Source organism: Nicotiana sylvestris, chromosome 9 (assembly GCF_000393655.2).
Source record: "Nicotiana sylvestris chromosome 9, ASM39365v2, whole genome shotgun sequence".
In the NCBI taxonomy this organism is placed as follows: domain Eukaryota; kingdom Viridiplantae; phylum Streptophyta; class Magnoliopsida; order Solanales; family Solanaceae; genus Nicotiana; species Nicotiana sylvestris.
Window position 1 is genome coordinate 108,862,992 of NC_091065.1, and position 144,179 is coordinate 109,007,170.

General features: G+C 39.8%; 6 protein-coding genes across 16 annotated transcripts; 4 read left to right on the forward strand and 2 right to left on the reverse strand.

Annotated features, from left to right (window-relative positions):
- Window positions 1-35,713: 35,713 nt before the first annotated feature.
- On the forward strand, window positions 35,714-40,499 carry LOC104215588 (protoporphyrinogen oxidase, chloroplastic). Its single transcript, XM_009765436.2, has 8 exons — window positions 35,714-36,493; window positions 36,799-36,883; window positions 37,045-37,192; window positions 37,306-37,386; window positions 38,147-38,318; window positions 38,853-39,012; window positions 39,286-39,389; window positions 39,935-40,499. Exons 1-8 carry the CDS (start codon window positions 35,867-35,869, stop codon window positions 40,232-40,234), a joined length of 1,677 nt encoding a protein of 558 aa, XP_009763738.1. The 5' UTR covers window positions 35,714-35,866; the 3' UTR covers window positions 40,235-40,499.
- Window positions 40,500-42,332: 1,833 nt separating this feature from the next.
- LOC104215604 (protein S-acyltransferase 18) lies at window positions 42,333-45,943 on the forward strand. The gene is made up of 9 exons (XM_009765454.2): window positions 42,333-42,476; window positions 42,565-42,678; window positions 42,784-43,110; window positions 43,566-43,634; window positions 43,727-43,798; window positions 43,893-44,021; window positions 44,096-44,176; window positions 44,956-45,129; window positions 45,236-45,943. Exons 1-9 carry the CDS (start codon window positions 42,426-42,428, stop codon window positions 45,797-45,799), a joined length of 1,581 nt encoding a protein of 526 aa, XP_009763756.1. The 5' UTR covers window positions 42,333-42,425; the 3' UTR covers window positions 45,800-45,943.
- A 760-nt stretch (window positions 45,944-46,703) lies between these two features.
- On the forward strand, window positions 46,704-48,584 carry LOC104215619 (uncharacterized). Of its 3 annotated transcripts, none has more exons than XM_070155824.1 (6): window positions 46,704-46,839; window positions 46,953-47,003; window positions 47,080-47,137; window positions 47,610-47,702; window positions 47,957-48,124; window positions 48,217-48,584. In XM_070155824.1, exons 1-6 carry the CDS (start codon window positions 46,754-46,756, stop codon window positions 48,274-48,276), a joined length of 516 nt encoding a protein of 171 aa, XP_070011925.1. In that variant the 5' UTR covers window positions 46,704-46,753; the 3' UTR covers window positions 48,277-48,584. The 3 variants fall into 3 exon arrangements, with proteins under 3 accessions (XP_070011925.1, XP_009763774.1, XP_009763767.1); XM_009765472.2 differs by having other exon boundaries at window positions 46,705-46,839; window positions 46,956-47,003; window positions 47,610-47,723; XM_009765465.2 differs by having other exon boundaries at window positions 46,706-46,839; window positions 47,610-47,723.
- Window positions 48,296-60,463, reverse strand: LOC104215612 (protein translocase subunit SECA1, chloroplastic). Its single transcript, XM_009765461.2, has 20 exons — window positions 59,911-60,463; window positions 59,464-59,536; window positions 58,757-58,963; window positions 56,749-56,852; window positions 56,445-56,624; window positions 56,008-56,226; window positions 55,097-55,210; window positions 54,861-54,974; window positions 53,863-54,030; window positions 53,338-53,513; window positions 52,966-53,032; window positions 52,730-52,876; window positions 52,294-52,389; window positions 51,676-51,744; window positions 51,485-51,586; window positions 51,168-51,419; window positions 51,006-51,073; window positions 50,672-50,789; window positions 48,906-49,145; window positions 48,296-48,792 (listed from the first exon to the last, which is right to left on the reverse strand). Exons 1-20 carry the CDS (start codon window positions 60,340-60,342, stop codon window positions 48,658-48,660), a joined length of 3,081 nt encoding a protein of 1,026 aa, XP_009763763.1. The 5' UTR covers window positions 60,343-60,463; the 3' UTR covers window positions 48,296-48,657.
- A 2,918-nt stretch (window positions 60,464-63,381) lies between these two features.
- Window positions 63,382-77,801, reverse strand: LOC104229568 (protein transport protein SEC23 A). 9 transcript variants are annotated; one of them, XM_070155779.1, is made up of 7 exons: window positions 77,599-77,801; window positions 77,456-77,487; window positions 76,664-77,248; window positions 74,681-76,501; window positions 73,504-73,620; window positions 73,354-73,425; window positions 63,382-63,956 (listed from the first exon to the last, which is right to left on the reverse strand). In XM_070155779.1, exons 3-7 carry the CDS (start codon window positions 77,132-77,134, stop codon window positions 63,819-63,821), a joined length of 2,619 nt encoding a protein of 872 aa, XP_070011880.1. In that variant the 5' UTR covers window positions 77,135-77,248; window positions 77,456-77,487; window positions 77,599-77,801; the 3' UTR covers window positions 63,382-63,818. The 9 variants fall into 9 exon arrangements, with proteins under 9 accessions (XP_070011880.1, XP_070011879.1, XP_070011878.1 ...); XM_070155778.1 differs by having other exon boundaries at window positions 76,664-77,287; XM_070155777.1 differs by having other exon boundaries at window positions 77,433-77,487.
- A 5,054-nt stretch (window positions 77,802-82,855) lies between these two features.
- On the forward strand, window positions 82,856-85,373 carry LOC138878033 (uncharacterized). The gene is made up of 3 exons (XM_070157689.1): window positions 82,856-82,864; window positions 84,666-85,096; window positions 85,202-85,373. Exons 1-3 carry the CDS (start codon window positions 82,856-82,858, stop codon window positions 85,371-85,373), a joined length of 612 nt encoding a protein of 203 aa, XP_070013790.1.
- Window positions 85,374-144,179: the final 58,806 nt, after the last annotated feature.

The following is a 144,179-nucleotide window of genomic DNA, read 5'->3' on the forward strand; positions in this document are numbered from 1 at the left end:
TTGCCGCCCAGCTCGCAGTCCCCAGTCTAGCATCCAAACGACCCCTTTTGCTTCATATTCGCGTATCAGTCTGGTGCGTCGAAAACGGAAATACAGCAGCAATCAACATTTCGTGCGTTGGCAGTCTTGGCCGAGGTTTCAGTCTCCATTGAGGTCGTCGTTGTTCGTCGAGGTCCGGAACGTCGAGGTCGTTCCGAGTTTTCGTTGTTGTTCCTCGTTCAGTGAAGTCCAGCTTGAGTCCCGTCGGGGTCTGGTTTCGTTCTAGGATTGTCGAGGTTCGAAGGTTGGTGTTCTTCGTCCCTTGTTTCATTTTGTTCGTTTCGCATGTTATGATTCAAGGCAAATGAGGTTATTTGATATTGATGAATGTCGACAATGAAATCTTGTTGTTTTGTTTAAAAAAAATGTTTATTTTTATGGATAGTTACTGCGTGTTTAAAGTGAATGTGAGAATGTATGAACGGTTTGCGAGTCATCTTGGTTGAATCGTTTTTTTTTCATTTTTACCATGGATATTATTATTTATTAGAATCGTTGTTTTCATTTAATCTCAGATGACGTCATGGGTAGAAAATCTTAATTATTTTTAGGCTTGCCTTTAATAAAAATGAGACGAGCCTCGAAAAAACGCACAAGCTGCGGGGCCCTCTAAATGTACATATTAAATATTTAGATTCCGGGACGGGCTATTTAGCAAATTTCCCGGCCCTCCCCAAAAATAATAATGCGCTAGTTGCTTTAGGCGCGCCCTTAATAATATTATCTCCCTAAACTCGGGTGCACATTTATGTGACCCAAATCCAAATCTCAAAGGAGTCGAAATATGTCTCTAATCACGGGCACCTTGATTGTGACGTGACCCAAGACGCATTTCCATGACGTTGCAAATTCCTTTTAAAAAATAAGCATGAGATGAGCCTCGCCGAATAACAACACAAATCGTGGGGCCCTCAGTAAATACTTGTTTAAAATTACTTAGAATTCAGGAGGGTCGTTTAGCGAATTTCACGGCCTCCGCAAAAATAATAATGCGCTAGTTGCTTTAGGCGCACCTTTAATAATTTAATTTTCTTAAACTCGGGTGTGCATTTCATGCGACCCAAATCCAAATCCTAAAACATCAAATAAAATATGTTTCGGATTGTGGGTGCATTTCATGTGACACAGTCCAAAGATATATTTTAAGCGATGTTCACATTCTTGTAAAAACAATAATAATAAAGCGGTTAAAAGTTAAAATTTGCACATGGTTCATAATTGTATTAAAAATCAGATAAATAAGCCAAATATAACAGTTGAGCGACCGTGCTAGAACCACGGAACTCGGGAATGCCTAACACCTTCTCCCGGGTTAACAGAATTCCTTATCTAGATTTCTGGTACGCAGACTGTAATATAGAGTCATTATTTTCCTCGATTCGGGATTAAAATTGGTGACTTGGGACACCCTAAATCTCCCAAGTGGCGACTCTGAAATAATTAAACCAATCCCGTTTCGATTGTCCTTTAATTGGAAAAAACTCCCCTGCGCCCCCTCGGGCGCGGAAAAAGGAGGTGTGACAGCTCTGGCGACTCTGCTGGGGATCGGCCCAGAACCACTGGTTCAGGGTTAGAAATTCGAGCTTAGATAAATTGTTATATTTGGCTTTATCTGATTTTTACATGTTTTGAGCCTAATGTGCTAAATGTTGCTTTTACCGCTTTGATATTATGTGAACTTGTATATAAACTGTGCCGAAACCCATATCCTTTCTGAGTCTTCTAAATCATGAAGAAGGGTGTACTTCGTACGACTTCTTTTCTGTATAGTGTCAAATCCCAATTTAGAACGAGGTTCGGACAAGTTGCTAAGCCGGCGAAGCTTCTGTATTCCCGGTACGCTGCCCCCCCTCGGCTCGAGCTGTCCGCTCGGGTAAGCCAGGTCTAGAACAAACACCCAGGTCTGAACCTAGTATAACAAAGCCACATGCCGGATCCCTAGTAGGAACGTTTATTTGCATCATGTGCATTTGACTTAGGGGACTCAACACAGGGGTTGGGTCCGTCTAGGACAAGCAACCTGAAAATAATAGACCAGCTTTTGGCATCCTATGTGCTACATGTTGTATTTAGTCAAGGGCGAATGGGTCATTTGGTCATTTCCAGCATGGTGTTATTTTAATCAAAGCATGGGGAACATTTGTGGAATCCAAGGAGCCTTGGAATTCCCTATGTCCCCCACGCTTCATTTTTGGGAAAAGCACCTAGGGAACATTTGTGGAATCCAAGAAGTCTTGGAATTCCCTATGTCCCCCACGCTTCATATGTTGGGAAAAGCGCATGGGGAGCACTTGCGGAATCCAAGAAGTCTTGGAAATCATTATGTCTCCCATGCCACATTTTTGAAAGAAATAACAAATATAAAAAATAAAATTACAAATAAAACAAAGCATGAAAATTCAAAAAGATTTTGTATGTTTTCATTATTTTCCACAGATTAAAAAAAATAAATCATGAAAAAAGGGAGAAAAATGACAGTGTAGAGATGTAACTACTTATTTTTAGAGAAAAATCAATGTCCGAGTAGTATCAAAGCTCTGCCGAAATTTTGAGAAAATGAAAATGAATGTCTTATTAGTTTGTTATGTTAAAAGCAAAGGAAAAATAGAGAAAAAAATCATCATTGTTCTATCTTGTTTTTTTTAAAAAAAAAAATATATAGAAAAGAAAATAGTTTGTTTCGCCATAAAAATGAAAAAAAGGGTTTTGTTTTAAAATGGGTGTATTTATTTATCTGTTTATGAAAATGTCAAAATAAAAATAAAAATAATAAAATAAAAAGAGTTGGGCGTTGAAAGTAGTTTTACTATTTGTTGCAAATATATATATATATATATATATATATATATATATATATATATATATATAGATATAAAATCCAAAGAGTCTTTCTTTATTTCCAAAAAAATTATATATATCTTTATCTGTTGCAAGAACAATTGTCTTGCCGAAAGTTTTTAGAATCCCAATTCTCAAAAACAAATAATCCAAAAATATTTTCCATTATTGACTTCTTTAGAAAGTCTTTTCAATTGTTTTAAAAAAAACACATTTTTAGAGCGTTTCTCTTATTAAAGGTAAAATTCCAAAAAATATATTTTTCTTCTTTAGAATAAAAGAAAAAAGCAAATGAAATTCAAAATATATCTTAGAAGTATTTCTTTCAAAAAAAAAAAAAGATTAATCAAAAATCCAAAAAATATACTTCATTTCTTCTTTTTAAGTAGTTCTTTTGCCCGAACTACGCGGGTTTGATTCTCACCGGATGTGAGATACGTAGGTAACCCTCATCGGGTCCAACCCCACCTTTTGCTAAAATAGCCAAAAAGCAAATAAATAAAAAATATATGTCAAATTTTAATTTTGTCATAAAGGAATCAGGTGACGCTGTTCTATCAAGACATAGCCGAATGTTCCCGAAAGGGACGCCGGAAGGCTGACTTTGCATAAACAGCCACCTTTGGGTCATTTTGAGATATGGACCCACACAGCCTAAAAATCTTCGTCCCCGAGACGTTGAAAGGCTGTGTTTGTAATATTGAGTTTTCTAATTTGAAAAACAATAAAAAGAGTCATAAAGAAGTCGGGTGATGCTGTTTTGTCATAAATAGCCGAATGTTCCCGAAAGGGACGCCGGAAGGCTGATTTTGCGTAAACAGCCACCTTTTGGGTCGTGTCTGGGAGTTTGGTCCAGTTGACCCACACAGTCTTAAAAAGCTTCGTCCCCGAGACGTCGAAAGGCCGTGTTTGCAACACAAGGGTTTTATCGTAATTTGGAAAAAAAACAAAGAGTAAACGGTCAGGTGAATGCCGTTGGGATGTTTAGTCAAAAAAAAATGAAAGAATAAAATAAGCCGAGCCAGCTTCGGCCGCGTCTTAAACCGTTCTTGCCGAAATAGCCTTAGAGTATCTTTCAGTTGTCGAATGGTTATTTTCGTAAAAGAATGGACAAGTTTTTAAAGTGTCAAAATAATCTTCCCCGACCTCAAAATTCATGTGAAATTTGGAAGGGGGCACATTTGCAAAAAATAACTGTTTGGTTGCATTTGTCAAACGGAGAAAGGGAGCTATCATCTGTTTTTGGAGTTTGTAAATCATTTAATTAGAATATGTGTGTTGTTTGATTTTTTTTCCAGTTATAGGTCATCTTCAAACCTTTGAAACCCGGTATTTTTTTTTTAACATGAAAATTGAAAAAATGTTTATTATTGTTTATCTCTTATTGACCCGAACTACGCGGGTTTGATTCTCACCGGATGTGAGATACGTAGGCAACCCTCATCGGGTCCAACTTCCCTTTTCATTTTACCAATAATGATATACCATAAAGCATATATGTACACACATGTATATAAATACATATATTGTTTGTTTTGTTTTCCAAGATTTTTGTTTAGAGTCAAAATAAAGGTTTCTGTTTTCGCCTAAAAGGTCACCTTAATAAATGTGCAGGATGAGCACAGAGCAAAATGAACCATTCTCGGCCCTCAGCGAGGTCCCCCTACAACTCCACATGTGGTGGAATGATTTGGAAGCCAATAGCAAAGAGGTAGTAGGAAGAATATTGGGAGGTTTTGTAAATTTGTTGGGCGTTAGGCCAAGGACAGATATTCTTGAAGCTCTAATACCATTTTGGGACCCAACCCGCAATGTATTCCGTTTTGTTGACTTTGAACTTTCACCAACACTTGAGGAAGTCGCCGGATATGCGGGATTGAATGAGAGGTTAAGAGGGCAATATTTGCTTTCGCCAAGGCCAGTGTCTCCGCATGCGTTTCTGGATCTACTAAGCATTAGTCGGAAGGTACAACATGACGATTTATCGAGGAACCGAACCTTGGGTTAACTCACGGAGGGAACAGAAACAAATGGGAAGCAAGACGTACTTTGGCTTTTATCACAGCATTCTTGGGAGTCATGGTCTGTCCAAGGAAGGATAAAAAGATAGAGATAGGTCTGGTAGGGATGGCCGACGTGGCAATCAAAAGAACCAATAGTACTGTGGTTCCTTTGATTTTGTCCGAAATCTACCGGGCTCTGACTATATGCCGAGAAGGAGGCAAGTTCTTCCAAGGTTGCAACCTGTTACTTCAGCTATGGATGCAGGAACATCTCCATCACCGAGTAGGATACATGAACCACGGGTTGACCGAGAGGAATTGTATCAGCGGATTCAAGAAGCGCATGACAGGCGCCAGATTTCCTGAAGGTGTCGAAGCATGGTTTACACGGTTAAGGTCAACAACAGCTGACCAAATTGAATGGGCATTCGTGTCTCCGGGCAAAGAGGGGCAGCTGTAAGCACGTGATTTTTGCCCTATATGAGAATTACTCCCAAAAAATTCAAAAATAAAATGATTTTTCTTTGGTGTACAATTTTGTGATATTTTGAAGAATTATTTGTATTTGTCTGTGCGTGTTTATTCGCTAAATTAATAAAAAATACAAAAATATGTCGCATTTTGCATGTAGGATTTAATTCTACAATTGTTAGTAATTAAAATTGTTTTACAAAAATTAAAAATTACAAAAATAGGCATCGTTTGCATTTTTAGCATTTAATGTCCAAATATACAATTTTATGCTTAATTAATACTTAATTGTGCGTTAATTGTTATTGGGAGTTAATTTGCGCCTTTATAACTTAATTTAGTTCTTAATAATAGTTTAAGTATTTTTATAATTTAGTTTTAGAAAAATAAAAGAAGAAAAGAGAGCGAAAATATAAAGAAAGTCGGAATTGGGCCTCTTCTTCAATTTCAAGCTATAGGCCCAAAAAATGGCCCAATCTTCCCTACGACCCAGTCCATTTCGAACTGGGTCGACCCAGTCCATAACCCAACACCCCTATTATCTTACAAACAACACAAAACAAAAGAAAGAAAGAAGAAAAAACCCTAAAAAACTAAGAAGTCATCCGCCAATATTTTATTTTATTTATTATTTTTATTTTTTTTAAAAATATATATATATATATATAGTAATTTCGGAAATGATTTTAAAAAAATAAAAAATAAAAAAATAAAAAAATGTAAAAGAATGTAGAAAATTTAAAAAAAAAAGTAAAAAGTTTTAAAAAATTTAAAAGTAAAAGAAGGTTGGAATTAAAAAATAAATATAAAGATATCTGAAAATTTAAAAAATTTAAAGTAATTGAAAGTAGCATTTTTAAAAGAAAAAGAAAAGATAGTGGTTTATTTTTTAAAGAAAAGTTAAATAAAGTGAGATTCTCTTTTAAAAAAATAAAAAGTGGGATTTTAAATAAGATAAAGTAATTAAAGTTGGAATTTTAAAAATAAAAGTAAATAAAGGTGGGATTTCTTTTTCTAAAAAAATAAAAGCAATTTGTAAGTGGGATTTCTTTTAATTAAAAAAATAATAAAATAATAAAAAACAAATCTGAAAATTTCGAAAATTTTGCTATAAATAGAAGAGAAAATTTAGGAAGAAGGGTGGAAAAAAAGAGAGGAAAAACTAGATAGAGAGAAGAAAAAAAGAGGGGGCGGAGTGAGAAGTATACACCCGATATACATTCTGGATACACTGAATATACAGGGGCAGAATTCATTTTGGAGAGTTTTGAAGTTGAAAAAGAATAGTTACTGCTTCATTGCCTCGCTTAAGATCTGAAATAGTCAGAACCTTCCTACCTTTTACTTCTTCACTATACTTGGAGTCGTTTATAGTCTCCTGGGTTTTCTGCTATTCCTACTGTACTGGTTTGCGATGTTGCTGAATCTGCTGTTGCTGTGTTATTACTGCTGCTGACTTCTCCTTCTTTTGTTCTTGTACTGCTGTTTCCAGGTACACATTTGTACAATCTCGGCTTGAAGCAAAAAATGAAATATTAATCAGGCTTTGTTCCTGTTGAATTCCTCCTGTTTAGATTTGTGGTTGAATATAATTTTTCTTTCTTCGTATAAAGATGTAGTTGAATGATTAATGAATAATGAGGTTGCATATGTATACTTTCTTCATCTAATAATGTTATTTTAAATTACGGAGAATAATTAATCTGTTTTTGATATTATGGTCAATCTCATGTTCTAGTATTATTGAATAACAGAATATAAAATGAAAGCAGTTTTTCTTTGTACAAACTCGATCGCAATTTTCCATTCGCATTAGCCGTAAACTAATAACTAATAAGTTACGTTTTTCAGCATGTAAATAATTAAGAGATTTTCTTTTAGTTTAGAGACGAACTTAATAGAAAATATAGTCATTGTAGGTTTATCCTGTAAAAATAAAAATGAGACGAGCCTCGCCAAATAAAACGTATAGATTGCGGGGCCCTCACAAAATGTATGGTTTAATTAGAATTCGGAAGGACCGTTTAGCGAATTTCACGGTCTTCCCCAAAATAATAACGCGATAGTCTCTTTAGGCGCGTGTTTAATATTTTACTTTCTTAAGCCTGGGTGTGCATTTCATGCGACCCGAATCCAAATCCCAAAACATCAAATAAAACGTGTTCCGGATTGTGGGTGCATTTCATGTAACGCAGTCCAAAGACGTGTTTTAAGCGATGTTCATATTTCTTTTAAAAACAATAATAATAAAGCGGTTAAAAGATAAAATTTGCACATAAGTTCATATTTGTATAAAATCAGACAATCAAGCCGAATATAACAGTTGAGCGACCGTGCTAGAACCACGGAACTCGGGAATGCCTAACACCTTCTCCCGGGTTAACAGAATTCCTTATCCGGATTTCTGGTACGCAGATTGTAATATGGAGTCATTCTTTTCCTCGATTCGGGATTAAAATTGGTGACTTGGGACACCCTAAATCTCCCAAGTGGCGACTCTGAAATAAATAAACCAATCCCGTCTCGATTGTCCTTTAATTGGAAAAACTCCCTTGCACCCTCGCGGGTGCGGAAAAAGGAGGTGTGACAGCTCTGGCGACTCTGCTGGGGATCATAACCCAGAACCACTGGTTCAGGGTTCAAGAATTCGAGCTTAAAATAATTGTTATAGTTGGTTTTATTTATTATCTGATTTTTTTACATGATATATGCCCAATGTGCTAAATGACACTTTTACCGCTTTAATATTATTTGAATTATGAATATATACAACTGCTACGAAACCCCCTTCTTTCTGAGTCTTCTAAATTTATGGTGCACACGTGCGCGTGGCCCACCTTTCTGTTAAAGTCATACCAAATAAGACGAAGTTGGGACAAGTAACTAGGCCGGGTAGACTTTCGTGCTCCCGGTACGTTGCCCCCGCTTCGGCTCAAACTGTCCGTTTGGGTAAGCCAGGGCTAGATCAATATGCCTCAGGTTTTTTCACTTAGAATAACTCAGCTTCATGCCGGATCCCTAGTAGGAGCGATTGTTTGCATCACGTGCATTTGACTTTGGAGACTCAACACAGGGGTTGGGTCTGTCTAGGACAGGTGTACCAAAAAAAAATGACCATCCTGATGCATCTTACTTGCTGCTACTTGCGCATTTATTTGATCCGGATTTGTGTGTTGACTGACTTTTGAATATCATGAATAATATTTTAAAATTGAAAAAAAGAAATAGCGGTTAGGGAATTGACTGTTTATTTTTGAAAAAAAAAACAATGCCCAAATACTGTCAAAACTCTGCCGAAATTTTGAGAAAATGAAAAAAAATGTCTTATTAGTTTGTTTTATTAAAACCAAAGAAAAAATAGAAAGAAAAAAAATCGTTGTTTTGTCTTATTTTTCAAAAAAATAAAAAATAAAAAAAGAAATATATATATATATATATATATATATATATATATATATAAAATATATATATATATATATGTATATAAAGGAAAATAGTTTGTCTTCCCCTGAAAATGACAATGAAAAAGAGTCTTACTTTTAAAATAGTTTTTTTTTATTCGTTTCTGAAAAATTCAAAATAATAAAATAAAAAGAGTCGCGTTGAAAGTGGTTTTATTATTTGTTGCAAATATATATATATATATATATATATATATATATATATATATATATATATATAAATCCAAAAAGTTTTTCTTTATTTCCAAAAATGTATATATATCTTTATTTGTTGCAAAAATATTTGTCGTGCCGAAAAGTCTAGAAAAGTTTTTTTTAGACTCCCAATTTTCAAAACAAAAAATCCAAAAATATTTTCCATTATTGACTGCTTTAAGAAAGTCTTTTTAATTATTAAATATATATATATATATATATATATATATAATAAAATAAAACAAATTCGAAAATATTTTCCTTCTTCTTTAAAAATTGAAAAGAAAATTCAAAATTCAAAAAAAAATATTTTTTTTTAGAAATCATTTCATTTATTAAAGGTAAAATTCCAAAAAAATATTTTCTTTCTTCTTAGAATAAGAAAGAACAAAAAAAAATCTTCCTTTTACTTTTGAAATTCTCAAAGTTTAAATCAAAAGAAAAGGAATTCTTAGAAGTCTTTCTTTCAAAAAGAAAATCAATCAAAAATTCAAAAAAAAAATATATATATACTTCATTTCTTCTTTCAAAGCAGTTCTTTTACAAATTCAAAATAATAATAATTTAAAATTAGTTTACTTACTTTATTCATGACCTGCCCGAACTACGCGGGTTTGATTCTCACCGGATGTGAGATACGTAGGCAACCCTCATCGGGTCCAACCCCACCTTTTGCTAAAAAGCCAAAAAAAAAAATTAATAAAATAAAAATATATATATGTCAAATTTTAATTTTGTCATAAAGAAGTCGGGTGACGCTGTTTTATCAAGACATAGCCGAATGTTCCCGAAAAGGACGCCGGAAGGCTGACTTTGCATAAACAGCCACTTTTTGGGTCATGTTTTGGATTTGGTCCAATTGGCCCACACAGCCTTAAAAATCTTCGTCCCCGAGACGTTGAAAGACCGTGCTTGCAATATTGAGTTTTCTAATTTGAAAAAAAATGATAAAAAGAGTCATAAATAAGTCAGGTGATGTTGTTTTGCCATAAATAGCCGAATGTTCCCGAAAGGGACGCCGGAAGGCTGACTTTGCATAAATAGCCACCTTCGGGTCATGTTTAGGATTTTTGGTCTAGTTGACCCACACATCCTTATAAATCTTCGTCCCCGAGGCGCTGAAGGGTCGTGTTTGCAATACCTGATTTTATTATAATTTGAAAAGAAAAACAAAAAAACAACAAAAAAAAAACAACTAGTCAACGGTCAGGGGAATACCGTTCAAATTTTGTCATAATAAGCCGAGCCAGCTTCGACCGCGTCTTAAACCGTTCTTGCCGAAATAGCCTTAGAGTATCTTTCAGTTGTCGAAAGGTTATTTTCGTAAAAGAATGGACAAATTTGTAAAGTGTCATAAAATAATCCTCCCCGGCCTCAAAATTTATACAAAATTTGGAAGGGGCCACGTTTGCAAAAATAACCGTTCGGTTGCATCTGTCAAACGGAGAAAGGAAGCTGGCCGTTTGTTTTGAATTTTGTAAATCTTTTAATTAAAATACGTGGGATGTTTGATTTTCGAGTTTGTAGGTCATCTTCAAACCTTTGAAACCCAGTTTATTTTAATATGAAAATCGAAAAAATGATTAGTATTGTTTATCTTTTATTGGTCCGAACTACGCAAGGTCTGATTCATGCGGGGTCATGATACGTAGGCAATCTCCATAAGATTCGACCACACAACAAAAAAATGAAAAACAAATGAAAAAAAAAGAAAAAGAAAAAAATGTTGTTAATAATGGGGACCAACGGAGTCCATTCTAACCTGTTTCGCTTTGAATCACAAAGAAAGTTAAGGTGGTTGGTTTGTGGTAAGCCGGAAATACAAGACCCAGAAGCACACTTTGCAGGGATCAGGCTTGATAACAGAAGCACTCGAATCCTATTGGGACTTGTTGACTAAGGTTGATGATATTAAAGCTGATAATGGTCTTGGCAGTATTGATGCGAACGCTCAAGTGGCTAAGATGCCAATTTTGATAAAGTGGGAGGACGCTCTGTTCCTTGGTTAGCAAAAGAGAAGCGGGTGGTGTCTTATTTTGTTGTCATTTCTGTTGTCCGGATTATTCTTAGGGTTGTAATCCGAATATTGTCTTGTGTCAAACCTTCTTATCTTTCCAGTTTGTCATATCAATTTGTTTAAGTTTTGTCAAGGTTGTGTTAAGATTTTATTCTGGTTGTTTTGTTTGTTTTATTATTCAAACCATTTCACCGGTAGTCTAATACAAAAGCCGGTCTTTTATTGTTTCCAGTCATCTTTTGTTTAGTCCTTTTATCATTTTGTTCAGCGCCGATTCCAGTGACATGACATGCGCACACAGTTTGGGCCTAGTCTTAAAAGTTAATCATAAAACCCTGGGAAGGTGATCAAAGCATTTAAAGGAAATAAGAACGGTTTGAGATTATTTGGAGCCCGAGTCATGTGGAACTGGGGCAAGTTAAACAAAAAGAAAACCGTTAAAGAAAGATTCGCCTAAATTGGCATGAGGGTCGTTCATAATAATGAGAATGAGAGTGTCGCCCAACGGTGCTTTAGAAGTGACAAATGAACAAACAGATGTTGAATATAATTGTCAAGTCCAGCACCATCGGAAGAGACTATAAATCTATTGTTTAATTGTGTTGTTTGCACTTGACATGTTTTGAAGACTGGAATGACGAAGGCATTTTGTTCTGCTACCTAAACATTTTATCCTTCGTTACCCCTTTTGAGCCTTTTTTATTTTTCTTTCATACCCCTCGTTCGGAATCAATAGCAATGACTAGGAAATACGAGCCTGGAAGGTAAAGAAAAAAAATCAAAAAAAAAAATCAACAAAAAACGAAAAAAAGAGAACAATGATAAAAAAAAAAAAGTCAAATGAAAACAGAGGAATTGGGAACTACGTTTGACCTGATTCCTCAAAGAGGATACGTAGGCGCCTTACGGCTCGGTCATAGGGTGCACAGTGTGCATAGTGTGCATGGTGTGCATGGTGTAATAAAAAGAAAAAAAATTAATTAATTATAAATAAATAATCCCCAAGCAAGAAACTGGGGCAAGAGTTGTGCTCGTTGTAAGCAAAATTGGTTCCGAAGGTTGTAATTTTGAACCCCAAATTGATTTGTTTTTGAGCCTTTAATACCCTTTCTTTCTAAGCCTATCCAAAAAACCCACATTACGGTCCAAAGAAAGACCTTCTGATCAGTCTGCAAAAGATGCCAAGTCAGACAAATGAGAATCTTACCGGCGAACATAACATTCTGTTCCACAACAGAAAGGACTCTAATCTCCAGCAGAGAGAGTCATACCGGCAACACTCCAAATCCCCAACTAGAAAGTGATACAAATGAGAGAGTCTTATCGGTGAAAACCTTCACAGGCACCATAAGGCGATGAAAGCTGAGAGACAAACCAAAAATGAGAGAGACTTGATAGTGAAAACCCTTCGGGCACTACAAGTCGAATAGGATTGAAAATCAGATGAGGAATTGCCAATTGAAGATCTTGAAAGATGATTGACAACAGAGGATAGGCCACATGTGCATGTCATGACCATTAGAGTCGGTATTTGCGTTTGATAGGTTTTTATTTATAATTTCTTTTGTTAAAGAGTCATCTTTTTCCTTTGTCTTTTATTCTGTTCCTTTTTATCTTTCTCCTTTCATAGAAAATTCCCCAGTAGAGTCTGTTTGGTCAGAACCAGTGGGAAATGACTTCAAAATAGGCCATCAGCTTTCCAATTATGCAAGATGAGATATGGCTAGTACATCCAAGTGGTATAGTCAGCAAGGAACGAGCACAAGGCCAGTGTCAAGAAAGATATCCCCAGCAAAAGGGAATTGACAAAAGGATTGACGAGTGTCAAGAGGGATATCCTTGCCAAAATCAGAGGTTATTAAAACCTCAAGGCCAAGGCCCGTGGACAAACAAGGAGAGCAATAAGCATGACTTGGAAAATTCATGCGAGACTAAAAGGTCGGAAAAATGCAAGTCTCCGAGCCATGCCACGAAAGAAGAGGGATATCCCTAGCAGAAAAGGATTATCCTCAGCAAATAATATCGTCCCTTGTGGAATGCAGAGCAAGGAAGGAGAAAGGGGAAAGCCATCCCAAGTAGGAGTATCACAACCAACCACCGCGTTTTAAACTAACAAATTTTGTTTAAAACAGGGTAAAGGAAATGGCATTGATGTCGGAAATGCATGCCACAAGAAAGATTGTCAAACTGGGGCAGAAAATTTTCTTTTCAGTTAGAAAATTTTCTGGAAAATCAGGTACCCATTTGGGGAAGAATAAAAATAGCACCAAGGAAGTGGTCTTTGAACCAGGGTTGCCCCCAACATAATAAGTTTCCAATGGAGGAAGTTATCCCCAGCAGACAGAATAAAGGGATGACACTTGTGCTCAGAAAAGCAAAGAGCCATTATCATCCCCAGCAGCTTCCAAAAGAATGAAGCATCGATTTGAAGGGATAAAATTCCCCAGCAGCGTTATCCTCAACAACGTTATCACTTATATCCCCAACAGTGTTAAAAAAAAAAAAAAAAAAAAAAACTGAATTTGAAGGAGGGGAAGAAAGAAGACTCCCGCAGTGGTATTATCTCCTAGAGTCAAAATCTTGGTCTGATGAAATTGTTCTCCCAAGATAAAATCTTAGTCGGATGAATCTTTCTCCTAAGATCACAACAAAATGGACCTAGTCTGACGATTTATCTCCTAGAGTCAAAATCTTGGTCTGATGAAATTGTTCTCCCAAGATAAAATCTTAGTCGGATGAATCTTTCTCCTAAGATCACAACAAAATGGACCTAGTCTGACGATTTATCTCCTAGAGTCAAAATCTTGGTCTGATGAAATTGTTCTCCCAAGATAAAATCTTAGTCGGATGAATCTTTCTCCTAAGATCACAACAAATGGACCTAGTCTGACGATTTATCTCCTAGAGTCAAAATCTTGGTCTGATGAAATTTTTCTCCCAAGATAAAATCTTAGTCGGATGAATCTTTCTCCTAAGATCACAACAAATGGACCTAGTCTGACGATTTATCTCCTAGAGTCAAAATCTTGGTCTGATGAAATTGTTCTCCCAAGATAAAATCTTAGTCGGATGAATCTTTCTCCTAAGATCACAACAAATGGACCTAGTCTGACGATTTATCTCCTAGAGTCAAAATCTTGGTCTGATGAAATTTTTCTCCCAAGATAAAATCTTAGTCAGATGAATCTTTCTCCTAAGATAAGATATCAAATCCTAGTCTGATGAATATTCTCCTAGGATAATAATTAAAAAAAAAATGAAAAAATTGAAAAAGAAGTCAGGCGTCCACCTGGAGAATGAGAATGAAAAATCGAAGAAGAAATCAGGCGCCCACCTGGAGAACAAGGAAGAACAGTTGAAATATCAGAAGTCAGGCGTCCACCTGGAGAACAAGGAAAAGCATCAAAACTGGGGCAGAAGATTTTCTGCCATGGTCGAAAATTTTCTCAGAAGAACAAGGAAATCAATTCAAGTTTTAAGAGATAGCAAGACAACAAGATTTGGAGAAAAACAGTCGGAGGTAAGACAATTCCAAGATGTTGAAAATGGGATCATCCGCCCTCGAATAGGATATTTGGGTTCATCCACCCTCGAATAGGATATTTTGGGTTCATCCGCCCTCGAATAGGATATTTTGGGTTCATCCGCCCTCGAATAGGATATTTTGGGTTCATCCGCCCTCGAATAGGATATTTTGGGTTCATCCGCCCTCGAATAGGATATTTTGGGTTCATCCGCCCTCGAATAGGATATTTGGGTTCATCCGCCCTCGAATAGGATATTTTGGGTTCATCCGCCCTCGAATAGGATATTTTGGGTTCATCCGCCCTCGAATAGGATATTTTGGGTTCATCCGCCCTCGAATAGGATATTTTGGGTTCATCCGCCCTCGAATAGGATATTTGGGTTCATCCGCCCTCGAATAGGATATTTGGGTTCATCCGCCCTCGAATAGGATATTTTGGGTTCATCCGCCCTCGAATAGGATATTTTGGGTTCATCCGCCCTCGAATAGGATATTTTGGGTTCATCCGCCCTCGAATAGGATATTTTGGGTTCATCCGCCCTCGAATAGGATATTTGGGTTCATCCGCCCTCGAATAGGATATTTTGGGTTCATCCGCCCTCGAATAGGATATTTCGGGTTCATCCGCCCTCGAATAGGATTTTATTTTTTAAAGTTGTTGAAATCAGGAGCCCCCTCTGAAGAACAGAATGGCGATGTATTGGTTGAAGAGAGGAATGACATTCATTTTTAAAGTTGTTGTTGAAGTTGGGAGCCCGCCCATAGAACAGAGGCATACATTTCAGTCTTTAATTTTCAAGCATTGAACTTGGGAGCCCGCCCAGATAACAGAGGCATACATTTCAAGTCTTTAATTTTCAAGTATTAAAATTGGGAGCCCGCCCAGATAACAGAGGCATACATTTCAAAATCAAGTCAGAGGACAATAAAACAGAGGGTTACAATAGGAATCCCCAGCAGGAAACAATAAAATTCCCCGGCACCGGGAAACAGAAGGTTGCAACAAGAGGTCACAGTACAAACTCAAGTACATGTGTCAAAAGAAGTAAAGCACCGAAAGAAATGCAAGCAGACAAGGAAGCAAGGCAACAAAAACAAATTGTACTCTAGCCTAGCTTCTTGTTTTTTTTAAGCACGGTGTAACAAGGAGATCGGTAAGCAGTAGTAATAACATGCAACAACAGTAACATTGCAGTCCAACGGTAGTCCCAGCTACCAAAATTTCTCGAACTACATTGACCTGATTCCTGTTTAGCCCAGGATATGTAGGAAACCTTTGAAGCAAAGGTTCGGTCAAATCTTTTTCAAAAAAATGCTTCAACGGAGTACTCGGATGGGCAAAAATCGCTCGCTTTATCTTTGCACGAAAACCCTTCGTGTCTCCGGGCAAAGAGGGGCAACTGTAAGCACGTGATTTTTGCCCTATATGAGAATTACTCCCAAAAAATTCAAAAATAAAATGATTTTTCTTTGGTGTACAATTTTGTGATATTTTGAAGAATTATTTGTATTTGTCTGTGCGTGTTTATTCGCTAAATTAATAAAAAATACAAAAATATGTCGCATTTTGCATGTAGGATTTAATTCTACAATTGTTAGTAATTAAAATTGTTTTACAAAAATTAAAAATTACAAAAATAGGCATCGTTTGCATTTTTAGCATTTAATGTCCAAATATACAATTTTATGCTTAATTAATACTTAATTGTGCGTTAATTGTTATTGGGAGTTAATTTGCGCCTTTATAACTTAATTTAGTTCTTAATAATAGTTTAAGTATTTTTATAATTTAGTTTTAGAAAAATAAAAGAAGAAAAGAGAGCGAAAATATAAAGAAAGTCGGAATTGGGCCTCTTCTTCAATTTCAAGCTATAGGCCCAAAAAATGGCCCAATCTTCCCTACGACCCAGTCCATTTCGAACTGGGTCGACCCAGTCCATAACCCAACACCCCTATTATCTTACAAACAACACAAAACAAAAGAAAGAAAGAAGAAAAAACCCTAAAAAACTAAGAAGTCATCCGCCAATATTTTATTTTATTTATTATTTTTATTTTTTTTAAAAATATATATATATATATATAGTAATTTCGGAAATGATTTTAAAAAAATAAAAAATAAAAAAATAAAAAAATGTAAAAGAATGTAGAAAATTTAAAAAAAAAAGTAAAAAGTTTTAAAAAATTTAAAAGTAAAAGAAGGTTGGAATTAAAAAATAAATATAAAGATATCTGAAAATTTAAAAAATTTAAAGTAATTGAAAGTAGCATTTTTAAAAGAAAAAGAAAAGATAGTGGTTTATTTTTTAAAGAAAAGTTAAATAAAGTGAGATTCTCTTTTAAAAAAATAAAAAGTGGGATTTTAAATAAGATAAAGTAATTAAAGTTGGAATTTTAAAAATAAAAGTAAATAAAGGTGGGATTTCTTTTTCTAAAAAAATAAAAGCAATTTGTAAGTGGGATTTCTTTTAATTAAAAAAATAATAAAATAATAAAAAACAAATCTGAAAATTTCGAAAATTTTGCTATAAATAGAAGAGAAAATTTAGGAAGAAGGGTGGAAAAAAGAGAGGAAAAACTAGATAGAGAGAAGAAAAAAAGAGGGGGCGGAGTGAGAAGTATACACCCGATATACATTCTGGATACACTGAATATACAGGGGCAGAATTCATTTTGGAGAGTTTTGAAGTTGAAAAAGAATAGTTACTGCTTCATTGCCTCGCTTAAGATCTGAAATAGTCAGAACCTTCCTACCTTTTACTTCTTCACTATACTTGGAGTCGTTTATAGTCTCCTGGGTTTTCTGCTATTCCTACTGTACTGGTTTGCGATGTTGCTGAATCTGCTGTTGCTGTGTTATTACTGCTGCTGACTTCTCCTTCTTTTGTTCTTGTACTGCTGTTTCCAGGTACACATTTGTACAATCTCGGCTTGAAGCAAAAAATGAAATATTAATCAGGCTTTGTTCCTGTTGAATTCCTCCTGTTTAGATTTGTGGTTGAATATAATTTTTCTTTCTTCGTATAAAGATGTAGTTGAATGATTAATGAATAATGAGGTTGCATATGTATACTTTCTTCATCTAATAATGTTATTTTAAATTACGGAGAATAATTAATCTGTTTTTGATATTATGGTCAATCTCATGTTCTAGTATTATTGAATAACAGAATATAAAATGAAAGCAGTTTTTCTTTGTACAAACTCGATCGCAATTTTCCATTCGCATTAGCCGTAAACTAATAACTAATAAGTTACGTTTTTCAGCATGTAAATAATTAAGAGATTTTCTTTTAGTTTAGAGACGAACTTAATAGAAAATATAGTCATTGTAGGTTTATCCTGTAAAAATAAAAATGAGACGAGCCTCGCCAAATAAAACGTATAGATTGCGGGGCCCTCACAAAATGTATGGTTTAATTAGAATTCGGAAGGACCGTTTAGCGAATTTCACGGTCTTCCCCAAAATAATAACGCGATAGTCTCTTTAGGCGCGTGTTTAATATTTTACTTTCTTAAGCCTGGGTGTGCATTTCATGCGACCCGAATCCAAATCCCAAAACATCAAATAAAACGTGTTCCGGATTGTGGGTGCATTTCATGTAACGCAGTCCAAAGACGTGTTTTAAGCGATGTTCATATTTCTTTTAAAAACAATAATAATAAAGCGGTTAAAAGATAAAATTTGCACATAAGTTCATATTTGTATAAAATCAGACAATCAAGCCGAATATAACAGTTGAGCGACCGTGCTAGAACCACGGAACTCGGGAATGCCTAACACCTTCTCCCGGGTTAACAGAATTCCTTATCCGGATTTCTGGTACGCAGACTGTAATATGGAGTCATTCTTTTCCTCGATTCGGGATTAAAATTGGTGACTTGGGACACCCTAAATCTCCCAAGTGGCGACTCTGAAATAAATAAACCAATCCCGTCTCGATTGTCCTTTAATTGGAAAAACTCCCTTGCACCCTCGCGGGTGCGGAAAAAGGAGGTGTGACACTGAGATGATCTACATGTCGGCTGAAGAATGTCATGTTCTCTTAATGGGGCTTCGCAGCATCCAGCCATATGCCCCTCATCGGGTATTACGACAACTGGGCAGGTTTCAAGTAGTCCCTACTGATGAAGATCTGAGCAAGCATGCCTTGGAATTAAGCCCGGGAGTCATATTCCCCGAGGGGAAGATTAGAAAACTGTGGCATGAATGTAGATTCTTGGAGCCCAAGACCATGGTGCGAGAACTAGCTAAAGGTGAGGTAGACCCAAAGTACGATGCTTGGTTCGAAAGAAGGTTTCAGATTCGGCAAAGACCTGCTAAAAGGGCACACGTCCAACACTTCACAGATGATTCACAAGAGCAATGGGGATGGTTAAAAAGGGAGGAAGGTTACCGGGTTGAAATCGGGAAGCTAAAGCAACAAGTCGAAAGACTTGCATTTGAGAACAATGTGCAAGCCGCTTCGGAGCAGGCTGAAAGAAACAAGCTAGCCCAAGAAAACCAAATCTTGAAGGCCCGCCTTCACCAAGCCAGTAAGAGTAACGTTGACCGACAGAAGCGTCGCTCTGACGAAAGATTGATAGCAAGTTTGAGAAGTCAGGTCATCCAGAGCCAAGAAGAATTAGAACAATCAGAAGCATGCATAGCAAGGATGAAGGTCAGATGGGCAAGGCACACAATGGCCCGGAAGCAGCGTTTGCAACAGGTCATAAGGGATTATGAGATGAGCATCGGAATATTGAGGGAGACGAACTCCACTCTACATGATCGGATCGTCAAACAAGCACGAGATGCCCAAGCCGACAGAAGGCGATGTTACGATGCAATGACCAGAATGGAAAGACAAATGGAGATATTCCAGGATCAGCTTGCCAACAATGCGCAAACACTGGGGTTGAAGAACCGACAGATAAGGCATTTGTTCGCAGAAAGGGACAACATTCGAGGAAGGATCGACGAGATTGGGCATTACATCTACATGAGATGCCTGGCATGCGAGCAAATGCCTCGGAAGACCCTCCTTGTTTCCATCATGGGTTGCATCCACCGAATCATGAATGAGTTGAAAAGCCTGCAGAGGGACCTCACACCAAGGGCCGCGGAAAGGCCGAATGATGCCTCGCGGGCCCCTAAGTTGGAAAATTAATCTTTGGTTGAGTCTTGTTTATTTGGCTTTGTTGTTTTTCCATATGTTGTTTTCTTTTCTTTTAGTCAAAACGGGTTAAGAACTGTGGAGTCTGTACTATTGCTATTCCTTGCTTGAAGTAATTTGTAATAGCAAAATTTTGAGAATGAATTTAACGATTTCACAAGAATTTTGTGTTTCTTTACTTTAAGGCAGAACTACGCCTGGTCTGATTCACGCGGGGACGTGATACGTAGGCAATCCCCATAAGATTCGACCGCTTTTAATAAAGAAAGAAAATAAAATACAAAATAAAATAAAACACATGGCTTCCCAAAGTACTTTAAAAGGGGACGAATGAGCAAACCGGGATGACGCAGGTTGTTTGAAGCAAAGCATGTAGAAACGATTAACTGCCTATGTGCATTGCATCCTCTATGTGTTATGATCAAATCTGTTAAACTCTAACGCTAACAAAGTTTGTTGTTGTCTGAATCAAACAAAGAAGTTGTTAAGGAACTCTGGCAGCACACTCCTATCAAACCAGATCCAAAGGACCGATAGCAACCAGCATGACTACTTCAGAGAATAGTAATGAGGAAGAGAGGCCGATGAGCCAGTTGCTAAAAGAAGCGATGGAAAAGATTGAAAGGATGGGACTAGAGATGAATGCAATGCAGCTAGCCATAGCCAAAACACAAAAGAGCCCTGAAACACTGGGGCACATGCCGGAATACCCTCACTCTGGCCCTTCCACAAGCCGCCCAAATCCCCTTTATCATCAAGAAAGAAGCCCTCATGATTCCCAAGCTCCACCACCCCATCAACCTCTCCCAACACCCAATATTCCCATTTTTGTGGGACCAACATCAGCCCCTTTGCAAAGAACGACCAGTGAGCCATTGTTTCAGGCTCACGATACACAATACTACCCCCCCGAGCCTACGTTTCACGCCCCCGAACCACAGGCTTACAATCCACATTTGGAAGTGCCGGCAGAGATTGAGAAGCCGGCTAAGGCCCCTGAACAGGATGAAGTATTGAGAAAGTTCAAAAGCCTGGAGCAGTCCTTCAGGAACTTGCACGGGCTGGGCAATCAAGTCAGCGTAGCATACAAAGATCTGTGCCCTTTCCCAGACGTCCAACTCCCGGCTGGGTTCAAGATGCCTAAGTTTGATTTATATGAAGGGCACGGTGATCCCATGGCACATTTGCGGGGATTCTGTAGCAAAATGAGGGGGGCAGGCGGCAAGGATGAGCTGCTGATAGCTTATTTCGGCCAAAGTCTGAGCGGATCTGCACTAGAATGGTATACCAGGCAGGATTCCAGCAGGTGGTACACGTGGGATGATCTGGCGCAGGATTTTGCAGGTCATTTCCAGTACAATCTCGAGATAGTCCCTGACCGTCTCACATTATTGAGAACTGGGAAGAAACCCGGGGAAAGTTTTCGCGAGTTCGGGTTCCGCTGGAGAGAGCAAGCAGCTAGAGTCGATCCTCCCATGAGAGAGGGAGAGATGGTGGACTATTTCTTGCAGACACTGGATCCAACCTATTTTGGTCACTTGGTGACAACAGTTGGAAAATCTTTCAACGAGGTGGTCAAGATAGGGGTCATGATAGAAGAGGGTCTGAGGTCTGACAAAATCTTGAACTATTCGGCACTCAAAGCCACAACCCAGGCTATTCAAAGCGGCACGGGAGGTGCGCTGAGAAGAAAGAAAGAAGAGGTTGCCACGATCGAGGCAGGCAGTTGGTCCAGGGCTGGCAGGCCGCACTACAACCAACCCAGACCTCACAGGTCAAACTACCCATACAACCCACCACAAAATTTCTATCCGCCTCGAGAACCACATTGTTCCGTACACCAGGCCCAAGCATACACTCAGCCTCCGGTTCGCCCACAATGGCGCGCGCCGGCTCCCCAGAACATATATGCACCACCACAAAACACCTATCCTCCACCGAGGGCGTATAGAAACCCTTCAGGGGCAGGCTTCCGGGGAAATCCAGATGCTAGGAATGACAGGTTGCGGAAGCAGAGAACTTTCACGGAGTTGGGAGAAACCTACACCGCTTTGTTCCACAAGCTGAGGCAATTGGGTTTGGTTAGTCCTGTCCAGACTCGAGAACCAAATCCCCCACCTCAGAACTTGGATCGATCAATCAGTTGTGAATACTGTTCAGGGATGCTCGGGCATGATACCGAGAAGTGCTGGAAATTAAGGCATGCCATACAGGATCTTATTGACACCAATAAGATCGAGGTCCAGACACCGGAGGCTCCTAACATCAACCAAAACCCACTGCCAGCGCACCACGAAACTCACATGATTGAGTTGGTGTGTGAGGGAGGAGAATTAAGAAAACCCTCACAAACAGTGATGATGATCCAAGCCGCCCCGAAAGAAGTCTTAACCAGTGGAGGAACGAGTGTACAGTCGCAGGGAGAAGGCGTCAAGCCGGTAGTGATATTGGGGAAGAGCCCGTCCGTCGTAGCAAGCAAACCCGAGCCAAGCAAGTTGGTAATACCAGGGATCCTGCCCACACCGGCAATCGTGTTGAAAGGGGTATGTAGAGAACGGGTGACCATAAAGCCTGTGGTTCAACTGCCGATGATTGACAGCAGGGCTGTGCCCTGGAAATATGAAAAGGCAGTGGTGACGTACCAAGGAAAACAGGTGGAGGAAGTCAGTTGTGAAGCGCAAGGGCTGACTCGATCAGGTCGATGTTTTGCTCCGGTGGAGCTAAGAAAAACCAACCCAGTGGCAACCAAGAAGCCAGTGTCAGAAGAAGAGGCTGAAGAATTCCTGAGGAAGATGAAAGTACAAGACTATTCCGTGGTTGAGCAGCTGAGAAAAACACCTGCCCAGATCTCACTATTGTCATTACTCCTCCATTCCGAGGAACATCGTCGGGCCCTGTTAAAGATATTGAACGAGGCCCATGTACCCAGTGAGATTTCTGTAAACCACCTGGAAACCATTGCCAGCAAGATTTTCGAGGTGAACAGAGTGACATTCTCAGATGATGACCTGCCGGTGGAAGGAACGGAGCACAATAAAGCTCTATACCTAGCTGTCAAATGTGAAGACTCGGTGGTAACCCGAGTATTGGTGGATAACGGCTCAAGCGCCAATATTTGTCCATTATCCACCCTGGACCAGTTAAAGATTGACCGTGGAAGAATCCGGGAGAATAGCATCTGTGTCCGGGGGTTTGACGGAAACGGAACAGCCACTGTGGGGGATGTTGTACTTGAACTGACCATTGGTCCGGTCCTGTTTACCATGGAATTCCAGGTATTGGACGCCACGGTATCTTACAACTTGCTGTTAGGACGACCCTGGATTCATGCAGCTAAAGCGGTGCCTTCCACCCTACATCAGACAGTGAAGTTCGAGTGGGAAAGACAAGAGGTCGTGTTACATGGCGAGGATACAACATGCACCATGGGCGGAACCATTGTGCCTTTCATAGAGACCACTGATGACAAAGGTCCTTGGGTCTACCAGATTCTCGATACAGGGTCGGCCAACAAAATTTCTGAAGGAGAAATCATCCCGCACCCTAGGGTAGCTGCCGCAACAGTCATGATGGTATCAGAAATGCTGGGTAATGGATTTGTGCCGGGAAAAGGCCTGGGAGTTGAACTTCAAGGGATAGTCCAACCTGTCTCCCTTCCTAAGAATCTGGAAACTTTCGGGTTGGGGTTCAAACCAACCGCAGCAGACAGGAAGCAAGCGCGAAAAATGAAGAAGAGGGTCTGGTTTCTGCCTAAACCAGTGCCACGCCTCTCAAGGTCTTTTGTTAAAGCAAGTGCCAAGGGGTCAGCGATCCCAAAGATTCGAGGACCTTTGATCGGTATAAATGAAGACCTGAATCAGAGTTTTGAGAGGCTATTCGCGGATGTCAGTATGGTGGAAGCTGGAGAAGGTTCCAGCAGAGCAGAGATACAGTTTGTGGGGCCTGAGGCCAAGACCAACAATTGGACAGTTACTCCTCTTCCTGTCCGAGGGGAGTCTTGGTAGTAGGCTTTGATTTATGTTTTGTGTGTTTTGTTTTGTCCGGATTATTCAAGGGTGTAATCCAAATTTTACTTTCGTTTTTGTAAAAGTGTGAACCCTTTTATCCCGCAAGTTTAATGAAGTTCTTTTCTTTTGTCCCATTTTAATTTTGTTTTGTTCTTTTTCTTTCTGAACAGTTCTCTTTTTACTGGTTCTAATGACATGGCATGCACAGCGGATCTTCGACCTAGTCTAATAAATCAATCTGAAACCGACTCAATGATGCAAGAGGTCGTTTGTGACGATGAATCTGAATGTGACGAAGGGGAAGCCTTCGAAGAGATAAACCGAGAACTGTGCCAATTTGAAGAGAAACCCAAGCCTAACCTAAATGACACCGAGGCTGTGAATCTAGGAGACGCTGATAACGTCCAAGAGACCAAAATTAGTATCCACATTGAGCCGAATGTCAGAGAAGAATTGATCAAAACCCTCATGGAATTCAAAGATGTTTTTGCATGGTCATATGACGATATGCCTGGATTAAGCACCAATTTAGTGGTTCACAAATTGCCCACTGACCCGGCATACCCTCCGGTCAAGCAAAAACTAAGGAAATTTAAAACAGAAATGAGTGTAAAAATCAAAGAAGAGGTGATTAAGCAGTTGCAGGCAAAGGTCATTCGGGTCACTCGATATCCCGAGTGGTTGGCCAATGTGGTACCAGTACCAAAAAAGGATGGAAAAATCAGGGTGTGCGTCGACTACCGCAACCTCAACAAAGCAAGTCCCAAGGACAATTTTCCGTTACCCAACATTCATATCCTGATCGATAATTGCGCTGGGCGCGAGATCGGATCCTTTGTGGATTGCTATGCGGGTTATCATCAGATCCTAATGGACGAAGAGGATGCTGAGAAGACAGCGTTTATTACGCCATGGGGAACCTACTGCTATCGGGTAATGCCGTTCGGGTTAAAGAACGCCGGGGCAACGTACATGCGAGCAATGACTGCTGTGTTTCATGACATGATACACAAAGAAATAGAGGTGTACGTCGATGATGTGATCATCAAATCTTGGCGTCAGGAGGACCATGTAGCAGACCTAAGGAGATTTTTCCAAAGACTCCGGAGGTATGATATCAAGCTTAACCCGGCCAAATGCGCATTCAGGGTTCCATCAGGAAAGTTGCTAGGATTCATCGTCAGTCGACGGGGGATTGAGTTAGACCCATCCAAAATTGAATCCATCCGAGATTTGCCACCGCCAAGGAACAAAACAGAGGTAATGAGTTTGCTGGGTAGACTCAATTACATCAGCAGGTTCATCGCTCAACTCACAGCAACTTGTGAGCCCATATTTCGGCTGCTGAGAAAGGATGCTGCAGTAGGTTGGACGGCAGAGTGTCAGGAGGCTTTCGACCAAATCAAAGGGTATCTGTCTAATCCACCCGTATTGGTCCCGCCTAAGCCCGGGAAGCCCCTAATTCTTTACCTGACGGTCTTGGAAAATTCATTTGGTTGTGTATTGGGGCAACATGATGACACAGGAAGGAAGGAGCAAGCCATCTACTATCTTAGCAAGAAATTCACAGTACATGAGGTCAAGTACACTCAACTCGAGAAAACATGTTGCGCCTTAACTTGGGTAGCTCAGAAGTTGAAGCACTACCTATCTTCGTATACTACTTATCTCATATCCCGTTTGGACCCATTGAAGTATATCTTTCAGAAACCTATGCCCACGGGAAGGTTGGCAAAATGGCAAATTCTGCTCACAGAGTTTGATATCATCTATGTGACGAGGACGGCCATGAAAGCCCAGGCGCTGGCAGACCATTTGGCAGAGAATCCCGTTGATGAAAAATACGAGCCCTTAAGAACGTATTTTCCTGACGAAGAGGTCATGCATACGAATGAGTTGGAATTAGCTGAGGAACCGGGTTTGAAGTTTTTCTTCGATGGAGATGCAAACGCAAAAGGGGTCGGAATAGGAGCAGTACTCATTTCTGAAACAGGACGGCATTATCCTGTTACGGCTCAACTACGCTTCTATTGCACCAACAATATGGCCGAGTATGAGGCTTGCATTCTGGGTCTGCGCTTGGCTGCTGACATGGATGTCCAAGACGTCTTGGTCTTGGGAGACTCGGACCTCTTGGTACATCAAATTCAGGGTGAATGGGAAACACGAGATCTAAAGCTCATACCATACCGACAATGCTTGCATGATCTGAGCAAGCAATTTCGATCGGTGAAGTTCAAACACATCCCGAGAGTTCACAATGAGGTTGCAGATGCCTTGGCCACCTTGGCATCAATGCTGCACCACCCTGACAAAATGTATGTTGATCCTCTACACATCCAGGTCCGTGATCAGCACGCCTACTGCAATGCCATAGAAGAAGAAGCAGATGGCGAACCCTGGTTTCATGATATCAAGGAATACCTCAGAATGGGGATATATCCAGAACATGCCTCTAGAGACCAAAAAAGAGCCCTTCGGCGTTTGTCGAATGGTTTCTTCCTCAGTGGAGGAGTATTGTACAAAAGAACCCCGGATTTGGGATTGTTGAGATGCATAGATGCCAGTCAAGCAACGACGGTTATGGCAGAGGTACATGCTGGAGTTTGTGGGCCACACATGAGCGGATATGTATTGGCAAGAAAGATCCTTCGAACAGGGTGTTATTGGCTCACCATGGAACACGACTGTATCACTTTTGTGAGGAAATGCCATCAGTGCCAGATACATGGAGATTTGATTCATTCTCCGCCAACAGAGTTACATACGATGTCAGCACCCTGGCCGTTTGTGGCATGGGGCATGGATGTCATTGGGCCCATCGAGCCGGCAGCATCCAACGGTCATAGGTTCATTCTCGTGACCATTGATTACTTCACCAAATGGGTTGAGGCTAAAACCTTCAAATCAGTAACCAAGAAGGCAGTGGTGGACTTTGTTCACTCCCATATCATCTGCAGATTTGGGATCCCAAAAGTGATCATCACGGATAACGGTGCGAATCTTAATAGCAGCTTGATGAGAGAGGTATGCCAACAATTCAAGATTACACACCGCAATTCCACCCCATATCGTCCCAAGGCGAATGGAGCAGTCGAAGCAGCCAATAAGAATATCAAGAAGATACTGCGAAAAATGGTGGAAGGGTCCAGACAATGGCACGAGAGATTACCCTTTGCTTTGTTGGGTTACCGCACTACGGTCCGAACTTCCATAGGCACAACTCCTTATTTGTTGGTGTACGGAACTGAGGCCGTAATACCAGCGGAAGGTCGAAATTCCGTCCCTCCGAATTGTCGCTGAAGCCGGGATTGATGATGATGAATGGGTCAAAGCTCGATTGGAACAGTTGAGCCTGATAGATGAGAAAAGATTGGCAGCAGTGTGCCATGGTCAGCTGTACCAAAAGAGAATGGCGAGAACATATAATAAGAAGGTGTGCCCCAGGAAGTTTGAGGTAGGGCAGCAGGTATTGAAGAAGATCCTCCCACATCAGGTCGAAGCAAAAGGCAAATTCGCCCCAAATTGGCAAGGGCCTTATATCGTGACCAGAGTATTGTCCAACGCTGCTTTGTGTTTGACAGATGTCGAGGGTAGATGTGTCGACATGGCTATCAATTCAGATGCAGTCAAGAGATATTATGCTTAATTTCTTTAATTACGGCAATTTTTGGTTTATTTGTTTGTATTTGGCATTTGTTGAATAATGAGATGACGGAGGCAATTCTTTCTTCTATCCAAACACTTTTAACCCTTGCTTCCCCCTTTGAGCCTAAGTAATTCTTTCATACCTCTCTTTTGGAATCACTAATGGAAAAGACATGAAAAAAAAGAGAAAAAGAAAAGAGAAAGAAAATGAAAAGAAGGAAAAGAAAAAAAGAGAAGAAGATAAAATCATAAGAAATACAAAACCGTGGGAACTACGTTTGACCTGATTCCTCGAAGAGGATACGTAGGCGCCTCACGGCTCGGTCATAGTGTGCATCATAGCGAATATAGGATGCATAATGTACATAGTGTGCATAATAGGACCATGTGCGTAACGCACATAGCGCAACATAAGTGTAAAAGATAAATTCCCCAAGCAAGAAAACTGGGGCAGAGGTTATGTTTTAAGTTCCAACAAAGGCTTGATTCCAAAGGTTGTAGCACATCACCCATCAAATTATTTTCATTTTTATAGCCCTTCTTTAACTCCACACCAAAACCAACATCAACGTCCAAAAGACCTCCCGATCAATGTTCGAGAGATGCCAAGTCCGGCAAATAAGGCCGAGAATAATACACCGATCCCCAGCAAAGAAGAGGATCGTAAGACTGGGAATGAATTGATGGTCAAAGGAATCTCCAGAAGAGAGGGTCGTATCTACAACGCCCCGATTCCTCGAAAGAAATAAAATGAGAGAGTCTTATCGGTGAAAACCTTCACAGGCACCGAGAGGCGATGTAAGATGAGGGATATGAAATGAGAGAGTCTTATTGGTGAAAACCTTCACAGGCACCATAAGGCGCCGGGAGATGAGAGAAAAGAGAGAGTCTCATTAGTGAAAACCCCTCGAAGGGCACTATGAGGCGACAAGACAGATCAACAAAAGCTACAACATTCGAAATGGACACTCCTTTATCAGCCCCAGCAAATCAAACCATCGGGCAAATCGATTGATACAAATAGACTGGGTCAGGAATCGGTGGTGCACGTCATGATCACGGGGACCAGTCATGTCCTCCAGATAAGTTCTTTTGAGTTTCTTCTCCCACCAAAATATTGGTTCAGAAAGATTTTCTCCTTTTTCTATCTTTTATTTCTGTTCCTAAAATGTGTCTTGAAAGGATTTTTCAAAGCTTACTACCAGAAACCGGAGGGGAACTCATCCAATGCAGGATAATACGAACACTCTTAAAGGTCGATCCCAGGCAATGCAGTGAACGTGCCCGGCAATTTTGGAGGAAGTAAGCTCATAAAGGGAGTGGTTTCGGGAGTTAAAAGCAGACTCCCACAGAATATGCTTCAAGAGAAAGCGGAAAGGGGGATTAATTGAAAGCCAATCCCCAGCAGGCTAGAGACCCCCGACAGACAACTCTGCCCACTAATCAATTATGGGGACATAGAGCAAGAAAAAGAGAAGAAAGGAAAAACCATCCGCCCGAAGGGCACCCTCTGCCACCACGATGAAAACTAATTAAATCCTCTTGTCTGCTGCAGGAAAACAAAGGATTGATGATGGCGGCAAGATACGACGCCAGGGAAAACACCAAAACCGGGGCAGAAAATTTTCTGCCGATTGTCAAAAATTTTCTCGGAAGAACGGGGAAGCAATTTCAAATACATTTAAGTTCTAGGTCGCCCACCAGTAAAATGCGGGAATACTTTTAAGTTCTAGGTCGCCCACCAGTATAATGCGGGAATACATTTAAGTTCTAGGTCGCCCACCAGTATAATGCGGGAATACATTTAAGTTCTAGGTCGCCCACTAGTATAATGCGGGAATACATTTAAGTTCTAGGTCGCCCACCAGTATAATGCGGGAATACATTTAAGTTCTAGGTCGCCCACCAGTAAAATGCGGGAATACATTTAAGTTCTAGGTCGCCCACCAGTATAATGCGGGAATACATTTAAGTTCTAGGTCGCCCACCAGTATAATGCGGGAATACATTTAAGTTCTAGGTCGCCCACCAGTATAATGCGGGAATACATTTAAGTTCTAGGTCGCCCACCAGTAAAATGCGGGAATACTTTTAAGTTCTAGGTCGCCCACCAGTATAATGCGGGAATACATTTAAGTTCTAGGTCGCCCACCAGTATAATGCGGGAATACATTTAAGTTCTAGGTCGCCCACCAGTATAATGCGGGAATACATTTAAGTTCTAGGTCGCCCACCAGTAAAATGCGGGAATACTTTTAAGTTCTAGGTCGCCCACCAGTATAATGCGGGAATACATTTAAGTTCTAGGTCGCCCACCAGTATAATGCGGGAATACTTTCAGTTCTAGGTCGCCCACCAGTATAATGCGGGAATACATTTAAGTTCTAGGTCGCCCACCAGTATAATGCGGGAATACATTTAAGTTCTAGGTCGCCCACCAGTAAAATGCGGGAATACTTTTAAGTTCTAGGTCGCCCACCAGTAAAATGCGGGAATACTTTTAAGTTCTAGGTCGCCCACCAGTATAATGCGGGAATACATTTAAGTTCTAGGTCGCCCACCAGTAAAATGCGGGAATACTTTTAAGTTCTAGGTCGCCCACCAGTATAATGCGGGAATACATTTAAGTTCTAGGTCGCCCACCAGTATAATGCGGGAATACTTTAAGTTCTAGGTCGCCCACCAGTATAATGCGGGAATACATTTAAGTTCTAGGTCGCCCACCAGTATAATGCGGGAATACATTTAAGTTCTAGGTCGCCAGTTCTAGGTCGCCCACCAGTAAAATGCGGGAATACTTTTAAGTTCTAGGTCGCCCACCAGTATAATGCGGGAATACATTTAAGTTCTAGGTCGCCCACCAGTATAATGCGGGAATACTTTCAGTTCTAGGTCACCCACCAGTATAATGCGGGAATACATTTGGTCTGTTCATTCCATATTCTAGGTCGCCCACAAGTATAAATGCAGGCATGTCATTACCAGTAGGAGATGCATTTCCTCAGTTTAGTTTCACCATAGGAGACGCACTTTCTAGGCTTAGTCTTACCAATAGGAAACCCGCCTGTAGAACGGAGTTTGTTGTAGGACAAAGGAAGGAAGAAATCAGGCGTCCACCTGGAGAACAAGGACAAAGAAAATAGAAATCAGGCGTCCACCGGGAGAATAAGGACAAAGGAAGGAAGAAATCAGGCACCCACCTGGAGAATAAGGGAATACAATTGAAGCATTGAAGTCAAAAGCCCGCTCATATGAGAAAGGAGCACACTTGGAATCAATGAAGCAAAGGAATACAACAGGAATCTCCAGCAGGAAGCAATAAAATCCCCAGCATTCACCAAAAGGCTGGTCAAGAAAAGACAACAAGAAAACAAGAGGGGAAAAGAACCCAAGGTACGGAAGTAGAGAACAGATGTGGTCCGCTCAAGAACTAGCGCCTACAACTAGCAAGTATCAAGGTTCAAATCCAAAGTCTGTATGAAGCACCATTCAAGACTCAAGACCAAGTTTCAGAAGACTTAAGAGATAGGAATCCTTGTAACTAGTAGCTGATAGGCTTAGTTAGTCTTTTTCAGTTTTCATTTTTGTTGTAACGACAGGACCGCGGACCGGAACCTCAACGGAACGGCACCTCGATCGGCTCTTCACCTCGGTACACTTCACTATCTCTCTCATTTCCGAACTACACGTGGCCTGATTCCTGTATAACCAAGGATATGTAGGCAGCTCAGATACCAGGGCTCGGTCACATTCCCTCCCTTTCCTTAAGTGTAGTCCGTCCAAGTAATGGTCGGGTCAAAAACACGTCTAGTCGTTCTTTGTCGGAAAACTCTTCGTGTTTCCAGTCAAAGAGGGGCAGCTGTAAGCACGTGATTTTTGACCCTCCCCGGGAATTTTTACGTTCTTAAGCTTAAATATCTAATTTAGGACTAGTATAGCTATTTTAACTATTTTTACTTTATTTCGTTGCAAAAAAAGAAAATCACAAAATATATATATAATTTTAGTTTATGTATCTCTCATAAACTTGAAAAATACAAAAAAAAATTGTACTTTATTTTGGTACTTTATATAAATTCGAAAATTACAAAAAATATATAGTTCTATTAATGTTTGCAGTCATTATAATTTTGAAAAGTACAAAAAATATTACTTCATATTTTTGTCTTTATTAAAAAACGAAAATTACAAAAAAAAATAGTTTTATTAATATTCTATAGTCGTTTTAATTTTGGAAAAATACAAAAATATTACTTTATATTTTATCTTTATATAAAAAACGAAAATTACAAAAAATAGTTTTATTAATATTTTGTAGTTATTTTAAATCTTGAAAAATATTAAGAAAATAATATAGTTTTGTTTTAAATAATTAGTCTTATTTTAGTAGCTATTTTACTTACATAGGACTATTTAAGCAACGTGTTCCTATTTCTCGGGTCCGGGCAAAAGAATAATATTCGGGTTCAAACTACCCGGTTTTAGGCCTAATTTCGGACCTAACCCATAATAAACCGTGTCCAGGACACATGGGGAACCCCACCACGCGTGGGGGACATATGCCTTGAACCCCACCACGCGTGGGCTCATTTTTCTGGGCAAAACCCAGTACAAAACACGGACAAAAGGCCAAAAGGCAAAGGAAAAACAAAAAAGGATTTGGAAAATTTTTAAAAGGCAGAAGCTACTGTACCTCTTTCTTCTTCAAAACGAAGAAAGGAAGAAAACCCTACTGCCCCCCACCCAGCGTCGAAAACCCACCGGAAACCACCTCCTCCCTCACGTCCGCAACCAGTCCATCACCTTCCCCGGCTTCTTCTTCCCTACCCCGGAAAAACCAGAAAAACGGACGACCAAAAACCCTACCTCCCCGCGTCCAAACCCAACACCAAACGAACTCCATAACCAGCACCCCCCCCCCACGTCCAAAGTCACCATCAACGCCACCCAGCTCCATCACACCCGTCGCAACCCAAAACCAGTCGCGACGCCACTCCCTCACGTCCGAACGACCATCGCTTCCATCCTCCATTAAATCCGGCGAGTACTGCTGCTTCGCCTTCGTCGTCAAACCTTCAGCTCCCAAACACCACCTTCAACCAACCCACCTGCTCGTCGAACCCCCTCCTCCTCACGTCCAGCAAAAACACCAACTCCCTCACCTTCCCCATCGCCCCGACGCCCCACTGTTGCCGCCCAGCTCGCAGTCCCCAGTCCAGCATCCAAACGACCCCTTTTGCTTCATATTCGCATATCAGTCTGGTGCGTCGAAAACGGAAATACAGCAGCAATCAACATTTCGTGCGTTGGCAGTCTTGGCCGAGGTTTCAGTCTCCATTGAGGTCGTCGTTGTTCGTCGATGTCCGGAACGTCGAGGTCGTTCCGAGTTTTCGTTGTTGTTCCTCGTTCAGTGAAGTCCAGCTTGAGTCCCGTCGGGGTCTTGTTTCATTCTAGGATTGTCGAGGTTCGAAGGTTGGTATTCTTCGTCCCTTGTTTCATTTTGTTCGTTTCGCATGTTAAGGCAAATGAGGTTATTTGATATTGATGAATGTCGACAATGAAATCTTGTTGTTTTGTTTAAAAAAAAATGTTTATTTTTATGGATAGTTACTGCGTGTTTAAAGTGAATGTGAGAATGTATGAACGGTTTGCGAGTCATCTTGGTTGAATCGTTTTTTTTTTCATTTTTACCATGGATATTATTATTTATTAGAATCGTTGTTTTCATTTAATCTCAGATGACGTCATGGGTAGAAAATCTTAATTATTTTTAGGCTTGCCTTTAATAAAAATGAGACGAGCCTCGAAAAAACGCACAAGCTGCGGGGCCCTCTAAATGTACATATTAAATATTTAGATTCCGGGACGGGCTATTTAGCAAATTTCCCGGCCGTCCCCAAAAATAATAATGCGCTAGTTGCTTTAGGCGCGCCTTTAATAATGTTGTCTCCCTAAACTCGGGTGCACATTTATGTGACCCAAATCCAAATCTCAAAGGAGTCGAAATATGTCTCTAATCACGGGCACCTTGATTGTGACGTGACCCGAGACGCATTTCCATGACGTTGCAAATTCCTTTTAAAAAATAAGCATGAGATGAGCCTCGCCGAATAACAACACAAATCGTGGGGCCCTCAGTAAATACTTGTTTAAAATTACTTAGAATTCAGGAGGGTCGTTTAGCGAATTTCACGGCCTCCGCAAAAATAATAATGCGCTAGTTGCTTTAGGCGCACCTTTAATAATTTAATTTTCTTAAACTCGGGTGTGCATTTCATGCGACCCAAATCCAAATCCTAAAACATCAAATAAAATATGTTTCGGATTGTGGGTGCATTTCATGTGACGCAGTCCAAAGACGTGTTTTAAAGCGATGTTCACATTTCTTAATAATAATAATTAATAAAGCGGTTAAAAGTTAAAATTTGCACATGGTTCATAATTGTATTAAAAATCAGATAAATAAGCCAAATATAACAGTTGAGCGACCGTGCTAGAACCACGAAACTCGGGAATGCCTAACACCTTCTCCCGGGTTAACAGAATTCCTTATCTAGATTTCTGGCACGCAGACTGTAATATAGAGTCATTATTTTCCTCGATTCGGGATTAAAATTGGTGACTTGGGACACCCTAAATCTCCCAAGTGGCGACTCTGAAATAATTAAACCAATCCCGTTTCAATTGTCCTTTAATTGGAAAAAACTCCCCTGCGCCCCCCGCGGGCGCGGAAAAAAGAGGTGTGACACTATCAATAGACTCATAATAAAATAACATAAAATACATAACATAACATAACATAATCTAAAATAACAAAATAACAGCAATATAAGAAATATAGGAAATACGAGAAAGATGGAAGGTATACTAATATCCAGCATATAAAGCCCTGCATCAGTACCATTCTAAGCCTAACTCCTAACTGACTAGTCTCAGTCTAGTGCGTTGTAGAAATATTCACAACTTCCCCTAACCTACAACCTTAATGCTCGACATCCACAATTTCCTGTCAAGGGCCATGTCCTCAGTAATCATAAGTCTCGCCATGTCATGCCTGATCACCTCTCCCCAATACTTCTTAGGTCTCCCTCTACCTCTCTTCATGCCCACCACCGCCAGTCGCTCACACCTTCTCACCGGTGCATCAGTGCTCCTCCTCTGAATGTGTCCGAACCATCTGAGTCTTGCTTCTCGGATCTTGTCCTCCATGGGGGCCACGCCCACCCTCTCTTGAATATCTTCATTCATAATTTTATCCATCCTTGTATGCCCGCACATCCACCTCAACATCCTCATCTCAGCTACTTGCATCTTCTGGATGTGTGAGTTCTTAACCGGCCAACACTCGGTCCCATACAACATGGCAGGTCTAACCACTGCTCTATAAAACTTACCTTTTAGTAACGATGACACTTTCTTGTCACACAGGACTCCCGTCGCTAACCTCCACTTCATCCACCCCACTCCTATACGGTGTGTGACATCCTTGTCGATCTCCCCGATCCCCTGAATAACTGACCCAAGGTACTTGAAACTACCCCTCTTAGGGATGACTTGAGAGTCAAGCCTCACTTCCACTCCCGCGTCCGTCGGCTCGGCCCCAAATTTGCACTCGAGGTATTCCGTCTTCGTCCTGCTCAACCTGAAACCTTTAGACTCAAGGGCCTGTCTCCAAACCTCTAGCCTCTCGTTGACGCCGCGTCGTGTCTCGTCAATTAGGACTATGTCATCAACAAATAGCATGCACCATGGCACATCCCCTTGAATATTATGCATTATGGCATCCATCACCAGGGCAAATAGGAAAGGGCTGAACGCAGACCCTTGGTGCAACCCCGTAACAACCGGAAAATGCTCGGAGTCGCCTCCTACTGTCCTAACCCGAGTCTTAGCTCCATCATACATGTCTTTAATCACCCTAATGTAGGCAACCAGGACCCCTTTAACCTCTAAGCAGCTCCATAAGACCTCCATAAGACCCTGTCGTACGCTTTCTCTAGATCGATAAACACCATGTGGAGATCCTTCTTCTTATCCCTGTATTGTTCCACTATCCTCCTAATAAGGTAGCTTCTGTGGTAGATCGCCCGGGCATGAACCCGAACTGGTTGTCTAAAATATTAATTTTAATGCTTCTCGAAAATATGCTTATAATGAAAAGTAAAAAGTAAACAAAAAATAAATTAATTTCGCAAAAAAAATAAAAATTGGCCAAACAGGGGTATCACTTTGTTTTCGGAAACAAACACTATTAAAGTCAAAATTTAAATCCCCATGGAAAAAACAAACCAAACAGTGGACTTATCCTGTAGAATCACCCCTTATCTCACCAGCATTAATTCCTAACCAAATGATGTGAAGTCATGGGAAAAAAGTGAGGGCTGAGATTGTGTGAGCGCACACATCCAAAAATTCTACCAACCGGAAAGATAACGCTAGGCGAAAGGTGATATTTTTCCGGATAGTCCAGCTGAAATTGAAGCGCGGTCTACAAGTCAGGCAGTCATGACAACAACTCCCGTCGCCAATCATCCTAATATTTTCACTCACCGGTCGCCGCCGTCCTCCTCCTCCTCCTCCTCCTCCTCCTCGTCTCCATCGGCATTCTTAACTCGTACGAGTTTCCTCCCTTTCTCTTCCATCTGCAAGCGCAATAGTGTCAATTGCAATGGCTGGAGAACACGATGCTCCGTTGCCAAAGATTACACAGTTCCTTCCTCAGCGGTCGACGGCGGACCCGCCGCGGAGCTGGACTGTGTTATAGTCGGGGCAGGAATTAGTGGCCTCTGCATTGCGCAGGTGATGTCCGCTAATTACCCCAATTTGATGGTAACCGAAGCGAGAGATCGTGCCGGTGGCAACATAACGACAGTGGAAAGAGACGGCTATTTGTGGGAAGAAGGTCCGAACAGTTTCCAGCCGTCCGATCCTATGTTGACTATGGCAGTAGATTGTGGATTGAAGGATGATTTGGTGTTGGGAGATCCTAATGCGCCTCGTTTCGTCTTGTGGAAGGGTAAATTAAGGCCCGTACCTTCCAAACTCACTGATCTTCCCTTTTTTGATTTGATGAGTATTCCTGGCAAGCTGAGAGCTGGTTTTGGTGCCATTGGCCTCCGCCCTTCACCTCCAGTTTGTACTCTTCTAACTTTAATGCATTTATTTTGATTCTGTTGACACAAAAAATAAAAATATAAAAATTGCAAATTAAAGAGAGATTGTAAAATTCAACAGTTTAACCTCACAGTATAACGATAGTGTTAAACCATCAGTGTAATTTAACCTGTTATACATTTATTTACGTTACTAATTAATGCTATGCTGATAGAGGTATATGCAATTACCTTTTAAATAACCTGATTGTGTAAATAATTTTTGCACTTTTTTGATAATCTGTGCCTTTTCCCTCACTTAGCATGTTTTGGCAAAGATGACAGGGTCATGAGGAATCAGTTGAGCAGTTCGTGCGTCGTAATCTTGGTGGTGAAGTCTTTGAACGCTTGATAGAACCATTTTGTTCTGGTACCTGCCTATTCGGAACTACTGCCTTTATGGAATTTGTTCACTTTCTTAAATACCGTTTGCTATAGAGATTCATATCGTGCGAATCAGAACTACATATATATAGTTTGTTACCTGCCTATTTTCAATCGATTTTATTTGATAGTCCTCGTTTTGTATAGGTGTTTATGCTGGTGATCCCTCAAAACTGAGTATGAAAGCAGCATTTGGGAAAGTTTGGAAGTTGGAAGAAACTGGTGGTAGCATTATTGGAGGAACCTTTAAAGCAATAAAGGAGAGATCCAGTACACCTAAAGCGCCTCGTGATCCGTAATGGACTTGATTTAAAGCCTTTGTGCTTTTTCTTTCCTGGCCTTGTGCTTTTTCTCTTAAGAATATATGTATTGAGAGAGAGTAGGCTGAATTGAGTAATCATTCTACAGGCGTTTACCAAAACCAAAAGGACAGACAGTTGGATCATTCAGGAAGGGTCTGAGAATGCTGCCGGATGCAATCAGTGCAAGGTGCCCTTCTCCTTTCCCAGTTCAATGTCTCCACCCCACTCCCACCCCCAGTATAAAAATTCAGGGGGGAAAAAGAGAAGAAAAATATCAAAATTTAAGGACTAGTTAAAGTTCAGTTTTGGCATTTTTTCTGCCTAAGTGCAATATTATCAAAGGTGAAAAGCGCAAAAAAGCTCTAAAGTCTATTGGGGCTTTAAGCGCAAAGCGCAAATAAAGCATGGGCTTTAATGAAGAAAGGCTCAAATGAAAATGAAAAGAAAAAGAAAACTACAAATATGTATGTATAGTCCAAGACTAATATCTATAAGCATGAATACCAAATATATGGACAAAGACATTGAAGAAACTTTATTATAAAGTGAAATATCAATTGTTTAGCATCACCTCTTCAGGATTACGCTTATTGGCAAGGAAAAGTATGCTTTTAGAGCCTTGATGACAACGCTGAAGCGCCCGCTAAGCGAGGCAAAGCGCTCAACATGTTTTGAGCCTCGCTTCAGGGCTTAAGCGTTATCAAAGTGTGTTCTTTGGTGCCCTTGTTCAAGCAGTTCTCTAGTATTTTTACCTTGGCTCCACCCCACTCCCACCCCCTGTATAAACGTTTAGGGGGGGAAAAGAAAGAGAAGAAAAATTATCAAAAGTTAAGAAAGCTAAGTTTTGGCTTTTTTCTGCTAGGTGTGTTCTTTGGTGCTCTTGTTCAAGCAGTTCTCTAGTATTTTTACCTTGGAAATGCTAATAAGTTGTCGCCGTGTTTCCTTAGATTGGGAAGCAAATTAAAACTATCATGGAAGCTTTCTAGCATTACAAAGTCAGAAAAAGGAGGATATCGCTTGACATACGAGACACCAGAAGGAGTAGTTTCTCTTCAAAGTCGAAGCATTGTCATGACTGTGCCATCCTATGTAGCAAGCAACATATTACGTCCTCTTTCGGTGTGTTTCCATTACTGTTTGCTCCAAAGTCGTTATTGCTATTGTTCATTTGGCACTCTAATATAGAAACTTGGATAAAAAAGGGGATCCTTTAATTTTTCTTTTTCATTTGGACTAGGAAAAGCGGCTCAAACACATGTATAACAGTCATATACTGTGTATAATATGTGTATGCAATATAATGTGCAGAGAAAGACTTATCGGAGAGAAGAGAATTAAAAAAAAGAACATTTGTGTCACACGGAGAATTAACATGTACATGCTTAATGAGGTCAAGAGCGCAACCGTATCCCACCCCTCATGAAAGATTGAACCTGTATCTCATGTTATTGTGAGCTTTTTTCATATATAAATTTATGAGCAATTTTCTTTAAATGCTTTGACCTTGGATTTTTCGAAGGTTACTACTTCTGATAATTGCTTTGCAAGAAATGCGGCTCACTTAAAATGGGAAACGTTTATCTATAGGTTGTGGTTCAGCTTCTTCTGTTTCTTGCTAAAGCAAGATGTCTCCTAAACTTATATTAAACTCAGGTTGCCGCAGCAGATGCACTTTCAAATTTCTACTATCCCCCAGTTGGAGCAGTCACAATTTCATATCCTCAAGAAGCTATTCGTGATGAACGTCTGGTTGATGGTGAACTAAAGGGATTTGGGCAGTTGCATCCACGTACACAGGGAGTGGAAACACTAGGTAGCTTTCTGTTTGAAGGATTCACTCTAATTTTAACTTCAAGAATCCATATTGAAGATGGAAAACTTTTATTACGACAATTGCAAGATGCAACTCACTGAAGTAGCATTCCTCTATTGCATCTGCAGGAATAATATATAGCGTATCAGTCTTCCCTGACCATCATTACCTAGAAATTTTGACAGTACCATGCAAATCGAAGATGAATGAGTTCAGAACAATAACATCAGGATTTGATTCATCTTAAATATAATACTTGCGTTTCATATGCAGGAACGATATATAGTTCATCACTCTTCCCTAACCGTGCCCCAAAAGGTCGGGTGCTACTCTTGAACTACATTGGAGGAGCAAAAAATCCTGAAATTTTGTCTAAGGTAAGGCATTTAAATTGAGCGCAACTTCAAGTCCTGCCGGTATTGATTTATCATAATGAATATTCATGGGCTGGCCAGTTGGGGCATCGCTTGAAGGTTCCTATGGTAACAAACAGAAAACTGAGAATGACCTTATCCCCTGATCTCTTTTGGTTGCAAATACGTTAACCTTGCAGTGATGAGGAGAATGTTTTCAGTGTTATTTTCTCTAGATTAATGGCGTAGTTGGTTTGGATTACAAAACCGTTTAGGCTTATATGTGATTAGAGTCTCCAGGTTTTTGATCTAGCAGTAAGAGCAAAATGTGTGATGTTTTAAAAAAACAGTCAAGTGATTACAAATACTCAGAATAGTTTCACCATAAAGAACTAAAGAGCTAAGAAGATTGTGGTTTCTCTTTCCTCTATGTTCGACTGCATTTTGTGGGTTTTCCATAGCATGACTTTCTTTTATGGTACTTGTACGAAAGCATTTCGCTGTTATTCTTTATGCTTCAGGGCCTAGAATAAATTGCTTTGAGATTTGATCCCTCATTCTTCTTGCAGACGGAGAGCCAACTTGTGGAAGTAGTTGATCGTGACCTCAGAAAAATGCTTATAAAACCCAAAGCACAAGATCCCCTTGTTGTGGGTGTGCGAGTATGGCCACAAGCTATCCCACAGTTTTTGGTTGGTCATCTGGGTACGCTAAGTACTGCAAAAGCTGCTATGAGTGATAATGGGCTTGAAGGGCTGTTTCTTGGGGGTAATTATGTGTCAGGTGTAGCATTGGGGAGGTGTGTTGAAGGAGCTTATGAAGTTGCATCTGAGGTAACAGGATTTCTGTCTCGGTATGCTTACAAATGAAACCTGTCCTGGGGGTACTGCTAGGTCCAAACCTTGTTAGTAATACGATCATGCCTTGGGAATATTGGCATGTGCCTAAAAGTTTTGCTCGTTAGAGTTATTTTAGCCTTGGTAAATGATTTGTACTTGATATCAGTCGTTTTCTTTGAGATAAAATGTTCCTGTTCAGGAAATATAATGTATATCAATTTTAAACACTTGAATGTTGAAGATCATTTTTTCCCCTCAGCTTACCCATAAATGTGAAAGGTCCTTTGCTTCTGCATGGTGAGACTGCCGATATATTTTCTCCAACTTCCTATGGTTAAATATGGTTTGCCTTGTCATTCTTTGTTTTCTTTGGGAGATTATTTATTCCACGACCAGAAGTAAGGGAGTATACCACATTGATTCAAGGGCTGATACTTGTGGCAACAAAGACTAACTGTGCAAGGGTAACAGTGAGAGTATATTTATTACTCACTTCTAATAAAGAGCAAAGTTAAGGGAATTCGATGATTTAGGAGCAAATTAGGCCTTTTCCCTTGAGTTAATAAAGAGATGCTATTAAAATTATACTTCTTTGTATTTAAATTTGATATAGGTAATATGTTCTGTCATACAACATTTATTAGGTGTAATTCAATAGTACTTTTAAAAAATAAAGTTTTTTAACATGAAATCAAAAATAGATCAGGACTGCTCTTGTATAGATCTAGTCTAGTTAAAATAAATAACTGCATAAGTGTTTGCCCACACTAATCATATAGGCACCCAAAACTCTCCTCCTTTTTCGTCCCCAAACGTCTCCTCCCTCGCTAAATGTTATCAACAATTTATAGTTAATGGGCATTCCAGTATTTAGATTAAGGGAAATTATTAGTTATGTCCATTTATAAGTAGCTCATTACAAAAATTGGCCAATTGATAAAATATACTAATATTAGCCAAATTAGCCAATTAGCTATTTGTAGCAAAAAAATATCAAATTTTTGCTTTGTTTTGAGTGAGTGCTATTATAATAGATTGGGCACAACTTAAGGAGCTTGAACCTTAGTTTTGGGATGATTTGGTTAAGTTTTGAGGTGGTTGGAATTGAAAATTCGAAGTAAAAACTGAACATGAAAAAATGATATGTGTATCACACTGTGTATCATTTGTGTATCACATATGTATCATATTTGTATCAATTATGTATCACATTATATCCATGTATACCTGTATGTGAGATACATGCGTGATACATGTGTCGCATAAGACTTTTTTGAACTCGATTTAATTACGAAATTTGATACAAAACCAGTCCAAATCACCTCCAATCTTCCTCAAGTTTTGTATATTGACTTATTTATATATTTTCAATGAATTTCAACTATACCCATTGAAAAAGTTCCTTTTTTGTTTAGATTTTTGGAATATTGTGTATATTTTTGTATTTCATCACCTTATTTGCTACCTCATCCATGAAATTTTCTTTCCGTCTTGTATCTAGTGTTGTTAATCACGCTTAAAAATATGGAAGATGATTTTTGCATGTGATTCTTTGAGAGAAAGAACCCTATTATTTGGTTTTTTAATTTTTGTTGGCTAGTTTTAGTAAGTCTAACTAATGGCTAGAGATTGGTAAATTTGAGATTTATTTAGGATATTTGTGTAAGTTTCCCTTAGATTAAAGGAAGAGCTGCCTTGATTTGATTTTAAACAGATACGCATGGAAAGAAAGTTCTTTTTTAAGTTTTGTTAGAACCTGAAAAGATCAAGGCAGAAGAAAATGCATTTTTTTTTTCGATTTGGTAAGAAATTTAATAATTACGAATTAGTTTTTTATCAGGCACAAAGTTAAGAAATATAAAAAATATTTGTGAGGTGTAAGCCAAATATATATAACATAACCGAATTTATTCTTTTAAATGAATAGTAGTAAGTTCTCATTTTTTCTCTACTTGTAAAAGAATAAACATTTATAGTCGATAAATGTATGTCATAGATAAAATTGAAAATTATGTTGGGGTGGGCATAAAATAAATAAAATGGAAAGGTGGATTGTGGACTGATTTGGGTTAAAATGGGAATTAAAAGCGGCCCAAAAGAAGAAAAGGGCATCCAGTTCAAAATTTGAAATACAGCAGCGATGCCTGTGTACCGTTGGAAAGACAGACTCAGGCTGATCCATTCCTCTATAGAGCTCAGCTGAAAAGAGATAAGAGTCACAATGAACAATATGAGACGCCATGGCTGGCAACGTCCTCTTCACACGTTGCAGGTTAGCCATCTACACTTTTTTTCTCCTTTCTCTTTCACTTCTATTCTGAATTTAATTTTTGGAATTAAACTTTAGTGTTCAAATGCAGATAGTGGGAATTTCAGTCTTCTGTTTCCTCTTACTGACTTTTTACTGCTTCCTGGGTCTTCTCCTCGGTAGTAGGATTGCTGAAATCACTGTCACCTCTGTTTTCACCTTCGTGGTAATTTAATTTTCTCCAGTAATTTTTTTTAGCTCAGTGTATTCAAACAACTGTATTTTGAGGCACAAATCAAATTTTTGCGTATCTGCCGTTCGTTTTATGCAGGCACTTTCTGCTGCATTTTTGTTTATAAGGTGTGCGGCCATTGATCCAACTGACAGGACGAGGTTCAGAGTGAAGAAAAAAAGCAATCGCACAGGGTTTTCGAACGTTAATTATGGATTTGTGTTGGGTCAAGTTATTGTGAGATTTATAAGGAGAATAGAGAGGAGAGTCCTTAAGACCTTCATAAGGAGAAAGTACTTGGATCCTTTGAAGAGTAATCCTCATTTGGAGCCTTTGCTCACATATCCCCTTCTCGTCAAAGATGATTTGGTCACGCCACAGACAAGGGAGGATGACATTTCGTTTTGTTCGCTTTGTGATTTTGAGGTTCGCCGCTGCATCTGTCATTTAAGTTTTGCTAAATTGAATAGACCCCACTAGAATTTATGTTTTAGATAGGGCATATGTTTTTTGTTTCACTGTCTACTTGCACACGCCAAATGGCTGAGCCAGGAATTTATATAAGGGGATTCAAAAAAGTACTACAATCTCGTTGTTGAGATTTGAACTTGTGACCTAAAACAACTTTTGGGCCCATTTTACCACTACATTAGAATTTTCCTTCATGTAAAGGGGATTAAACAGTTTTAAATAATAAAAAAAATTAAAATTTTGCCCTAATTACGTGGTATATTTTTTTCGACAAAGAAAATTCAGTTGAACCCCCTCCCTCTTACTAGCTTCGCCCCTGGCACGTACATTGTTAATGTGGTGAAACAACATTATGCAGTTTCTAATAGTTGACAAATATATGAAAGTATTTATCTTGATCGTGTTTGCAGGTTAAAAAGCATAGCAAACACTGTCGGACCTGCAACCGATGTGTGGAGGGATTTGATCACCACTGCAGAGTAAGGAAATAGGATCTCTTTCTCTGTTGCTCCGTACATTAAGGTACATCCGTACTCAAACTGACAGGATCTTTGTCTTTGAGTTGTTGCAGTGGTTAAACAATTGTGTCGGGAAGAAGAACTATACCACCTTCATTTTTCTAATGATATCCCTCTTGATAATGGTTGCTCTCTTTTTCTCTCTCACACTCTCTTCTTTTTCGGATATTCCTATTGAGTTTACATCTTAAGCTGCTAACAAATTTCTTGGTGAAACAGCTGCTTATTGAAGGAGGGACTGCTGTTGCCATATTTGTAAGGTGCTTTGCCAACAAAAGGAGCATAGAGCAAGAGATTCATATAAGATTCAATGCCAAGTTCCCTAGAGGAGTTCTTGCAACATTTTGTGTACGATTCTTTGCTTGTTTCTCTATTCCTCCCTGAATTCCATCAGTTGTTTATTTTCAATGTATCTTTTACAGGTGATTTTGTTTCTAATGACATCATATTGTTCGGCAGCACTGGGGCAGCTTTTCTTCTTTCATATAGTTCTCATCCGAAAGGTATGACTGTGTTCCCCTTTCCCAAAGATTTGTTGCAACAATAAAAGCATAACATATCTTTTGGATTGAGAGGAAGCAAGCGGAAGGAGAGAGAGGGCTGAGTTTGCTTTTGTATTGGTTTTAATTGAGAGAAAGCAGAATAGCGTCATGAACAAAGAGTTCCGATTTTCGCTTAAAAATAAGCGGAAAGGAGACCTTATCGACACCCATTTCTTTCTTTTCCTTTCAACTAATGTAAGATAATAAGTAGGCTTATTATGTACTCCTATGTGATAGTAAGAGCAAGCTTATTTATACATGGGAAATTGGAAAAATTAAAAACATGAGCTACTTGATTGCTTTAGTGTAGGAAACTTTAGGATAGAACCAAGGCTACTATTGCTATAGCGTATGCTTCTAATACCACAAAAAAGTGGGTGCCATGTTAATCTTAAAGTAAGACAACATAAGAAAATCTACTTAGAAAAGAGAACTTAGTTTGTGGGCTGGTACAAGAACATCTTAGAGTACTATATATGTTGGTGTAAGAATAAAGTAGCTCTTCTTAGAGCTCCTATTGCTATACTGTAGGAATTTTAAAGTAAGGTTCATTATGCTTAGCTCTTCGTAGTTAGTGCTGCTGCAGCCTCCTTCTCCTTAACAAGTTTGTGCTGATAGACAACACATCGTAGGGTTGTAGACTACTGAGAACATAAGAAACTCAGCGTACAAGTTGCCCAACATTCTCAGTTAAGTTTCTTGGTTTCACTGCTCATGATAAACCATGGTTCTGTTGGCAGGGAATGAGAACTTATGATTACATTTTAGCAATGAGAGAGGAGAACCAGTCTATGGAGCTTTTAGAGTCATCAGAAGATTCAGATTCCTCCTCGGATGAGAGTATCGACTTTGATTCACCTGAGAAGCCATCACTTATTTCACAACTTACATGCAGAGAAAAAAGAATGAATCAGGTACGGTATGCATATCTTTTGCCTCAGTTTTTTGCATTCCTAGACCAATCAAAACTGGATATTTCTCTTTTGATCTTGTAAGCTGAATCTTGCACTTTTTGATCAGATCCCGCAGACAGTATCAATAAAAATTGATGGAGAAACTGAATCGTCCACATTGAAAGAAAAGCGAGGTTTTCGAGCTAACATTGACCCGTGGAAACTTATAAGTATGAGTAGAGAGAAAGCTCTACAAGCAGCTGAAAAGGCAAAGGAACGGCTCATCAAGCAGAAGGAAATAGTAGACCCAATGAAGCCACTACCACTAGAAACAAGAAGTGGACCACTGATGAATTTGGATACTAATAGAGTTCCCTTAGCTGTGGCGAACAGTAGGGAACTTGGTTTGACAAAAGATATCATCACAAAAGGGAGGCTAACCCGTAGTGGGGGATCGCCATTGCAGCTCTCTAGTCCAAGGCGACGATGTTCCTATTCTCCAACAGTTGGTATCCCTACACCTCGTAGTGGTAATGCTACTGTAGCATCTCCATCACCAAAACATAGATATAAAGGCAATTTCGATTTGAAATTAACGCAAGTCTCCAGGGAACTTGAGACTTACATTTCGAGGCAGGTATTATTTTCTGCCTTGAAGAAAGAAAATGAGATTGCAGCATCGCCAAGATAATGTTTATGGGGTGGGTACGTTTTTCTTCTTCTAATTCACTTGTAATAGTATTTATGTTACTGGAATTGTTGCACAGGTTGACTCCATCATCATAACGAAGAACAACATTTGTATGATAATGTTACCTGCTCTCTTTTCTAGGAATATTTGTTGCCCTTCAAGAGAGTTATGTGGTTAGTAAGGATTCGTATAGCCGACACCAACTTGGAACTTAGGCATAGTTATTTTTTGTATTTGTTGCCTTTCTTATTAGCTGAAAATTCTATTAATGTAGCGTAGAACTCCACTTGACTTGGTTATTCTCTACTTGAATATTCCCTTTCGTATCTTGACTTGGTTATTCTCCACTTGAATATGTCGATGGGTTTTGGTCAAGAACTCCTTTTATTGTTCTCCACAATTTTTCTTATTTTCCTACTTTTAAAGTTCTATCATTTTAAAATTTTCACTTATTAGTTTAATCTTGTGCAAATTAAAACGAAAGCAACCAATCCGAAGGGTGATGGTGCTTAAATTGACCTTGGATTCAACAATTGCGTTTCACTTCTCAATTCGCTTTCCCCGCTAGTCTCGAGGAATTGATCCCTACGAGTGGACTTGCCTAATGCCTCGTGTCTAAATCCTATTAACGACTTCCTATTTAAGCAAAAAAGAAAAAAATAATAATATTCAAACCAACCAATCTTTAAGCAATAAAATAAAATAGACTAGTTATATTTCAATGAGCTAGTCTCAAAGAGTATGGATGATATTAAATGAGTAGAATCAAGTTTAAAATTCTAATATTCAAACCAAGGATCTAAATTTGAAAAAGTGGCCAACTTCTAAATATAAGGCAACAAAAGTGGCCATCTGACCTAAACACCAAGCCCATGTTCAACGTAGCTCATTCATTATATATGTCCAAACTCAGTTCGTAGTTTCTGAAATTTTCAAAGGCAGGAGAGGTGAAAGATGAGTATGCCAATTACTGCTTCTAGAACCAAATCTACCGGAGAAGATGTCTTCGTTTGCGGCAACTCTTTCCCTCAACAGAAAATGTAAACCTCTTTTTTTTTTTTTTCGATTGATTTTTAATATAGTCAATCTAGTTGTAGTAAGCATTGTTAATTAATGGCTGCCGTTTCTGATGTACACCATAAATGTAATGCAGCAGGTGCTATGAAGGTAAAGTTCTGGACCGTCTTCTCACATCGATTAAGAGGTAAACATATCCTTCTCTCCCTGTTTCTCAAGTGTCTGTTTTTTTTGCCGAAAGATATTAACGACGCCAGCCGCAGGGAGATAGCGACAGCCAGAAACTCTAACGTATCTTTACCTGAGAAACTTTGGCTTAAGGTTGGTTCCTCCTCTCCTCTTTCGGTTCTTTTTTTTTTGGAATATTTTAAATGGAAAATAGCAAAATTTGTCCTGTAGTATTCGAAATTGTTCAATTGTGCCTCCGTTACATGTTTGGTTCCTTCATACCCCTATAAGCTATTTGCCCCCTGCACTGCCATTAACGGAGCTCTATCCTGTAATGCCATTAACAAAGCTCTATTATAAAATTGGTGGACTCCACGTGTCCAAATTTACCTCTCAACTTATGATAATGATTTAAACTTAATCTCGTGATGAGACTTTTTCCTAACCACTGGTAAAGATTAGACCATCCAGCGTTTCTCTCGAAGAGATCTAGAAAAGAAATATTACTATCAATTAACTTTTTTAAAAGAAAAAAGCCTTTATTCCAGTTTTCCATTATATAGGACACTAAAACTATTTGTTCTGTTCATCTCATCCTCACATTGCCGATTTGATATGCGTGCAGCTACAGTTTTCAGTAGGGGTGAATGAAATTACGCGGGTACTTGAGAGAATGCCGCCGATTCCTGCTAATGAACGATCATCACTATCGGCTAAGGTGCATTCTGCTAGAATTCAGGTTTAGCTCGCCTACTCATGAGTTTTTTAACGTCTTAACTTTCATTTGGTTTAACCTGGCTAACAAATTTCACAAGGGGTTTATATGATTAATCTTCAAAGAGTCAATTCCTCCTTGTACTTGTGTATTCTTCCAATTCAATGCTTACATCAGTATCATACAGGATTTCAAGTTCTTTCATATGCTGCATTGTTTTGTTACACTCTTTAACTTTGCTTATTGTGGGTATTTAGGCTGTACTAGTAGCATCTGATTGTCATCCGCGGTTGCTGACCAAACATCTGGAAAGCTTGGCTATTTCAAAAAAAGTACCAATTGTCTTTGTCAAAGATAACAAAAGAGGTTCTTTGAGATTAGGTGAATTGGTAAAACTTAAAACTGCAATTGCCATTGGCGTTAAGGTTGGGGAATTATACTCTTTCCTTTTTTTGGGCGTGTGGATTTTGAACTGGACTTTTAACTTCAAATGTGTAATATGGTATGCTCAATGCAGGATAAAGGCAACCAGTTTAATAAATTCATCAGCAACGAAATCATCCATAACTTTGAATGAACTACATTGCAACTGGAGCTTCATACACAGACATTGATCAATTGTATATTGTGGAGGAGCATCTGGTCATTTTTGGTTACAAGCCTTGTGAAAGTGAAGTAATATGTAGTTCTATGAAGCATTTATCATCTATACAATCACATGTACATCAGGGAAGATAACTTACATGGTATTGATACAAAGACCTACTGAATTTTGTATTCTTATCTTAGCTGAGTAATGGCTGCGAAGATTCACAATGTATTGCGGCCCTGTGGCCACCTTCCTTCAATTTGCAAGTAACATCTAAGCTGCTTTGCAATTCAGAATTATGTGTTCGTAAATGAAGCTACCTCTCATGGCTCCTACTTTCCCCAAAATTGTCAGTTCCACATTAATGTCTTATGTGCTAGACTGTGAACTAACAGCTGATGGGGACGGATTAGTAGCACCATTACTACCCCTCCCATTAGTCTCGAGTTTGTCCACCTTGTTGCTCTGTTTCTGGTCTTGCTGCTTTACCATGACTGGTTGAAACTGACAAAAGAAAAGTGCGGATTTGGTTAATTGGGAGGAGTGAACCAAAACATTGCATCCTGTACAAACTTTCTTTCTTAAGGATTAGTAGATCTCAAAGTCGGAATACTAACCTGATAAACAGCGTATATGACATTCCTCCTGATCTGTGCCATCATCTCAATAAAAAGGTTGTACCCTTCAAGTTTGTATTCAATTAGTGGATCCCTTTGTGCATAGCCTCGTAACCCCACAGCCTGCTGAACAAACTTGAGTGCTTGCAAGTGTTCTTTCCACAGACGATCAATGTTGTTCAGTATAAGAAACTTCTCTGCCTCTTTCATCAAACCTGGAGCTTGTTTCTCCACAATATCCTATATAGTCACAATGAATATTCAATAGTAAAAGGAAAAAGAAGGAAATGAAGAAACAATTCAGTGCCAAAATTTTTTAAGAGAAGCTGACATATAGAGCACTTTCCATTCGAACAAAATTCCCTTTCAAAGTTTTCAAAAATTGAAGAGCAAATAACTTACAAAAGTTTGTCGCAGTAATTCAACCCACATGCCTTTTCTGTCAATAATTTCTCTTTTCTTATTTCAAAACTATTTTTGGTGCATGTTTGGTCTGATTATCAAAATCTGATTCTTAATATGTAGAAGGATTACTATTTAAATTGAACAAAACACATAGTCTGTATATAGTTCACGGATTGGAACTCTGATGTATTGACTATAGACTTGTGATATAATAATCCGATTATAAGAAATGTTGATCAAGACAGGTGAAATAATCTGAATCAATAAGGTACAAAATCTTAGCCAGTTCCCCCGAGCAATTTTTGTTTGATCCCAAGAAATTCAATCAACTAGACCTCTAGACCTCTTCCCAAAATATTCTAGGTAGACCATGTGAATCGTCCGTATCATTCAAAAAATTTGTTATAATTAGACTATTTCACGTTGAACAATGACCTATTGCAACCACTCTGGCTTATCCGAGCTTAAGACTAGCTATGCTTTGATCAGATACACAGTGGATGTGCAAGAAAAAAGGGAAGAAATTTTGAGATAGCATTTGGACTTTGAGGTAGTTTTCTTGCTCCACCTCTTTTGTTCCATTTACACCTTTACAACATGCATCCTACCGCTACTGATTGCAAAAGTATAGGCACAGGAAGAGTTTTTTTATAAATAACTTGAAAATATTAAGAGCTATTCAACATTTCAACTTGATGTGGAGTATGGATATCATTCCTTGCCCATAAATGAATTTCAGAATTGTGTAAACAGTCTCATCTAAAGGCTTAAATTTTTATGCATTTATTTTAGGTTTAATTCTCTTTCTTGGATCAAACACTTGACCCATTTGAAGAGTGCAGTAAGACACAAACTTATGATCTCTGCCACGCCATCTAGAAATGCAAATTGTTAGAAAGGAGACCTTTTTAATTTGTCTAAGACTACAACAGAATGTTTGTTTGTGGGAGAATCACTTGCACATCCCTTCAAAGTTAATGATTTTAAGAGGACATGCCCTCTGATTATAAAATAACAAGATCCTACCATCACAAGCAGATCTAACAGATTATGAGAAATGACTTCTTTTCTCAATGAGAACTGCAACCTCACCTGAATTGAGAAACATAGAGAAAGTGCAAAAGCAAAACCAACCTCCATGTCCGATACCCTCCCTCTACTCTGCCAGTAGGCATTACTCCCTCCATCTCTTCCAACCAACCTTTTCTTTTAAAAAGCTTGGGTGTTTTAAATACTTGAGGACAGTATTCAATAATTACTTTCATCTTTCAAGGATCACCTACACTAAACCTAATGATCGAAGTAAGAGCTGGAAAGAAATGTAGGAAATGCTTTGTCAAGTACAACCAGAGAAAACTGACCCTCTTCTGGAGATATGCTTCGCGTCCACGTAGCTGAAGATACTGCTGTAATGCTTCATAAGTTGAACCATTACTCGTCAACAAATCAGGTGTCAAATCATTCAGCAGATAGCAATACCTGTAAAGGTCAAGCAACTCAGAGTAGAATTGTAATACGAATATACTATTCAGAACTTGGAAGGACATTTGGGTGAAATGGAGCTTTAGGTGACAACAACCAAAGCTGGTTACAACACTCTTTAGATGCCAAAGCCTTTCCTTTAGTACAAAAATATAAAGATGCATAAAGTCATAAACAAAATAACATAGTAAAGCTTCTTCACGAGATTCTTACTGTTGGAGCTTTGAAATAAGCTTCTCGAGCTCCCAACTCTCTCTTGGAGCGTCAGGACCAATATTTGCCTGTTACATTCCAACAGAAAAAGAAAAATGACGTCACAAATCCATTTGCGAAAGAACTGACTTTCAAAGTTCGGAAATTAATAAATCCATATACCTCCAGAATGTCATTCATTGTTAATTCAGCATATTCAATAAGGAGAGATTGGAGGTCGTCTGCTTCTAGGGCCCTTCTTCTCTCGGTGTATATCCTGTCTCTTTGGCTATTCAATACCTCATCATATTCAAATAATTGCTTTCTGATGTCAAAAAAGTAATTTTCTACTTTCCGTTGAGCTTCATCTAGCGCTTTTGTCAACATCTTCGATTCAATTGGCAGGTCCTCTACTCTAAAAGCTCTCATCAGCCCCTGAATGTCATAAAATTAATAGTGTCTTACAAGAACATTATATCTAGAGTACACAAATTACCTACCTGAATCCGATCCCCCCCAAATACACGGAATATGTTATCTTCAAGACTGAGGAAGAAGCGGGAACTTCCAGGATCTCCTTGCCTACCACTTCGACCACGCAGCTTTGCACATATAAATATTACAATCAAACTTCCAATGGAATAACTATGAAACTAATTGGTTTTGCACTTACATACTGCAAAAAAAGTACCTGATTGTCAATTCGCCGCGACTCATGCCGTTCCGTCCCGATCACATGCAGCCCACCAGCCGAAACAGCCTTTGCACGTCAAAATAAAAAGTCACAAGAATATACAACCGAAGGGAAAAAGGAGAAGAAATTTCATAAATTGAGTCAAGCTGGAGGTTAGAGCTACTTTGCAGAGGAAGGGATTTTTCTTTTATATTGGAGTGCGAGGTATTTATTTGGGAGGACAAAAAGCAAAGAGAAGTTGAAGAAAACTTATCCTGTAGAAATATTTACAAATTCCAGTATTTTCAACTTCTTTTAAGCATCATCATATTATTAGTTTTATCCTCTTTTTACTCGTTAGAAGATCAAAAAGTATATTAATATTAGAGGATGAAGTTACAATATTGATCAATCTCTTACAAAAAAAAAGAAAAAAAGAAAAAATCTGTATTACTACCTCATATTTTCAGTCCCACTCAGATAGTGTATGCCACAGAATCATACATATGTGCAATATATTCAAGCAGCAGAAACAAAGAGAGGTTCATGATGAAGTGAATGCTGGTTTTCAGAAATTTACGACTAGTTCAAATTGAAAGAGGAATTCTCAAGATAATTTAAAGGAGCAGAAATTACCTCCTTTTTCTCTCCCTCAGTGTAGACTTTATATTCCCTGACAATTTCTAGAAAAGCACTGCGTAATTTCGCAATTACTTCATCTTGAACAGGACCCTGCGACATAAATTACACATCCATTAAGAGTAATCAAAAACAATTGTCTTTACTATTGTGCTTGAGTCATTGTCTCTCTCCAAACAATAGAAGGAAAAGGTATCAACATAAGCGTTGAAATTTCAAATATTAGGAGGCGTTTTATCAAGTTGGATTATGAAAGCTAGGAATAAGTAATATACACTGCTGGCATCGGCTGCATAACGATTTCCATTTCTATTTTGGATTTTCCTCTGTAAGGCGTAACTTCTTATGGGTTAGCTATCCTCATTGGATATTAAAATCACTCTTGTCAAGACAAAGATACTCACAAGATAATTAATTCTTATTTTAACTTCACCTTTTCACAAGAGTAAGATAATCGTTCCTCCGCTTCTAGTTCAGTTAATGATCTCGGACCCCATATTTTTACAGCAAATTCTACCGCTTCCTCGGCCAGCTTGGTTTTTTCTTTGGACAGCGCGCATGGAAATAGGCTTTCAGTAACCTGAAGGATTATGCGGACATCAATCTCATAGTAATCACAATTAAAGAATACTTTTGAAGTTGCTTTACAAAATCAGACTCAAGACTAACCTTCCATGACCGCTTTGGAGGAGGTTTCTTTACAGAGACAAAAACTCCTTCAGCTGGTCTGACAACTCTGTGGCATTCATATTATTCACAAAATGTTGTAATACTTTGACGCAATGGCTTATTATAAGAAGATAGTTCACATTAGCCAGTGATTTCTCCGTCTAGTTATAATTTTTATCATCAGTATACTGTTCTTTTCCTAAATGACAAATTAATTAGCAGACAACACCAATTCCAAACGCCACCAACTGCTATAAGGAATACCAACTTGCTCTTCTTAGGAAGAAAAAAGTCTAATTCTTTTGCAATAGCAGTCAATTGGGCATCTATTCACAATTCATGAGAATATAAAATTATCCATTGAGCAACAACCTTGGCATTAATATTTCTCGCAACTTCAATCTTGCCATGAATTCTGCATTACCGCCAAGAATTATATCTGTCCCGCGACCTGCCATGTTAGTTGCAATTGTAACTGCACCAAGACGCCCGCTCTGTGCCACAATTTCAGCTTCTCTTTCCACATTTTCTGGTTTAGCATTCAGAACCTTGTATAAACAATGTCCATTCAAAAACCTTTAGAGAATAACTAACTTGGGGCATTTTGACAGTACCTAATAGAAGTCTAAAATAATATAAGAAAAATCAGCAACACCATTCAGAGAATCAAAATGAACTGTTTAGTACTTGATATCATAGAATCCTTGTAAGTTTTTGTAGTAGGGGATTCTTTAATGTTTTTGGGATGTATTTTGTCACTTTTAGCAGCAAAAACTTTGTGCTGTTTTCTTTTATAAAATGTTACCATTATCAAAATATAAGAAAAATCAGCATGAAAAAGAGACTGCAATTTCCACAACCTTGCTTTCAAGTGCATATTCAAACTTTAGAGCTCACCTCATGAGGGATTCCAGCCTCACGCAACTGCTCTGAAAGTGCATCACTCTGCTCAACGCTGGTTGTACCAACCAGTACAGGTCGCCCTATTTTATGCATTCTAGAAATCTCTACAACAACTGCTCTCCATTTGCCAGAAGTTGCACGAAACACTACATCAGATTCATCCTGGAAAAGAGGGAATAAGAAGATGAGAAAGACAAAATTATTCATAGACGAAATTTTGCGTTTGGGAAAAATTTGGAAATGAGTAAGAGCACATACATTCTCATGTTAAAGGATCAATGTCTATTCTTCCGATCATTAAAAGATGTTTACACCAAAATTGAGAAGAAGCCATATTTTAAAATCTATCCAGATGGTTGGTAACAGATCAGACTAAAAAACCCACTATCAATTGTCCACAATCAACACAGTTTGGGCAACTGCCCCCCATCAATCTTCTGGAAGAACTCCCCTCCTTCCAAAAACAAAGGTGAAGTACTGAGCTTGCACGGCATAGAAGCATCACCATGATATGTGGAAGGTCAACAGCAGACAGAAATTCCAATTTTTTTGAAGTTAAAGGCCTTCAGTGGTGGATTATACTATTAGATTAGAGTTAATTAGTGGTTTGCGAAGAGCTGAGAGAAAGGTAAAATGATATCACATTAGCATTGAATGCTTTGTATCAGCCTTTGAGCCAAAATAGATTGACCACTTTTCAATGCCCAGCCAATTATTCACAGGCCCAACTGGACTGCTTTGTGGGGCAGCCCATCAGCTAAATCTATTTTAGCAGCTACATTTCACGCAACAGCATGTATATATTGGGGACACTAGTTCTAATGTGCCAATTATGTTATTACTGGCACATTGTTACTTAGGATACATAGAAATGTTCTACATGGAAAGTTGATGCATGCCGCAGCTAACCTCTGAGTTTCATGTTTGCATAATAAGAAAGAAAGCATCTAGTGAAGAAAACCCATCGAAGTGGAAGCCAAAATAAGACTTACCTTTCTTATCATTGGCTTATTTGTAGGCACCATAGTTACTTTTAGTTTGTAAATGCTCTCAAATTCTGCACTTTCTGTTGCAGCAGTGCCAGTCATGCCGCAAAGCTTTGGGAACTATAGCTCATTAAACCAAATATCAAAAGTTTTAGCTCCAGAAAATGACAGATACAACTAAAACTCTGGACAAACTTAACAGAATATGAATGTAGTATATCTGCTGAAGAAGGGAACCCAACCTGGAGAAAGAAGTTTTGGTAGCTAATTGATGCTAAGGTTATAGTTTCATTTTGAATGGGTACGCCTTCCTTCGCTTCCACTGCTTGGTGAAGTCCATCACTCCAGCGTCTCCCCTGAAAACAGATAATTGACTGTAAATACGTATGTCTTTAAGGGGGTAACAACCAGCCTTCAGTTAATCAAATGCTAGATGACCATGTAGGGCACAGTATGGATGTCAAAGAAAATCATAAGTCTACTTAGTTAATAACAGTAGTAAAAAGATGTGGAAAATCCACTGACCTTAACTAATGGGAATTATTTGTGCTAAGACGGGCAACTTCACATGCAATGCTAAGACAAAAAGCAGAATCATATGACTTCAATACATGCAGATTTTACCTTCTATCATAGTGTGGCGTGTCATATGTTCACAACATCAAAGAATAATAATAACAATAACCTAATAAATAGTACACCGCAAAAACTTCAGTCTAGGGAAAAGATCTCACAACATTCTTTGTTGAGACGACATGAAACAACCAAGGTCCAAAACATGCAGTATGAGCAATTGATTATTACAGCTCAAGTGAAAACAAAGGATAGGAATTTCTAAGCATGTGTACCCGACAAGCTCCTATCATCTTCCATTTTGCATTAGCACATCCCCCCCCCACCCTCCCACACACATCCCACGAAAAAAGAGGGTTACACTGCCGCTCACCCTAACACATACCATGACTCATGTAGCAGAACAGCGGGAGACGGCTCTCAGTAAAACTTGCATCTAACAGCTCAATCAATGCTTTCCGAAATAGAAATGAAACAATTGCACCAAAACATTATGCTATAAATTAGATATAAAGCTTCTTTTAGTTTCTTTAATTACTTATCCCAGTCAAGCTAAAACACTTGAAGCAAACAAAGTCACCTGCATGACTCGCCCGGTGAACTCATCTACTATGAGAATCTCCTTTCCACGAATGATATAGTTGACATCTTTAAGAAAAAGTTCTTTGGCTTTTATTGCATTCAAAATATATGATGCCCACTGTTCCCGGGGATCATATAAGTCTTTCACATCCAGAATTTCCTCAGCATCTGCATAACCCTGCTCTGTCAGTAATACATTTTTTTGTTTCTCGTCAACCTGCAATTGCGGTGGGAGTATGTAAATAAACTGATTTGCAAAAAGAAGAAAGCAACAATTTTATGATCTTGAAAGAAACTTTTGTTTCTAGAGAGACAACCAAGAATATAAAGCCATAGCAAAAGATCCCTTGTCAGATTCCTGCTAAATGAGAAAATCCAGCAACAGCTGAAATCCTGTTGGTTAATGGATCGATTCTGGCAAAAGTCAATCCTTACCGTATAATGAATATCCCGCTCAAAGGCAGCTGCTACCTTAGCAGCTTTATAATACTGATCACTAGGTTTTTCAGCAGGTCCAGATATGATTAGAGGAGTCCTGGCTTCATCAATCAGAATAGAGTCAACCTCGTCAATCACACAATAATTGAAATTTCTCATGACAAGCTCATCCACACTCTGCAGAGTAAAAGACACAATCACTTGGTCAGTAGTAGGTAGAGAATCCTCCTGGTAACTTCAGAGCATATAGAATGCATAAGCAAAACATATCAAACTATAACAAAGTAAAAGATTTACTTTCCGTGGCAAGATTATCTCTCAGGTAATCGAAACCCAGCTCGCTATTAGTCACATAAGTGATGTCACACAAGTAATTCTCCCTCCTTTGCTCACTTGTCATGTTCTCTGTTCCAATTAAAATCAATGTTAGAATATTGAAAAACCTCCTCGGGAATAACATAGAACTTCGCAGATACTTCAAATTAGTATCCAAAGCTTCCCATCAAAAAATTAATATTCAAAGATAACAAGAAATATCTAGAAACTATAATGGACAAAGATGACCCTTGAAAGGGAAAAACTTTGCTATAATACTTGATGATCTTAAAAACCTGAAGGAAAATTAAACCACATGGATTATCCGAAAATATAATGATAATAGTAACAATAATAACACTCGCTCTGTTTCAATTTATGTGAATCTATTACTATTTAGGGGTCAAACAAGGATTGCTTTGACAATGTTTTTTGCAAATACTTTTAAAATATTTTGAATCATTAACTATTGTGACTTATAGTACTTTTTAAGTAGTTTCTAAATATGTAAATGTTTATTTCAAAAATTTTGAAAATTCTATTTCTGGCTTCACACCGAAAGCTAGTCAGTTTGACCCTCGTATTACAAAAAGTTTCACATAAATTGAAACTTTTATGGAAATGACACGTTGGAGGGGGGAAAGAAGAAAAGAAGAACAAGAAAAGCTAAAGGAATTGTTTTTATGATGGTGGTGTTCGGACTAACTTGCACGCACCTCAACAATTCCATCGGGTACCTGCTACCTCCCATCAACACAAGTACTAGAGAACTCTGTCCACCAAGGCTTAAGCATATAGGAAGATATCACCTAGTGTTTTTTGCCTCCATTTTTTTTGTCTCCCTTTGAATTTAAACCTGAAACCTCAAGGTTCTCCTCCCATTTTATTGACCACTAGGTCACACTCTTGGGTGCACAAAGGCTAAAAGAATAAAATAATCACCATCGCAAAAATTGAATCATCTGCTATTTTGATTTTAAAAAGTTTAACAAGTTAACTTATTCTTTGACCAAATAAAAACGTAACCTCCCCCCCCCCCCAGCCTTTCAGGTGCAGACTTCCACACCCTTCAATCTGGCCCTGCTCAATACCTAGCAATATGCTATTTTGCACCTCCTGCATCGTTGATCTCCTTACCCCCAACCTCCAACCCAGTTATCAATCTCCCTCCACACTACCATCTCAACAACATTACTAAGTTAATAATGCTATGGAAAAAATCTGGTATACAAGATGTATACAAAAGGCAGAGAATTTTACCAAATTTTATCAGCTGGACTACTGTATATGCTCCAAAACGCAATAAAACAACAACTTCCTCGTAATCTTCAAAGGGTACTTTTGAGTCAATTCTATGACTATTTCTCTCTTCACAATATGGTAAACCACATACTGTACCCTACTCAGAAGAGTCTCCTTTGTTGATTCAAAATGCAAACATTCTGGTAGGAAGAGAAGTGCTCTTGCTACTGGAAAACCTCTCTTATCCTCCTAAGGATAATCTTCCGTTCCTCCCTTTTCGTATTATCTATATGAGCGTCAAAGGAACCACTCAATGGTCTCTTTCTATGTTTTTTCTTCTGAATTTCCACCAGAGCATTTCTCAGATTGTTTTTGACATCAGTCATTTAACTCCAAACATATTTCATGATATGCACCATAACTTGCATGTGATGAGGATTAAAGCCACAAATGGTTTACGTCTTACCCGGCTTTCTTGCACTCAACTAATGTAGATTCTTCTTCTTAGCAAATTCTCTACTATTAGGATGCCTTCCTATGCTTCTGTACATGTAAAAAGACACTTTTTTCGTGCTTTAGGGACCTAGGCTGATCCTGCTAGAGAGTACTTATGTACTCATCAACGGACAAATTTGATTTTGACACACAATTGAATGAAAACTTTAAAGCTTGGATGTAGCTAATAAAAGAGATGGAAAGAACTTTAAGCTAAAAAATAAGAATGCTAAGGTAGAGTTAAAAATGAGTCATACGTTGGATGAGGCCAACTTTTAGTCCAAGAAAACGGGGAACTTGACCAACCCATTCACAATCTCGGCGTGCCAAGTAGTCATTGACTGTTACCGCATGAACTCCTTTCCCAGTCAACGCATTCAAATAAGCAGGTAATATGGCAACAAGAGTCTTTCCTTCACCAGTCCTCATTTCAGCTATTTCTCCCTTATGGAGAACCATACCACCTATACAAAAAATAAAATGCAAAAAGGTGATATCACTTGCAAGATTATGAAATAATTGTTTCATTCTGTATAAGTGGGTTTCTATACAACTGATGATGAACTAAACAAATCGTGAACAAGAAAACACCATTTATACCACCAAATAAGGGAGAGTAAGCTAGTTGAAGTCTTGAAGAAACCTTGTCAGATTTTTCTTTCCATAATAATCATCTAACTGACCCAGATTGCAAAGAGAAGTTTAATAGGTCACTTCAAGAAATAGGAGTTTATATGCTTAATTACACTCCGTAACTCTTATTTTCCACCATACCATATTCTTAGTTTTTTCATAGATATAAAATATAAATCATGTGGAAACAAAAGTCTGCTACTTTCAAATAGTGCAACACTTAGCAAAATCTGTTTAATGGTATGGTGAACATGTTCACTTTTAGTTATATGGTAGGACAAGATTCTATTATCCAAATTAATATGGTCATATATCATTAAGTTATTTCTACCTATAAGTTGCACATCAAAAGGACGAAGGCCTAGAACCCTTTTCGAAGCCTCCCTGACTACAGCAAATGCTTCCTGCAAACAAATTGTACTTCAGTCGCTGAACAAAATTCATTCCAATTTGCTCACTTATACAAAAAAAATAAAAAATAAAGAGCTAATTCCAATTTTCAGTAAAAGAAACTACGGAAACAATAATCAAAGATAACATTTATATGAAGCAATATTGTTGAGGCATATGACCATCTCATCTAGAAGCTTTAAGTTATTAGAGAGTACAATTTTATTTACTTAATTATGTATGTGTTCATACTTCTGGACAATGAACACGTGACATAGCACCAGCTTTAGATAAGATTATCAAAACGGAAGTACAAAATATAACTGGAGTGTTCTGTTATCATCTCCAAAAAAAAAATATAACTGGAGTGTTGGTTCAATTAGCTCACGGGTAAAAGGGAGTCCAAGGAATCTCCGCAGCGAGCGCGTTCTTGTAGAGTAGCTGTTTTCTCCCTCAACTGAGAATCGGATAAAGAAGACAATTGTGATTCCATCCCATTAATAAGTGCGACTGTGGCAGCATACATCTGCCTTGTTGACTCGCCTGAATCGGAAGACTTAAAAATGCCTCCCAATAAGCCTCCCAAAGATGCTACTGGACTTGTTACTCTCCTCCTACTACTCCTCCGACTTTGTTTCTGCCTAAAATTAAGCAAGCATAGAGATTGCGATTGCTCTCCTCCACGTAGCCAACTACGGGCGTCAACTAGACCTAGGACCTTGTCATCCGCAGTGCCACGGCGGTTGGATAAGGAGGGGGACCGGCGGTTAATGGCGGTGGCTGACCACTCAATGGACGGCGGTGAAACCACCAGCTCCATTAGTCCGGTGGGAAATGTAACGCACAGAAGCAGCAAAGCTTCTCTCGTCGAGTGTGAAAGAGAGTGTGCTGACTTGGAATTTCAGCAGGGGTTGAGGATCGATGAGAAGATAAACGATAAGGCACCAATGCTGTACTTATAGTGTTAACCGCTATCAAACAAACCAAAAGCTTTTGATTAACGAATACACTTTAATCCACACAAAAAAAAAAAAAAAATAGGATAAAGGGCCTGATTTATCCCTTTACTTTAAAAAATAATACCATATTAGTCCCCGTTACCCCTACCACTAGTAAAGTATTCCCATTTGCCCCTATTTTTAACCGATTTCCAACTGGGACGGAAAAAATTTTAAAAAGTTATATTTTTGCTGACATGGCTACTCTTTTAGCCATATATTTTATGTTTTATTAATATACCATTATATTCTTCTACAAATTTGACTTACTCCAGGGCGGGATCTTAAGTTTCCTTCAAAATACATCACAGAAAAGAAAGTTCTTTTCAAGCTAAAACAGAAATTTGAAGCTCTTCAATTGCAACAGAAAAAAAAGAGAATAGAGAGAAGAGGAAAAAAATCCGGCAAGGCGACTCAATGCTCTTGCGAAATTTGTTTGCCCTTTTGGCATAAAATAGCAAGCTTTGAAAGGCCCATATACACAATTATTTCAAGAGTTCCAATTAAAATCAAAGAATTATGAAGTTGAAAATTGAAATTAAGAATAGAAACAAATAAATTTGCAAGCAAAGGAAGACACCACGACACAGAGATTAATGAAGGATTAATTGGTTTAGACCTTAGAGTTCTAGCCTTGGACTCATACATATATTGCAGTGGTCAAAAATCCGTTAAAATAGCACGGTCTAGCCAGTTTTCAGACTGGTCATTTAAAAATAGCCACTATTTTACTGCAATAGAGACCGGTCCATCATAATATACTGGAGTTTGGTGCACCTGTGTATGAACTTCCAGCATATTATGCTGGACCGGTATACTTTGCTGGCTCTAGTAGACTGGAGCACCGGTGCTCCAAACTCCAGTATATTATGCTGGACCGGTGTATTATACTGGAACTCCAGTATATTAGACTGAAGTTCCAGTATAATATGTTGGAGTATTTTATGCTGGAGTATTTTTCCGGATTTTGAACAATATTTTCGTTCAAATTTATCTTTACATAAAAAGTGACTAAATTTCAATTACCTTTGAAACTGTGGTTATTTTTGAATGACCACTTGTAAATCTAGCTATTTTTGAATTTCTCCCCAAAAACCCCGTTTCTATTTTGGTCAATTTCGAAGCCTCCAAAAGAATTTGTTCTGAAATGGAAATTATTTGGATTGCCTCTTATTTATTTGACGGGCTAAATGGGTTATGAGATTTCGATAATGAGTTATTTCATAGGATATGGATTTAATCCTCACCAGGTATACTAATACTCAGTCCACCATGTCAATTTAAAATATGGGTTCGTGAATAAGAAAAAGCAAAAGAAAAAATAAGAAAAAATAAGAGTTGGTGAGGTGGAATGCCACATGACATACACCCCACCCAAAATGTCAGGCCACATTGGACTTAATAATCGGGCCCTTGCCACGGTGAAAATCTGTTAAAAATAGGGACAAATGCGATTACTTTACTAACAGTAGGGGTTTAAATGGACTGACAGTATAACAGGTGCTAATATAGTAAAAATTGCACGGGGCACCCTATTTGGTCACCCCCATTTAACTTATACCCATTTTTTAAATTTTTTTTAACTTGTACCCACTTTTTAAACAATTGCAGCTCCCTTTCTCCTCCTCATTCTCCATCACCATCACTAGAGAGAAAAAAGTCACTATCTCAATTATTGAATACTAGCGTCTAACCAATGAAAGGCTTGACTTCCTTCATCTTCATTGCTTAATTTTTCGCTATCTGCTTCTCTATTTTTTTTTGTACCCATTCAATTAGAATGGAATCACAGAGATGTATTTGTCATAGAAATACACCCATCATCATTATCACATTTTGTTTCTTATTGCACAATAATGAGTTGGAAACCTCAATTCCAAAAATTAAACTTTTGAGCATCAATTGCAGTGTTACTTGTAAGTAAGATTGACAAAGACGACATTGACACAGAAATGCTTCGTAACGCTTGCTCATGTGTTCAACGATGACATCGATAATGAAAATGATGTTGCTGCCACAAGAACAATGAACTATTTTCTAAAGTAAAGGGGTAAATAAGACCCTTTTCCCTACATTTTAATTTCGACGGAAAAAATGCATTTTAATTTCCAAAAAAAAGATTAAATTATTCTCGAAAATCAAAAACCAATTCACAGTAGATTTTAAGAAAATGGATTCAAAACCAAGCACGCATTTCCTCCCCAAAAAACTTGTCCAAGAGTAAACCTAAACGAAATCAAACACCATGTATTTACCTTGGCATTTTTGGCACGAAATATGCTTTTCTTTTTAATCTAAATTTATTTGTACTGTTTCTATTTTAAGTTGTTAGAAAATTATGTGGGCTGAAAAAGCAAGCTTATAACATTTCCATATTCCATATTGTCCTAGTGGTAGCATTTAAAACAAAACATTTTCTTATTGTTCTATTTTGCCAACTGAAAGGTACTTGTTGAGCAACCTGATTAGCTTTTGGTGAAAGAACAATTCCTAATATCAACCAAATCAATCAACTATGTAATATATCAGTAAGAAAATTTTACATATTTCTCCTCTCTTTTTTTATCTTGCTAGTCATAAGAAGCCGCACAGTCAGAGAAGAGAGATCTACTATACAAGTATATATGTCCTTTTAGCCATTCTGCCCCGGGGATCTATCGGAAACTCTCTATCCCTATCTTCACAAAGTAGGGATAAAGTGTGCATACACATTACCCTCCTTAGACCCTACCTCATGAGATTACATTGGGTTTGTCGTTATTGTAGCCATTCTGCTATATGCCATTACCAACCCATTTCATAAAGAACAAGTCATGAACTGAAGCTCAGAGTAGTTTAGAAGCTCAAGTGGCGAAGTAGACTTATGGCAAACACTTTTGTGGACTTAAAAAAAATGCTTCACTGATGTCTACAGAGTACAGAGAATTGACCAATTCATAACATCAACTGTGTAATAACTGCTAAGCAAGTCGCAAACTTGATCTATGTCGTTACAAATCACTCAAAATTCATATCCTTTTTGCTTCCCTATACGGAAAAAAGAATCTCAAGTAGATAGAATAGGAAATTTTTATTTCAAAAGAATTCAGTCCCTTAAACTCCACCATACAAAAAACAATCACAATGGAAGAGTTCATTTTCTGGCATGGTAGCCAGGAATCAGCAGAAAATTAAGAGATGGAGGCTGTCATCCACGACCCAACTAAGTGTCTATACCATTAGACCCGATGATACATCCGGATGCAACTCCCTGGGACTTGCTCCTTGAAGATTTGCCGATGAATGTTTATTAGGACTCTTAGCTTGGTTCAGGTGGCAAAACTTTCAAACTACGCATCCATTCGCAGAAGCTAGGATCATCGAAGTAAAGGAAGCTGCTTTTCAACTTCGTTCTCTGTTCTCCAGTCAACGTCCGAAGCTGTGGAAATCTTGCTTCCTGCAATGTAATTTGAGCAAAGTTACAATTTTGAATGCCCTTTAATGAGAAGGAATCTATCAGAACTGAAAATTCTAACAAAGGAAAACTCGCAGTGTTAATAAAGCAAGAAGCAGCAGTCAAGTTTTACTTTCGTCACCTTTGATCCCTCACACTTTTTAATCGTTCTCTAGATAAACTTGTTGTATATAAATTTTCTTAGATATAACAAAGGACAAGAAAAGTTCGCTTGCCATTTTGGCAACGGAAAGAGGATTCTTCATTTCAATCATTATAAATGATAAGAATCTGTAACATTCAGCTTATCATTGGTCAATAATAATAATAATAATAATAATAATAATAATAATAATAATAATAATAATAATAATAACCAGTCCTTTATATTTATAAGAGCAGGGAATTTCGTTGTAATATCACCAAACCCACCCACCAAAAATCTATATGTGAAGTTCATTTTTCGTTTTAATGAACTTTCTCTCAAACACAATTTGATAGTTATTGACATAGGAAGCAAGGTCTTTTTATAGTCTCCTGGCCAATTCTCAAAGCTGCTATATGCGCTAACTCGTTATCTGTTGCGGCGCTGGTTCCTTTCACTGATGAGATCCTTTCACCACATTTTTTTGTGTTTCATAGCAATATTAGTACATCCTTGGTTATGACTACTTTCAGGAAAGATTGCATTACTCGTCTTCTTCCTTGCATGGTTTCTATTCAGGCGAATCTTCTTTATATGTTGAAATTTGGACAACAATGTTCATACAATTGCATTTCCCCAATATTCTGCATAGCTTTCTGGTTCCTTTTAATGGTAACTCTAATATCTTGAATGCCCAGATTTTGTTAACTATCTTGATCTGTTGGCATAACTACTTCTCTGATAATACCAGACAGAACATTTGCTCCATAACTCTAAGCTTGAAAGATTTTTCTCTATAAAAGTATGCAAACCTCTCCATCGTAATGAATATGGGCTACATTATTATCCGAGTAATAACTCTTATTTGTGCTTGTTAGTATCGTACCACAAGGTTTAATTTACTCTTCCCTGAGCCGACGGTATTCGGAAACAACCCCTCTACCTCCACATAGTAGGGGTAAGGTCTCACCACCCTCCACAGACCCCACTTGTGGGATTATAGTACTAGGGATGGCAATTGGAGCGAACGGGGCAGGAAAAATTCTTAATGGGGCAGGACAAAATTTTATTTTTAGAAAATCTTAATAGGGCAGGGCAGGGGCAAATTCCAAGTTGTTAATAACTGGGTCAGGTTATTTTTGTTCTTTTTCCCCAATTCCTACTTTGAATATACACATTATAATGTGTTTCATGTATAAGTTCAGCTTGAAAGATTTTTCCCTATAAAAGTATGCAAACCTCTCCATCGTAATGAATATGGGCTACATTATTATCCTAGTAATAACTCTTATTTGTGCTTGTTAGTTGGCCAGATATCATTTTTTGTTATCGTACCACAAGGTTTAATTTACTCTTCCTCGAGCCGAGGGTATTCAGAAACAACCCCTCTACCTCCACAGGGTAGGGGTAAGATCTCACTACCCTCTCCAGACCCCACTTGTGGGATTATAGTAGTTAGGGATGGCAATTGGGGCGGGTGGGGCAGGGAAAACTCTTAATATGGCAGGGCAGGGCAAAATTTTATTTTTAGAAAATCTTAATAGGGCAGGGCAGGGGCAAATTCCAAGTTAATAACTGGGTCAGGTTATTTTTGTTCTTTTTCCCCAATTCCTACTTTGAATATACGCATTATAATGCGTTTCATGTATAAGTTCAGCTGCTGTAGAGTTCACCTTTCCCATTGTTTTCACTAATTATTAAAAAATATTTTGAAGGTGTTGGTTTATGTTTAGTCAACAATGGCATGTCAATTGCACGAGTTGGTGGAAAAAGTTAGTGTGGATGCCTGGAGGAAGCTTCCTCCTTTGATGTCACCCATGACATCAAGAGGAGGTAGTTTGATGTCACCAATGATATCAAGAGGAGGTCTTTACCTCTATAAATAGATGCACTCCTTCATTTGTAGAAATCATCCCAAAAATAATATAACACATTATAGTGAGTAGAGAGTTAAGAGAGAAATTCTCTTAAGTGTAATTGGGAACTCTCCCCTTCCTTTGTTAATATTAAAAAGACAACTGTTCTCTGGTGGACGTAGGATTATTTTGATCTGAACCACGTTAAATCTTGTGTTCTTTCTTTTACGTTTCCGCTAACAATTGGTATCAGAGCAACATGATTCTTTAACGATCCAAGGAGGAAGAACAAGCAAAGATGAGTTCCATGAAGTTTGAAATTGATAGATTCAGTGGACGCAACAACTTCAATATCTGGAAGATCCAGATGATGGCGTTACTGCGGAGGGAAGGTTCAATCCATGCTATTGACGGAAAGTATCCTAAGGATATATCAACTCCCGACAAGGAGAAGATTGAAGGGGATGCATTGAGTGCAATCCAACTATCCCTTGCACCTAACGTGCTTTGTGAAGTGAGTACGGGTACCGAAGAGACGGCCAAACAGTTATGGGAAAAGCTAGAAGGGCTATACCAAGACCGATCAGTGACAACAAGGATGTTGTTACAACGGCGTCTTCACACATTTAAGATGGGGTCAGGTACTTCGTTACAAGATCATTTAGATGCGTTCAATAAACTTGTCATGGACTTACAGATTGCAGGAATTAAAAAGGAGGAGGAGACGCTTGCATGTGCTTTGCTATTTTCATTGACTTCAGGATATCGTGATATTGAGAATTCAATGATGTATAGCAAGGAGCCTATCAAGCTTGAGCAAGTGCTGCAGGCACTTAACTCTAGTGATGTGCGGAGGCACATTGAAGGAGATAGAGATGACCAGGCAAGTGGGCTCTTTGTGAGAGGCCGGACTAGCCAACAGGGAAAGAGCAAATCAAAGCACAGATCAAAGTCTCGTGTGAACAAGAAGAATACAGAGTGTTGGGGTTGTGGCAAGAAGGGGCACTTTGAACGAGACTGCCCAATGTCAAAGTCCAAGGAAAAGGCGAGTGCATCCACAGTTGAACAGGTACATGATTTTGATAATGATTATGTACTAACAACATCGTGTAATAATAATAGTAGTTATGGAAACAAATGGGTGTTAGACTCTGCTTGCACTCTGCATATGACGTTCCGAAAAGACTGGTTTAGCAGCTATAAGAAAAGTGGAGGAACCGTAGTAATGGACAATAATGCAACTTGTGCAATAGTTGGCATTGGCTCAGTTCGGGTTCACTGCCATGATGGAGTCGTGAGGACTATTACACAAGTCCGTCATGTTCCTGATCTGAAGAAGAATTTGATCTCCCTGAGTACTCTGGATGAACAAGGCTACAGGTACATGAGCGAAGCAGGAACTATAAAGGTGACTAAAGGTTCTTTAGTCATGCTGAAAGGCAAGCTGGAGAACGGCCTTTACACATTGGCCGGAAGCACCATTGTTGGCTCTGCAAATGCATCTACAGTGCAGTTATCTAATGATGACAAGGCAAGACTATGGCACATGAGACTGGGTCATATGAGCGCACGTGGACTGGAGATGTTGAGCAATCGTAAACTTTTGGAAGGTGAGAAGATCAGCACGCTTGACTTCTGTGAGCACTGCGTTCTAGGGAAGCAGAAACGTCTAGTTTTTGAAATTTACTATGTTTTTAAAGTTTGCAACGGCTAGATTTTTGACTTATTTAATAAACTTAAATGTTCCTATGTTAAAATGAAAATTAGAAAACTAAGTAAAGAATTATAAAATATTAAAACAAAAGACTTGTAATGAAATATTCTAGTAATTATAAATTTATAATAGAGTTATAATTTATTTAATATAATTTCAAAGTATTAACTATTAAGTAACTAAGACAATTCATAAATAAAATTCAACGCTTAGAGCCTTTTATTTTATTAATAGAACTTTCAAATCTCAAATACAAATATAATTCTTTTGAAGAGCACCTAATCTACGCAGCCACCTTCTAGGAAGGGTTCTGTTTGAACTAGGTCTCTTAGTAGCCAATTACAAATTATCATACTAATATTTGTAAGCTCCTATATAGCTTCTTTGTAACTTATCAATAATATCTCTCGGAGATTCTGCTGGAATTGGCAATGTTGATTGATGTTCCATGAGCTCCATGCCGTCATCGCTCCCAGTGGTTAGTATCTCATTGTATTCTTCTTCTTTCCTAGTGGTTAATTTTTCAAAACCAAGATTTCTTCTTTCTGCATTAATCCAATCTCTGAATAATACGGAAATCTCCAGACTGAGATTGACTCTGAGTTGGAGCTTGTGTTGCGGGACTAGTGGGTGTTTCATCTAATTCTTCTTCCTCATTTTCTTCATCCTCAAAAAAATATCATTGCCAAATTGTCTTTGTAAAGTTTCATGATCTAATTGTTCTCCGACATGAACATCATAAAATGTGGGGGGTTGGGAAAATGAAGTTTCATCAACATGAGTCATTTCATCAATATGCTTTCTAATTCTAGGTCTAGGAGAAGGGTTAGGATTAGGATTACTGCTACTTTCACTTTTACTATTTTTTTTACTGCTTTTTTTAAAAATAAATACATTTTTAGGTGCCATAATTTAAATACGAAATTAAATTAAAAAAACTAACACAAATATTAAACACACAAATAAAATACGAAAATTAACACGTAAAGTAAACACAAAAATTAAGCACTAAAATGATACGCAAAAATTATATATTAAAATTAGGAGATGGAACGAGTGCACCGTGATTAAATATTGAAACTTGAAGAAATTGCCCAAAATGTTGCTCCAAATACTTGACGAATTAATTTGAAGCTTGAAAGTTGCTCCAAAAAATTTGCCCAAATACTTGAAAATTGAAACTTGAAAGTTATCACTTGATACTTGATAGTTGATAGTTGATACTTGATAGTAACAAAATTGAGAAAATAATATAGAATATAGATAGAATATTAGAATGTAAAAGATTTGAGAGAGAAAATTGATTTTTTGTGGGAAAAAATGAAGAAGAATGGGGGTATTTATAGTAGAAAATAGGGCCAAAGTGTAATTTAATAAACTTAGGGGTTATATTAAAAGTTTGGGGGGTTAGGGGGTGTTTCGGGGGGAGGGGGGTAGGGGCTGTTTGGACCGTTGGCAACGACTATGATCTGAAGAAGAATTTGATCTCCCTGAGTACTCTGGATGAACAAGGCTACAGGTACATGAGCGAAGCAGGAACTATAAAGGTGACTAAAGGTTCTTTAGTCATGCTGAAAGGCAAGCTGGAGAACGGCCTTTACACATTGGCCGGAAGCACCATTGTTGGCTCTGCAAATGCATCTACAGTGCAGTTATCTAATGATGACAAGGCAAGACTATGGCACATGAGACTGGGTCATATGAGCGCACGTGGACTGGAGATGTTGAGCAATCGTAACCTTTTGGAAGGTGAGAAGATCAGCACACTTGACTTCTGTGAGCACTGCGTTCTAGGAAAGCAAAAGAAGGTCAGCTTCAGCACTGGCAAACACAAGACAAGAGGAGTGCTAGACCACATCCATTCAGATTTATGGGGTCCTTCTAAACTTCCATTGAAGAGCAAAAAGAGGTATCTTCTCACTTTTATTGATGATTTCTCACGAAAGGTTTGGGTGCATTTTTTGAAGGCAAAAAGTGATGCTTTTGAAGCATTTAAAGAGTGGAAGATTTTGGTTGAAAATCAAATGGAGCGGAAAATCAAGTATCTTCGCACAGACAATGGCTTGGAGTTTTGCAATGAAGAGTTTAATGAATTCTGCAAGGTTCATGGGATCTCAAGACATAGGACTGTCAGGCATACCCCACAGCAGAATGGAGTTGCCGAGAGAATGAACAGAACTCTTCTTGAAAAGGCTCGTTGTATGCTCCTACAAGCCAAAATGTCCAAAGTATTTTGGGCTGAAGCAGTTCACACTGCTGCTCATATTGTCAATCGATCTCCAGCATCGGCAATTGACTTTAAGACTCCGAATGAGGTATGGTCAGGTGAACCCTCTAACTATTCATACTTACGAGTATTTGGGTGTCCAGCTTATTATCACGTTAATGAAGGAAAGCTTGAACCAAGGGCTAAGAAGGCCATATTCGTAGGGTATGTGGATGGAGTAAAAGGGTACAAACTTTGGTGTTTGTCTTTACTCAAATTTATAGTTAGTAGAGATGTCACCTTTGATGAATCCTCTATACTTGATCCCCGTAAAGTTTCCGTGGAGTTTTCAGGAAACAAGAACGACGAGCAGGTGGAGCTTCCGGTGGAGCTTGCCAAGGAAAAGGATCAAGAGACTCAGGTTAAAGATGAGTCAGAAGATGTAGACCTTGAAGAACTTGCTGTCAATGAACCATACACAATTGCAAAGGGGAGGGAGAAGAGGCAGACACGAGAACCGGAACGCCTTATAGATCAAGCAAACTTGATTGCATATGCGTTCGTAGCTGCACAAGAAGAGATTAAGGATCTGGAGCCCTCCTCGTATATTGAAGCAACTTCTTGTAAGGATGCTGTACAATGGCGGTTAGCCATGACTGAAGAGATGGAGTCCCTTCACAAGAATCAGACATGGGTCTTAGTGAAAAGACAAAAGGGGAAGAGGACAGTTGGATGCAAGAGGGTCTACCGAAAGAAAGAGGGAATTCCTGAAGTGGAAGATGCTAGGTTCAAGGCGAGATTGGTTGCAAAAGGATTCAGTCAGACGGAGGGAATTGACTACAATGAGATTTCTCTCCAGTCGTGAAGCATAGCTCAATTCGCGTGCTACTAGCATTGGTTGCCCAATTTGACTTGGAACTTCAACAGCTTGATGTCAAAACTGCTTTCTTACACGGTGATCTAGAAGAGACAATCTATATGGATCAGCCTGAAGGTTTCCTAGCTGAGGGAAAAGAAGATCACGTATGCCAACTAAAGAAGTCTTTGTATGGTTTGAAGCAATCCCCTAGACAGTGGTACAAGAGGTTTGATGCATTCATGACTACACATGAATTCTCAAGGAGTGCATTTGATAGCTGTGTGTATCACAAGAAGATGTCTGGTAACTCAATGATTTATTTACTGTTGTATGTTGATGATATGCTTATTGCTGCTAACAACATTACAGAGATAAATGCTTTGAAGAAACTGTTGAGTAAGGAATTTGACATGAAGGATTTAGGAGCTGCAAAGAAAATCCTTGGTATGGAGATTTCAAGAGAAGACGGTGTTGTACATCTTTCTCAGAAGAGGTATATTGAAAGGGTTCTCAAGAGATTCAATATGCATACGTGCAAGCCTGTAAGTACACCATTAGCTCCTCATTTTAAACTTTCAGAGTTACAAATGCCTCAGTCCGAGGATGAGGTGGAGCATATGTCAAAGATTCCTTATGCCAGTGCAGTTGGTAGCATTATGTATGCTATGGTATGCACACGTCCAGATATTGCTCAATCTGTAAGTGTGGTAAGTAGATACATGTCCAGCCCAGGAAAGAGGCATTGGGAAGCTGTCAAGTGGATATTGAGATATCTCAAAGGAGCTTCTGGTGTTGGTCTGACCTTTCGAAAAAGTGGTGGAGGTATTTCAATTCTCGGTTATGTAGATTCTGACTATGCAGGAGATCTTGACAGAAGAAGGTCCACAACTGGATACATCTTTACCCTCGTTGGCAGTGCCGTTAGTTGGAAGTCGACTTTGCAGTCGATTGCCGCTTTGTCTACGACAGAAGCAGAATACATGGCAGCAGCGGAGGCGGTGAAGGAAGCTATCTGGTTGAAAGGTTTAGTAGCAGAATTGAGTTTGGTTCAGCTGGAATCAACTCTTAGATGTGATAGTCAGAGTGCTATTCATCTAATGAAAAATCAGAGATTTCATGAGCGCACTAAACACATTGATGTCAGATTTCATTTTATTCGAGATGTTGTTGAAGAGGGAACTATCAAGGTCGTGAAGGTTATCACAGACGATAATGCTGCAGATATGTTGACCAAGATAGTCCCACTCGCTAAGTTTGCACACTGCAAGGACTTGGCGGGGGTGTGCATCAACTGATGCAACTCCGAAGAGAACAGTTGTTAGGTGGAGGTGGTATGTTCAACAATGGTTTGATTCTTCTTGTTTCTTACAACGGGGTTGCCCAGTAAGCTTAGAAGTTTTGGCCAGAGTTGTTCACACGCACGCTCGAAATGCAAACCAAGGTGGAGATTGAAGGTGTTGGTTTATGTTTAGTCAACAATGGCATGCCAATTGGAAGAGTTGGTGGAAAGAGTTGGTGTGGATGCTAGGAGGAAGCTTCCTCCTTTGATGTCACCCATGACATCAAGAGGAGGTAGTTTGATGTCACCAATGACATCAAGAGGAGGTCTTTACCTCTATAAATAGATGCACTCCTTCATTTGTAGAAACCATCCCAAAAATAATACAACACATTGTAGTGAGTAGAGAGTTAAGAGAGAAATTCTCTTAAGTGTAATTGGGAACTCTCCCCTTCCTTTGTTAATATTAAAAAGACAACTGTTCTCTGGTGGACGTAGGATTATTTTGATCCGAACCACGTTAAATCTTGTGTTCTTTCTTTTACGTTTCCGCTAACATATTTCCTTTCTAATTATCTCCCAGAAAGAAGTTAAATGACTGATGTTTATAATTAAAATTTGTTCCAGATAAAATGACTAGGATGAACTCTTGAAATGCCAAAATCGTTGATGTCCTCCAAACTGAAAGGAAATTTGTCATTATTTGATTGTCTTCGAATACAAATTATTTCATAATTTGATTTGTAATCTCCAATATATATTTCATCAAAATGTGCATCGTTTTACTCACGAATGTTTTAATTTTTCCGCTCTCACCTTTTCAAATATATCATAATAAAGATATGAGAAAATCTTCTTTTGATTTCCTTTTGCTCTAATAATCCCACATTTTCTGTAAAATCATATGTTTAAAAAAAATTAAATAGAATATTACAAAAAAAAATAAAAAATGAAGAAGAGTCTAAACGGGGCGGGACAGGGCAGGGCAGGGCAAATTCTGGGAAAATGCTAAATAGGGCAGGGCGGGGCGGGTTAAAAACTTAGTAGGCCAAAGCTTGTGCTGCCCTGCCCTACCCCAATTGCCATCCCTAGATTATACTGAGTATGCTACTATGCTGTGAGTTTAATTTACTCTGTAAATCAAATGCTTAAACACAAAAATATCGCTGGAAGAGAGAGAGAGAGAGAGAGAATATCAGATTATACTGCTTTGGAAAGATCAGTCCTTTCAATACATAGTTAATAACTCATTGCCGCTCAACAATCTTACTCAAACAGAAATAATAAAAACAGATAGTATATGAAAGTGGCTAATGACAGGCATAATTGAAATCCATTTACCTGTTCATAAGGAGGGTCCTTGTGTGCCGGTATCAGTCGGGAAACAAAATATCGAGCCTGAGAACTCCCTTCCTGTGGCATACCAAAATTTAAATATCCATTGTTTCAAAATATGAGAATGCATAGTTTTAAAATCAGGAACAAGAATACCTTGAATGCAAGAATCCGAGGAGCTGGAAACCGCACTTCTGTGAGCTCTTCAGCTAAAGTTCTGCAAGCTGCTAATGCTGCTGCACCTTTACCCTCCTGCGCGTCAAGTTCTGCACCCTGAATACATCCGATGAAATGACATGGAATAACATCCAAAAATAAACAAACAAATAAATAAGATAAACTCAATTTAAAAAATTCAACAGAACGAAAAGAGAAAATCATAAAATTCCTATGTTCAAAGCTTCCAAATGACTCTTTTTAATTAAGGAAATCTGACAAGTGACGTATGACCACCAAAATTAGTAATTGGAAAAAGCTGGAAAAAAAAAAGAAAATCTCTATACTGTACTTCATTCTAAGTAGCATCCACAATGAATCTAAAGCAGCTAAAGAAAAACAAACAGAGTAGCTTGCAAGCCATCATCCTCGCACAATGACAGCAAATACGTAAAAAAAATGAAAAGGAAGCACAGACATGAAGATATATCTGAAAGTCAATACCAGGTGCATTCGACTTCTACTTGAAAGCTGATCCCAACCAAAAATTTCACAGATCAGGTTTGTAAATTTGAGATCGAGAGGGGGGCATGAATATTATTTGGATGCACTAAGAGATGTCTAGATTCTACCAAGCATTTGTAATGGTTAATTCAGGGAAAAACAGAGAATAACTTATTATACCATCACCTATGAGAATTATTATATCATCCACCCTTTTTCGTTTTTCTAAATTATGTATTACAACTCTCAGGCCAGCAATCTTGACGGTTCTTCAGATTATTGCATATAGTGCGGCACATTCCAGTCCATAGCTTATCCTTATTTTCATTTTTACTTCCCAAAATGTGAGCCCGTCATATTCTAGATCAAATCACTGGTGCGAACCCTCTGTAATATTTACTCCAGCACCTACTTAGTGTTTCTAATGAGTTCTAAGATATCAATAAAAGCTATCCGTTACTTAAACAAAAAAGGGGCCAGATAACAATAAAATATAAAATAATATTAGGACGTAATCAAGCATGAAGGTTCATGAGCTGAAGAAGGAAAGAAAACAAGCAAAGGAGAAAAACTAAAGGATCTAATTTTTGTTAAAGAAAAACTAAAGGATCTACTAGAAATGCTAAATGCAAGTACTTAAATGGCACTTAAAAGAAAGAGGTAAGTTGCATACCAACCAAATGAAGACATCAGTGCCATGATCAAGAACAACTGCTGCATCAGATTGCATAGCAAGGTCATAAGCAGGTAGTTCCTCAAAAGTGCCACCTTGTCTATGCATCAGACAGCGAGGAGCCACCATTCGGAGGGACAAATCAAATCCTGCATTCAGAAACAAGTTTCGCAACACAGATCTCTCATCTTCATGACCAAGAATGCTTCCCAGAAGTGGCCCCCTTCTAAGATGGAATAAGAGTTCTGGTAACACAGAGAGCTCCCTAGGAAACCGATAGAGTTTTGATTTGGGCATTTGAGAACCAAACTTGCTTGTGATTTCTTTGATTCTTTCATCAACCGTGACTCGCATATCAAGTGCATCATTGGCATACTTGGCTCTCAAAAGTGTCCTCTTGGCAATAAGAACAGCAGCCACTTCATCTTGAACACTCTCAAGATATGATGAAACACTGTCCACAGTAGGCAATCGAACAGTGATGACTCTGGTGATATCTGACTGGTAGACATCAGAAAACTTAAAGGCAAACTGGAAATACACAAAATCGCGCTTAATGTCTCTCTTGGTTTCCATGGATAACGCAAAACTCTGTGTTTCTTCGACGCTTAGCATTTGTATGACAAGAGCATCGTCGTTTTTAGAAGTTTCATTGCTGTCCACATGCGCCTCTTCACCGGGGCCTACAACTTGACTAACAAAAATATCCTCAGAACAGCGGACCTCCAGTAAACCATGTGAACCTGCAGCCCTCCCAGATGCTCTCTGCAAGTTCACACCAAAAGCCTCTCCAAAGTCATCGTGGAGAATAAGTACACCCCCAGAGGCTTTTGCAAGAGGCTGCAGGACAGGCACTCTTACTGGACATGTGCCTGCACATAAAATATCGACAACTGTGTTCTTCCTAAACACCTCACGACCTAGGGTTTCCATCCACTTCAATGAAATTTTCTCCATATGAGCATAGTTAGGATGAGAAAAAGAATACGGAACCGAACCAGGGCCACATGTATTTGGTCCACCAGCACAGACAATAATTCTGCTGTTTCCGCCGGACCTTTTAACAACACCCTGTGACATTTCTGCCGATGGACCTTGAATAATTGCCGAAGCAACTTCAACTGCTGTACCCAGGCAACGGTCTCTAGAAGCTTCTGCAATATCAAGTTTGTATGGCCTAAATGATGAGAATATTGAGTGTGCCACAGGAAGAGATGCGTGCATAGGAGACAAGTATATCCCGGTCCCATAAATCAATGCTTTCAAGGACTCCTGATCTGGTGATTTGTTACCAGGAAATACATCAGCTGATGCCACAGATTCTTCTGAAAAATCATAAACTGAAATGGTGCTTCCATACGTGACAATCCCGAGTCTTGTAGTTGGAGGCAATGAATCCACAAATGCGTGCAAAGAGCTCTGAAGATGTTGGAGATGAGGTTCATCTAAACACTCATCTATTACAAGAACAACTGGTGCTGAAACTCTGGAATCAGACACTGGGAAAAAACCAGGCCTCTTATTCCCTGTCTGGACATAATCAACTGAAGGTAATGATAGTTCCGGCACATTGCGAAGTTCTTCCTTGCTGGAAGCTACATAGTCCCCTTCACTTCCGTTGAGATCACGACATATTACACACTGCCACTGCCCTGAGCCAGGTAAAATGTTGCTATAATGATTTGCATATGCTCCACAATTATGGCAACGATGGGGATCACGTTGTATCATTTGAGGACCAGGTGACATCTCCCTTCCGGAAGAAACTAATGCCCCAAAGCCTAGACTTGGAATATTTGCAAGTTTTTTCTGCTTCAACACCTTCAGAAGACAAGCCAATCATCAGTAAGAATAAATGGCTAAATGTAAACAGCAACAGACAGTGACTTCAAAAAATGACCAGTAACCGCACGGCTCATAGTGAAATGAATTACTATCAGATTTATAAGGATAAAACACTACGACAGAAATAAGTTTCAATACCTTGTGAGCCGAGAAGAGAACGTTTGGAGATTCCGTAGCAGGTGTCCAATCTTCAGTAGCATCAGAACTCTGGTGATGCAGATCAACAGAGCCATTCGAGAACTGCGGAGGTGATGATGTGGGGAGAGACGAAGCAGAGGAATAGGCAACAGGCTGCGGGGTGGCCGGAGAAGTTCTGAACGGAACAGCAGCAGGTTGGAGCGGTGACGAAAACACAGGAGGTCCAGGTGGGGTACTCAAATGAGGAGCAGGGCTTCCAGTTCTAACCCCATTAGCAGGTGATGGTAAATTAGGAGTCTTCATAGATGGAGAAGGAATCTGGTTTGGTTGTACAATTGGTGGTGGAGGAAATATAGGACCTGTTGTTGCTGGGAATGGGGGAGGACTAAAAATTGGTGACTGGGCAGTGCCTTGCTGAGGAGGTGGTATAGTGACAGAGTATCCAACCGATGATTCGGGTCGTTTCGCCATCAAAATGGCATCAAAAGAAAATCTTTTTGCACGGATTTTAAACAAGGTAAGAATCTAGAGGATTTAAAAAAACCAAAACCCTCCTCAATCACATCCAAGATCTCTTCGGAGACTCTAGGTCCAAGAAAAATTGGAAACAAATGTCAGCAAAATCTACAAGAGCACCACAGTTTAAAAAATGAGGATGACACCTTAAAACCAGAGAAGGAATATGTATAATGCAATATATCCAAGAATTCAGTTGATCATAACATGCACCTAAAGAAACAGTAAAGATGTCAATTTTATCAGAATTTACCGCACACCCAAGTTGGAATTTACCCAGATGAGGTCTTTTCTCCGGGATGATAAATCTATCTAATCAAGAAAAAGAACAGAATTATGGAGTCGGACCAGATTGGTAAAAGGGGACAGTCTTGAAAATTTCGTGGGTAATTACATTTTTAGTAGAGAAATTGACATACCTGATTTCCAATTGATGCTGGGATTTGGTATCAACAAACTGAAGATTGATTTTTGGAGAGTTCCCCAGAGACGGGGAAAGTAACCGGCAGCTGCTCTCTCTCTTCTCTGTGAGCACTAGTTCCCCTAGGGAGAATTAAACATGGCGCGTCAAGGGTGCGCGTGGGATATTGAGTAGGGATTTAAGCAATTTAATGTATATGTCCACGGTGGCAGTAAGGCTTGTTACGATTGGCTGGTGATACGAAGGCATCGAGCGTGTATTCTTAAATTGGCCTTTTCACACGTGGCTCGCTGCTTCTCCGCCATGGCGCACCGCAGAAAGAGTTATCTTTTCTTTTTCTTTCTTTTGGAAAGTCTCAATGTAACATTCCTCATATCAAGTTAGATTGCCCATTAAAAGCTGTTATCTATTTATAGTATATACTAGTTCTAGGATAAGGGTGATACGCATGTACCGTATATCGATATTGTATGGGATAAATTTGGTTAGCGACAAGTAGATGAATGATGAAGTGACACGTGAAACCGAAGACACATAATATATGAGTTAGAAAATAGTTGATATCGGATACAAACATGTATAGTATAAATTTCGAAGGCATGAGAACCGACAACGAAGATTTGAAAAAAAGACATCCGTTAGGAAAGACAACATTCAATGAGTAGTCGTTACAAGGAATCTCTCTATTAATGACCAATCATTGTGCTGCTATCAATAGGAGTTTTATTCTCATTCAAGAAGGGTTTGATTTGGGGATATTGTCTCCCTGAATAGAATTATAAAAGGAAAATTTACTGGGTGATTAAGGGGTCAGTCCCCGAGCCGGTTTCATCGGGTCATTCTAGCACTGGTTCGTGCTGCATGTTTACTGGTTCGGCGGTGTTAGGGGTTCTGTTCTGACTTTGAAGTTGAGCGATGGCGACTTACTGAGCTTGCAACATCTCGAATATTACTTGTAGGCTGACTCCTCATTCTTCCATTCCTCGTGCTTCTTGTCCTTCAGCCTGGGCTTCCCTGCGTCCATTCCTTATGGGGTATGCGCCTGCTTCCGTGTTTAGAACGTTGTGGAAGCTGATATCAACTAGCTCCACGTTTGGCACTCCCTCAGGGTTTACAGGTGGTACACCAAGCCCTATGTCGCTGTTTTCTCCAAGTCCTTCACTGTCATGAGCAGGTGCATTTTGTGTGCTAGACATATTTTGGCCTGAAATAAAAAAAATCTTTGACAAGAAAAAGAGTGAAGAATAACGTGTGTTATCACAAGACTAGCACCAAAACAATCACTATTATTTTTGGGCCCACGGTGGACGCCAAACTGTTACCTTGAAAATGGTATTAACAATTATATTTGATTTGTGGTTCTAAAAGTACGTGATTTATCTTAATACTAGTTGTTATGTGAATAATACTAAGTGTAAATGAGCAAGAAATGATAAGCAAACCAGTATGATCACAAGACTGAGGGCCTCGAGCTCAACGATATGGGACCTCGAGGGCAACCTTTAAAGGTTGATGATGAGCAATAAATGAAGAACAATAAATGAGAAGCAATAAAATCGTAGAGTAATTGTTGAGTATGTTCAAGTAAAAAAGTAGAGAATGTTCTATTGTATTCAATATTATGTGTGTTACAAAATGACAAGGGTCCCTTTATATAGGAGGGAGGAATACCAACATAGTACATGTCTAATGATAACGAGGAAATGCTATTGGTACAGCTGTATAATGGCTTAGTACGGATTTGTACTATTCTTGCAGACTTGATCAGCTCTAAGCACGTATATTTGAGAGTTTTTCCGTCTTTCCATGACGATCATTGATTGTATTGGTCCGAGATCGACCATAGTGAGCCTTCGATGTGCTCCCTCGAGGGACACACCTCGGGGTCGTATCTCACGCTCTGCTTCGGGCTTTTCGAGGTTGGGCGTGGAGCGACATAGTAGCCCCAAAATCGAACTCCTCAATTTTAGTCGTATACAGAGTACATGGTGAATAAATCTTAAATAGTGCATGTCTTTATGATGGAGGATCAAAATTATTCAAATGTGGAAAAGAAACAAAGCAAAGGAGTTATAAAGGAAAGCAAAACAAAGAAGAGAAAAGAAATGGAGGAGTTAGGCAGCTAGCACTAACAAGAAAAATCAGAATTTGGCAAGACAATTGAAACGTGAATTTGGAAAGAAATCAGGAGTTGGAACTAAAAGCAAGAAACGCGAAAGGAAAAGGAAAAGTAGGCAGCAAAAATTGAATTGAAGCTAAGCAGTTGGGCGACGCAAGAATGTTTGCTCGCCATAGTGCATGCGACGCGAGCAATCTTGCTTGCTATGGAGCTGGCGACGCGAAGCCTAAAGCGAGGAGGAGCTCGCCAGGCACGGTTTGTAGCGAGGTGGAGCGCGCTATAGAGGTCGCGAGACACGGTCTATAGCGAGGGGATTCCAGATTTTAAAAGCTTATTTCGTCTTCTATTTGGTTCAAGACTTGGTTATTTCGTTTGGGTCTCTTCGTTACACATATAAATAGTCATTAAACACCATTTTTAGAGGAGTTTTGCGACCGGAGGCAAGAACATCACGTGGAACAACTTTTGGAGGAGAAAATCATAGAGTTCTTCATTCCTTTATCTTTTCTTTGTAATTTGTTTATGTAAAATACTTGGAATATTGTTACTATGAACATGAGTGGTTAAGCACTCTACGTTCTAGGGTTGTAGTTGACATAATTATTAACGATTATTAATTACATCTTCGTTAATTCAGATTATCATCTTGTGGTTGTTTCTTTAATTCTAGTTTTAATTTGTGAATTGTTGTAGCTACCAATTCACCCTACTATCTATGCTATGCTTGGGAAAGCCGTGTTTAGATTAGAGTAGAATTAGAGAGAGCTTGTTTCTGAACCCGTGACTCGGGGAACAATTTTGCGGTTAGGATAGAAATATGCCTAACAGTCTTGCTTAGTTAAATATGTATTATATTCGTTCATGATAGACTCAATACCATAGGAATATAGGATTGATATATTGTGCGCAGGCGAGTAGTATTGTGGCAACATGCTATTCATATAAACGATCTGGTTAATTAGCAACCATAGATAATCTGGATTAACAAGTGTGACTATTGAACTTAATAGCAACCACAACCCTGGAATTTTCATCTCCTCTGAAGTAAAATCTCATCATACACATTTGCATTATTGATAAATTAGTTGTTACTTGTTTAATTTTTGAAATAATAGGTTAATAGAAAAATATCACTCTTGATTTTCTTGGACAATTAATTGATTTTAGTTTGCTTAGTTAACGATCAATCCAAGTCTCTATGGGTTCGACATCTGACTTTCGAGTCACTTTATTACTTGACGGCCACGTATACTCGCATGTGTGTTTAGTCCCAACAAGTGTTTGGTGCCGTTGTAGGGGGCTTAGTTATTGATTGTTTAGTTAAGTTAGCTTTAATTCGCTATTTGTTCAAGTTTTAATTTTTAGTTTGCTTTATTGTGATAACACATGCTCTTCTCTTGAATGCAGAGGAGTAGAAGTGCAAACAATCTCCTTCCTCTTGATCCTGAAATCGAACGAACACTTAGTAGAGTGAGGAAAGCGAAGCTAGAACTAGAATTGAAAGAGAGTTGGACATCGTAGTTCAACCATAACCAATAGAGATGGTAGGTAATGAAGAACGTCCGGTGATAGAAGCTGCAAGGCCCAATCTAGCAAATATGACTCATGCGATCGTGAAGCCTGATATCATGGGTCACTTTGAACTCAAACAGTACATGGTACAACCAATTCAATCCACTGGGCAATATGTGGGTCTATCTCATGAAGACCCGCAGAAGCACATTCAAAACTTCTTGGAAATTACAGGCGCTTACAATTATCCAAACGTTTCCAAGGACTATGTCAGGCTGACACTGTTTCCCTTTTCACTGATGGGGGAAGCTAAGAAATGGTTACAAAGGGAGTCCGCGTACTCAATCCACAATTGGGATGATCTAGCAAGGAAATTCTTAATCAAGTTTTTCCCCACAAAGAAGACAAATACTGAGGAGCCAGATTCTTGGGTTTCAACAACGAGGTGGCGAGACTCTTAGACAAGCTTGGGAAAGATACAAAAGCTACTCAGAGACTGCCCACACCATTGTCAGACTGATGAGGTGTTGGGTCACACTTTCATTGATGGGTTGGACGAGGCATCAAAGATGAATCTTGACTCAGCATGTGGGGGTAGTTGCATGGCAAGACCGTATAGTGAGATCCAAATCCTGCTAAACAATTTCACTGCTAATGATAATAATTGGCAAGGAGATGGGGAACTACGAAGAGCACTTAAACAAAAGGCAGCATGTGTGATCGAGCTTGATGATTTCTCAGCAATGAGGGCAAATATAAAGAGATTAGAGAATCAGATGAATAAAATGACAATGCACACGCACAACAGATGCAACAAATATCTACTTACTGCGAGTTATGTGGTGAAGGTCACACAACTGACATATGTCTCGTGAATCTTGAATCCATCTACTATATAGGGCAACAATATAGGGAGCCGATGAATCAACATGCTCAATATGGTAACACGTACAATCGGAACTGGAGGAATCATCCTAACTTCTCTTGAGGTGGAAATCAGAATATCAAGCCTCAAGCGAATTACAATCATCCACCTCAACCCCCCACAACAAGTAGAAGAGAGTTTGACTGACATGATGAAAAAGCTCTTGATAAACAATCAGAAAGTTATGGCTGAGAATCAACAAGTCAGGGCTGAGAATCAACAATTGCGCACAGAGTTCAGAAATCTAGAGACGCAGTTTGGGCAAATAGCTAACAATTAGTATATTAGACCTGATGGATGTTACGCCATGCAATATTACGTCTCGCAGTATTATATTACGATGATGTTATGTCCTATAGTATTATATTACGATGATGTTACGCCTTGCAGTATTACATTACGATGATGTTACGCTTCGCAGTATTAAATTACGACGATGTTGCACCCTGTAGTATTGTACGTTGAATTTGTCATAAGGTAATTGACATCAGTCCACGGAAAAGATTATTTGGAGATTATAAGGATTATGCTATTTCAAACAAGTGATAAGTAAATTCGTGAAGGTGAGATGGGAAGCAAGTCAAAGGAAATGAATTTTCGTCCAAGTTTGATATGTTGGGATAAAATACGGCCCGGGCTAAAATATTCGGTATTTATGGACTAGTGCCATACAAGGTACCACATAACCATAATAGTAAGATGTATAAGGTATGTTAAAAGTAAGTAGTATTTTAAGTGAGTGAAGATAATTCTTAATTATGTGGTTAATTATTGGGTAATGAAACATTACCTAGTTAATTAATAATTATGATTGATTAATTAAAGTATTTGGATAAGAACTTAATCAACCAACATGGTAGCAATGCCTTGAAGAAATGTTGACTATTTGGTCTTGAAAGTTAGGTGGCAATGTAGAGCAATTTTGGATTAATTAAACCCCAAAAGTGGGGCCCACATAAAAATCAAATATCACCTTCCTAGTTCAAGAATCATTTTCCTAATCTCTTAGAATGTCTTTTAAGAGATTAGGAAAATGATTCTTCAATGGAATATAACAATGGAATGGAAACATCTTCAACATCAACAATTCAACAATTTGAAGGAAACGTCTTCAACAATTCATTAAGCATCTTCAACATCTTCACCAATTCATGAAGATAAGAATGGAAACGTTACTGTTCCAACAAGGAATTCATGCGAAGTTATACGACATTATAGTAACGGCATTTGCACTTTTAAGGGAGCCCGGTATAATTTTTCTCAAGAATATCATATGGATTATTTTCCTACAATGGTACACCGTTACGTGTTTTGTCGCAATTAACGTGTTTTAGACGATTTGTCAATAGAATCGGCTCAGGTATGTTAAGGCTATCTCTTCTTTCTTTTGGCATGATCTATACGGCACAAACGAAACGAGCAAATGCGCAACTTTCATAAATGACTCTATTAATAAAAATACTAGAGATGCCTATGTTCTTGATTCCCCATGTGTCATATTATTCTATCATCTGTTCTTGGGTCTCAAAAATACGTAAGTTGGTAAAGTTTATTTTATGATATTAATCAGAGGCATAATGGTCTTATGATGTACCGAGAGATTTTATTAACGTATTTCATATGCATTTCATGCATTTATACATGCACATTGACCCATGACCAGATGACGTTATATACACATATATATATATATGTATATGGGATATGGGAAAGGTTATGGCGTTATATACGCACCACCACCTAATCAACTGGTATACGTTTATGATTTTACCCACAGTGGCCGAGATGATATGATGGGATGCCCTCAGAGGCTTGATGATGTTATGAATACATGTACCTATGCACGATATGATATTCATACATATATGTATGACACTATAAGTATTTCATGATTTACAGAGTTATTCAGACTTACAGGTTGAGTCATTTACTCTATATTTCTTCCATGTCTTTTATGTACTTATTTATGTGCCTTACATACTCGGTAAATTTTTGTACTGACGTCCCTTTTGCCTGGGTACATTGCGTTTCATGCCTATAGGTCCCGATAGACAGGTCGAGAACCCTCCAAGTAGGCTATCAGCTCAGTGGAAGATGTTGGTGCGCTTCATTTTCTCCGAAGTTGCTTGTTTGGTTAGTATGATTTAGATGTGTATTATTTGGTATGGCGGGACTCGGTCCCGACCTTTATGAAAATTATGTAGTCTTAGAGGCTTGTAGACAGATGTCATGTACGTGAAAGATTGTATGGCCTTGTTGGCCTATATTCAGTGTACGAGTGGTTATTTTGGCTTTATAGGCCCGTATGTCTTATGCATAAATTGGTATCACATGTTGTATTCTACTTATCTCACGACAGCCTTCTGGCTCAGTTATCTATGATAGTATGACTTGAAAAGATATATTATGTTGGTACTCGGTTGAGTAAGGTATCGGGTGCCCGTTGCGGCCTATCGGTTTGGGTCGTGACACTGGAGCTCTCCCGAGTGATACTAAGCCTAATACTAAGGCTCAAGTCAATGTGGTTACCTTGAGAAATGGAAGAGAATTAGAAGAAGTTCCAGAGAAAAAGAAGTATATAGCTAGACCTGAAGGAGAATTAGTTCCTAAGCCCTTTGAGGAGAATAAGAAAGAAAAGCCAGAAATTTTGACAAGGCCACCATCTCCGTTTCCACAAAGACTACAAAAGCAAAAAGATGATGTTGTGTACAAGAAATTCTTAGATATTTTGAGCCAAGTGCGTGTGAATTTGCCTTTGGTGGAAATTTTGCAGGAAGTGCCTCAGTATGCAAAGTTTCTCAGAGATATTATGGAAAACAAGCAAAGACTTACCGAAGAGTGCAACACTAGTGTTCAGAGTAAACTTCCTCCTAAGTTGAAGGACCCTGTGTGTTTCATAATTCCTCTATCTCTTGGAAAACAAGAAATTGGTAGAGGCCTGTGTGATTTAAGGACTAGTATAAATTTAATGCCATCCTTGTTGTTCAAGCAACTCGAATTGGGGGTGCTTAGACCTACTACAATCACTTTGTAGTTGGTTGATAGATCACTAGTTATGCCAGATGGAATTATTGAGGATGTGTTAGTTCAATTAGGAAAGTTTATTCTTCCTACGGATTTTATTGTCCTTGATTACGTGGTAGATGAGGAAGTAGCCATGGGTGACCATTCTTGGCTACTGGTGAAGAGCTTATTGATGTTAGGGAAGGGAAGTTGAAGATGAGAGTTGGCTATGAGGATAGGGCCCCGCCATACTAAACAATACACGTCCAAATCATACTGACCAAAAAAGCAACTCTGGAGCAAATGGAGCGCACCAACATCTTCCGTTGAACTGATAGCCTACTTGGAGGACTCTCGACCTTTCTATCGGGACTTGCGGGTATGAAACGCAGTGTCCCCAGGCAAAAGGGATGTTAGTAAAAATAATATATCGAGTATGTAAGGAATAAAAATTAGTAAATAATAGACATGAGAGAAACATGGAGTAAAAGACTAGATATGTAAGTGTGGATAACTCTGCAAATCATGAAATACTTATAGTGTCATGCATATGCGTATGAATGTCATGTCATGCATAGGTACATGTATTCATAACATCATCAAGCCTCTGAGGGCATCTCATCACATCATCTCAGCCATTGTGGGCAAAATCATCAACGTATACCAGCTGATCAGGTGGTGGTACGTATATAACGCCGTAACCTTTTCCCATATCCCATATACATATATATGCGTATATAATTCCATCTAGTCATGGGTCAATGTATATGAATGTAATGCATGAGAAGTACGTTAATAAAATCTCTCGGAACGTCATAAGACCATTATACCTTTGATTAATGTCATGAAGTAAACTTTATCAACTTACGTATTTTTTGAGACTCATGAACAGACGATCGAATAGTAAGACATATAGGGAATCAAGAACATAGGCATCTCTAGTATTTCTATGAATAGAGTCATTTATGGAAGTTGTGCATTTGCTCGTTTTGTTGTATCGTATAGATCATGCCAAAAGGAAAGAAGGGATAGCCTTAACATACCTGAGCCGATTCTCTTGACAATCCCTCTAACATGCATTAATTGCGACAAATCGAATAACGATGGATCAAAGTTGGAAAAAATCCGTATTGAAGCTTTATCTGTTGCCTTCAATATGTATAGAATTGTTGGAGTCTTTAAGGTCTTCAACCCGTATGGAACTGTTGGAGTTTTTAAGGTCTTCAATCTATTACTTAGCAATCTTAGAATCCAACTTTGATAAGGTAAGGAGATCTCTTAAATTTGTAAGCTTGTGGGCCCCACTATGTCGCTAAGTTTTGCCTAAAGGCTTCCTAATTATGCCACCTAACCCAATGAACTAAGAATCATTATTTCCTAAGGCATTTTCTGCCATGTTTAGGTTGTTTAAACTTATCCATAATCCTAATTATTTAATTAGCTTAATTACTTAGTTCATCTCCCACTAAAAATTTATAATGACCCAATTATTCACATAATTAAGAATTATCTCATTAACTTAAAATACTACTCACTTTTAATACACTTTATATATCTTGCTATCATGATCATGTGGCACCTTGTATGGCACTAGTCCATAAATATCGGGTATTATAGCTCGGACCATATTTTATCTCAAAGTGACAACCTTCAACGAAACTCATTTTCATCGATTCGCTTACCTTCTCACCTTCACGAATTTACTCATCACTTGTTTGAAATATCATAATATTTGTAACCTCAAAATAATCTCATCCCGAGCTTGCATCGATTAACTTACGACGAAACTTTAACGCCCGAAAATGCGGGATGTAACATCTCATTCCCGAGCTTTTATCAATTCACTTATGGCATACTTTAACGTACAAAAATATGGGGTGTAACATCATTCCCCCCTTTGGAACATTCGTCCTCGAATGTTGACTGATGCACTTATTATTTTCGTAACCTATGTCTTTCGAATACTTTAGTACTCTCATTGCCATTTAGGCAACTGTTCTGTGAATAAATCCAAAGGTCAGGGCATTCCCCCCTTTATGACTCTTTCTCATACCATGACTTATGGTCAAAGTTCTTTCAATCTCATAACAATTGCTACCTTCTATCATGTGTCTTGTATGACTCTAACCTTGTATGTGTGCCTATGTGACTCTTCTCTCCTCTTTCTTCCAGCTTTTAGCCAATCTCTAGGCCTCATTAGCTTTACTACATCTAAGTAGGCCATACTATACTATAACTCTTACTTTGAATTTTCGTTACTGAGGTTCTGCTGCCGAACTCCAGGTTACTCTCGTTGCTTATCCTATATGCATAAAGCTAAGTCCTTTAATGCTTCTTCATTACTGTTCATCTTAAGACAGATGGCCTAATCTCATCTCATACTTTGTAACTTTTATCCATCCATTGTTGATTTAAAATCTACCACTGATAACTTGAAACTTCTTACATAATACATTATTAGTAGGGCTTATGTCTCATCAGGGGATATTTGAAGTGGCTTGCCTAATCCACCTAGGGGAGATAATGTACTTCAATAACCAAATTTCATAGCATCAATGGTATTTTAGTCATGTACAATTCATCAAATCATTACTCAATCGAAGGCCCAAATGTCATTCTTTATTTATCATAATTATACCCTCATTCTACTACTAAGGTAGCATTCTATCTCTTCTAAATGCTACTAGTCTTAGACTCTTTTGAGTTCGTTCAGGCTATATTGAGCTTTCTATAACTTAGAGAAACCATCAGCTCTCTTGTTTTCATGGGCTTAATCCTGCGGACTTATCCATTCTCATCACCTTGTCGCTCGCCCTTTCTTATCCTTACTCCTGTCATAACACCTTGTCGCTTTACTATACTTTAACTTGCGACCTATACATATCTATTTATACTACTCGCAACCTTCCTTCAACTTTCTTTTACCATAGATTTCCTTATGTTATTCTGGAACATCAAGCAAGACGTCACATCATCTCTAACTCTTCTTTACTCTATTGGCTAGATCTCTCGGTACCTAGAAACCATAGGCTAGAAGATATGCCACTGACGACGCTGCTATCATTCCTATATACTGAATTCCAGTGCTTTTAGCCTCTTGTCCGAAGTATGGACAATTCACAACCTTCTGCATTTGAGTATTTCGTACGTTGTTCACCTTTACCTTACTTATCTTAATATCTTGCATCATATGTAACGACCTGGCCGGTTGTTTCATGAGTTACAGTACCGTTTCCCCCATTTCTGCTTCTTTATGTATTGTTCATACGTATTTCATCATATCGTGTTGGTTGTGTGGTGTTTGGAGTGGTATTAAAGTGGAATGAGATGCTTAGTCTCTTATTTGGAAGCTTAAGTTGGAAAAGTCAACCGGATGTTAACTTATGTGTAGTGTGAATTCTGATGGTTCGGATAGCTTCATTAGGTGATTTTGGATTTAGGAGCGTGTTTGGAATGTAATTTGGAGGTCCGTGGTAGATTTAGGCTTGAATTGGCGAAATTGGAAATTTGGCATTTTCCGGTCGATAGTGGAAAACTCGATATCGGGGTCGGAATGGAATTACGAAAATTGTAGTAGGTCCATTTTATCATTTGTGATGTGTGTGCAAAATTTCGGGTCATTCGGACGAAGTTTGATAGGTTTTGGCATTGTTTGCGGAATTCTGAAGTTTGGAAATCCTTAGGCTTAAATCCGAGGGTGTTTCGATGTTGTTTTGAGTGTTCCAAAGGTTGGTATAGGTTTTAATGATGATATGTGACTTGTTGGTACGTTTGGTTGAGGTCCCGAGGGCCTCGGGATGGATTTGAGTGGTTGACGGGAAGTTTGGCTTTGAGTTATTGCTGCAGATTTTGTTGCTTCTGTCATTTTCGCACCTGCGGATTGGGGACCGCAGGTGCGAGGACGTAGATGTGGTAAGGATATCACAGGTGTGTGTTACGGCCATCAGGAGAAGAATCGCAGATGCGGTTATTTAGACGCATCTGCGGCACCGTAGGTGTAGTGACTGGGCGCAGATGTGGTCCCAATCCTTTAAGTGATTTTTCAGGTGCGCACCTGGGACCACAGGTGCGAGTCCACAGGTGCGAGGTATTGTTTGCAGGTGCGGAATTCCCGGGGCAGAAAGTATATAATTTCCCCTTCGCGAATTTGGCCCATTCCACCATTTTTGAAGTCGAGACTGGAGCTTTTAGAGGGTTTTGAAGAGGTAATCAAGGGGAAACTTGTTGAGGTAAGATTTTTGAACGTAATACTCGATTATATGATAATTTTTAGTAGATTAAGCTTGGAATTTGTGGGATTTAAGGGTGAAAATTGGGAAATTAGGGCTTGAAACTTGAGAGTTAAAATTTGGTGATTGAGGGGTTAAACGAAGTTGGATTTTGGTAAATTTGGTATGTATGGACTCGTGAGGGGATAAAGATTCTAGTGTTGTGACTTTTATTGGATTCCAAGACGTGGGTCGGAGGGCCGGGTTTAGCCAATTTCGGGAATTTTGATTTAATTTGATAATTCTTGTGTGGGCTTTTTTCCGTTAGCATGTATGATTATATGATTCTGATTTTGGATAGATTCGAGGCGATTTGAGGCCAAGTCGAGCGGCAAGGGCATCGCGGAGTAGATTTTTGTTCGGTGAGGTAAGTAACGATTGTAAATCTAGACCTGAGGGTATGAAATCCAGGAATTTCGCACTATTTTGATAAATTAGGTGACACACATACTAGGAAACGGGCATGTGAGCGTGCATCCGCAGGGATTGTGACTTGGTCCGTCCCGTGGCAATGTAGAGTTGCATATTTTGATAAACTCTACATGATATCTATGTGCTTTAGAAATGATTTTGTTAACTTGGGCTGAACGCCATGTTTGGGGCTTTGTACTGTACTGTTTGGACCCTCAGGGGTATTTTTACTATTATCCTCACATTGATTTGATAGAAAACATTATCCTAGGTCATGGTTTATACCTTTTATTGTTTAATCTTGTTCATCACTCTATTTTTAAAATATGAAAGTGTTTTGGGCTGAGTTCCCTGAGTTTGTACTAAAATGCCCAAGTGGCTTGTGAGGTTGATGAGTGAGTGAGGCCGAGGGCCGGATTGTGAGGATAGTTAGGGATCGAGCTGCACGTCGCAACATTTATATATATATATATATATATATATATATATGTGATATATATATATATATATATATATATATATATATATATATATATATATATATATATATATATATATATATATATATATATATATATATATATGTATGTGTATGTGTGTGGATCGGGCTGCACATCACAACGATATGTTAGGTCGGGCTGCACGCCGCAACGATATATCGCTTGGGCTGTAGGAGCCCCTCCGGAGTCTGCACACCCCAATGAGCGCAGTCGACTATATAATTATAGATCGGGCTGCACACCGCAGTGGTTATTATAAGGTACCTATTGAGCGTGAGTGCTGAGTGTGAGTATAAATGACGAGAGCTGAGTCACGAGTGACTGAGAGGCTTGCCCGGGGGGCTATATATATGAGTGATACTTTGCCCGAGGGGCTTGTGTTATAAAATTACTATTTTCACTCTTCTTTTATACTGAGCCTCTAGAAAATGTTGAACAGATATTTTAAACAACTTTCATGAAACTGGAGTTTTATTTTACGAGGTGTTCGAAAATTTAATTACTGATTTGATCTTGTTATTCCCACTGAGATTTTTATGTTATGAGATGTATATGATTTTAAATGCTCGTCACTGCACTCAGCCTTTATTTATAATTGTTACTTACTGAGTTGGTGTACTCACGTTACTCCCTGTACCTTGTGTGTAGATCCAAGCACCAAGGCATCTGAGTGAGAGCTGATCTTATCCTTTAGAGCATTTCTGGAGCTAGCAAGGTAGATGCATGGCATCCGCAGCCCTACCTTTCTCCTTCCTATCTATTAGCATTTGTTTATTTTATCAGACTCATCTTGTATTGAGAAGACAATGTCATATTGTATTTTAGTTGCTCATGACTAGTGATTTCGGGATCGGGCAGTGTTTGATGTTTTGCATATTTATCCGTTTGTTTTGAAATGTTTAAATGAAAGATTTGTGATAATATCTGATTAGTAAATGAATTAAGAAAATGACCTCTTATGTTATAAATGTCGAATCGGCTAGCCTAGTATTGCGATAGGTGCCATCACGATTGGGGGGTTTGGGTTCGTGACAAGTTGGTATCAGAGCCTAGGTTACATAGGACTCACCAGTCATAAGCAGGTTTAGTAGAGTCATGCGGATTGGTACAGAGACATCTGTACTTATCTTTGAGAGGCTGCAGAACCTTCAGGAAAAACTTCACATTCTTGAATTCCTGTCGTGAGAATCTGTTGATTCTGGTAACTAAACTTCTGTTATTCTATTCTCTCATAGATGGTGAGGAAACGTGCTACCGATCAGGACAGATGACTAATAAGTAGGGATTTTAACGAGTTTCATGCTCCGTCTTGCCTATGCTTTGATTATAAATTGTTACAAAATAGTCCCAAAAGGCTTATAAGTTGTGCTTGATTGCAGGTTTGATCGACAAAGTGACGAAATGTCAAAGATGGGCTCAAAAGGAGTAAAACCTGCTCAAGTATCAAAGACACAGTAAACTAAGGGCAAACAAGCCTAGTGCGGATCACACAAAGTCGAATGCAGCCGCACTAGGTGATTTAGAGAGAAGAAAAAAATAGGCTTCAGGCAACGTGGCCGCTGTACACATTTTGCGGTCTGCGGTGAAGGCTCTGCGGCCGTGCTACCTTTTTGTGCGGTCCGCGGAAGGAGGTTCAGAGAGTTGGCAAAAATGGGCTTCAGGTAACGTGGCCGCAGTACACATTTTGCGGTCCGCGGTGAAGGCTCCACGGTCACGCTACCTTTTTATGCGGTCCGCGGAAGAGATATTCAGAGAGATGGGAAATACCACTGCGGTCCGCGGTCATAGATGTGCGGACCGTGATAGCTGCCTCCACGGCCGCGGTCCATTCTACGCGGTCCGCGGAGCCCAAGTTCAGAGAGCCCAGAATTGAAGTCCAAGAGCCTAGTGCGACCGCAGTCCATTTTATGCGGCCCACACTGACCTCGCAGGGGTATTTTTGTCCAATTTTTCCAGCCTAGTATAAATAGAATATTTTACCATTTTTTAGGTCATTAGATATATCAGAGTTCTCCTGAAAACAGTCTCTCTACCCTTCGGGGTAGGGGTAAGGTCTGCGTACATATTACCCTCCCCAGACCCCACTTGTGGGATTATACTGGGTCGTTGTTGTTGTTGTTGTAGATATATCAGAGTTGAGCTGCGCTCGTGGGAACCTCATTTGTAGCCATTTTTGGCATCTTAACTTCAAATTAACGATAGATTCTCTGTATTTACATTAGCATTTAATTAATATGCCTTGTTCTTCATCTATTTCTTTATTTTCTTCTTCAAGCATGAGTAGCTAAACCCATTAGCTAGGGCTGTGGCTCAACCCTAATGTGGTAATTTATGGGTGTTGCCATCTATTGTTAGATTGATTATGAGTGTTTGTTATTTGGGTCAATTTTATGGTTTAATCTATGAATTGGTGGTTGCAAAGACTGGTTTGTGCTAAGTTGACTTGGCTTTCTTGAGAAAGAGAGCCTAAGTCTCCAAAATTGACCCAACAAGGAATTGGGATGGACTCAAGAGAATTGATAGTCTCAGTTAACGGGTTAAACCTCGAGAGAGTAATCACCCTACTTGAACCCTAGTTGCTTGAGCTAATTTGCCTACCCATTTGGTCTCAAGAGAGTCAATTGGGCAAAATCACTCTCTCTACCGAGAGGTGTGAGAGTGGGTAAAATTGTGCAACGATTATAGCATAAGCCCCAATTTTGTCAATCAAACTTTAATAACTTCTACCCGTCAATTAGCCACCTAGGTAATGTCACGACCCTAGTGCCCTTCTTCCCATTAGATACAACTTAACAATTATCTTGTAGCATAATCTAGTTTCAATTAATATCTTGGTAATAGTAGTTTATAATCTAAAAACCCAAAAATGTATGGAAGTGACATTTGGAACAAATACACACTTCTAGTCTAGATAGGTACTCAACTCCATTCCTAGCTCTCTGTGGAAATGGATCCCGACCCTCATATCGGGTAAAAGCTATTGCGACCCTCTTCCTACTTTTTAGTAGTGTGGAGTTTGAAGCGATCACTTTTTGGCGCCGTTGCCGTGGAGCTAACGGTGTTGGCTATCTATTTAGTTAGTTTTGAGTTTTGTTCTTCTTTCCTTCTTGGTTACTTACTTGTTTGTGATATTACTCAGGTACCAACATGGCTTTAAACAATGCAAATGACCCTCTTGGAAACGGATAGCGGGGGAGGAGGTAGAAGATCTTGAGCAAGATGAGGTGCCTCTTGCACCTCAAGGACAATGGAGAGGCCGAAATGCCAATGCAAATGCTAATCCAAATGATAATATTCAAGACCCTCCTCCGCCACCTCCAAGAGCGGCTCCCAGAGTATTACCGAACCAGGGCTACGCAAGTGCTATTGTTCCGCCCCGAATCCGGGCGGGCAACTTTCAGATAACCAATGTGATGTTGACCTTACTTGAGCATCGTGGGTACTTCACGGGCGCTGCAAATCAAAATGCCTACAAACATCTTGAGGGTTTCGTAGATACATGCTGGGGGAGCAAACAAACGAATGTGTCCGAGGATGCGTTGAGATTGAGACTTTTCCCGTTCTCACTTCGGGGAAATGCATTGGATTGGCTTGAGAGACTCCCCAACCATTCCATCACAACTTGGGATGAGTTGACGGATAAGTTTATTGCCAAATTCTTCTCTCCTAGTCATATGGCGACACTTCGAGATGAAATATTAGCCTTCAAGCAAGAACCAACGGAACCTTTGCATGAGAGTTGGGAGATATAGAACGATGGTGAAGGAGTGCCCAAATAATGATATGATCGAGGCCATCATCCAACAAACCTTCTACCGAGGCATAAATACTACAAATCAATGCATTGTTAACCAATTGGCCGGGGGCAATTTTATGAAACTTTCTTATGAGGAGGCATGTGATGTACTTGATGAAATGGCGGACACATCTTCAACATGGCAGATTAGAGCAAACGTGCCTCAAGGTGACCCTACGATTATCCATTTGCACAAGGAATTACATGATCACGGGCAAGCGATAGATGAGCTTACCACCACGATGAATCAATTGGCTAAGGTACAGTTGCAATAAGTTTAGAATCCTCGCCAAGTGAATACGATGGAGGGTGTTAGTATGCTTGTCAACAAGAGAAGGCAAAAGAGGCAACAAAATCAAGGAAATTCTGAGCAATTTGTTGATGAATATGATGAGTGTCAAAATGATGGTTATGATGACCAAAGTGAAGAGGTACAATATGTCAACAACTATCAAGGCAATAGAGGCAACTCTTCAAATCAACAATGGCGACCCCAAGGAAATTTGGGCAATCAACAACAAAGTGGTGGCAATTGGAATAACAACCAAAACAACAATTGGGGTAATCAGAACAACAACCAAGGCAACTGGAATGGAAATAACAACAACTGGAGTAGCAACAACAATCAAGGCGGGTGGAACAACAATGGAAACCAAGGCAACAGGGGGCAAGGCTTTCAAAGGCCCCCAATGTACCAACAACTGAACAATCCACCCCCTTTCTCTTCTCAGGGTCCTAGTTCTTCTGGTAATGATATGGGTAAAATTGAAATGATGTTCGAGCAGATGATGAAGAGGAATGCGGATTCCGATGCATAGTTGGCTTCTCACAACACCTCTATCCGAAACTTGTTACGGTAGTGAACCCGAAGGGTGGAAATAAAAATCATGTGATGGCGGTTACAACAAGAAGTGGGAGAGGCAGTGATGTGAATGCCGCAAAGCAAAAACAAGTTGTGGATGAAGATTTTGAGTTGCGGGATATTGATGTACCTTTGATTGTTGAAGATGTGGTTGAAGGGAATGTGAACAATGATGTAAGGATTGATATTGGTGAGGCCGAGGTAGAAACCCATGATGCTGTGAACCCGTCTAGGGAACACGTGATTGACATGCTCGAGCCGGTGGTGCCAAAAGCCAAGGTTCCTCTGCCAAGGCCACCTCCACCTTATCCTCAAAGGCTCGCAAAGCAGAAGATTGATAACCAGTTTAAAAAGTTCATTAACATGATGAAGAGCTTATCTATTAATGTGCCTCTGGTGGAGGCACTAGAACAAATGTCGGGCTATGCAAAATTCATGAAAGAATTGGTTACAAAGAAGCGTTCTATAGATTGTGAAACTATAAAGATGACTCACCAGGTTAGTGCTATAGTGCATTCAATGGCCCCGAAGCTTGAAGATCCCGGTGCCTTCACCATTCCTTGCACCATTGGAGTGCGGATTTTGCTAAAGCACTTTGTGACTTGGGAGCTAGTATCAATTTGATGCCCTACTCGATTTTCAAAACTCTGGGTATTGGGCAACCTAGGCCAACTTCAATGAGACTTCAAATGGCGGATCGATCGATGAAGCGACCTTTGGGCATTATTGATGATGTGCTTGTCTGGGTGGACAAATTCATATTGCCGGCCGACTTTGTGATTTTAGATTGTGAGGTGGACTATGAGGTTCCTATTATCTTGGGCAGACCTTTCCTTTCAACGGGGAAGGCATTGGTTGATGTTGAAGCGAGTGAGCTCACTTTCCGAGTGGGAGACAAAAAGGCCGTTTTCCACGTTTGCAAATCTATGAAGCATCCCAATAGCACCGAGGTGTGCTCATTTGTAAACCTTGTCACAATATGGATGATACCAGTGCTATGATCAACGTGGAAGATCCGCTTGAAGCAGTGCTCTTGAACATGGATGTCAATGATGATGCTAGTAGAGTGGAAAGTGTCAATGCCCTACATGGGATAGGCTCTTATTCTTATGAACTGAAGAAGCTATCTTTGGATCTTGAAAACCGGAAAACCCCACCAACAAAGCCATCCATTAAGGAGCCATCGATGTTGGAGTTGAAGCCACTTCCTCCACACCTCAGGTATGAATTCTTGGGTTCAAATTCTACATTACCAGTTATTCTTTCTTCTTGCCTTACTAACATACAGGTTGAAGCCACTTTGGCGGTGCTTCAAAAGCGAAAAAGGGCAATTGGATGGACTCTAGCTGACATTCGGGGAATAAGCCCGCATTTTGCATGCACAAAATCATCTTGGAGGAGGATGCAAAGCCTTCCTTGGAGAATCAAAGAAGATTAAATGAGGCGATGCAAGAAGTGGTGAAGAAAGAGGTTATCAAGTGGTTGGACGCCGGTGTGGTTTATCCTATTTCTGACAGTTCTTGGACTTCTCCGGTGCAAAGTGTGCTGAAGAAGGGTGGTATGATTGTGGTGGCCAATGACAACAATGAACTCATTCCTACTCGCACGGTCACCGGGTGGAGAGTATGTATGGACTACCGGAAGCTAAACAAGGTAACCCGAAAAGATCATTTCCCATTGCCATTCCTTGACCAAATGCTAGATCGTCTTGCGGGGCATGCTTTCTATTGCTTCTTGGATGGTTACTCGGGGTACAATCAAATTTTGATTACCCCGGAAGACCAAGATAAGACAACTTTTACATGTCCCTATGGCACATTCTCCTTCTCTCGAATGCCATTCGGATTGTGTAATGCTCCGGCAACCTTCCAACGTTGCATGATGTCTATTTTCACTGACATGGTGGAGGATATCTTGGAGGTTTTCATGGATGATTTCAGTGTGGTTGGGGATTTTTTTGATGAGTGTCTGAAAAATTTGGATAGAGTATTGGCCTGGTGTGAAGACACAAACCTCGTACTCAATTGGGAAAAATGTCATTTCATGGTTGAAGAGGGTATAATGTTGGGTCACAAAATCTCGAAGCGAGGAATTGAGGTTGACAAAGCCAAGATAGAGGTGGTTTCAAGGCTTCCTCCCCTATTTCTGTCAAAGGGGTGAGGAGTTTTCTTGGGCACGCGGGTTTTTACCGGAGGTTCATAAAGGATTTTTCTAAAGTGGTACACCCTTTGTGCAAGTTGCTAGAGAAAGATGCAAAGTTCTTGTTCGACGAGAGTTGTTTGCAAGCATTCGAGCTTCTCAAGCTCAAGTTGACTTCTACCCCCATCATTACCGCACCAAATTGGAGCTTGCCTTTCGAGCTCATGTGTGATGCTAGTGACATTGCGGTTGGGGCTGTTTTGGGCCAAAGAATTATCAAGATGTTTCATCTGGTGTACTACGCAAGCAAGACCATGAATGAGGCTCAAAGGAACTATACAGTCACTGAGAAAGAGTTGTTGGCTATTGTGTTTGCTATGGAAAAGTTTCAACCTTACCTTATGGGGGCCAAAGTTATAGTGCACACCGACCATGCTGCCCTTAGGTATTTGATGACCAAGAAAGACTCTAAGGCGAGATTGATGAGATGGGTGTTACTTCTTCAAGAGTTTGATCTAGAAATTATTGACTAGAAGGGTAGTGAGAATCAAGTGGCGGACCACTTGTCCCGTTTGGAGGAGGAGGGGAGGCCTTGTGATGGCCTTAAGATCAATGATTCATTTCTCGACGAACAACTCCTTACGGTGTCAATGAAGGATATGCCATGGTTTGCCGATGTTGTCAATTACCTTGTGACTAGAATAATCCCGTGTGAGCTCTCTTCTAACTAAAGGAATAAGCTCAAGCGGGATAGTTTGGATTTCTATTGGGATGAGCCATACTTGTTCAATATTTGCACAGATGGTGTGATTCGTAGATGTGTCCCGGAGGAAGAACAATTGAGTATCTTAGAGGCTTGCCATTCTTCACCCTATGGTGGCCATCATGGTGGGGTGAGGACCACCTCGAAAGTTCTTAGTTGTGGATTCTATTGGCCCACCTTGTTCAAAGATGCGCGTGATTTGGTGAAGAGATGTGATAAGTGGCAAAGAGCGGGCCGAATTTCAAAAAGGGATGAGACGCCTTTCAATACGATTCTTGAAGTGGATATCTTTGATGTTTGGGGCATCGATTTTATGGGTCCATTTGTTAGCTCTTGTGGGAATACTTACATTCTCGTGGTAGTTGATTATTTCTCAAAATGGGTTGAAGCCGTGGCTTTGCCTAATAATGAAGCCTGGAGTGTTGTTGCGTTTCTTAAAAAGAGCATCTTCACAAGGTTTGGCACTCCTCGTGCGATTATTAGTGATATGGGGTCTCACTTTTGCAACAAGGCTTTTGATACGTTACTTTCCAAGTATGGTGTCAATCATAAGGTTTCTACCCCTATCATCCTCAAGCTAGTGGTCAAGTGGAAGTCTCCAACAGAGAAAGTAAGAGCATCTTGTCAAAAACTGTCAATTCTAATAGGACCGATTGGTCGAAAAAGTTGGATGACGCTCTATGGGCTTATCGGACGGCTTACAAAACTTCGATTGGTATGTCTCCGTATCGGTTAGTGTTTGGAAAAGCTTGTCATCTTCCGGTTGAGTTAGAGCACAAGGCCATATGGGCTTTGAGGAAGTAAAATTTGGAATGGGATGTTGCGGCAAATCTTCCTGTTGAACAACTCAATGAGCTCGATGAGTTTAGATTCCATGCCTACTCAAGTTCATCCTTGTTTAAGGACAAAATGAAGTACCTTCACGACAAATATGCTCGGGGTAAGGAGTTCAAGGTTGGAGATATGGTTCTCCTATTCAATTGCCGGTTACGTCTGTTTCCCGGGTAAGCTCAAGTCAAAGTGGAGTGGGCCATTTGAAGTTGTGTTCGTGACCCCATTTGGTGCTCTTGATCTAAGGAACATAAATGGTGAAGTTTTCAGAGTTAATGGGTACCGGGTCAAGCATTATCTTGGAAAAATTGATGACAGCCACGTGGTGGCGCTTCTTCATCTAAAATGATGTGATGGTAACATGCGTCGTGTCGCGACGTTAAATCAGGCGCTTCTTGGGAGGCAACCCATGTCTTTATCTTCTTGTTTTCTCTGATTTTCTTTGTAGTTTAGGATTGATTTTTAAGCTAATTGTTTGTGAGATGTTGCAGGGATTATGTTGATGCAGTGCAAAACATTTTGGAAAAATTGAACAGTCTCTGAAGTTTGCCAGTGCGGCCGCATTGCACTTTGTGCGGTCCGCACTGGTAAGGCCAAGTGAGGTACTCTCTGAAGTTTACCACCGCGGCTGCATTCTATTTAGTGCGGTCCGCGGTGGACTTCCGTAACCACGGTCTGGTTTTGTGCAGACCGCAAAGGTTGCCTTCTCAAGTTTCTTCTGAATAAACCCAACATGGTCCGCGGTCCATTTTGTGCGACCGCGCTGGTAGGTAAGACTGGGGTCCACATCTTTTTCTATAAATAGAGCTCAGGGGTCACCATTTACACTTTTCGAAATTTTAACACTTAGAGACCTAAAAGATACTGTTCATACTCTCTTGTGACCGTAATTCTTGCTTAGACTGACTAATTGCATTTCATCTTCACATCTGGTAATATTTCACTCATTCCTTGCTTGTTTAATTAATTAATTTTGTTTTTATTTTATTACAATTAGCCTGTAACTTCTTTTTCGTCATGTTTTCTCTATTTTTGTTAGCTTAGGTTGGTTTAAGTGTTAGTTTTGGGGTGCTTAATGTGCATAATGACTGGGTAAATTGATAGGGACAAAGTAGGTGAAAACTTGAACAAAAATGCAAAAATTGGAAACCCTAACTTAGTTCTTAAACTAAACACACTCCGCGAACCGCGGTAGCTTTTGTGCGGTCCGCGGTGCCTTGACGCGGTCTGCAGTACCATTTTGTGCGGATCGCGGTACTTATGTGTCTGCAAGTTGACTTGTGCCCAGCGCGGCCGCATTGCACTTAGTGTGGTCCGCGCTGGCCCACTGCGGTCGCGGTACCACTTTGTGCGGACCGCGATGGAGAGATTCAGAGGAGTGGTTTTCTAGACCCTACCCCAATGTGGACCGCGGTGGCTTTTGTGCGGTTCGCGGTGCACCCAATGTGGCCGCACTCCTTTTTGTGCGGGCCGTGGTACACTATTTCTGCAATATGTTCTGCAACTTTTGATTTTCTGTTCTGCAATTCATTTTCCACAAATCTTTCACTATCTTCTTTCACTGTCTGTGTTGATACTAACAAAACTAGATGTTTATGCTTGCAGGCAATGGTTAAACAAAGAGGCAAAGGCTCGAAAAACCCGGCCGAGGTAATTCCTCCCGGGGAGGGAAGCAAAGGATGGTAAAACTCACTCCCCAGGCTAGAAAAAACATAAAGGATATGAGGAAAACAATCAAAGAAGCTGATAGAGCCATTGACTACTCGGGGAGTGAGTACGAGCCCTCCCGGGAGATCTCTTAAGATTCAGTCCCACTATACATCTCGTATTCGGAGAACTCCATACATAGAGACACTCCTCCCTCTTCCCTCGATGCTCGAGCTTCAATCAACATTTCTTCTAAGTCATCTGAGGGCTCAGTGGCAGGTAGTGGGGATGAATACTCTACCTCTCCCACAACGTCAATATCTGGAGAGGGTGCTAGAGGTGATGAGGGAGATGGGGAGTTACCTGGGGGTGGTGTGCCTCGGGTTGGGGATGTTGACCAGACTAGAAATCCCACTGTTTGGGAAGATAGATTCGTCAGCCAGGTGGCGTTCCACAAGTTTAGGGAATGGTGGTCGGCATGAAAGTTGATTCTTGAGAGAAGCTTCATTGACAGAGACCTTCTACCCCTACACCTCAATGTACATAGATAGTTTCAAGCTCGAATGAGTTGGGAGCACTTAAAAGATAATTGTGTGAAGGTGAATGAGCACATGGTCAAGGAATTTTATAGCAATGTGGCCCACATCTTGAAGGGAACTAAAGTGACCAAAGTGCGAAACAAAAATATGGTATTTACCGGGAAGGCACTAAATGAATACTTGGGGTTCAACAAAGAAGATGAGTCCCCTTACAATGAAAAGTTGGCAATGGATGAGGAGGTTCGTCTGTGGTTAGCCTCATACCTGGCAGTCCTGGGTAAGATTCCAGAGTAGGGCTGTGCACGGATCAGATCGGATCGGATTTAACACATTTCGGATTTCGGATTCTAGAAAATGCAATCCGAATCAGATCTGAATTATATCGGATTGGATCGGATTTTAAAGTTTGGATCGGATCGGATTTCGGATCGTATTATTATGCCTCAAAGTTGCAAACTAATATGTATATTTTCTCTGTAAAAGAGGTAATACATTAAGAAAAATTCATGTTTATGCAATTATGAGAGTACTATGGTGCCAATATAGTTAAATCTAGCAATTGTAAAGGTAATAACTTGGAGGAAGATGTAAAGGAAGTAAACTATCCGAAATTAAAGTGTAGTATTTATACATTGCCTAATAATTTCGGATTTCGGATCGGATTGGATTAAAATATACCAATCCGAATCCGATCCGAAATCCGAAATTTTAATAAATACAATCCGAAATCCGATCCAATCCGAAATCCAAAATCCGAAATTGAATGGATCGGTTCGGATTTCGGATATCCGATCCGAATGAACAGCCCTATTCCAGAGTGGTTGCAAGTAGGGGTCAAAATACTTCGGAGGACTTTTAACTTTGAGGCTAGGGGATGGTTGACTTTTGTGTGCAGTCGGCTCGACCCCACTACCCATGATCAGACTATTCCGCTTGTCCGGGCTGTTTTTGTTGCATCTATTATGGCAGGATACCCTATCAACGTGGGCAATGTGATGTCCTGCGTCATTTCTGCACTGGGGGTTGAGCATGATCGGAACTACCCTTTTCCCAGCACCCTCACTATGTATTTCAGGGACCTGGAGGTGCAGAAGAGACCTTTTGACATCAAGGTCAAACTTGTGGCTCCGTTTTCATGGTACAGTCTGAAGGGGTTAGACAACCCCAAGGACAAAAATTACAAGCCGCCTGCTTCTTCCCCAACCAGCCAGTCTGAAGAGCCAGTTGCGGTAGAGCCCTCCACTGAGCCTGCTTCCACAGTTGCTGACATGCCACCCGAACCTTCCACTACTGCTTGTCCCTCTACTTCAGCTGAACTGGGGATTCCATCTTCTCGGGTCCATCCTATCACTGCCCACCAGCTGAGCCAGACACTTCATAGCTTGAACAACTAGATGTCAGCTGCGTCATCCAAGTTGTCCACCTTGACTTCTACCATTGCGGCTCAGTCGGCACCGCAGCCAGCACAGCTTCCACAGGCCATTGAGGATATATTGAAAAAGATCTTGGAGAACCAGGAAAAGTGCCTTGGCTAAGGCAGTAGATTCACATGGCAAGGCCCTGAAGGAGCTTACCAGGGAGCACAAGAAGCTGTGCAAAACACGGGCTTCTAAGGAGTCTATGAAGGAGCTTAGAGCGGATGTGGACAAACTGAAGGCAGACCAGCTGCCTTTAGACTTGCTATTTGAGGATCCAACTCCAACAGTAGTACCAGCAACAGAGCCACAGCTGGAGCAGACACAAAGGCTCCCAAAGAAGAAGAAGAAGCTCCCTAGTGCAGGTGAGGCGATCATCCAGTTGGCGGACCCACCAGAGGCTCCCTCCAGTCAGCCACAGGATGTTCCTGATATTCAACCCGTCCAGGTCCAGGCCCCAGTCCCAGCAGTTGAGCAGTAGGAGACCGGGAACCAATTTGAGGTTCCCGCGCATACAGAGGACCCAGGGACCACTGATGATCCCATGCAGACGGACACAACTTAGGGAGTTCCCATATCCTTTTCTTATACTTTTTGGTGCTTATTTGTTTAGTTGGCATTGGGGACAATGCCAGCTTTTATTTGAGGGGGAGCACCCTACATTTTTGGATGACTGTATATATTGTTACATTTTATATCTTTTTGATTTTCATCTTTGGTCTTTGTATAATTTTACATTTAGTTACATTTATCGCACTTTTTATCTTTCATTTGGTCTGTATATAAAGTTACATTATTGTATATATTCATCCCCATTATATATTCAAATCCCCTATTGTACACATTCATTCTATTTTCTATTTTCGTAATTTTTTTTCGTTTTTAGTTCCTTAGATAGGCTCGTAGCTTTTTGTTTTGTTTTTGGCGCTTTCAATAAACCTTTGGCTTTCTTAATGCCACAGTTCTTTCCAAAGGTGGAGTATTGTGTGAACCGGGTGGCTCTTCCCGATGATGGATGGTGTGACAACCTTCTTAGGGGTTTGAGTCCGTTTTTTTTCTATTTTTGGTAGCTTGTAGTCAAGGTTTCCTCAAGCAAAACTTCACTTGGGCCTAACACAGTTGCCTTTGATCCCATGGTCAAAGATAAGTCGTTGTGTTTAGGATGGTGAAAGTCATGACCTTGAGAGTCTTGTGTTGACCAAACAATCATCATGTGGTCTTTCGGGACCATTGTGTGCTCAAATCATGTCTAAGGTTGTTGTGGGTCCCCGACTCTATGTCTTAAACAATCCTCGAGCTTGTGTGGTGAGAAATTGAATTGTGAGTCTAAGTTCCTAGCCAATGGTCCAGAACTTGCCTTGAATGTCTGTTGAGGCAAAATCTTAAGTGAAATTTGGCTTGAGAAGTGATTATAGTCTCTCCTTGATCCAAATAATAGTTGAACAATTCCATAGCCCACCAATGATATACTCCCTAGTTAACCCTTTTGAGCCTTAAACCTTTTTTCTTTCAAGAACCAATACTATCAGCCTATATCCATTCTAAAATATACCCTCTTTCGGCACCCGATCTTTCCTTGAGCAATGGAAAAAATTTAAGTTTGGGGGGAGACGAGAGAAAGAACAAGTGGTAAAAGGTACTAAAGCGAAGAAAAGGAAGGCAATGAAAAAGAAAAGAAAAGAAAAGAAAAAGACAAAAAAAAGCCCAATGTGAAAAAGAATAAAAAAGGATTCAAGAAAGAAAAAACAAAAGAGAAAAAGGTGTGGAAAAAAGTTGAAAAAGGAGAAACGCTTTGAAGTGAAATAAAAAGAGCGACATTACGTCTCTCTAACCCCTTAAAAAGAAGTGAGATACTGAAAGAGTCAAGAGAATTGTGCTAAATGAATCAAAAGAAGTGCTTAAGGGAAGATGGAACCCATTTAGACCAAACTTTTCCTACCCTGAACCAAAAGCCTTCACATTGACTCCTCAAAATCCCTATATGATCTTGAGTTGAAGGACGCTTACATTAGTGGATACTTACATAAGGGGCAAGCATATGGTACTTAAAGCTGGATTTGTGACTTTTCCTTGAGAGAGATTAGTGAATTTCCATTAACCTCGGTTTGTGTGCTAATACTCTAAAAGGTGATGTTTGCTTAGGGAGAGTTGAGGATGTGTGAGTTTGGGTTCCACAATGACCAAAGTAATTGAGAAAGCTCTTTGATGTAATGAGTCAACTCTTGATGCTCTTATGTCACACTTGATCCATAGTTTTTCAAAGTTTAAATGTTGTTAAGGATTCATTCGTATTGAAGGCAATTGTTAGTCTCAATTGATGCTTGTTGAAGTTACTTTACGATAGTTGGAAATACTTGGATTTTTCCTTAAGGGGTGGGTCTTAGTTTGTTTGCTTGAGGACAAGCAAAGGTTTAAGTTTGGGGGAGTTGATAAGTAGGAATTTTAACGAGTTTCATGCTCCTTCTTGCCTATGCTTTGATTATAAATTGTTACAAAATAGTCCCAAAAGGCTCATAAGTTGTGCTTGATTGCAGGTTTGATCGACAAAGTGACGAAATGTCAAAGATGGGCTCAAAAGGAGTAAAACATGCTCAAGTATCAAAGACACAGTAAACTGAGGGCAAACAAGCCTAGTGCGGACCGCACAAAGTCGAATGCGGGTGCACTAGGTGATTTAGAGAGGAAAAAAACAGGTTTCAGGCAACGCGGCCGCGATACACATTTCGCGGTCCGCGGTGAAGGCTTCGCGGCCGCGCTACCTTTTTGTGCGGTTCGCGGTAGGAGGTTCAGAGAGTTGGCAAAAATGGGCTTTAGTTAACGCGGTCGCGGTACACATTTCGCGGTCCGCGGTGAAGGTTTCGTGGCCGTGCTACCTTTATGTGCGGTCCGCGGAAGAGATATTCAGAGAGATGGGAAATACCAATGCAGTCCACGGTCATGGATGTGCGGACCGCGATAGCTGCCTCCACAGCCGCAGTCCATTCTACGCGGTCCGCGGAGCCCAAGTTCAGAGAGCCCAGAATTGAAGTCCAAGAGCCTAGTGCGGCCGCGGTTCATTTTATGCGGCCCGCACTGATCCTGCAAGGGTATTTTTGTCCAGTTTTTCTAGCCTAGTATAAATAGAATATTTTACCATTTTTAGGTCATCAGATATATTAGAGCTGAGCTGCACGGGAACCTCATTTGTATACATTTTTGGCATCTTATCTTCAAATTAACGATAGATTCTCTGTATTTACATTAACATTTAATTAATATGCCTTGTTCTTCATCTATTTCTTTATTTTCTTCTTCAAGCATGAGTAGCTAAACTCATTAGCTGGGGTTGTGGCTCAACCCTAGTGTGGGTAATTGATGGGTGTTGCCATCTATTGCTAGATTGACTATGGGTGTTTGTTATTTGGGTCAATTTTATGGTTTAATCTATGAATTGGTGGTTATAAACACTGGTTTGTGCTAAGTTGACTTGGCTTTCTTGAGAAAGAGAGCCTAAGTCTCCAAAATTGACCCAACAAGGAATTGGGATGGACTCAAGAGAATTGATAGTCTCAGTTAACGGGTTAACCCTCGAGAGAGTAATCACCCTACTTGAACCCTAGTTGCTTGAGCTAATTTGCCTACCCATTTGGTCTCAAGAGAGTCAATTGGGCAAAATCACTCTCTCTACCGAGAGGTGTGAGAGTGGGTAAAATTGTGCAGCGGTTATAGCATAAGCCCTAATTATGTCAATTGAACTTTAATAACTTCTACCCGTCAATTAGCCACCTAGGTAATGTCACGACCCTAGTGCCCTTCTTCCCATTAGATACAACTTAACAATTATCTTGTAGCATAATCTAGTTTCAATTAATATCTTGGTAATAGTAGTTTATAATCTAAAAACCCAAAAATGTATGGAAGTGACATTTTGAACAAATACACACTTCTAGTCTAGATAGATACTCAATTCAATTCCTAGCTCCCTGTGGAAATGGATCCCGACCCTCATATTGGGTAAAAGCTATTGCGACCCTCTCTTCCTACTTTTTAGTAGTGTGGAGTTTGAACCGATCAATGACCCACAGTACCACCGGTTGGGGCCACTAGAGGCCGAGGTCACGGTCAAGGCTGTGGTAGGGGCAGGGGTGTAGCCCGCACAGCAGCTAGGGCAACACTTGCAGATCCACTAGCCGCCCCAGTTCACAATCAGTTCCAAGTTGCGGAAGCTCCAACAGGACCAGCTCAGGCACCGGTTGTGTCAATTGTTATTCTTGACCTTCAAGAGGCCCTATCCCAGATTCTATTAGTGTGCACTGGGCTGGCTTAGGCGGTCTCAGTTACTACGGCCGTAGCTACTTCTCAGGCCCGGGGAGGCACCTAGACTCTTGCCACTTGCACACCTATGCAGGTTGTGCAGGGACTTTAGACACTGGGGGCACCTCCAACCCAGTCGGTTGCACCTGCTCAGGATTATATGGTTCCAATCATGCCTGACGATGAGAAGTTTAGATTGGAGAGGTTTGGTAGACTTCAGCCTTTGACTTTCAGTAGTGTAGAGGGTGAGGATGCCTAGGGTTTCTTGTATAAGTGTCAGAGGATGCTTCAGATCGCAGGTATTTTGGAGTCCAGTGGGATCTCGTTCACTACTTTTCAGTTTTTAGGAGCTGCCTTTACTTGGTGGGAGGCTTATGAGAGGCGTAAGCCTGTTGGTGCAGTGCCCCTTATCTGGCAGTAGTTCTCAGCTCTCCTTTTGGAGAAGTATGTGCCATAGTCTTGCAAGGAGGAGCTGCGCAGGCAGTTCGAGCAGTTGCGTCAGGATGATATGACTATGATGCAGTATGAGATGTGGTTTTCAGAGGTAGCTCGTCATGCTATTTGGTTGGTTCATATGGATAGAGAAAGGATCAGGAGGTTCGTGGATGGCCTCACATATTAGCTTCGGATCCTCATGACCAAAGAGAGGGTGTCAGGTGCTACTTTTGAGCAGGTTGTTGATATTGCCCGAGAGACTGAGTCAGTTCGTCTCCAGGAGAGAGATGAGAGGGAGGCCAAGAGGTCTCGGGGATCTGGTAGTTTTGATGGTGTTCCTTCGAGAGGCCAGTTTCAGCACGGCAGAGGTCATCCATTCAGACATGCCTAGTCAGCTCGCCTAGTTCATCGTGGGGCATCATCGGGCCATTGTCCCCACAGTTCTCATCAGGGCCATTCATCATTTAGTGCCCTTCCAGCCTAGAGTTCGTCCCGTGCTCCATCAGTTTGGAGCTCTTACATGCCAGGTTCTTCTACTAGTTATCCCGGTGCTAGGGGTTCCCTTTAGTCCCCGTCCCCCGCACCAGGGAGTTGTTATGAGTGTGGAGAGTTTAGGCATATGAGGAGACAATGTCCTCGTCTTCTTGGGGGTCCATCTCAGCATAAGAGTCAACCCTCGACTTCAGCTCCAGTTACTTCACCACCCGCCTCGGAAGCTAGGGGTGGGGGTCAGTCGGCTAGGGGTCACCAAAAAGAGGGAGGTCGATCAGGTGGTGGTCAGGCCCATTTCTATGCACTCCCAGCCAGACCAGATACTATTGCTTCAGATGTTGTGATTACAGGTACTATCTCAGTTTGACACAGAGATGTCTTTGTGTTAATTGATCCCGGTTCCATTTTTTCATATGTTTCATGATATTTTGCTCGTTATTTGGATATGCCCCGTGAGTATCTTGTTTCATCTATTCGTGTATCTACTTTGGTGGGGGATACAATTGTTGTGGACCGTTTGACGTGATTCAGACCTAAATTGCTAAGGTTGATGTTTTAAGAAGTTTGAGAAAAATCCTTTGATTTTGAGGTTTGATTCATTGTTTTTGAGGTTATTTTGGCGATTTGATCGCACGGATAAGTTCGTATAAAGTTGTTGAGTTAGTACGTGTGTTTGGTTAGGAGCCCCGAGGGCTCGAGTGTGATTCAGATGTGTTTCAGAGGGTTTCGGACTTAGAAAATGTTGCAGGTTTCTCAGTTGCTGGGTTTCTAGTACTTCCTTCTTCGCGTTCGCGGGAGTACCCACTCGAACACGATGGGTTAATTGTTGCTGAAGGAATTTCCTTCTACGGGAATGCGTAGCTCAGGTCGCGAACACGAGGTTGGGGGGATAACCCTTCACGAACGCGGTCCTGGCCACGCGAACGCGAAGGCCAAATGGGCCTGGGCAGGGGGTGGGGTAGTTGTCTTAAGCGAACTTGAACCCTTGGACGCGAACGCGAGGGCTCGAGGAGATTACTCTCCACGAACGTGAGCCCGTGTACACAAATGCGAAGGCTCACCCAGCCTGACCATCGCGAACGCGAAGGGCATTTTCGCCCAGTGATTTTAAAAAGGCCAAAAACAAAACACTTTCGGGATTTTATAAAAATTTCACAAACCTCTTCTTCCCCAAAGCTCTTAGGCGATTTTTGAAGCTTCTCTTCACCATAATCTCTTGGGTAAGTAATATTTAACTTGTTTTCTTCATTTTTCATCAACACCCACTAGATTTTTAGGCCTAAAACATGTAATTAAGGGTAGAAATTAGGGATTTGGGTAGAGTTAGGTTTTTTTGATTATTTGTGATTTAGACCTCGTTTGGGGGTCGGATTTGAAAACAAATTATATATTCGGGCTCATGGGCGAATGGCTGATCGGGTTTTGGTCCGAACCTAGTATTTTGACCAAGCAGGCCAGGGGTCGATTTTTGGGATTTTGGGAAGAATGATTGGAAAGTTATAATTGAACATTTGAAATGGATTGTTTAGCACTTATTGATGATATTGAGTCAATTATGTATAGATTCAATTGGGTTGGAGCCGAATTTGAGAGGAAAAGCGGTGTTCAAGGCTTGAGTTGGCCGTGAAAGTTTGAGGTAAGTGTTCGATCTAACCTCAGCTTGAGGGATTAGGAGTTGAGTCCTATTTGCTACTTGCTTCTTGTTGAGTGCGACGTATAGGCATGTTGACGAGTATATATACGTTGCTATCGAGCATGACCGTGAGTCTTAATTTGAACATTGTTGTGCTCTTAGATGGCACTTCAGATGCTTTAATTAATGATCTCCTATATTGAGTAAAGATTGATTTTATCCTCGTAGATCTTAGTTATGATTGAGTATTGTCAATAATTGAGCTGAGTACAAAATGAGTTAGGATTTGGTTATAGCTGATTCTCCCTTGCCGGGATGACTGTTTTGATGTTGTTGTTCCCTTGCCGGGAAGTTATTATATTATTTTTGTTCCCTTGCCGGGATTTCTTGTAATTTTGTGATGACTTGTAAATGGGAGCGGGTGGTACGCCTACTACAAGATATAATGAAATGGGAGCGGGTGGTACGCCTACCACAAGATATGATGAAATGGGAGCGGGTGGTACACCTACCACAAGATCGATGAAATGGGAGCAGGTGGTACGCCTACCATGAGATATAATGAAATGGGAGCGGGTGGTACGCCTACCATGAGATATAATAAAATGGGAGCGGGTGGTACGCCTACCACGAGATATAATGAAATGGGAGCGAGTGGTACGCCTACCACGAGATATAATAAAATGGGAGCGGGTGGTATGCTTACCACAAGATATAATGAAATGGGAGCAGGTGGTACACCTACCACAAGATATGAGAAATGGGATCGGGTTGCACGCCTATAACAAGATGAAACTGAAAGTGAAAGTTGCCTTATTTCTTTTTATCCGTGTTAGAAGTTAAATTGTAGTTTCCTTATTATTCTTTGATATTCTGTTTTACCTGCTACCCCCGAAACATGTTCCCCTTCCCCAGCTTTGATTGTTTATTACCTGTTTACTTTTTATGTCATATATTATATAACTGCACAGGTTTATCTGGAGTCTGGTCCTAGCCTCGTCACTACCTCGCCGGGGTTAGGCTAGACACTTACCAGCACATGGGGTCGGTTGTGCTGATACTACACTCTGTGCAGATACCAGAGTAGCCTTTGGTTAGCAGCAATAGCTTGGGAGCCAACCTTCAGTCCACCGAGACACCGAGGTAGCCTTGCAGGCGTCCGCAGGCCCATCATCTCCTCTATCTTATTTCATATTCTGTTATCTCATGTATTTGAGACAAACAGTGCTATATTTCTTTCAAACGGTTGTATTTAGTACTCTTAGTAGTCCGTGGATGTTGTGACACCAGGTTCTGGTTAGAGGCACGTGATGGTCTTTGAGAAATTTTTGTTTTCTATTTATTTAAGATTTCCGCTAAATTTCATATTCCGTTGTTATTTTATGGTTTATTTCCTTGTTATTATAATTGGTAAGAAGTTTTAAAATAAAGGAGTTAATGATTTCTAAGTTCATGGCTTGCCTAGCTTCTATGAGTAGGCGCAATCACGACTCCCGAGGGTGGGAATTCCGGGTCGTGACAAGTTGGTATCAGAGCTCTAGGTTACATAGGTCTCATAATTCACGAACAAGCTCAGTATAGTCTAAGGTATCGGTACAGAGACGTCTGTATTTATCCCCTAGAGGCTATAGAGTTAGGAAAATTTCACATTTGTTCTTTCCTGTTGTGCGGTTTTGTTTCTCAATACTGATTGCCTTCCTACTCTGTTCTTTCGAGATGGCGAGAACACGCGCTTCCTCATCTACCGCTTAGTAGCCCGGGCCCCCAGCTACAGCTCCTATGAGGGGAAGAAGGCAAGGCCGAGGCCGTGCTAGAGGCCGAGGTAGGCGCAGAGCTCAGCCCCGAGCAGTAGCACAAGTGGCGGAGCCTCAGGTTGATTTTGACGAAGAGGTTCTGGCCCCATCGGTTCTGGTGGGCCCAAATCAGGTCCTAGGGGGGTTTATTGCTATCCAGTTCTTCAGGATGCTCTGATTCGATTACTGGGCCTCATGGAGAGTGTCACCCGAGCAGGTTTGCTTCCTGTAGCACCAGCCGTCTCTCAGCTGGATGAGGGCTCAGACTCCTACTACTCGCACTCCGGAGCAGGTGGCTCCTTAGATTCAAACTCTAACGGTTCAGCCAGTTGGGGTAGTCAAGCCAGGTGTAGTAGCTCAGACCAGCGATGGAGCAGCCATGTCTGCCGATGCTTTATGGAGGCTGGATAGGTTCACCAAGCTCTTCACTACTACTTTCAGCGGTGCTTCTTCTGAAAATGGGACATTTTCCATATTTACCAAATTGGAGCTCGGGGAGAGGCGATTTTCGGGAGATTTTCAGAGAAAACAACGGAGTAAGTGTTCTTAACTTAATTTTGGTTAGATTACCCGAATTTATTACTAGTTTTGACATTAAATCTGTGAATTTAGTTGGAAGAGTTTGAAAACTCTCTCGGATAGATTTGAGGATTTGAGGGTCGAAATATTATCGAAATTTAGTAATTTTGGTATGGTTAGACTCGTGGTTGTATGAGGTTTCATATTCCATGATTTTTATCGGGTTCCGAGACGTGGGCCGCACGGGCAAATATTTAGTGCAATTTCGGATTTTTAATGGAAAATGTAGAATTTCATATGGAATTAATTCCTACAATTTTTATTGACTGAATCGAATTGTTTATGACTAGATTTGAAAATTTCGGGCACGAATTCGCGAGGCAAAGGCTTGTTGGAATTTTGAATTGGTTGCAAAGCGAGGTAAGTGTTTGGTCTAACCTTAGCTTGAGGGATTAGAAGTTGTGTCTTATTTGCTACATGTTAATTGTGGAGTATGACGTATAGGAATGGTGACGAGTATCTATACGTTGGTGTCAAGCATGCCCGTGAGTCTTGTATTATAATTATTATGACTCCGTTGTGGTTTCTTCATATGTTATTATCACCATTGTTCCCTTGCCTGGATGTTTGTTTGATATTATTGTTCCCTTGCCGGGATGTTTGTTTTGATAGTATTGTTCCCTTGCCGGGATGTTGTTGAAATATCACTGTTCCCTTGCTGGAAAGTTGTTATATTGCTCTTGTTTCCTTGCCGGGATTCCTTGTGATTATTGTTGGCTTGTAAATGGGAGCGGGTGGTACACCTACCACCAGATATAATGAAATAGGAGCGGGTGGTACGCCTACCACAAGATATAATGAAATGGGAGCGGGTAGTACGCCTATCACAAGATATAATGAAATGGGAGTGGGTGGTACGCCTACCACAAGATATAATAAAATAGGAGCGGGTGGTACGCCTATCACAAGATATAATGAAATGGGAGCGGGTGGCACGCCTGCCACGAGATACAGGAAATGGGATCGGGTTGCACGCGTGCAACAAGATGTGAAAAGAAAGTGAAATCTGCCTTTATTTTCCTTATTCCTTTTAGTGGTTGGATTTTGATTCCTTTATAATTCTCTTGATATTCTATTTTTACCTTTTTTATATGTTCAATACTCCAAATTTTAACAATTGTTACATTTTTAACTCATTTGATTTCTCAACTAAATTTTTCCTTAGACCGTTTGAGATTGTACTTACTTAAAAGGGAATTTCCACTATGTTTTGATTTATTGATTTCTCGTATTAAAGGTAATGATTCATTCGATATTGTACTTTAATTGAAAAGGGTATCTTCTTTATCAAATGATTTCTAAAAAATAACTTCATCTTTTCTTGTTGATTTCCTGATTGGGTTGGAAGCTGTACTCTACTTTATGTTAAGTGAATTAGGCGTCACAAGGTGACCTTTACTCGAAAGAATTATATTCGAAAGATGATTATTTGAAAGATATTTATTTAAAGGAAATATATTCGAAATGTATTCATTGAAAAACATATTATCTTAGAGATCATTACTTGAAGGATTTATAGGTGAAAGATTTATATTTGAAGGACTTGATAAATTGATTGCACTTGTATCTATTATTTGTTGAGAAACATTTATGGTGTTCTTATTGCTTGTTATTTATATCACTGGTTGATCATTGTTACCATCATTGTTATCTACTTCCTATTATTTTGTATGCTATATTGCACAGGTTTATTTGGTAGTCTGGTCCTAGCCTCGTTACTACTTCGCCGAGGTTAGGCTAGGCACTTACCAGCACATAGGGTTGGTTGTGCTGATACTACACTCTACACTGTGTGCAGATACTGATACCGGAGTGCTTGGACCGCAGTGAGGGTGTTGTCTTCAGCCCAAACCAGCGACACAAGGTAGTCCTGCAGGCGTCCGCGGGCCTTGGCGTCACCTCCTATCTTTTCCTTTATCCTGTTTCCTTTACTCATTTCAGAAACAATGTATATTTTATCTCTTTTTTTTGGCAATCCGCTAGGCAAGCGCCTAGGGCTAGTTTTTTATTAATAAAAGAAAAACAAAATTACAATAATTAGGAAAAGTATAAATAAGGGGGACAATAGCACCGGTATTGTTACCCATATGTCTTGGCTATATAATCACTCCTCTGCGCCTCACATTGCCTTATGATGGCAGCCTCATGTAGAGGATTCATGGTGTAGCTACCGGCAAAGTCTCATGAGGGCATATAATCTCATAGCCGTGTGGATATTTTTCCAAAGGCATAGGACCAAGGCAACACTAACCGTGCTAAACCTTACCTTACCAATCCTATTGAGGCAAAGAGAAAGATATTTTTATCTTTCAGACTTTGTATGTAGTATTCTTAGACCTTCTGTGAAGCTGTGACACCAAATTATGGAACTGTATTTAGACTTATGCAGTTTTGTATTAAGATAAATTGTCAGATTTTGTCTTTCGCTTAATTATTTTCACTATTTGCATGATATCTACTCATCACTGATAATGGTTTAAAACTGGAAAAGGTTAAGTAATTAGGATAATTTGGCTTGCTTAGATTTCACTAGTAGGCTCCATCACGGCTCTCGAGGGTGTGAAATCCGGGTCGTGACAAGTTGGTATCAGAGCTCTAGGTTACATAAGTCTCACAGTTCACAGACAAGCTTAGTAGAGTCTGAGGGATCGGTACGGAGACGTCTGTATTTATCCCCAGAGGCTATAGAGTTAGGAAAAGTTTCACTTCCATTCTTCTCTGTCATGCGATTTTGTTCTCTTATTGCTAAATTGAAACCTCTACTCTTGTCCTTTCACGAATGGTGAAGTCACGTACCGCTTCTTCAACCGAATAACATCACAGACCGGTGATATATCAACTACGTCTTCGGAGGCTTTGCGGAGGTTGGATAGGTTTCACCAAGCTCTTCGTTACCACTTTCAGCGGTGCATCTTTTGAGGAACCACAAGATTATCTTGACCGCTGCTATGAAGTATTACAGAACGTGAGAATAGTCGAAAGCGAGGGGGTTGATTTTGCTGTGTTTCGGGTGATAAGTAGAAGTGGAAAGATAATGTATTTACTAGACCAGTTGTGGTTTTGACGGAAGATGCAGACGTATCAAGAGATCACCTAATGAATCATGCAGGGGTTCAACAGACCTTGACGTCTGGCTGATTTATTTGAGTTGTGAAGGTCAAATATTGTGGATTATCGGATGTTGTGACCTATGACTTAGCGCCAAATAGGGAATTCCACTATCAATGAATTGATCGTATGGTCATGTGTTATGTCAGTTTTGGCTTGAAATGTATATATATGATACTGAAAGGTTCCCCAATAATTTACACATATTTAAGGCCTGGGACTTTGCAGGGGGTAAGGTTGGAACTTATGGTATGTCTGCCTCCTTAATAATCCAACACTTCAGTATCAAGGGAGTTCAGAAAGAACTTTAATTTTACAAAAGGTCTACTCAGTGTGGAAGTCACGGTTGCGGATTTTGGGGTGCTTAGGAGGAAATACAGTGGTTGACGACCTTCTCGACTATGTGGTTTATGCCAAGATTTATTTGTGTGGAGTTTTACCTTTGTGATTGTTGTGCATAAATAAGGGTAAGAGTTACCCCCAAAGAATAATGAAGAGTATATGAATAAATGGGGTAGCTCAATAGTGTTAAGCCAGCATAGTAAAAGAGGAAATTGGCCGCTGGTGTTTGTGGCAAGCCTATGAAGAGGGAAAACTAGCCAATGCAACACCACCTACTCAGCTCCATTCTAAGAAATGTTTTTGAAGGAGTTTACCTCCCGGATTCTCTGCAATATGTGGTATATGTGATATGAACGGTTGTATCAGGTCACCATGACAGTGTTCGAATATGTCATCAGGTTCAATAAGTTAGCCGAACCCTCAAAGAGATTGTTATGAATGTGGTAGTACTAGGCACATCATGGAAAAATTGTCCTAGACTTGGGAGAAACATAATTTATAAAAGCACTCAGGCTACGTGCCCTATTGCAGTCAATACTCAGCTTATATGACCAGCCAGAGGTAGGGGTCAGGATGTTAGAGGTGGAGGTGAGACTCCTATAGGTGGAGACCCAGCTGTTGATATATTTTCTATGGTATGGCTGAGGTCGCAATACTAGATGGTGTCATTACAAGTACAGTTTCGAATAATTATAAAGAAACAACTTTCTTAATTTGAGTCGGTTCTGAGTATCGAGGCAAGTCCTCCTATTATGCTCCACTTATGAGCGAGCTTCGTAATTCTGAGATTTGCTTATGTGAATGCTCCTGTTGGGAGATTCGACGGAGATGGCTAAGTCTATCATTATATGTTGTGATTTTGTTAAACGGAAAATATTTGAAAGAAGAAAATGAAATATTTCGATTGGCACGTTGTGCATAATACTTATGATTCAGAACTGAGGACGAGATCCTTGCATTTTAATATAATGAGAAATATTTAAACTGGGATACAAGCTGCGGTAGATGTTATATAAGGACGAGGTCCTTGCGGTGAAAAAAAATTAAAATTATGTGTTTAAATGCTCCCTTTGTGAAATTAAAAATTGTACTTATAGGGAGTCATGTCTATTAGACTTATCTGGAAAAAAAATTCTTGTATGAATATCTTTGTGCATATTTTGACAGATTTATATTGTAATTATTGAGTTTTAGACTACGAGATGTGGTTATGGTCATAGATATGATGCGTTTTATGTCAAGATATGTCGTGTTTGTAATGCGGAGGTTAGTGTTATTGATATATACTTTGTGGTGCTTTGTCGGGTTGTGGAAATGTTGTTAGGAGTTGTTTTGGTGTTACTCTGACAGGTGAATAGACCCAATTACAGGGGAGACTCTGCCGAAATTTCTGAAAAATCTGGGAGTTAGAAAAATTTGGGATATTGAGATGTGTAAAGAAAGAGATAAGTTACATTATGAGTTTGAGGACGGACTCTACTTATCATTTGAGGATGAATGACCCTAAGTGGGGGAGAATATAATACTCCATATTTGATGGGTGCGTAGGCACGAGTTGCTATAGCCAGTCGAGACTATTATTGTGTGTTGACGTGAAAATCGGACCTTTCTGAAAATGATTGGAGTGTAAGAAATTTGGTCTTCAAGTTTACAAATATGGATAAAGGAAATAATCTCAATTGAAATGGTGCTGTCGGACTTATGTTGAATGCGGTAATGTGGGATCAATCGCGAATATTTGTGTAAAAGTAAATTCATCAATTTGGTAACCTGAGAATAATTCTTAGTACGTTCGAGGACGAACGTTTGTTTTAGAGGTGGAGAATGTGATGACCCAAAATGTCATCTTTAATTTAAATAATTATCTCGATATTTTAAGACCTTGAAAAGCGCTATCAATAATTCCTCGACTTGCGTGCGCAGTCCGTGTAATTTTCCGGAAGGTTCTTATGTAAAAAAATGGATTAAATTGTGAACTAGAGCTTTAAAAACTCAACTGAGTTAACTTCGGTCAATATTTTGAGCAAGCGAACCCAGATAAAAGTTTTGACCATTCCGGTAGATCCTTATCATGATTTGGGACTTGGTCATATGCCCTAAATTGAATTTGGAGGTCCCTAGATCAAATTATCGCCATTTAACGGAATTAAGAAATCTAAGGCTAAAGATTTCTTAAGTTTGACCGGAGATTTGACTTTTGAGAAAAAGACCCCAGAATAGAATTTTGATGATTCCAATAGTTTCGTATGGTGATTTTGGACTTAGGAGCATGTTCGAATTTGGATTTGGAAGTCTGTAGGACAATTCAACGCATTTTGGCGAAAGTTGGAAAATAGAAGATTTTTAGAAAGTTTGACCGAGGATTGACTTTTTGATATCGGGGTCAGAATCCAATTTTGAAAATTTTCATAGCTTCGTTATGTCATTTATGACTTGTGTGCAAAATTTGAAGTCAATCGGACTTGATTTGATAGGTTTTTGCATCGAATATAGAAGTTGGACGGTCTTAGTTTCATTAGGCTTGAATTGGGGTATGATTCGTGATTTTAGCATTATTTGATGTGATTTGAGGTTTAGACTAAGTTCCTATGATGTTTTAGGACTTGTTGGTATATTTTGTTGAGGTCCCGAGGGCCTCGGGTGGATTTCAGAAGGTTAACGGATCAATTCGGACTTGAATTTAGCTGCTGAAATTTTCTGGGCAACTTTTGCATTTTTCGCATGTGTGAATAGTGACCGCACATGTGTGAATAGTATCCGTATATAGTATCAGTTTACAGTATCTGTGAACAGTACCGTGAACAGTACCCCCGAAAAATTTCTGGACAGAATGTAACTTCTGAAAATGGGACTTCGTCCCATTTTCCATTTTTATTGGAGCTCGGGGAGAGGCGATTTTCGGGAGATTTTCAGAGAAAACAATGGGGTAAGTGTTCTTAACTTAATTTTGGTTAGATTACCTGAATCTATTACTAGTTTTGGCATTAAATCTGTGAATTTAGTTGGAAGAGTTTGAAAACTCTCTCGGATAGATTTGAGGATTTGAGGGTCGAAATGTTATCGAAATTTAGTAATTTTGGTAAGGCTAGACTCGTGGTTGGATGAGGTTTCATATTCCGCAATATTTGTCGGGTTCCGAGACGTGGGCCCCACGGGCAAAATTTTAGTGCAATTTTGGATTTTTAATGGAAAATGTAGAATTTCATATGGAATTAATTCTTATAATTTTTATTGGCTGAATCGAATTGTTTATGACTAGATTTGAGAATTTCGAGCAAGAATTCACGAGGCAAAGGCTTGTTGGAATTTTGAATTGGTTGCAAAGCGAGGTAAGTGTTTGGTCTAACCTTAGCTTGAGGGATTATGAGTTGTGTCTTATTTTCTACATGTTAATTGTGGAGTACGACGTATAGGCATGGTGACGAGTATCTATACGTTGGTGTCAAGCATGCCCGTGAGTCTTGTATTATAATTATTATGACTCCGTTGTGGTTTATTGCACTTCATATGTTATTATCACCATTGTTCCCTTGCCGGGATGTTTGTTTGATATTATTGTTCCCTTGCCGGGATATTTGTTTTGATAGTATTATTCCCTTGCCGGGATATTGTTGAAATATCATTGTTCCCTTGCCGGGAAGTTGTTATATTGCTCTTGTTCCCTTGCCGGGATTCCTTGTGATTATTGTTGGCTTGTTAATGGGAGCGGGTGGTACGCCTACCACCAGATATAATGAAATGGGAGCGGGTGGTACGCCTACCATAAGATATAATGAAATGGGAGCGGGTGGTACGCCTACCACAAGATATAATGAAATGGGAGCGGGTGGTACGCCTACCACAAGATATAATGGAATGAGAGCGGGTGGTACGCCTATCACAAGATATAATGAAATGGGAGTTGGTGGTACGCCTACCACAAGATATAATTAAATGGGAGCGGGTGGCACGCCTGCCACGAGATACAGGAAATGGGATCGGGTTGCACGCCTGCAACAAGATGTAAAAAGAAAGTGAAATCTGCCTTTGTTTTCCTTATTCTTGTTAGTGGTTGGATTTTGATTCCTTTATAATTCTCTTGATATTCTGTTTTTACCTTTTTTTATATGTCCAATACTCCAAATTTCAACAATTGTTACATTTTTAACTCAATTGATTTCTCAACTAAATTTTCCTTAAACCGTTTGAGGTTGTACATTACTTAAAAAGGAATTTCTACTATATTTTGATTTATTGATTTCTCGTATTAAAGGTAATGATTCATTCGATATTGTACTTTAATTGAAAATGGTATCTTCTTTATCAAATGATTTCTAAAAAATAACTTCATCTTTTCTTGTTGATTTCCTAATTGGGTTGGAAGCTGTACTCTACTTTATGTTAAGTGAATTAGGCGTCACAAGATGACCTTTACTCGAAATAATTATGTTTGAAAGATGCTTATTTGAAAGATATTTATTTAAAGGAAATATATTCGAAATGTATTCATTGAAAAGCATATTATCTTAGAGATTATTACTTGAAGGATTTATAGGCGAAAGATTTATATTTGAAGGACTTGATAAATTGATTGCACTTGTATCTATTATTTGTTGAAAAACATTTATGGTGTTCTTGTTGCCTGCTATTTATATCACTGGTTGATCATTGTTGCCATCATTGTTATCTACTTCCTATTATTTTTGTACGCTATATTGCACAGGTTTATTTGGTAGTCTGGTCCTAGCCTCGTCACTACTTCGCCGAGGTTAGGCTAGGCACTTACTAGCACATAAGGTCGGTTGTGCTGATACTACACTCTGTACTATGTGCAGATACTGATACTGGAGTGCTTGGACCACAGTGAGGGTGCTTTCTTCATCCCACTCCGGCGACACGAGGTAGTCCTACAGACGTCCGCGAGCCTTGGCGTCACCTCCTATCTTTTCCTTTCTCCTGTCTCCTTTACTCATTTCAGAAACAGTGTATATTTTATCTTTCAGACTTTGTATGTAGTATTCTTAGACCGTCTGTGAAGCTGCGACACCAAATTCTGGGTAGAGTTGTATTTAGACTTCTGCAGTTTTGTATTAAGATAAATTGTCAGATTTTATCTTCCGCTTAATTATTTTCGCTATTTGCATGATATCTACTCATCACTGATAATGGTTTAAAAGTGGAAAAGGTTAAGTAATTAGGATAATTTGGCCTGCCTAGCTTTCACCAGTAGGCTCCATCACGACTCTCGAGGGTGTGAAATCTGAGTCGTGACAAGGCCCGGGCCCGGACCACAATATAGCCTTAGGGTCGTGTTTGGCCAATTTTTGGAATTTTGATTTAATTTGATAATTCTTGTGTGGGCTTTGTTCCTTTAGCATGTATTGATTATATGATTCTGATTTTAGATAGATTTGGGGCGATTTGCGGCCGAGTTGAGCGGCAAGGGCATCGCGGAGTAGATTTTCATCCGATTTGAGGTAAGTAACGATTGTAAATCTAGACCTGAGGGTATGAAACCCCGAAATTTTGTACTATTTTGATAAATGAGGTGGCGCATATGCTAGAAAACGGGCGTGTGGGCGTGCACCCGTAGGTATTGTGACTTGGTCCGTCCCGTGACAACTCTAGAGTTGCATATTTTGATAAACTCTATATGATATCTATGTGCTTTAGAAATGATTTTCTTAACTTGGGCTAAACGCCATATTTGGGGCCTTGTCCGTACTGTTTGGACCCTTAGGGGTATTTTTACTATTATCCTCGCACTGATTTGATAGAAAGCATTATCCTCAGTCTTGGTTTATCCCTATTTATTGTTTAAGCTTGTTCATCACTCTATTTTTAAAATATGAAAGTGTTTTGGGCTGAGTTCCCTGAGTTTGTACTGAAATGCCCGAGTGGCTTGTGAGGTTGATGAGTGAGTGAGGCCGAGGGCCGGATTGTGAGGATAGTTAGGGATAGGGCTGCACGCCACAGCGTTATATATATATATGTGTGGGGGGGGGGGATCAGTCTAGAAGCCGCAGCAAAATAGCGTTTGGGCTGTAGGAGCACCCTCTGGAGTCTGAACACCCCCAATGAGCGCAGTCGACTATAAATTTATGGATCGGGCTGCATGTCACAATGGTTATTATAAGGTACCTATTGAGCGTGAGCGCTGAGTGTGAGTACTGAATGACAAGAGTTGAGTCACGAGTGACTAAGAGGCTTACCCGAGGGGCTATATATATATGAGTGATACTTTGCCCGAGGGACTTGTGTTATTAAATTATTGTTTTCACTCTTCTTTTATACTAAGCCTCTATTGAAAATATTGAACAAATGTTTTAAACAACTTTCATTGAAACTAGAGTCTTATTTTATGAGGTGTTCGGAAATTTAATTACTGATTTGATCTTGTTATTCCCACTGAGGTTTTTATGTTATGAGAAGTATATGATTTTAAATGCTCGTCACTGCACTCAGCCTTTATTTATAATTGTTACTTACTGAGTTGGCGTACTCACGTTACTCCCTGCACCTTGTGTGCAGATCCAGGCGCTAGGGCATCCGAGTGAGAGCTGATCTTTTGCTTCAGAGCATTTCCGGAGTTAGCAAGGTAGCTGCACGGCGTCCACAGCCCTGCCTTTCTCCTTCCTATCTATTAGCATTTTTTTATTTTATCAGACTCATCTTGTATTGAGCAGATAGTGTTAGATTGTATTTTAGTGGCTCATGACTAGTGACTCCGGGATCGGGTAGTGTTTGATGTTTTTGCATATTTATCCGCTTGTTTTGAAATATTTAAACGAAAGATTTATGATAATATTTGATTAGTAAATGAATTAAGAAAAAAGACCTCTTATGTCATTAATGTCGAATCGGCTACCCTATCATTGCGATAGGCGCCATCACGACCGGGGGTTTTGGGGTCGTGACATCACATCTACTATCTCTTTCACAATCTCCTTTCTACATAAGTATAATTTACATCAACAACTTGAAGCTCTATTATAATACCTGCAACTCTGGTGCATACACAATCTGGTAGGAGCTTCATGTTGACTTCTTATAAGGATGGTACTATTCTAACTGGTTTTATCGTAGGGTCGCTATAGAATATGGCTACTGTACTATCTCTCTTGTACCTCTGATATAAAGAGTGATTCTCCAATGTTCTCAATCACGATTTCTATAATTTTCTAGGTTCAAGAATCAAACTCTTGATTTACTTAGTTCATGTAACTCTTTAGTTTTCTCTTCCCTCTGATCAACCTTTATGTAGGCTTAAGCTATCTTCCAATCTTCGGCTCATGGTATTACTTTAGCCTTTCATGGACTCTATGGAATATTCAAGATACAATCTTCTAACGATCATTTGTCTATGTTCTGGACTCAATTCTTTCTTTTAACTTATACCAGAGTCTTCTACAGCTGTATGATTGTAAATATATATGATGCATGGATAATACTCCGAAATCTTAAGTGCGTTGATAACATAACTAACTCTGGATCATTAGTCAAATAATTTTTTTCGTTCCTTCTCAACTTTCTTCAAACGTAAGCAATTACTTTTCCTGGTCTTCTTGACCCTTTGTTGTGTGCATACTTAGCTTACCTTAGTGCCCACACATATTGGAATTCCATACAACTCATATGATCTTGAATATCACTTCTGATTTTACTTCTCGTTCATTAGCCACGGTAGGTGCCACTTTCTTATGGAGTGCATATAATATTGTTGTGAGACTGTTGTTATAAGACCATTTCCTCTTTAGGTCACTAAGCTTAGGTTGAAGCCTTTTCCCTTACTTCCTCAGCTAGCCTTTCGTTGTAGTACTTAGGGAAAACCCTCTGACTCTTGTAAAGCTGCGAGCTTATTACATCGTATACTTGACAAAATTTTTGATGTCCTTCCTTGCCTATAGTTATCCGTAATTTCTTACCTCCACCTCATTGTGCTTATAGGGTTGCTCCTGAACTGATATTTTGACTGTTTTTCCAGTGGCACTCTCTTTTATTTCCATAGCACTCATACGGTACCTTTTACTACCCAACTCTTATCTGAATATTTCTCAAGGGTCACGATGTCATATCTACGAGACTAAATTCCCCATGTTGGGGTTCACTATGTTTGTCTTGCACGATCTGTTGATTTGTCTGTATCCTCTTGTCTAGCCATAACTAGGCTCTTCTTGAATCAATTACTAACTACTCGTTGGCCCATTATCATATTAATATTCTACATAATCTTTCTTGGGTCATTTCCTTTGTCTTAACTTATATCCCGCACAGGCTCCTTATCTATAAATAACATCTCGGGTAGGAACCCTTGCTTCCTCTCTTTGATGTCGTGTTCGGATAATGTTCGGGAAACGTAGCATATCTGTAGGATTTCAATAAGTGTAATCTCATTCCTTTCTTATTTTTATCGCATTCTTCCTTTACCATTCCATAGTTACTAGAACTACTTAATTTTGACTTAATGTCACATCCCTCCATATTCCCTCCTTTAAGGGAGTACTAAGATTTAGTGCTACTACGATCTTCCTATAGATGTTTTAACTCTTTATCCTTGACATCTTTTCACATCACCGCTTACCCTTACTCACGTTGAGGTAATCTTTTTGTACCAAGGATAACGAAACTCCTTACTCGCGAGGGTGGAACCTAGTGTAACTGGCACACATAGTCCCTTACGCTTAAATTTGCTCACATTGCTTGCTTTAGGGAAAATGTCTTCCCAAATGACCTTTAAAGGTTATTCTTCTGTAGTTTATTCTATTATCGCTGGAACGCAATATGAAATTCTCATGATACCGACTATTATCAAATCACTCAGCCCCTAATTCATGTTTAGTTTAACTTGTTCACCAGTCCATACTGATTTCTATTACTCGGGGGTCTAACTTTTCCTTCTGGTAATCATGTTAGAGTCACGAACTTATTTCTCGAAATAAGGGTTTGACTTTATAGCCTATACTCCCCACTATACCAATCAATGCATGTACTAATCATACTGATCAAATAGGGAATTTCGAAGCAAATGGAGCACACCAACACCTTTCACTGAGCTGATAGCCTACTTGGAGGACTCTTAATCTATCTATCGGGACCTGCGGGCATGAACTGCAGCACCCCCATACAAAAGGGACGTCATTACAAATGATGTACCGAGTATGTATGGAATGAAAATAAGTAAATAATAGACATGAGAGAAACATGGAGTACAAGACTCGACATGAAAGTCTGAATAGCTCTGTGAATCATTTAATATTTAAAATGTCATGCATATGCGTATAAATGTCATACCATGCATAGGTATATGTGTACATAACATCATCAAGACTTTGAGGGCAACCCATCATATCGTCTCGGCCACTGGGGGTAAATCATCAATGTATACCAGCTGATCAGGTGGTGGTGCATATATAATGCCGTAACCTTTTTTCATATCCCATATACATATATATACATACATATATACGCGTATATAATGCCATCTGGTCATGGGTCAATGTACATATAAATAAATACAATGCATGAGAAGTACGTTAATAAAATCTCTTGGAACGTCATAAGACCATTATGCCTTTCATTAATGTCATGAAGTAAACTTTATAAACTTACGTATTTTCTGAGACCCATGAATAGACGATAGAATAATAAGACATATGAGAATCAAGAACATAAGAACCTCTAGTATTTCTATGAATAAAGTCATTTATGGAAGTTGTGCATTTACTCGTTTCGTTTGTATTGTATGGATTAGGCCAAAAAGAAATAAGTGATAGTCTTAACATACTTGAGCCAATTCTCTTGACAATCCCTCTAATACACGTCAATTGTGATAAAGCACGTAACAACGAGATCGAAGTAGGGAAAAATCTATATGATATTCTTGATTTCATAACAACTTATTTCTTATCCGATTAATATTCACTCCAATGAAAGATAACATTTGCAATGATGAATAACCATTAAACCCGTTAATCACCAATGTTGCTGGTTTAAGTTCTAAAGTGGGAAGTACGCCGTAACTCCAAACTTATTTTCCAAGTTATATTATCAATAAAGAGACAAAGCAAAGGTTCCAAGAATTCTTACGTTTAACCAAGGCATTTTATGCAAGCATGCCATAAATCCATTCTAATTTTCCAAGTTATATTATTAATAAAGAGATCAAGCAAAGGTTCGAAGAATCCTTACGTGTAACCAAGGCATTTTATGTCTTATGACTCATCATGTATATTGGCGCCACTTTGGCGTAACTTAATGCCAAGTGGCATCCCCAAAAAGATCCTTATCTACTTAATCATAAGTATCCCCACAATTAATCAATTATCCACATAATTAAGAATTATCTCAAATTACTTAAAATACTACTCACTTTTAACATACCTTATACACCTCACTATCATGGTCATGTGGTATCTTGTATAGAACAAGTCCATAAATATGGGGTATTGTAGCTTGGGCCGTATTTTATCTCAAAATGACAAACTTCGATGAAACTCATCTTCTTCAATTTGCTTACCCTCTCGCCTTCAAAATTTACTTATCACTTATTTGAAATAGCATTATACTTATAATCCCAATATAATCTTATTCCCGAACTTATGTCGATTAAATTATGACGAAACATTAATGTACGAAAATACGGAATGTAACATCTCATTTCCGAGCTTACATCAATTTACTTATATCGTACTTCCACGTACGAAAACATGGGGTGTAACAAGGAGCACTAAAAAGTTTTTTTTTTATCAATTCGAATGCTCTTAAGCACTCCAAAAGTGAACACAAACTTGACATACTTTGCTGGCAATGCTTTCAACGGCTTGGTAATATTGGAAAAGTTTTTGATGGGTTTCTATAGAATCCAACATGTCCCAAGAAACTCTTTATGCTCTTCTTATAAGTAGGTGGAAGGAGCCTAGCAATTACATCAACCTTAGCTCAATAAACTTCAATACCATGTGCAATCACTTTGTGGCCTAAGACAATTCCCTCTTTCACTATGAAGGGACACTTTACAAGTTAAGAACCAGGTAAGTGTCTTCGCAACGTTCAAGCAAAAGCTCCAAATTTTCAAGGAATCATCGGAGTCATCACCAAAGAGAGTGAAATCATCCATGAATACCTCAAGACACCTCCCGTTCATATTAGAGAATATAAGCATTATGCACATCTTAAAAGTGGAAAGTGCATTACACAACCCAAATGGCAACCTCCTGTAAGCAAAGATACCTGACGAGCAAGTGAATGTAGTCTTCTCAACATCTTCTGGGGCAATGGGTATCTGATTGTAGCCTGAGTACCCATCCAAGTATCACGACCCGAAATTTCCACCCTCGGGAGTCGTGATGGTGCTTACTCGTAGAAGCTAGGCAAGCCACGAACGTAGAAATCTTTAACTCTTCTATTTTAATCTTTTTCACAACTTATATTAACAAGTGATACACATCTAAATGACAACGGAATATGAGATTTAAGCGGAAGTCTTAAATAAATATAAAACCAAAATGTTTCGAAAGTCAACACATGCCTCTACCCAGAAACTGGTGTCACAATATCCACGGACTACTAAGAGTACTATATACAACAGTTTGAAGGAAAAATAACACTATTTGTCTCGGATACATGAGATAACAGAACATAATAAAAGATAGAGGAGACGCCGGGCCTGCGGGGGCCTGCAAGGCTACCTCGGTATCTTGGTGGACGCTCCCCTACTGCTGCTGATCAAGTGCCGCTCTGGTATCTGCACAGAGTGCAGAGTGTAGTATCAGCACAACCGACCCCATGTGCTGGTAAGTGCTTGGCCTAACCCCGACGAGGTAGTGACGATGCTAGGACCAGACTCCAGATAAACCTATGCAGTTATATAATATATGGCGGAAAATAAACAGGAATAAGCAGTTTAAAATGGGAGGGGGTACATGCTTCGGGGAAACATATCAAGACCAACAGAACTTAATTAAATATGAAAGGACAACTCAATATCTACAATGATGCAATAACAATACTGTTGTGGCGTGCAACCCGATCCCTTATCATTTAATATTATTACGGTGTGCAACCCCATCCACATATATATAGCAGTTGTGGCGTGCAACCCGATCCATTATAATATTTGTTGCGGCGTGCAACCCGATCCAATATAATATCTGTTGCGCGTGCAACCCGATCCAATATAATATCTGTTGCGGCATGCAACCCGATCCGATATAATACCTGTTACAGCGCGCAATCCGTTCCAACTATACAATCACCAATAATCATAATTAACCATCCCGGCAAGGGATCAACAATAGACTACACCATCCCGGCAAGGGAACTCAGCAGTACAAGTATATACGTCCCGAAAAGGGAGAATCGGCTATAACCAATGTTAACTCAACTCCTACTCGTCTCAAATACCACCATTTCTCAATCATAAGTAGATTCCACGATAAACAAACTAAGTCTTTGCTCAATATCAAGGATTTACTCACTATTTCAACCATAGTAACATTCAAGAATACAACAAGTATTAATTTAAGACTCACGGTCATGCTTGACACCAACGTATAGATACTCGTCACCATGCCTATACGTCGTACTCAACAAGAATCAAATAGCAAATAGGACTCAACTCCTAATCCCTCAAACTAAGGTTAGACCGAACACTTACTCCGATGCCTCGAACACAACTCAAGTTTGAATTATAGCTTTACCCCTTGATTACACCGCCAATTCGCTCGTATCTAGCCACAAGTTACTTAATTACATTAATAAACGCTAAATGAATCAATTTGAATGAATGAAAATGAGTTTTCCAAAGTTTTACCCAAAAAAGTCAAAATCGCCCCTGGGCCCACGTGGTCAAAACCTGAGGTTCGAACCAAAACCCGATCACCCATTCCCCCACAAACTCAAATATATAATTTGTTTTGAAATCGGACCTCAAATCGAGGTCCAAATCACCAATTTGAAAAAAAACATAGGTTCTACCCAAAACACCCAATTTCCCCCATGAAAATCATTGCTTTGAAGTTGAAATCATGTTAAAAGATGTTGATGATTGAAGAAAACTAGTTAAAAATGACTTACAATTGATTTGGAGAAGAAATGTTGATTGAAAAATCACCTCTTATGTTTTTGGGGTTTTGAAAAATGAAAAATGACTGAAAATCCCATCTATTTATACCCCTCTCAAACACCTTGTGCGGACCACACAAAATGGACTGCGGTCGCACAAGTCTTCCTGAGGTTACTACAGTCCAGTGCCCTGTACGGACCACACAAAGTCAACTACGGCCGCACAGTAGCGCCCTGTGCGGACGGCACAAAGTCGACTGTAGCCGCACAACCTCCACTGCGCACTACGCAAGGTCGACCGCAGACCGCACTGATGGGTTCAGAGACCTGCAACTTCTGGTTTTAAGCCTAAAACATTCCGACACCTACCCGAAACTCACCCGAGCTCTCGGAACTCCAAACCAAGTGTGCATACTAACTCAAAAGCATTATATGGACCTACTCGTGCGATCACATCATCAAAATAACATGTAAAATCATGAATAAACCTCAAAACTTAACATTTTCATCAAGAACTCTCAAAGTCCATAACTCCTCAACCGGAAGTCCAATTCACGTCAAAAAAACTCCATTTTTCACCAAATTTCACGAAAACATCTTAAATCATATATAAGACCTGTACCGGGTGCCGAAACCAAAATATGGGCCCGATACCATCATGTTCTAAGCAAATTTCATTTTAATTTTCCTTAAACAGTTTCAGAAAATAATTTCTTTTAAAAAATTCATTTCTCAGGCTTGGGACCTCGGAATTCGATTCCGGGCATACGCCTAAGTCCCATATTTTCCTACGGACCCTTCGAGACCGTCAAATCATGGGTCCGGGTCCGTTTACCCAAAACATTAACCGAAGTCAAATTAACTCCTTTTATAACCAAATTTTATCATTTTCATAGAATTTCATATTTATGCTTTTCGGCTATGCGTCCGGACTGTGCACGCAAATCGAGGTAACTTTAAATTAGGTTTTCAAGGCCTCAGAACACAGAATTTAATTTAAAGCAAGTGATGACCCAAAGGTCATCATATTCTCCACCTCTAAAACAACCGTTCGTCCTCGAACGGACAGAAGAAGGAAGAACCTAAGTCGGGGAAAAAATGGGGATAACGGCTCTGCATATCGGACTCGGACTCCCAGGTCGATGGCTCAGGAGGCTGACCTCTCCACTGAACACGAACAGAAGGAAAATACTTCGACCTCAACTGATGAACCTGCCGGTTTAGAGTGGCTACCGACTCTTCCTCATAAGACAAGTCCTTGTCCAACTGGACAGTGCTGAAATCTAACATGTGGGATGGATCGCTGTGATACTTCCGGAGCATGGACACATGAAACACTGGATGCACGCTAATAAGCTCAGCGGCAATGCAAGTCTATAAGCCACCTCTCCCACTCGATCAAGAATCTCAAACGGACCAATGAACCTAGGGCTAAGCTTGCCCTTCTTCCCAAATCCCATCACGCCCTTCATAGGCGACACTCGGAGCAATACCCGCTCACCGACCATAAAAACCACATCTCGAACCTTGTGGTCTGCATAACTCTTTTGCCTAGACTGAGCTGTACGAAGTCTATCCTGAATAATCCTGACCTTATCCTAGGCCTCCTGAACCAGATCCGTACCCAACAGCCGAGCCTCTTCTGGCTCAAACCATCCAACCGGAGATCGACACCGCCTAACATATAAAGCCTCATAAGGAGCCATCTGGATACTCGACTGGTAGTTGTTGTTGTAGGCAAACTCTGCTAAAGGAAAGAACTGATCCCACGAACCTCCAAAATCGATGACACATGCTTGGAGCATATCCTCCAAAACCTGAATAGTCCGCTCGGACTGCCCGTCCGTCTGAGGATGAAATGATGTACTCAACTCAACCTGAGTGCCCAACTCTCGCTGAACTGCTCTCAGAAACGTGAGGTAAACTGTGTACCTCGATCCGAAATGATAGACACAGGCACACCATAAAGGAGAACAATCTCCCAGATATAGATCTCAACTAACCTCTCCGATGAATAGGAGACTGCCACAGGAATAAAATGCGCTGACTTGGTCAGCCTATCAACAATGACCCATACTGCGTCGAACTTCTTCCGAGTCTGCGGGAGTCTAGTAACGAAGTCCATAGTGATCCTCTCCCACTTCCACTCGGGAAGCTCAATCCTTTGAAATAAACCACCAGGCCTCTGATGCTCATACTTAACCTGCTGACAATTCAAACACCGAGCCACATATGCAACGATGTCCTTCTTCATTCTATGCCACCAATAATACTGCAGCAAATCCTGATACATCTTCACGGCGCCCGGATGAATAGAGTACCAGAAACTATGGGCCTCCTCTAAAATCAACTCCCGAAGCCCATCCACATTTGGCACACACACTCGACCCTACAATCTCAAAACTCCATCATCATCTAGGGTAACCTGCTTGGCACCTCCGTGCTGCACCGTGTCTCTAAGGACACACAAATGGGGATCATCATACTGCCAATTACGGATACGCCCCAATAAAGAAGAATGAGCGACCGTGTAAGCTAATAGCCGACTAAGCTTAGAAATATCCAACCTCATGAACCGATTAGCCAAGGCCTGAACATCCAAAGCAAGCGGCCTCTAACCGACCGGAATATAAGCAAGACTACCCATACTAGCTGGCTTCCTACTCAAGGCATCAGCCACCACATCGGCCTTTTCCAGATGATATAAGATGGTGATATCATAATCTTTTAACAACTCCAACAACCTCCTCTGCCTCAAATTCAACTCCTTTTGTTTGAACAAATACTGAAGACTCTTGTGATCTGTGAACACCTCACATGCCACGCTATACAGATAATGCCTCCAAATCTTCAATGCGTGAACTATGGCTGCCAACTCTAAATCATGAAATAGATAGTTCTTCTCATGAATATTCAACTACCGTGACGCATAGGCAATGACCTTGCCATCCTGCATCAACACTGCACCAAGTCCAATGCGAGATGTATCACAATAGACTGTATAAGGCCCTGAACCTGTGGGTAAAACCAACACTAGTGCCATAGTCAAAGTTGTTTTGAGCTTCTGAAAGCTCGCCTTACACTCATCCGACCATCTGAACCGGGCACCCTTCTGGGTCAACCTGGTCATCGAGGCTGCAATGGATGAAAACCCCTCCACGAACCGACAATATTAGCCTACCAACCCCAAGAGACTCCGAATCTCTGTAGCTGATGCTGGTCTAAGCCAGTTCTTGACTGCCTCAATCTTCTTTGGATCCACCTGAAAACCCTCTACTGATACAACATGACCCAGGAATGCAACTGAACTCAGCCAGAACTCACACTTCGAGAACTTAGCATATAGCTGACTATCCCTCAGAGTCTGAAGAACCACTCTGAGATGCTGCTCATGCTCCTCCCGATTGCGGAAATATATCAAAATATCATCAATGAAGACTATCACAAACGAATCTAAATAAGGCTTGAAAACTCGGTTCATCAAATCCATTAAAGTTGCTGGGGCATTTGTCAAACCGAATGACATAAACAAGAACTCATAATGCCCGTACCGAGTGCGAAAAGCTGTCTTAGGGACATCAGATGCCCTAATCCTCAACTGATGGTAGCCAGATCTCAAGTCAATCTTTGAAAATACCTTGGCACCCTGAAACTGATCAAACAAATCATCAATCCTCGGCAATGGATACTTATTCTTGATCGTAACCTTGTTAACTATCGGTAATCAATACACATCCTTATCGATTCGTCCTTTTTCTTGACAAACAACACCGGCGCACCCCACGACGAAATGCTGGGTCTAATGAAACCCTTCTCAAGCAAGTCTTGCAATTGTTCCTTCAACTCTTTCAACTCAGGCGAGGCCATATGATACGACAAGATAGAAATGGGCTGAGTGCCCGGAGCCAAATCAATGCAAAACTCAATATCCCTCTCGGGTGGCATACCTGGAAAGTTTGAAGGGAATACCTCAGGAAACTCACGAACAATGGGCACAGAATCAATAGAGGGAACCTCAACAATAAAATCACGAATATATGCCAAATAGGCCAAACACCCCTTCTCGACCATGCGCTGAGCCTTCACATAAGAGATAACACTACGGGTAGAATGACCAGGAGTCCCTCTCCACTCTAAATGAGGCATACCCGGTAAAGCTAAGGTCACAGTCTTGGCATGACAGTCCAAGATAGCGTGGTAAGGTGATAACCAGTCCATCCCCAATATAACATCAAAATTGACCATGGGTAAAAGTAACAAATCTACAAGAGTCTCAAGACCCCCAATCACTACAATACAAGAACGATGGACTCGATTAACTACAATAGAATCACCCACCGGTGTAGACACATAAACGGGAACACTCAATGAATCACTAAGCATAACCAGATACGATGCAAAATAAGATGACATATATGAGTAGGTGGACCCTGGCTCAAATAACACTGAAGCATCTCTATCACAAACCAGAATAGTACCTGTGATAACCGCATCTGAAGCCTCAACCTCGGGCCTGGTTGTAAGAGCATAAAATCGGGGCTGGGCCCCACCACCCTGGGCTCTATCTCCGGGACGGCTAGCAGCTGGCTGGCCTCCACATCTAGCGGCCTGAGCTCCACCTCTAAATCCTCTACCTCCACCTCTAGCACCTCTACCCCCACCTCTAGTTTGTTGGGCGGTCTGTGGAACACCTGGTGCCTGGACCATAACAAGGGAACCCTGCTGCTGTGACTGAGTACCCACCAACCTCGGACAAGTCCTCTTGATATGACCGTACTCACAACACTCAAAATATCCACTTGAGTGATGTGGCTGAGGAAACTGTGACTGACCCTAGCGACCTGAATGACCACCCCAAAAACTCTGGAGCGGTAGTGCACTAATAGGAGATGGTGGTGCACTGTAGGACTGCTGATCGGAATACTACATCTACGGACCACGGCTACCTGAAGAACCGTGAGAGACCTGAAGAGCTGACTGAAAAGGCCTAAGAGGATAGCCTCTACCATATGAATCTCTGCCTCCAGATGAGGCACTACTGAATCTACCTGAATGACGAGGCCTCTTATTCGACCCATGACCACCTCCCTACGACAAGACCATCTCTACTCTACGGGCCACATTGGCCGCCTCCTGAAAAGTGATCTCACTCCCAGCCTCCCTAGCCATCTGAAGGCGAATCGGCTGAATAAGACCATCAATAAACCTCCTCACCCTCTCTCTCTCTCTCTCGGTAGGAAGTATGACAAGAGCATGGTGAGCTAAGTCGATGAACCTGGTCTCATACTGGGTATTCATCATAGAACCCTGCTAGAGACGCTCAAACTGCCTCTGGTAGGCCTCTCTCTGAGTAATAGGGAGAAACTTCTCCAGAAACAACACTGTAAACTGCTCCCAAGTCAAAGATGGCGATCCGACTGGCCTGGCCAAGCAATAATCTCTCTACCAAGTCTTGGCGGATCTAAACAAGCGAAATATAGCAAAATCGATCCCATTAGTCTCAATAATACCCATGTTCCTGAGAACCTCGTGGCAGCTGTCTAGATAATCATGGGGATCCTCAGTAGATGCACCGCTGAAAGTAGAAGTGAAGAGCTTGGTGAACCTATCCAGCCTCCACAAAGCATCGGCATACATAGCTGCTCCATCACCGGTCTGAGCTACCACACCCGACTGAACTGCTCCAACTAGATGAACCGCTAGAGTCTGAATCTGAGGAGCTACCTACTTTGGAGTGCGAGTATCAGGAGTTTGGGCCCCTCCTCTAGCCCGAGAGACGGCTGGTGCTACAAGAAGCAAGCCCGCTCGGGTGACACTATCCATGAGGCCCACTAATCGGACAAGAGCATCCTGAAGGACTAGGGTAGAAATAAACCCCTCTGGGACCTGAACTGAGCCCACCGGAGCTACAGGGGTCGGAACCTCATCATCAAAGTCAACCTGAGGCTCCGCTATTGGGGCTGCTGCTCGGGGCTGAGCTCTACCCCTACCTCGGCCTCTGGCACGGCCTCGCCCTCTGCCCCTCGTGGGAGCTGCTATTGGGGGCTTGGGCTGCTGAGCAGTAGATGAGGAAGCGCGTGTTCTCGCCATCTACGAAAGAATAGAGTAGAAATTCAATTAGCATTGAGAAACAGAACCACATGACATGAAAGAACAAATGTGAAGTTTTCCTAACTCTGTAGCCTCTAGGGGATAAATACAGACGTCTCCGTACCGATCCCTCGACTCTACTAAGCTTGTCCGTGAATTGTGAGACCTATGTAACCTAGAGCTCTGATACCAACTTGTCACGACCCGAAATTTCCACCCTCGGGAGTTGTGATGGCACCTACTCGTAGAAGCTAGGCAAGCCACGAACGTATAAATCTTTAACTCTTCTGTTTTAATCTTTTTCACAACTTATATTAACAAGTGATACACATCTAAATGACAGTGGAATATGAGATTTAAGCGGAAGTCTTAAATAAATATAAAACCAAAATGTTTCAAAAGTCAACACATGCCTCTACCCAGAAACTGGTGTCATAATATCCACGGACTACTAAGAGTACTACATACAACAGTTTGAAGGAAAAATAACAATGTTTGTCTCGGATACATGAGATAATAGAACATAATAAAAGATAGATGAGACATCGGGCCTGCGGACGCCTGCAAGGCTACCTCGGTGTCTCGGTGGACGCTCCCCTACTGCTGCTGATCAAGTGTCACTCCGGTATCTGCACAGAGTGTAGAGTGTAGTATCAGCACAACCGACCCCATATGCTGGTAAGTGTCTGGCCTAACCCCGGTGAGGTAGTGACGAGGCTAGGACTAGACTACAGATAAACCTATGCAATTATATAATATATGGCGGAAAATAAACAGGAATAAGCAGTTTAAAATGGGAGGGGGTACATGCTTCGGGGAAACATATCAAGACCAATAGAACTTAATTAAATATGAAAGGACAGCTCAATATCTACAACGATGCAATAACAATACTGTTGCGACGCGCAACCCAATCCCTTATCATTTAACATTGTTGCGGCGTGCAACCCGATCCACATATATATAGTTTTTGCAGCGTGCAACCTGATTCATATATATATAGCTATTGCGGCATGCAACCCGATCCAATATAATATCTGTTGCGGCGTGCAACCCGATACAATATAATATTTGTTGCGGCGTGCAACCCGATCCAATATAATATCTGTTGCGGCGTGCAACCCGATCCAATATAATATCTGTTGCGGCGTGCAACCTGATCCGATATAATATCTGTTGCGGCGCGCAACCCGTTCCAACTATACACTCACCAATAATCATAATTAACCATACCGGCAAGGGATCAACAATAGACTACACCATCCCGGCAAGGGAACTCAGCAGTACAAGTATATACGTCCCGGAAAGGGAGAATCAGCTATAACCAATCTTAACTCAACTCCTACTCATCTTAAATCCCACCATTTCTCAATCATAAGTAGATTCCATGATAAACAAACTAAGTCTTTGCTCAATATCAAGGATTTACTCACTATTTCAACCACAGTAACGTTCAAGAATACAACAAGTATCAATTTAAGACTCACGGTCATGCTTGACACCAACATATAGATACTCGTCACCACGCCTATACGTCGTACTCAACAAGAAGCAAATAGCAAATAGGACTCAACTCTTAATCCCTCAAGCTAAGGTTAGACCGAACACTTACCTCGATGCCTCGAATACAACTCAAGTTTCAATTATAGCTTTACCCATTGATTCCACCGCCAATTCGCTCGTATCTAGCCACAAATTACTTAATTATATCAATAAATGCTAAATGAATCAATTTGAATGCATGAAAATGAGTTTTCAAAAGTTTTACCCAAAAAGTCAAAATTACCCCTGGGCCCACGTGGTCAAAACCCGAGGTTCGAACCAAAATCCGATCACCCATTCCCCCATGAACTCAAATATATAATTTATTTTGAAATCGGACCTCAAATCGAGGTCCAAATCCCCAATTTGAAAAAAACCTAGGTTTTACCCAAAACACTCAATTTACTCCATGAAAATCATTGATTTGAAGTTGAAATCATGTTAAAAGATGTTAATGATTGAAGAAAACTAGCTAAAAATGATTTACAATTGATTTGGAGAAGAAAGGTCGTTTGAAAAATCGCCTCTTATATTTTTGGATTTTTGAAAAATGAAAAATGACTAAAAATCCCATCTATTTATACTCCTCTTAGACCCTCTGTGCGAACCGCACAAAATGAACTGCGGCCGCACAAGCCTTCCTGTGGTTACTGCGTTCCAGTGCCCTGTGCGTACCGCACAAAGTCGACTGCGGCCGCACAGTAGCGCCCTGTGCGGACCGCACAAAGTTGACTGCGGCCGCACAACCTCTACTGCACACCACACAAGGTCGATCGCGGACCGTACTGGTGGGTTCAGAGACCTGCAACTTTTGGTTTTAAGCCTAAAACATCCCGAAACCTACCCGAAACTCATCCGAGCCCTCGGAACTCCAAACCAAGTGTGCAAACTAACTCAAAAACATCATATGGACCTACTCGTGAGATCATATCATCAAAATAACATGTAAAATCATGAATTAAACCTCAAAACTTAACATTTTCATCAAGAACTCTCAAAGTCCATAACTCCTCAACAGAAAGTCCAATTCAAGTCAAATAAACTTTGTTTTTCACCAAATTTCACGGAAACGTCTTAAATCATATATAAGACCTATACCGGGCATCGGAACCAAAATACGGGCCCGATACCATCATGTTCTAAGCAAATTTCATTTCAATTTTCCTTAAACAGTTTCAGAAAACAATTTCTTTTAAAAAATTCATTTCTCGGGCTTGGGACTTCGAAATTCGATTTCGGGCATACACCCAAGTCCCATATTTTCCTACGGACCCTCCGAGACCGTCAAATCATGGGTTCGGGTCCGTTTACCTAAAATGTTGACCGAAGTCAAATTAACTTATTTTATAACCAAATTTTATTATTTTTCATAGAATTTCATATTTAAGCTTTCCGGCTACGCGCTCGGACTGCGCACACAAATCGAGGTGACTTTAAATGAGGTTTTCAAGGCCTCAGAACACAGAATTTAATTTAAAGCAAGTGATGACTTTTTGGGTCAACACACCAAAAAACAGTAACAGCCCTGTCTAGCCACTTTCTCGAGTATCTGGTCAATAAAGGAAAGTGTGAAGTGGTCTATCCTTGTTGCATCATTTAGCCTTCTATAATCAATGAACATTCTCCACCCAATGACCATTCTTATAGGGATCAATTTGTTATCTTCATTCTTCACCATTGTCATGCCCCCTTCCTTAGGTATAACTTGCACTAGACTAATTCACAAGGTATTAGAGAAGGAGAAAATCACTCCCGTATCTAGCAATTTGATGATTTCCTTGTGCACTACCTCCACCAGATTTTTATTCAGCTTGCGTTGGGGATACACCACTGGCTTGTTATTTTTCCAACAGAATTTTATGCATGCAAATGGTTGTACTGATTTCTTGAATATCAGCTATGGTCCAGCCAATGGCCTTTTTATACTTTCTCAATAGCTTCACCAGCTTTTGCTCCTATGTACCTGTTAAGTAAGCAGAAATAATCACAAGAAAATTGTTAAGTCTTAAGAAAAGTATATTTCAAGTGAGTAGGGAGGACTTTCAATTCCACATTAGGCTTAGAAGCCTCCTTTTTTAGTTCCTCCTCATCAACTACTCAATCCTCAGTCTCAAGGCCTTCAAGCTCTTTCTTTATTTCGGGATCTTCATCCTCTATGGTGCTAGTCTGAGTAATACACCCCTCTAAAGTATCACCCACAAGTTTGTCAAACTTGTATTTTTCAGCCAATTCACCAACAACATATAACTTGAAACATGAGTAGGCAGACGCTTCATCATTGGGGTATTTCATCATCCTCTTCATCCGGAACACCATTTTTTCATTGCCTACTTTGAGCATAAGCTTCCCCTTGTAGATATCAAGGATAGCTATACCTGTACATAAAAATGGCTTCCCTAAAATTAAAGGTACCTCCTTATTCACTTCCATATCCACCAAAATAAAGTCTACAGGGAACACAAACTTCTCCAACCATACTAGCATATACTCAATAATTCCCTCAAGAAAAATGGTGTTCTGGTCAGCCAGTTGTAGGGACACTGGTATTGATTTGATCACTCCAAGCTCACCTTCCAGTTTCCTAAATACAGACAAACGACATTAGATTTATAGAAGCACCAAATTTACGGAGGGCCTTGTCGAACTTCTCACTACCCAACAAGCATGATATGGTGAAGCTTTCTGGGTCCCCACACTTTTGAGGAATTTTATTTTGCAATATGGCACTGCAATGGACATTCAACTTGACCACTGTTGTCTCTTCTAATTTACTCTTGCTGAACAAGATTTCCTTTAAGAACTTTGCATAAAAAGGCATCTGAGTGAGTACCTCTGTGAAGGGAATATTCACATAAAGTTTCTTGAGCATCTCCAAGAACCATCCAACCACTTGTCAAGTTTTTCCCGCTTCGTGTTTTGAGGTAATGGCAGAGCTGGCATGTGTCTACTTTATTCAATCTCCTTTTGTACCCCACTACTCTGGCCTTTCTGCTCTTCACTCTTTTTCTCTTCCAATGTCTTAGTCTGCTTGTTCACCACCTCGAGTCTAGCTTTCACAATTGGCTCAGCCAATGTTTTTCCACTTCTCAAAGATACAACTTTAATTGTTTCATTTGGGTTCTTTTCAGTGTTAGAGGGTAGTGTCCTAGGAGCCCTATCAAATAACAAATTTTTAATCTGTTCCATTTGTCTTTCTAAATTTTGGGTGGTTGTGCCCTGAGTGTCAAATTTTTCATTTGTTTTGTTGATGAACGCCTTCATGAGATCCTCCCTGCTATACTGATTTGACTGTTCTGGCTGGTACTACTGCTTCTGTTGTGTCTGAAAACCTAGTGGTCCATGACCCTGGGCTCTAGGATTATTTTGCTACCACGAGTTCAAACACCCACTAGGTGAACTCTACAAAAAACCTGGATGTCTTTGTCCCATAGCGTTATAGTTATTCCCACTCTGGTAGTTTTCTCTATTATAGTTCCCCACAACGTTAACTTTCTCAGCTGAAGCTTGACACTCATGTGTAGGGTGTCCCATTCTATCAAAGTCACATGCTGCTTGCGGCTTACTCTGTACCTTAGCCAATGACAACTTTCTTATCTCCTTGGCCCTGGTGTCTAGTTGGGCTTGCACTGATGTGTTAGAGTCCACTTGGTGAACCCCAACTGATTTTCTTTTATCATTACTCTCAGCAAGCTACTGTTTAGCATCCTCAAATAATTCATCAAGGATTGAGACAACCTCCTCCGGAGTTTTATTCATTAGTGGACCTCCACATGCAGTACACAGAGTCCGTCATGAGGAAGGTGCCAACCCATCCCAGAAATCTTGGAGTTGCATCCACTAATCAATTTTGTTGTACTGACACTTTCTGACTATCTCCTTGAATCTTTCCCAAGCTTCGAGAACTATTTTTGTCTCCTTCTGGTAGAAATTGTGGATTTCCCTTCTTAATTTTTCTATTTTTGCAGATGAGAAGTACTTGTCAAGAAACATTTTAGTCATATCTTCCCATGTCCTTATCAATCTTGTGGGTAAGCTACGAAGCCAGTGCTTCACGTCATCCTTTAATGAAAAGGGGAATGCCCTTAAATAGACTGCATCTTTTGATACTTCATTGTACTTGAATGTGTTCATGATTTCTTCAATGTCCATCAAGTGAGTGTTTGGATCTTCATTCACCTTCCCTCTAAAGATAAATTGTTTTGGATGGTTTGAAGTAATTCTTGCTTCAACTTGAAGTTGTTTGCTGCTATGGGTGTAGGTCTAATACTTGACAGTCCTTGATTATAGACTGGTCTGACATAGTCACCCAATGATCTCCTAGGTATGTTTGCGATATTCTTGAACTGGTCTTCAACCAAGGGTCGGTTTAGATTGAATCTTCGACCTCCACCATCTTCAATAGTATCCTTAGTAACTCTAAGGGCTACCTCATCTACTATCCGTGCAACTTCTTATTGTTTTGCCTCTCTTCCAATTGAGTCTACTCCATCAATCTCTTTGTTTGACATGTTATCTTGAGTTGAAATATGACCCAATAAATTTTCTGTTAATTCTCTTTCTTTTCTTAGTTGTCACAGGTGTATCTCCAACTCTGGTTTGTAGGGTATCACTTCCTTTGAAGAAAATTGAGTCATACATGAGAGAAGTTAAACTTGTATCTTGCACACAAGTGAGAGAACGTGAATACAATAAAGAAAAATTAATTCCTGAATTAGTACTAAAAACTATTTGAAATACTATTACTTGTCAATCCCCGGCAACAATGCCAAAATTTAACGAGCGCAAAATACAACACAAAATTATTGCTCGCTAGTCAAAGATAGTATAGTTAAATTATCGTCTCCATATGGATTGGATTTAAATAGTGTCAAATAATCTTCAGTTGATTACCATCCAGGAAAATTAACACTTGATTTTAATGATTATCAACTATGTTTAACTACTAAAAATTAAAAAAATAACAGGTGATCACAAAAGATAGTAGATGAGCAACAAAGAGATATCAATGAGAGAAATAAGGGTAATTGAATAGGCAGGTGCAACATAATTGACTCGGGATCCAATTCTTGAGTTAGTTCACTCTATAATACTGTTGATTCTCATGAATTCAATAGATAATTAGATTACACTTGAAGTTAATTAAACGTTAGATTAAATTCAATAGATAATTCCTCTTTAGATTAAACGTTAATTTCAATAATTAATCCAATTGAAGCACGACAAACAATTTCACTGAATACAATGATGGTTATAATCCAAAGGGTAACTTCTCACGATATTTTCCTATTTTCTAGTTCGATTAACAATTCAAGAAGCTCTTTCGATTACTTATTTGAATCGCAAATTTAAATTAGAGCATAAGATGTAAAGAAATTTAATATCAAGATCCTCTTTCGATTAAGTAAAATAAGAAATAACTCCACAATGCGAATTAAAATTCCATCAATCAATTCCAACAATTATCAAGAATCGAATCCCTAATCAAGTAATCAAAACATTGTATCTGTCAACACCTTAATAGAAATTACTCCATAGCAATGGAAAATGTCATCTCAATAAGGTTTTAAAACAAATAAAACATCGTTGCTAACGATTTGATTTAATACGGTACAAACTCCCATATTGCACTGATCGTTGGTTGAAATCTTGATAAATTTTTGTGTCGTCTTGCCTTAGTTGCTTCTCAAATCTTTCGTAGGTAAAAAGTCTCTTCAAAAATATATTTTTGGTGTATTTATACCATATAGAAGTGGGTCCGTACAAAACTACCCTTTCCAAGCTGAAACACGAAAAACTCTAAAAATATTGCACTAGCGCGTCGTGCCCTGCGTCGCATGTGTGGGGATTTTCAGAGAGAATGCAAAACACTTGCCAAACCCATTTTACACTATTGCGCCGCACCCAATGCGGCATGACTATGTATTTTTCTCATAGTGAATTGATTCGTCCACTTTTTGACATCTAGACTTGGTCATTGACATCCGAATGCAATCCTAGTTTAATTCCTTAGGCTTTTTCTCATACTTCAAAGCTCCAAATTGTTCGATTTAGCTCCAATTCATATTTTTAACTTGGAACCAACTCCTACAAGGCATAAAACATGTAATAAGTATAATTTACTATCATTTAAGCTCAAACACACGTAAAATGCACTAATTAGAGTGTAAACTACGACTAAAATATGAGTTTCTAACCTACCATCATGGCATAAAAAGAGCATGGCATCATCCACATAATCTTTGAAAATAGTTTTAGACATGGTGGTCCTTGTGGTAAGTCAACGTCTGTCAGCACTCACCACTGATCTGGTCTTTATGTTAATAGGTCAAGGTTGAAAGTAAGTCGTTCTAGATTGATATGTTGGTAAAATAAGCTTATTGGTGTGGTAATGTGTTGGGACTAGACTCATTATATGGTATGGCGCGTCAAATGTAATATTTTTATATAATTTTATAAGAATTTTAATTTGGCCGGTCAACAGAAAAATAATTATACTAACTAAATATATAAACTATATGAATATTATCCATTAATATATAACATATATATGTATTTGTCTTAATTTGGAGGGTTTACTGTGTAAATTTTCCAACTTTATACTAGCATGATATTCACTCTTCAATTTTGGTTGAACATGAAAATTTTGAAAAAATATTATTGTTAATTATTACCACCAATAGGAAATTAATGCCTGATTTATTTGCACTTAATGGAGGTTTGAATCTTAATTATTCAGATCTCAGATATTATGTGTGATTGTTTTGTAAGTCTGAATCTTAATTTTCAGATCTTAATCATTAAGTATTTTTTTTTTAAAATTTCAACCACTTAATGGGTCTGAATAGGTCTTATTGATTAAGATCTATAATAGAGAATTAATTTTATTAAAATGCTATCATCCATATTCACTATTAACTGTCGCCACCGCCCACCATTATCACCTACCATCATGTACTACCATGCTCAACCACCACCGCCGATCACCACCAAACTCAAACATAAGCACTAACCACCACCAAACTCAAACATCAGCACTAACCACCACCAAACTCAAACATAGCTGACACTGCTATCATTAACAACTACCATCACCCCCAACCCCAACCATTAGACTACCATTACCCACCACCTCCCATCATTATCAACTAATACCACCACCATCATCCTCAACAACAACAACCCACCTCAACTACCACATCAACCACCCCACCACCATCATCAATCATAGCCGCTATTGTCCACCATTATACCACCACCCACCATCACCTTCCTCAACCATAACTATCACCTAGAACCACCACCATCAATCAAAACCACCACCAACTACTAACAACCATCGCAATTATATGTCCGGTATTGTCCCTATTAGTGGGAATGATGGTTGGATAGCCACATGAGGAGTATGTGCGTTATGATTTATTGAGTGCGTTTTGATCTATATCTTTGAGCCAAGTTGGGGAGTTTGCTATTAAATAAGTTGATTGCATGATTTTGTGCTATATTGGTTCCAGTTTGAGGCGTGTTGGTGAGTCGGTTATTGCTTACGGGGATTAAGGTCGATCAGGCGGTGGACGGGCCTGTTTTTTTTATGTTATTGTTTCAAATGATGTCATTACAGGAATTGTCCAGTCTGCCTTAGATATGCCTCTGTATTATTCGATCCCGGTTCCACCTATTCTTATGTGTCCTCATATTTTGCTCATTATTTGGGTATGCCCCGAGAGTTTCCTTCTTTACCTGTTCATGTATCTACCCCGGTGGGCGATACTGTTGTTGTGGACCGTGTGTACCGGTCATGTGTTGTGATTATTGAGGGTCTGGAGACCCGAGTTGATCTATTGCTGTTGAGCATGGTAGATTTTGATATTATTCTGGGCATGGATTGGTTATCTCCATATCATGCTATTCTAGACTGTCATGCTAAGACAGTTACTTTGGATATTCCGGATGTTCCGAGGATCGAGTGGCATGGCATGACTGATTATGTCTCTAGTAGAGTAATTTCTTTCTTGAAAGCCCAGCGTATGGTTGGGAAGAGTTATCTATCATATCTGGCTTTTGTGCGGGATGTTGGAGCTGAGACTCCTAGTATTGATTCTGTCCCAGTTTTTTTTTTCTTTTCCCAAATTAGGAGGATCTATAGTGTATCCACACTTCCCCTCCATGGTGACTCGAACCCAGGACCTAACGATCGTAGGTGGAGGTGCTTTTACCAACTGAGCAAGCCTCACTTGTCGATTCTGTCCCAGTTGTGAGGGACTTTCCTGATGTATTTCCTGCAGACCTGCCAGGCATGCCGCTGGACAGGGATATTGATTTTGGCATTGACTTAGTGCTGGGCACTCAGCCCATTTCTATTCCGCCATATCGTATGGCACCAGCAGAGCTGAAAGAATTGAAGGAGCAGCTTCAGGAACTCCTAGATAAGGGGTTCATTCGGCCTAGCGTGTCCCCGTGGGGTGCACCTGTTTTATTTGTGAAGAAGAAAGATGGCACAATGA

Bases quoted from the DNA above. Each gene is read 5' to 3' on its own strand.
- LOC104229568 (XM_070155779.1), bottom strand. From the start codon at position 77,134: ATGGCGAAACGACCCGAATCATCGGTTGGATACTCTGTCACTATACCA. The intron at 76,502-76,663 runs GTATTGAAACTT...TGTCTTCTGAAG, and splicing joins TTCTCTTCTCGGCTCACAAG to GTGTTGAAGCAGAAAAAACT. The intron at 63,957-73,353 runs GTAAATGGATTT...ATTACATTGCAG, and splicing joins AGGACCCTCCTTATGAACAG to GAAGCAAGATTTCCACAGCT.
- LOC104215612 (XM_009765461.2), bottom strand. From the start codon at position 60,342: ATGGAGCTGGTGGTTTCACCGCCGTCCATTGAGTGGTCAGCCACCGCC. The intron at 54,031-54,860 runs GTAAGTCTTATT...CCTCTTTTCCAG, and splicing joins ATAAGCCAATGATAAGAAAG to GATGAATCTGATGTAGTGTT. The intron at 52,877-52,965 runs GTTAGTCTTGAG...ATAATCCTTCAG, and splicing joins CTCCAAAGCGGTCATGGAAG to GTTACTGAAAGCCTATTTCC.
- LOC138878033 (XM_070157689.1), top strand. The intron at 85,097-85,201 runs GTGTGATTTAAG...GTTGGTTGATAG, and splicing joins CAAGAAATTGGTAGAGGCCT to ATCACTAGTTATGCCAGATG.
- LOC104215604 (XM_009765454.2), top strand. From the start codon at position 42,426: ATGAACAATATGAGACGCCATGGCTGGCAACGTCCTCTTCACACGTTG. The intron at 43,635-43,726 runs GTAAGGAAATAG...GAGTTGTTGCAG, and splicing joins GATTTGATCACCACTGCAGA to TGGTTAAACAATTGTGTCGG. The intron at 45,130-45,235 runs GTACGGTATGCA...CTTTTTGATCAG, and splicing joins GAGAAAAAAGAATGAATCAG to ATCCCGCAGACAGTATCAAT.
- LOC104215619 (XM_009765465.2), top strand. From the start codon at position 46,754: ATGAGTATGCCAATTACTGCTTCTAGAACCAAATCTACCGGAGAAGAT. The intron at 47,724-47,956 runs GTTTAGCTCGCC...GTGGGTATTTAG, and splicing joins TGCATTCTGCTAGAATTCAG to GCTGTACTAGTAGCATCTGA. The intron at 48,125-48,216 runs GTTGGGGAATTA...TGCTCAATGCAG, and splicing joins CAATTGCCATTGGCGTTAAG to GATAAAGGCAACCAGTTTAA.
- LOC104215588 (XM_009765436.2), top strand. From the start codon at position 35,867: ATGACAACAACTCCCGTCGCCAATCATCCTAATATTTTCACTCACCGG. The intron at 36,884-37,044 runs GTACCTGCCTAT...CGTTTTGTATAG, and splicing joins GATAGAACCATTTTGTTCTG to GTGTTTATGCTGGTGATCCC. The intron at 37,387-38,146 runs GTGCCCTTCTCC...GTGTTTCCTTAG, and splicing joins CCGGATGCAATCAGTGCAAG to ATTGGGAAGCAAATTAAAAC.